At 40.3% G+C, this 114,807-nt stretch overlaps 5 protein-coding genes and 1 long non-coding RNA gene across 6 annotated transcripts; 4 read left to right on the top strand and 2 right to left on the bottom strand.

The window, feature by feature from the left end:
• Positions 1 to 15,944: 15,944 nt before the first annotated feature.
• Positions 15,945 to 21,881, bottom strand: LOC124279253 (RING finger protein nhl-1-like). The gene is given in 3 exon segments (XM_046715071.1): positions 15,945 to 17,900; positions 17,902 to 19,021; positions 21,791 to 21,881. Coding segments are annotated over 3 exon segments (2,634 nt in total). The 5' UTR covers positions 21,806 to 21,881; the 3' UTR covers positions 15,945 to 16,401.
• A 16,302-nt stretch (positions 21,882 to 38,183) lies between these two features.
• On the top strand, positions 38,184 to 63,151 carry LOC124279270 (hyalin-like). Its single transcript, XM_046715092.1, has 9 exons — positions 38,184 to 38,308; positions 38,421 to 38,526; positions 47,680 to 47,700; positions 54,590 to 54,754; positions 59,865 to 60,122; positions 60,766 to 60,930; positions 61,558 to 61,712; positions 62,159 to 62,326; positions 62,861 to 63,151. Exons 1-8 carry the CDS (start codon positions 38,276 to 38,278, stop codon positions 62,183 to 62,185), a joined length of 930 nt encoding a protein of 309 aa, XP_046571048.1. The 5' UTR covers positions 38,184 to 38,275; the 3' UTR covers positions 62,186 to 62,326; positions 62,861 to 63,151.
• An 11,081-nt stretch (positions 63,152 to 74,232) lies between these two features.
• Positions 74,233 to 81,354, top strand: LOC124279252 (neuronal acetylcholine receptor subunit alpha-7-like). The gene is made up of 3 exons (XM_046715069.1): positions 74,233 to 74,665; positions 80,660 to 80,851; positions 80,980 to 81,354. The coding sequence occupies exons 1-2, from the start codon at positions 74,251 to 74,253 to the stop codon at positions 80,788 to 80,790; spliced, it is 546 nt and encodes a 181-aa protein (XP_046571025.1). The 5' UTR covers positions 74,233 to 74,250; the 3' UTR covers positions 80,791 to 80,851; positions 80,980 to 81,354.
• A 6,483-nt stretch (positions 81,355 to 87,837) lies between these two features.
• Positions 87,838 to 103,768, top strand: LOC124279268 (neuronal acetylcholine receptor subunit alpha-10-like). The gene is made up of 8 exons (XM_046715091.1): positions 87,838 to 87,915; positions 96,659 to 96,712; positions 97,075 to 97,211; positions 97,777 to 97,821; positions 98,556 to 98,665; positions 101,105 to 101,648; positions 102,894 to 103,084; positions 103,324 to 103,768. Exons 2-6 carry the CDS (start codon positions 96,670 to 96,672, stop codon positions 101,481 to 101,483), a joined length of 714 nt encoding a protein of 237 aa, XP_046571047.1. The 5' UTR covers positions 87,838 to 87,915; positions 96,659 to 96,669; the 3' UTR covers positions 101,484 to 101,648; positions 102,894 to 103,084; positions 103,324 to 103,768.
• Positions 101,483 to 103,605, top strand: LOC124279256 (neuronal acetylcholine receptor subunit alpha-6-like). The gene is made up of 3 exons (XM_046715074.1): positions 101,483 to 101,648; positions 102,894 to 103,084; positions 103,324 to 103,605. Exons 1-3 carry the CDS (start codon positions 101,483 to 101,485, stop codon positions 103,603 to 103,605), a joined length of 639 nt encoding a protein of 212 aa, XP_046571030.1.
• A 1,199-nt stretch (positions 103,769 to 104,967) lies between the features above and the next one.
• Positions 104,968 to 105,915, bottom strand: LOC124279269. Its single transcript, XR_006899333.1, has 2 exons — positions 105,497 to 105,915; positions 104,968 to 105,308 (listed from the first exon to the last, which is right to left on the bottom strand). It is a non-coding gene; the product is annotated as an uncharacterized LOC124279269 (long non-coding RNA).
• Between the last annotated feature and the right edge of the window lie 8,892 nt (positions 105,916 to 114,807).

The following is a 114,807-nucleotide window of genomic DNA, read 5'->3' as shown; positions in this document are numbered from 1 at the left end:
TGTAGATTTGGGTGTGGATGTAAATTTGGGTGTGGATGTGGATTCGGGTGTGAATGTGGATTCGGGTGTGGATGTGGATGTAGATTTGGGTGTGGATGTGGATTCGGGTGTGGTTGTGGATGTGGTTGTGGTTGTGGGTGTAGATTTGGGTGTGGATGTGGTTGTGGATTCGGGTGTGGTTGTGGGTGTAGATTTGGGTGTGGATGTGGATTTGGGGGTGGATGTGGGTGTAGATTTGGGTGTGATTGTGGGTGTAGATTTGGGTGTGGAGGTGGGTGTGGGTGTAGATTTGGGGGTGGATGTGGATGCGGGTGTGGGTGTAGATTTGACCGTGGATATGGATTCGGGTGTGGGTGTGGATTTGAGGGGGGTGGTTGTGAGGGAGTGAGTGGTGGGTTGTGATTTGAGCGCTGGTGTGGTTGTGGTTTGTGATTGTGGTTGTGGTTGTGAGGGAGTGGGTCGGGGGTTGTGGATGTGGGTGTTGGTGTTGGTGGGAACTGAGTGAAGATGTATATTTCGGTTTGGTGTGGATTTGGGTCAACGAAGGGGGTGGATTTAGGTGAGGATGCGAATCTGTGTATGGATGTGGGTGAAGGTGTATATAGGTGGAGTGTGGATTTGTGTACAGGTGTTGTTGAAGGTGTGGTTTAGGGTACGATGTGGGTATGTGAACGTTTGTTTTGATTTGTGTAGTTGCACCTGTACTTTCAGGATGGATTTGGCCCCGTGGCCATTGGGCAATCTCCTGGAACTCGGTCTCCATTTGTAACATAACTATAGACTACCACAGACTTACACAGGTAAGTGAATTACAGACCAAAGCGACGTTTTACTTATGCACCGATATCACGTTTATGTATATCTGACCTCACCCTCATCCTAACAGTATCCCCTGCGGTGAGATGGAATATATCATTTAATTAGAACCCCACCCGCAAGCCATTTTCTTTAGTCTATGATATAGAAAGTCCGGGCAAAGTACATTGATTGGCAAAGAAGGCAGCGGGGCGGATCCTGCAGTAAGGGACGTTGTCGAACATTGATGGGGATTCCCCATTAGCTATCGCGTGCCTTCCTATTAAGACGACCTGGTCTCGGGCTGAGCTATAATATTACAATGGTATCGTCCTGAGGAAACCCGTGAGAGGCTTTAGTGAACAGATTGCCCTTCCGATAAGCTTAAATAGTGCTTTTACAGATTACATGTTCTTGAGTAATGTATAGTGTAGACGTTAAACAGTCAGTTGGAAAGTCCAGGAATGCTATAAGGTGTATTGCAGATAGGATCATTATGTGTGAGGGTACAATCATAGTCGTCAATGAGTGAGTTTAGTTTTACGCCGCCTTTAGCAACATTCTAGCAATATCACGGCGTGGGACACCAGAAATGGGCTTTACACATTGTACTCATGTGGGGAATCGAACCCGGGTCGGAAGAGCGAAAGCTTTAAAATAGACCCTACCCTAGTACTCTATAAAAGGATCTCGCTTAGAAACAGCGTTAGAAAGACATATAGGTGTATAGACCCTACCCTAGTACTTTATAGAAGGATCCTTTACCCTAGTACTTTATAGAAGGATCCTTTTATATAGTACAAGGGTAGGGTCTGTACACCTATATGTCTTTCTAACGCTGTTTCTAAGCGAGACGGGCGGTGGGGTAGCCTAGTGGTTAAAGCGTTGGCTCGTCACACCGAAGACCAGGGTTCGAATCCCCACATGGGTACAATGTGTGAAGCCCATTTCTGGTGTCCCCCGCCGTGATGTTGCTGGAATATTGCTAGAAGAGGCGTAAAACCAAACTCAGTCAGTCAGTCTAAGCGAGACACGCCCCTGTGCACTAGACTACCCCACCGCCCCTCATAGTCGTCAAGCACGGACTGACAGTGGACACGGTTACCGGGAATATAACAAGTCGCCGGTTTGCAAAGTTGGGCCCTTAGAGGTGCGAGGATCGTTGATTTGAAGTTAAGATTCAAACTCATATTAGAATGAGTGAGGACATCTGACCGGTATCATCTTTACTGTTTCCGACCGAAAAACAAATTGCTTCAAAAATTTGTCTTTCTTGCACAATCCGAGCTTGGCGCTGTCTCCGATTCGCCTCCACCCCGCGATTCCCTGTTAGATAAGGACACCACGTTGAATCGATCCAGTTGTCAGACTCTTTGGCTTAGTGTATTGGGCGGTTCATCACACCACGCAGTTAGTCATGGCATCAATCACCGGTTTGTGTGGTCTAAACTCACCCGGACAATATTCTGCTATCTGGCTGGTATATTTCTGCGTACTGCGACAACATGGGACTCCAGACTGGAATTCTTGCCTGTATCTATGCAAGATCCAACTGGTGGCCTGATGGCTTTTCTTGTCGTCAATGTGGATGGATAGTTTCATCATATTTTGACAATGGCACCACTCCTGTACTTCCCCAGGAAAAACACTGTCGAGTGTGTGATCATTAGATGTTCCATTTACACACCCGTAATCCAAAACATACTCCGTAAAGCGAGTGATTGTAGGTTACTTCACTCACTCTGGAAATACTGAGTGAGTGAGTTTAGTTTTACGCCGCACTCAGCAATATTCCAGCTATATGGCGGGGAAATACTCAGTGCATGTTAAACAAGTTGACCATCACCCTGTCCGACTAAGCAAAGAAAAAGTCTGTCGCAGCAGAGGACTGACAAAACATTTTATAACAAACACTCGTAGTGAGGGAGCATTTCAGTTACATCAGGGGCGCCTGCTTGGCCCGAAATGTCTCACGTGTTTACCACGAGCACGGTGATTACTAGGGTTGGGTATCGCCAAAATTTTCGTATCGCGATAAATTGGGATATGTGTTGGCGTATTGCAATATGTATTGCAATATATTGTGAAAGTGTAACACATGGGTTAAAATAATAAAATTACTATTTCCTTTCTTTTGAAACAATGCCACTGGCCACTGTCAGGACTCAGATGTGATTGTACAAGAGATCAATTGAAAATGTTTCCAAATCGAAGGCTTCGCTCTAAAGTTTGGAACTCGAGAAAAAGCATTTGCAGCGGCGTCCGCCATGTTGGTTTGTTTATCCCTATGAGTGACGGTAATAATCTATTTTTTCTATGTATAGGGTTTACAAGTCAGGCAAAAGCAATTATATGACCAATAAACATTCTCAAAACTATTAATGTATAATAATATAAAGGAAATACAAATGTTATTAGTAGTTGTGACTACATCACGAAAATTACCGATCGGGAGAACAGGTTCGCGAAAGGTGTACCGCAATATATCGTATTGTGAAGTTCGAATTGCAATATACCGGTTAACCGGTATTATCGCCCACCCCTAGTGATTACGATTAAGAAAAAGGAAAATCTGGACTTGGTGTAGCATATTCAGACAGGTCATCACATGGCATGCCCCGACTGTTCCCGAGGTCAGCAGGTCCACGATCGTATACTTGTTGACGATTCCGTGTCGAGATTTCAGGTGGAGGGGAAAACAAAATATATACTTTGTGAATATTTAATCTTGACACAATGACACGGGAATATATACATACATAAACCTCCAATAAGGCGTCATACGCATCTCCAGGGAGATCGTGAGAAACAAGAGGCAGGCACCGGAATTCTGTGTGTAGAGTTATGTCTGTTTGGCTTTCCAGAAATCTATGGTCGCAGGTTCAAATCCCGATTTCCCCTGATTTTGTTTCTAGTTGTTGTTGTTTTTTCAGGAGCTCGTACGTTTAGCCAAAGCGGTACAAGGATGCGATCTGCATTCGTCGAGTCACTCCGACATCCGACCGCCTCCGTGGTGTAGTGGTTATAGCGTCCGCCCGGAGAGCGGAAGGTCGCGGGTTCGATACCCGACCGCCTCATACCAAAAGACGTTAAAATATGGTACTTGTTGGTTCCTGCCTGGCGCTCGGCATTAATGGGTACAACAAGGACTGGTCGGCTCGGAGTCATTATAATGTGTCTGAGTGGGGTATTCATGCTTCACTGCGGCATGGTATCTCAGTGGGCTAGCACTATAAAACCAGCTTAAGTCTGGGCTTGTACAAATAGCCGCACCTACACATACACACGCATGCACGTCGTCATATGAGCGAAATATTCTCAAGCACGACGTTAAACCCTATTTCACCTCACCTCACCCCTCCGACATCCAGTTGGCAAGCAATGATGTAATCGGAGCCCACGTCATAGGGGTGTCATGCCCAACTCACTCACTCAGAACAATAGTCGATACCTACGACAACGCCGATTTCACCAGTCCACTCACTCACTCCTTCTATATAGTTTATATTTATACATCTGCAGCAATGGTGAACACTATTGCCCTTTCCAGCTCCATTAAGCCTTAAGACGATTTGCCTTGGTCTGTGTTAAATAAACTGCAAAAATCATTACAAAAATGCAGAAATGAAGCTTAATACAACTCACTTCAGCTTTTTATGTTAACGTCTTTTCACGTTCAAATCTAGTGATATGAACTGCCATTTTAATGGAAGAGGTCCGTATTATTTCAGCACTACACATCTTGGAGATCACATTTCACAATGTTTAATATCATCAGATTGCACAGTCAGAACGAACAGAATTAAAAGACGCGTTTTCTGAAGCGTCGTAAAATCACTCCTTCTTTAACGTGGTAGAGAGGTCGGTTTGACCTCGTGTAAGCATATGCACGAACAATAACACAAACATGTCTTGAGCTTCCTGCTGCATGACGGGGCGAGAAGTGAGTGAGTGAGTTTAGTTTTACGCCGCTTTTAGCAATATTCCAGCAATATCACGGCGAGGGACACCAGGAGGTGGAACTATCAATAAGGTTTGCATAATACATATTTGAAATAGCTGACTAGTGGGAGAAAGGCCCGCTGAGTTTAAATGAACAATCTCAGTTTAAAAACGATAAACTTCGGCTGGAAACACTAACCATCAAAGTATTTACTGTCGAAGTATAACATTAGATCACGGGTGAATCTGTTAATCTGTTTTCTTCCGAATCGATTTTAACGATTTTATTCTGCGCCATGCTAAGAGAGAGTTTAGAAAATTAGGGAAATTGTCAGTCCCATGAACGCGCTGCTTACAATAACATTACTTACGCAAAAGTCAAACTGTTAACAACAAAAACCCTTGGTTTTCCGTAAGCTTTTTTGCTGTTCGCGATTTCTTTCACCGCGACGGTCAGTCACCGTTAGTGATTCACGTGTTGCACGTGCACCTAATTCTATGCGCGAGTCAGGACAGGGTGACACCTACTCGTGCACGTGAAGTAGGTCGTTCCCCGTGCTGTCCGTGCACACATACCGCGATACGGTTCACATATCTCGTGCAAGCCGTGACCTGGCTTCATGCCAACAACGCCTGTCAGAACCTGACATCTCATGTGGAACTGGGTTTTCATGTTTTACAATACTACGTAATCATTGATATTTTCTGTGAAATGGGATGAAAGATTGTGCAGAGGAATGGCTGCTTAAAAATAAACTATATAACATGATCATTTTTGTTGGGATTGTGGAACGACAATGTTAGAAGCTTTTGGGTATTCGTGGTTGTAATGGGTCTGCCACAGCTTGTAGAAAGTTGGACCAAGGGCCTTGGGAGCAAAAGATAACGACGTAAACTGGAAGTACCTGTAAGCAGCGGCAACACAACCGTGTGGTAAAAGTTCCATTCGGGTTACGGACGCGCTCAGAGATTTTACCTGTTTGACGTATTTAATACTTATGTACCTGTGAGTGAGTATAGTTTTACACCGCTATTAGCAACATTCCAGCAACATCACGGCGTGGAACACCAGAAATGGGCTTTACACACTGTACCCATGTGTGGAATCGAACCCGGGTCTTCGGCGTGACGGGGGCGGTGGGGTACCCTAAGATCCCGGTTCGAGTCCCCACATGGGCACAATGTGTGAAGCCCATTTCTGGTGTTCCCCTTTGTGATATTGCTGGTATATTGCTAAAAGCGGCGTAAGACCAAACTCACTCACTCACTCACTTCGGCGTGACGAACGGACGCTTTAACCACTAGGCTACCCGACTGCCCCAATGTACCTGTGATCATGCTCCGATGTATCGGAAGTTTATGAAAACTATTAGGGTCCCTAATCACACATTATAACCATGTCTGATAGTTTTTTTATTTTTTAGTGTGTTTGTAACCAACATTTAAAAAGGTTTGAAAAATTCCAGCCGGCCGATATGCGTCACTTATATTCCCTTGTCTCTTGAAAGATTCTCGGTCCCCATAACACTAATGCTGGTCCTGAGAGGCTACGTACTGCGTGGAACGGGTGGTCAGGCTGTGTGACGTGGTCGTTGTGTCATCATATCCTGAGTGGAACCACATCAATCACTGGATTGTCTGGCTCAGACTCGACTATTAACAGACCTCAGTCATGTGGTTTGAATATTGTAATATACGTGCGTCGATAAACAACCAACATAATAACCGCGTGAAATTGGTTCACAGGAATAGTGTGATGGGGATTTAAGTCTAATGAGTCGCAACAAATAGCCACGCATGGTATGAAAACTGCCCCTTGATTGCTAAGCAACACCGAACAGTGTGTAAATAGCTCAGTTTGCCATAACGATGCTATTAACATCATCCAACCTTCTGGAGATTAGACAATAAAAATAGGCATAACAAGTTTGGACCCATGCGGGAATCAAACCAGGGCCTTCGGTAGCACCAGTCACGGTATGGCTGAAATACTGCCGATGTGACTCTTAACTCACTCACCAACCCACCAAAACCACCATCCGTCAGTCACTCACTCGACCCGTGAAGGTCCGGGTTAGAATGAACCCTCAGTAACCCATTCGTCTCGTAGAGGCGACTAACGGGATCGGGTGGTCAGGCTCGCTGGCTTGGTTGACACATGTCATCGGTTCCCAATTGCGTAGATCGATGCTCATGCTGTTGATCACTGGATTGTCTGGTCCAGACTCGATTATTTACAGACCGCCGCCATAGAGCTGGAATATTGCTGAGTGCGGCGTAAAACTAAGCTCACTCAGTCACCATTTTAACTCAACCACGCGGACACATTCACTCTGCTAGTACTTGTACAGGTTTTACTGTAAATACGGTATAGACATAGGTCTTACCTCTAGAACCGCTAATGCCAATCGTGAGTGGTGAGTGAGTGAGCTTTGTTTTACGCCGCACTCAGCAATATTCCAGCTATTTGGCGGCGGTCTGTAAATAATCGAGTTTGGACCAGACAACCCATTGATCTACGCAGTTGGGATACGATGACATGTGTCAACCAAATCAGCGAGCCTGACAATCCGATCCCGTATGTCGCCTCATACGACAAGCATGGGTCACTGAAGATCAATTCTAACCAGGATCTTCACCGGTTAATGCCAATCGTGAACTACAAACTTGAAATTGAAAACAAAAACGGATATACATGTTCTATATGAATCGTTTATTACAAACTTGCGCTCAGACTAACCAATGTCATACACGATAACAATTCATAATACTGGGGACTTAGATGACATGGCAGCTTCCGTGGATGACAGGGGCACTGACCTCAGGACGGTTCTGTGTATGTTAAAACAATGACGCAAGCACCCCCGACATCCATGGACTTGAACCTAAATCATTCAACGTTGTCATGGGGTGCACGTACATTAAGACTATGATAAGGTTCTTATTAAGTCAGCGTGGGTATGTACAATGGTTTGGGTAGTTATGCATCGCCGGGTCAATGCCACTCACACGAAACAAAAACAAATATAACTTTCTACCGACCTTCCAAGTAATTCTTACCGACGCCTATTACATTATACGACCGCTTCCATGGGATGACAATGACGTAACGAATTTGAAATTCCCAGGAATACAGTCACTGCTCCTTATGTTAATCATGTAAACAGGTTTATGGTATGTTTCATAATAAGGATCCTTGGGTTTGTGTGACTATCACAGAACACAGTCACAGTGCTGTGTTGTTGCCAGTGCTGGAGGGAGAGCCTGCTTGGAGAGCCTGCTTGTTGACTGGAGGACCTTGGCAGACTGACATCTGCCTGACTAACACAAATCCTGACTCCAGTCCAAAACATCTCGCCAAACCAAAGTATGACTGACTCTGATTTAAAGCAGTTACACAACCCTTCAGTGTTTGTTTCCAGACAACATAACAATAAAATTCTTAATATATGCCTGGTCTATTTGTTTCATTTTACTTTATCACACATAAAATGTTCATGATTTTCATCACTTATATTTCTCAGCAGTATATATTTCGACTCCATTAAACAATAACATTAAAATTAACAGTAATATAAACAGAGGAAGAACAGTATATATAATTACATATTTTATCATCAGGGAACCTTCATAATTTATGACCGGGGTGATGTTGATTTATAAGGGGATGACCACCCATTTTGTTCTGGGGAGGTACACATGTACTGGTGTGTGTGTGTGTGTGTGTGTGTGTGTGTGTGTGTGTGTTTGTCATTGATTTTGTACATGATATGCAGGGAGGGGGGTCACTTACTTAGTTTAGGGGGGTCATTCAAATTGTACATGCTTCTCCCAAAAAATAATCATCAATCCCCAAGCCATAAATAATAAACGGTCCCTTAGTTTTAACAAAACCTCAGCACAGTATGCTGTCACAGCACCCATTCCTTCACAGAGATGTAGTTTCCATGTTGTTCATCACATCCCAAATGTAACATTTCAAATACCAAGCACTTTAATCAGCATACACCACTCAAAAGTAGTAAAAGAAGACTCAAGTTTTGTAATCACAGTCTTCTTCATAGCTCGTGAACCCGTGAAGATCAACCCATTCTTGTTGTAAGAAGCGACTAACGGAACGGAGGGCCTGGCTCACTGACTTGGTTGACACATATCGTATCCCAATTGCGTAGATTGATGCTCATGACGTGGATCACAGAATTGTCTGGTCCATACTTGATTATTTACAGACTGCCGTCATATAGCTTGAGTACTGTTGAGTGCAGTGTTAAACAACCAACCAACCAACCAACCAACCAATCATAACTAGTGGGTTCAGCAACACCCAACTTTCCAGTGGTAGGTGTTCCTAACCATCTTTTGAGTAGAATATATTGCATATTTCATGCATAAACATTATAACGGATAAAAAGACAACTATGATATCCATCTCCATAGTGTCTAAATAGCTTTCTTACTGCTCTGTTACATAATGTACATAAAGGCATTCAGTTTGCATGAATATTGGTATGTTGATTGCAACCACTCAGTGTTCTGGTAAGTATAAGCATATGTAAGGCAAGCGGTCAGTGATATAGACAATAGCACCAATTATATATATGAATAATGAAGTAAATTAACTCATTTTTGGACGGAGGTACAATGGACTAGTGGAACCATGGTAACGGTAAAATATCTACACACACAACCATTTGGGAATGTCAAACCTTAGATGACTACATCACTAGCTATTCTCAGGGCAACCAACCGACAGCTCAATCACAGGAATGTGAAGTTCTGATAAAAACAATGAAATTGTCGGCTTTCACTTCTTGCAATAGAGCTTATACACATCAGACAAATAGAGAGAGAGAGAGAGAGAGAGAGAAGCGGGATGTTAAACAGCCTTACAATGTTTACTGGTTTTAATCACAACTTCAAAGTTTCTGTGATTGACCTCACAGCTATATACACAGGAACATATCATTGCTAAACATGAAGGAAACATGACTTTTACAACACATTGATTTGATCACTTTTGAAAGCTCCAGGTAAATATAGTCAACTCCACTGTGCTCAAGCCATACAAGCTGAAGCCTCTCTGTCCTACTGCACAAACCTCAACAAACCAACAAACCATCACCAACACAAACAACTCTCATCAATATCCATCCTTCAAAGGATGGTCAACATCATACATTACAAGTATTTCTCAGTGTTGACAATTTGTGGCAAGATGGTACAACTGTCTCAAATTCAAAATAAATCCATAATGAAACAAAACAAGAAAAAACAGCTGAATTTGCACAATCTCTTCCTCAGTGAAGTAAAGAAGGGGCTTAAAATAGTATGTCATCAATGGATATGAACAGTAGTTTCTCAATATAATACAATTCTCATATCCATATAACACATCTTCAACAGGTGCTTTAATGACAACTTTCTGTGCTAAATGCTGTAATCCTTTTTGTTTTAGTTTATGGATTTCCCCAAAAATTATTCTTTAGATGAAATAGGTTTTTATTTGACAGGGTACCTCTATATGGCTGGAGTTACTACCACTTACTGTCAACACTGCATTGTCCTTCAATCATTGCAGGTATTTCTCAAACAAAGTAATTTCTATACAAACATATTAAAGAGTTACCCTATAATGCTTTCTAATAATACTAAGAATGTTATTGTCAAAAGTTTCTTTAACATAACTGACTCAAGGTCTTGATAGCAGCCAATCACATGTATCTATGACTACTGGTTCAGTAACACTTGTATCCATGACTACTGGTAAAGTGTAACATGTAACCATGACTACTGGTAAAGTGTAACATGTATCCATGACTACTGGTAAAGTGTAACATGTATCCATGACTACTGGTAAAGTGTAACATGTATCCATGACTACTGGTAAAGTGTAACATGTATCCATGACTACTGGTAAAGTGTAACATGTATCCATGACTACTGGTGAAGTGTAACATGTATCCATTATTACTGGTAAAGTGTAACATGTATCCATGACTACTGGTAAAGTGTAACATGTATCCATTATTACTGGTAAAGTGTAACATGTATCCATAACTACTGGTAAAGTGTAACATGTATCCATGACTACTGGTAAAGTGTAACATGTATCCATTATTACTGGTAAAGTGTAACATGTATCCATGACTACTGGTAAAGTGTAACATGTATCTATGACTACTGGTAAAGTGTAACATGTATCCATTATTACTGGTAAAGTGTAACATGTATCCATGACTACTGGTAAAGTGTAACATGTATCCATGACTACTGGTAAAGTGTAACATGTATCCATGACTACTGGTAAAGTGTAACATGTATCCATGACTACTGGTAAAGTGTAACATGTATCCATGACTACTGGTAAAGTGTAACATGTATCCATGACTACTGGTAAGTGTAACATGTATCCATGACTACTGGTAAAGTGTAACATGGTATCCATGTACTACTGGTCCATTAAGGTGTAACATGTATCCATAACTACTGGTAAAGTGTAACATGTAATGACTGTATCCATGACTACTGGTAAAGTGTAACATGTATCCATTATTACTGGTAAAGTGTAACATGTATCCATAACTACTGGTAAAGTGTAACATGTATCCATGACTACTGGTAAAGTGTAACATTTATCCATGACTACTGGTAAAGTGTAACATGTATCCATAACTACTGGTAAAGTGTAACATGTATCCATGACTACTGGTAAAGTGTAACATGTAACCATGACTACTGGTAAAGTATGACAAGTATTCATGACTACTGGTAAAGTGTAACATGCATCCATTATTATTGGATTTGTATGAAATGTATCCATGACAACTGGTAGAATATGACCTGTATGAATGATAACTGGTAAATTGTCACATGACCAACTTTTCTTTTCCAGTCTAGTCACAGATTAATAAATATATATTTACTTCTGTTGTGACCAACCAAAGAAAAATTGTTGACAAAAAATCTTTAAAACATGAATAAAAACAGCAGTCTGTACAATATCTTTGGAGTCTACTAAATCGGTTAATTTACAGTAGATCTTAGTGTTATTGTATTGAGTGTTATGAGCTGAGTCTATTAGATGGAACCAAACTGCCCCCTTACTCACATGCTTGTATACATTGTCGAGAAGAGAGAGTGTGGCATCAACAACTCCGTGCTTGGATCTGTATGCAGACTCAGACTTCGCACTTGTGGCTAAGATCAAAGACTGATAATGTTTTGTGTGTTCTGATTTTCCAGCTGCAAGTCTTGCTGAGACTGTCCAAATAATGACATATGATGGGGCACATGATCGCTTATATAAAGTACAACTGACACTGGTCGGTTGCTGATGTAGGGCTGGGATGTGGAAAACTGGGTTGAACCTCACACTTAGGAATAACACTCCAAGGATGGTATTGAGGAAAGTAATAGGCCATTCAGTCCAGGAAAACATCCATGGTAGGGTGAAACAACAATGGCTTGCAGTGGTACGTAATGGTACAGATATGATACACATGGACTGGAGTGGTACATAGTGGTACAGAGATTATACATATGGACTGAAGTGGTACATAATGGTACAGAGATGATACAAAATGAACTGCAGTGGTACATAGTGGTACAGAGATGATACAAAATGAACTGCAGTGGTACATACTGGTACAGAGATGATACAAAATGGACTGCAGTGGTACATACTGGTACAGAGATGATACACAATTGACTTTCATGGTATATGCTGGTACAGAGATGATACATATGGACTGCAGTGGTACATACTGGTACAGAGATGATACATATGGACTGCAGTGGTATATACTGGTACAGAGATGATACTGTGCTGATACAGACAATTCCAACTGTTCATATGTCCACCTAAGTCATGTGACCAGTAGTATAACCCAGATTATTGGGAGATAAACATAGCCTCATGAATCTCATTTATGTTTTCTGCAGATTTGATGTTACTAAACTCAATTAGAACTTGTTTTAGCTTAATTGTGGTATCATCTTTCAAAAAAACATATGATATGCATCTGACTCAGGGAATTGATCCCTGTTTATTTAATGGGTTCTTTATTTTATTTATATTGTTTAGTCAATTCACTGAATCTAAGAGCTTTAGTTGAGAATCCTCCACATAACCAACACTATAATAGGCATGCAGGGTTGAGACATTGTTTGGGGCATCAAGACCCGATGGATTTTTTCGTCTATTTCCATCTAGTTTATCTCAGCACATGTAATGGAACTCCTGTTACGCCACCACTGGGGCATGCCTGATTAACTCCAGGGGGGAGGGGAGAGAGTCTGCATCAGATGAGGATGGAACATAAACCATGCTCTCCTCAATAATCTATGTCAAAATTCTCCCAGATACCAATTAGGGTTAGCAGTAGAAAGTATATCTCACAGTCCCTAAACTGCATTATATTCTCTTCCACACTGCCCTTTCTACAATGCTAAAGCCCTAAATGAAACAAGTCTAGATTCCCTTCTCACTGGGGCTCTTTTTTAATTTAAAAGGAATTATTTGTTTCCGTCCAAATTACATATCTTCAGACACTAAGGAGTAGACACAGGCAACCATAAACAATACTTGATTATGGTGGAAGTGCAAAGAGTACATTTCAAATTATAACATGATGAGATCATTTGTTCAAGGTTATCAAAGTTTGAGGGTGTGTTGAGATGGAATTGGGCATTTCAACGGAGCAGTGTATTGGTAGTTTCCTACACTGTTACTCTCTAACCTCGTCTGTGATGTATTAGGTGGAATTCACTAGCAGCAGGTGCCCTCTCTGTAGTTGTGGGAGTGAGGTGGTTCCTGTGCTATGTGGCAATACTCCAGCAATATCACTATGATGGACACAAGAGAAGCTTCACACACTGCACCCATGTTGTGAGTCGAAACCTAGAGTGTCAGGCTGAACCTTTACCACTTGGCTACCGATCCTAAGTGTCAATCTAGAGGGAATTGCAGTCTTCTCCCCAAATGTTGTTATTTTACACCAGATAAGCTGTTAACCTGTTGGAACAGACCAATGGTGTCTTGCCATGAAGGTTAACACTTTGTAATGTTCAGCACCTGAGGCCCAGTTCCACAAAGTGTTCTCGACACTACCACAACTTACCGGTAAGCTGAGTTGAATGTACGGGACAGAGCTCCAGATAAGATTTAGCTCATGTGGGTACTGTACCCACTGTATTTTTTTGGAGTGGGTATTATGAATGCTGAGTGGGTATTTCATTTTCTGTTACCCACTGCTTTCAAATATGTGCTTATTTCAGTCATTTTACTCACCTAAGTATATGCCATTGAGTAAGTTTACTAAGCAGGTATGTTCTGCCTTATGTCATACCTAATCAAAACCAACTTAAATATAATGGAAATGATTTCATAAAAAATCACTCATCCTATACTGACAGTACAACACTTGTCCTATACTAACCGTACAACTTGATAGCAATCGATGTCTTTTTCATTACGCAAGCGATTTTTATAAATATATTCCGTACGCATTTGTTTTAAACTTTCTGCGTATCTAACATTTTAAATGCGTAATTGGTACGCAACAATTATTTTTCAATGCGTAATTCTATGCATATTTTACCCAGATACGCAGCTTATCTGGGCCTCTGACGGGAGTTATGATCAACTTAGAGCTGATACAAAGGAGACCCAGATCTCCAAAGTGTTTTCAACATGACAACTTTCATGCCCAGTAACCCCAACACCCTAAGGCTTGCAATGGTTTAACTCTAAGAATGCATCAAGGAACATATCATCGATTGCCCTCACAAGCTGGACATAAGAACCTTGTGCTAGTTCAGCATCATAAACTACACCGTGGCCGTAGGTATCCCACCATCACCCTGGCCACAACCTACTCCCACATGCCGGTATGAGTTGTATCATGTACCTGAGGCTTACATGAAACAATATTTTAGATATATAGGAATGATCAATTTCATTCAGATTTTCCAAAATATCTACAAAAATTAAAAAGCATTTTATGGCATTGATACAACCATTTCTTACAGATGGACCAATGGCAGGTGTGTGGATGAGGTGTGTTGATAATGAAAAGCTGATGTATCGCAGTATTGGGAGACAGAGCTCCAGATAAGATATAGCTCATGTGGGTACTGTACCCATTGTATTTTTTGGGAGTGGGTATTATGAATGCTGAGTGTGTATTTCATTTTCCGTTACCCACTGCTTTCAAATATGTGCATATTTCAGTCATTTCACTCACCTGAGTATTATGTCATTGAGTAAGTTTACTAAGCAGGTATGTTCTGCCTTATGTCATACCTAATCAAAACCAACTTAAATATAATGGATATAATGTCATAAAAAATCACTCATCCTATAATGACAGTACAACACTTGTCCTATACTAACAGTACAACTTGATAGCAATCGATGTCTTTTTCATTACACAAGCGATTTTCATAAATATATTCCATACGCATTTGTTTTAAACTTTTTGCGTATCTAACATTTTCAATGCGTAATTGGTATGCAACAATTATTTTTCAATGCGTAATTGGAAATTTTCTATGCGTATTTTACCCTGATACGCGGGCTTCTGGACAGGCACTTCGGAAGACTTCCCACTACACAGATGGTACATAATAATACTTATATGGTACATCACAATACTGATATCATATATAACAATACTGATGGGATATGAAACAATACTGGTATGATATATAACAATACTCATTTGATATAAAACAATACTGAGAGGATGTATATATATATATGAAAGCTGGTAAGGAATACAGGTTCTCAGTGATGGCACATTGGTAATGTATGGTACTTTTGGCAAAGGAAGGGACATTTCGAAAGAAATAGCAGGAACTCTGAATGTTAATGGGGCAGAATGAATTGATAGATACATTTAAATCACACTGAAACAACAGGTAACAGTTTCTTAACTTCTCATTCCTAAAATAGAGTAGATTAAGAGTGTCAACCGATGAAGCCGAGAAAGTTGAAATGTAACAGATACAATAGCCTGGTGTTGTCAGTGACATTAGGGACTGATTTAGATCTATACTACTCTGAAGGTTAGAATTCTTTCATATTGACTGACTGACTGACTGAGTTTGGTTTTACGCCGCTTTCAACAATATTCCAGCAACATCACGGCGGGGGACACCAGAAATGGGCTTCACACATTGTACCCATGTGGGGATTCGAACCGGGTCTTCGGCGTGACGAGCCAATGCTTTAACCACTAGGCTACCCCACGCCCTTTCATATTGATATGCAGTCAGCCAATCATAGTTGTATGAAAGAATCAGTCTGTTTACACTTCTTTTCAGTGGCATAGAATCTATGAGAATCAATTACTGGTCGTAATCAAACAAAGTAAAATATAAAATAAAGATATATAAAGTTATATAGCATGCATGATAAACAAAATTTAGACAAACATACATTTTCACATCTGATGACATCTGCAATGAATCAATGTGATATAATTTCTTATGTTCCATTTTCTGAAACCAAAAGCGATGTCTGTAAATTCCTTCACAGACTTGATAATACTGATAAGATGATTAAAACACCAATAAACCTGATAAAGAGAATCACCTCTTGTATCCTGATGTGATTTGGCAGTAATGTTAGCATGTACATGAACACTGTTAATCAATACATGTTCAGAATACCTGGATTCTGTGATTTTCTCTGTCACTGACAATAACGTTTCCGTTACACTGTATTGCAATTCCCTCCAGCCCTTTGAACTGACCGTTCTCGTTTCCCCAGCTTCCGAACATGGTGTAGAACCTTCCATCAGCTCGAAATATCTGAATTCGATTATTCCCACTGTCAGCTACCACAACGAATCCTTGGTTGTCGATAGCTATACCACGGGGGAATTTCAGCTGGCCTCTCTGAGTTCCATTCGACCCGAAAACGAAGAGGAAGTCACCGTAAATGTTGAAAACCTGGATTCTGTGATTGCTGCTGTCACTGACGTAGACCTTATTATCATTGCTCACAGCCACATAATGTGGGTTCTCCAGCTGACCAGGCGCCTGACCGAACCGGCCAAACTTTCTCACAAAGGTACCATTGGACTGAAAGACTTGTATGCGATGGTTTTCCTTGTCGCAGACATAGATGAATCCCATATTGTCGCAGGCAATCCCCCACGGGTAGTTCAACTGACCATCCCCTGTGCCCTCTGTACCAAAAACATTTTGACACTGACCACGTCGGTCGAAGATCTGAATACGATGATTGTAGCGGTCGGAGACAATCACCTGGTTCAGACCATTAACAGCAATTCCTGCAAGACAGTCAAACTCTCCCTCGTTCTGACCATACGAACCGAAAGTCTTAAGGAACCTTCCATCTGCTGCAAAGACTTGGACTCTGTGATTCGAGCTGTCTGCAATGTAGATATTGTCGTCTAAGCGCGACACAGCCACACCACGTGGCCAGGTAAACTTTCCTGTTTCATTTCCACGTTCACCAAACCTGAGAACAGCATGGCCCTTCTGGTTGTACTTGTTTCTGGGGGAAGACACATACATGCTTGGACTTGCGTTGGCCCGACTGAAAGAATAGTTCCCACTGGATTCACCGTTTGACTGATCATCTGATTGGCTCATGGCTACATCAAACCGTACAGCTGGTCGAACAGAACCTCGATTCCAGGCCCCATCTGGGGCTTGGTTTGTAGCATTGCGAGCTGGGGAGTCACGGACATAAGTTTGTTCTCGAACAAATCTGGGAGGCGAATCAGATTCTACTGAATTCCCATCAAGAGATTCTTCATCAGGAGTGGGTAGAGCACCGATGCTTCTGTGCCTCGCTCTGTTCCTCTCCATAATGGACAGACCATCACCTCCAGAGAGAAGTCCAGCAATACGTGTATCTGAGTGGTGCTCCCTCCGAGGTCTCCGTCGAACTTCGACAAGCGGGGATGAGGGGAGGGACCGATTTCCCAACATTCTCCTTTCACCATCATCATCTGCATTGTGTTCCTCAAATGAAACTCTGGACAGTCTAGAATCTCTGGCAACAGCTCCTCGCCTTTCAAGATTAGGAGACACAGAGGGTGATCTTGTTTCAGCAACCCTTAATGAATAGTCCATGGACCCTGGAATCTGCCATGTTGCTCTACCTTCTCTTCTCTCCACACCTTCAGCACTCTCTGCCCTTGCTCCACCAGATGGCTGTGTGGTCTTGCGATCTCTGAGAAGCTGCTGGAGCACTCCGTGATAATCCACTCGTAACAATTACTTCACCAAAATTGTCAATAGTGTTGGACAGGTACTGTCCTTCCATCTCAATCTGGAGATGACGCAGAACTGGAGCTCTCACCCTTCCTGAGTCAATACTTCGAAGTGACTCGAGATGTTCCAGACACTGCTGTTTCACCTCCATAATGTGAGCCTCAGGGGTGCTGGATCTGTTCATGCTTGCTTCAGAAGAGTCACAAAAACTTGCAATACTTGCAATTTCAACTTCAACATTTTCCTGATGCGTTCGAAGAGATCGTAATTCCCCAAGAATAAAGCTATCGATTTCACCTAACAACTCCCTATGCCTATTTCTCAACTCTCGTATATGCTTCTCAATAGCTTCAGTCAGTTCCTCCTTGGCTGTCTCGCATCGTTCCTGAAGCTGAGACCCCTGGCTGCTGATGCCACTCAAGGAATCGGATAAGTTCGGCAGGCTGCGTCGGATCTGACCTATGAGGCGAGTCACATCATTCTTATAGCGATCAAAATGTCCTCTCTTGCAGCTGTCACAAAGCAAGTCATTGCAATGAGCACACCGTGATATATTCCGCTCACGCAAACACTCAGAACATGTGGTAGCTCCACCTGTAATTGTGGACGTAGAAGTGGAAGTGGCTCCACTGGACGAGGCTCCAGTCCCTCCCACAGCTCCAGCACCCTGAGGTACAATAGCCGCCGTGACATTGGACCCGATGGCCTGGATCTCCTCGAACTGGATCCCTGTGGATCTTCTCTGCCCTGCCAACTCCAAGAAGCTGATGATGGTCAGGTTGTTGGGGAAGTTGGCTGTCCCTCCCCGGGGGACGATGTGGTCGGCTCGACACTCCGGGCATCGTATTGTCCGGAGACGGTGGTCAACCAGACCTTCAAGACATGGCTGGTGGCAGAATGTGTGTTGGCATGGCAACAGTTTTGGGGTCTTGTATCTGTCAAGGCATACTGAACACTGAAGGAGCTGCTCGATCTGGTCAGAGGAGTAGGTCAGTTCACCCTCATTCATGCTCAAGACACAGGCAGAGGTGATCTGAAACAACAGTATAAAATAATAATAGTGAAGACTGACTGACCATTTTTACACTGCTTTTAGCAAAATATCAGTGATTTACAACACACATATATGGGCAACACACAAAATTGGGGAATCAAACCTTAATAATATGGATTCTTATATTGCGCTAAACTCAAAGCGCTACAGAGCGATGACAAGGTTAGCAAACTGAATGACGACGACAGTGAGGACAGTACCGATGTTGTTACAGATAATGGTTTGGTTTGTTTGTTGCTAAAATGCTACACTCAGCAACATTATAGCTCTGTAAATATTCCAGTCTGCACTAGACATTAACCATGGACTGACATCATGAGCATCAATCTACGTACTTGGTGTTTCAGTCAGTCAGTCTGACAGCCAGATCATGTTAGTCGCCTGAAGAATTGTACACAGGAATATACCAACACACTGTCTCTGTCTAGTTCTAGTACTTCAGTCCCACTGGAGATTTGTACACAGGACAACACAAACTGTCTCTGTCTAGTGTCTGTTTCTATCAGTGCCTTAATCACACTGCAGAACTGTACAGATACATATGTAAACAAACTGTCTCTGTCTAGTGCTAGTTCCTATCTCTGGCTTAATCACACTGGAGAATTGTCCACATAAATACACAAACATACTGAGCCAAATCACATAGCAGTAACACTAACACCTCACAGCCCTGTCTCTATGCAAGAAAAAACTGTTTACCAACAGAGAATTTTCTGCGTATTGCCGACCAGCTAACTCTGTAACTGCGTAGCACTTCCAGCTTGTAACACAAAGTGGAAAAGCAGGACAGAGGTAATCACTAGCATAGTCATTCATAGTGAACGTGTAACCCCACACCAAGAGCTCTCTCCCAGTGCAGGGGATGTGTGTCAGGCTGATCTCTAGCACTACCAGCGGTAGTCACAGACAAGATGCTCCAGATGTACACATAGGAGGTGGACAAGGAACAGAAGTTCCTATGAGATTTCAATTGATAGTCCGGGTGGGTGGGTGAGTGTTTGTTCATGGGTGGGAGTGAGTGAGTGAGTGAGTGAGTGAGTGGTGGTGAGTGAGTAAGTAGGTTGGTTTCTGAGTGAGTGAGTGAGTGGTGAGGAGTGAGTGGGTGGGGTGGGTGAGGAGTGAGTGAGTGAGTGAGTGAGTGAGTGAGTGAGTGAGTGAGTGAGTGAGTGAGTGAGTGAGTGAGTGAGTGAGTGAGTGAGTGAGTGAGTGAGTGAGTGAGTGAGTGAGTGTTTTAGCCACTAGGCTACCCCATTACCAAAATTTATGATTTACATATTGAAGACTTAGAATGAAAACAATACAGTTGTCAGGTTTTGCAGTATAAAAATACTGGGTGGAATCAATGAGCAGAGATGTACTTGTCTGAACACAGACAGCATATATAACAAGTTCTCTTAGCCATGTACTGTCAAATAATGTCTTGATCACAGTTAAGTTAAAGAGGTCACAGAATTGACAATGTATTTACTAAATGTTCATCTGCCCTAAACATTCTTCAGATAAATCTAAAGCAGGAGTATTCTAAGGTGAAATCATGATGATGTGATATATAAACTTCAAGTCATTTTAAATTTATAACCCATGGCCTGATCCCGACTTGATTGCTGACAGGCCATTGTGATAGCTGCTCCATTGACAGTGGTTTTAAACATCACTCACACAGAGAATCTGTTAATTAGTGTAAACAACCTCACAACACTGACATGTCAGATGTTGAAGTGTTGATGACCTCAGTATAAATACATTTTCCTTTTTAATATTTCCAGTGTACTTGTTGAACTATCAGTAACGAGGATGATCAGCCAATTTACATGGCTAAATTGCTTGAATAAATTCCTCATCAATACTGATCCAACTTCTTCTGAAAACATTATGTAAAATAGTTTTTGAAAAATTGTTTTGAAAAATTGTTTCTATTTTTAACTCATATAATAATAAAAAACAAAGAAACAACAATTTTACTTGAAAAAATATCATACATTGGGTCTGAATTTAAATAAATGCATCTGTTGTTAACAGACAAATGAACTGACCCTTGATAAAAAAACAACTGAGGGCAAACTGATGAAGGCATCATATTGTTTGACATAGCCTATTTCTACAATAAACAAACATTACATAAACTTTATCAGTGGTAAAATTAGACCTTAGTCATTTATCTGACGTTTTGAACAAAAAACAAACAATGAGAGACAAGAAAAACTCGAACAAACAAAAAATGACAAAGCTGATGATTTAACTGCCATTATGATTTAGTTCCACTCCGTTCCGACATCTTACTCTACAGTCAGTGTAGTGGGCGTAACTAGCTCAACTTTCTCAGATTAAATCAAAATCAAGGAAATATTCGGGAAAAAACATAACACACTCACCAAGTCAAAAGGGCAACCTTTGGCACTACAGATATATACTCTGGTTCCGTTATAAGCACGAGCGTATCCATAATATTCTTTGTTCCGATGTCGTCCTCTAACTGAACTGATCTAGCGCAGGATGGAATTCGCTTAAAATAGACTTGGATCAGAAGGAACGCGGTGCCTACTACCGCGAGACGCAAATGCATCCTCTGATAAGAACGGAAACACCTGCCTTACAGCCTAGATACATAACAAGACGAGTAGACATGCACGCTAGCAGACGAAATATGACCCCTTCGTCCGTAGTTGACAGGTTCACTGAAAGTTTTAAAACTCTTTAAGCTTAAGTGATGACGGGAGTTTAACATACAAAGTTTATTGTGTAATATACCTTATGGCGAACCATGTTCCCAAAATATCTTTGGCGTGAGTAATGTCGGAACCATGTCAGTGGTGTATTTGGGCCAATATTTCTCAATGAGCCAAGTTGAAATATGATACTGGCATTAACTCTATTATCCTAGCAACTAATGTTATATGTCTATTTGATAAGGGATGTTTTGGGAATATAACAACATAATTGTGTATTCTTTATTCCAAACATTTATAACATAAAAAGAATGATTTAATAATATGCCAGTTCTAATTAATAACTATATATTTACAGATAGTTCCTATTTTAACTACTACAAAACGTTCATATGTAGTTAGTTTTGTAGTAAATAGTTGACGAAAACACGAGGCCCGTTTACGATAACGATTGCAACAAACAAACACATGTGACTATTTAGTGAATGTGCATTAATAGTTCAGCGGTATAATAGGACGTATTAGAGAAGAAATATCATATTTTAAAGTTTCAGCGTACACACGTACAATACAAAATGTCGTAAAATTGCGAACCGAATACGGCTGTGCTCTAAACACACGTTTCTGATTCTCTGTATGATTTAGCAATGGAGCTTTCCTATAAAGAAGGGGTTACTGGCTTGTCATGGTCCAATCTTCGTTGAGGGAAACTCGTTGATATAGTTTTGTTTTACTTTTGGACAATATCAAAATTCCCCCAGGATAGGTCGGGGGAGATGAATTAAGTTCTCCGAAATGTAACCAACAAAACATGAATGGATGAATGAATGAATGAATGAATGAATGAATGAATGAATGAGTAGAAACGACAAATCCATTTCAACATCCATAAGAAATCTCTGCCAAACACATTGTACAATTCTGACGATATCATGAATATGCGTATGTTTGACGCCGCATACACCAGTATTACAGTTGCACGGCGCGGTCTGTAAACAATCGAGTCTGGACCAGACAATCTAATGATTGACAACATGGTAGCTTGTGTTTATGAATAAGAAAGCATGAATGATTGAATGAATAAGTAATCAACAGTAGTATATGAAAATCACAGACAAACGGTGGAACCAGAATTTGGAAAAGATCGCTGATGGTTGGGGAGGGCTCTTCTGGGCCGATTGTTCACGAATATATTCGCGTGAAATGAAACACCACTCATGAAACATGAATAGAATCTTTCACAAAGCAGAATTACAGCAAAGAGTTGTACCAATAGTTCCGCCGCAAGTGTATATGTGTGTGTTACTAATTTCGCAACGAATATTTTTATCATGTTTACAAATGATTTTAATGAATCCTGTCAATTAGTTAGTTATTGGAGACAGAAAAAAAAATCAATCATATATAAAACATTTTATTGCTTTCATCAAAAAGAACAAGATCAGATTTGGCGGCTTGAATGCGCCTGGGGCTGTGTACTACGGTGGCATAATAGGGCCATCTGTTGTTTGTTTTTTTTCTCGAAATTTCAAGTAGTAACTTGTGATTTCAAGATTGTAAGTTGAAATTTCAAGATGTTGATCTTAAAATTTCAAGTTAATAAGTTGAAATGTTAACATACCACTAACCTAAGATCTTGAAAAATACATAGAGATGATATCGTCTCTACGGAAGCCTTTTAGGGCCAGCCGTATTACGGAAGCCTTTTAGGGCCATGCGTTTTTTAATTATTTTCTTGAAATTTCAAGATACTAAGTTGAAATTTCAAGATGAATAAGTTGAAATTTCAAGATTAGTAAGTTGAAATTTCAAGATAATGTGTTTTACCATGCGACATGAAAATATATTTGAAGTTAATTATCTTGAAATTTCAAGACCATGCGAATCATGTGGTAGCTCACCATTTGGGGAATGTCTCTTCGATAGGAAGGATGGCTAGTCCAGGCAGATCTGAAACTACTCGTACAGATGCAGTGAACGTAAGTTTCTCTTTCTAATAAATTTCAATGACAAGATACATGCTAAATACAGGTTTTCCTTTAGCGGTTTTTGACATTAGAATAAGACTGTAGCCTTATCTTCTTTTTGCAGTTAGAGACGTTTTTGCAATTTATTTCCTAAGTACCGGTGCGTATCATAATTTAACAGATATATGTGAGTGTTTAGCCCAGGACGTATAAAGGCGGTATAGAGCTTATTGTCTACGTCCCTTCTAAGCAAACCGGTTTGCGACAAACCCATTTTAAAGCATTTAGGAAACAACTCATCTACCTATGCCAAAATGTGCTTTGTTTTAAATAATACCATCATGACAAATTGTATTTCTCATATCTTGAGCAGGCTTTTTTATGCCGTCCAAGTATGAAATATATTGAACCAATTGAACATATGTGTCGTCTGACATACGTCTAGCAAAATAGAGCCAGACGAGGTGATTGTTATCGCATGGCCGACTTTGGTATCACTCTGGTAACAAAACATTCATGAATACATTCAATAATTAGCCTTGTATGCACAATGAGAAACGACTTCATTGAATCCAATTTGACCCTTACAATTCAGGCTGTTTTCATGGGTCACATAAACTTTCAGTGCTTAATATAAATTGTCTTTTCAGATTGAACAAGCAGAGAGTTTATTTGATCGTCTGCGCATCAAACTGAACCGACCATCGACAAGTGACGACCCAACAGATATAGGTCCACAAAGTCGAAATGCTGTCAAACTGACAAAACAGGTGGAGATTGGGCTTATGAAATTCGACGAAAAGAAAATGATGTATACTCAAGTCCGAACTAAATCAGGAGGTGGTACTCGGAATATATCGGTTCTGAAACAGTCAACTAAGCAAGATCTTCTTGCTCAAGCTAAGAAGATCTTCTTCCCAGAGGGACATTCAATAAAATTTGGACCCGAAACTGATTATGAGTTCAATGTCACGGACTATCAGTTTGTCATTCTGATTGAGGATGTCACTGTTCAGGATATGTCTGATATTACTCGACTGACCAACCTGAGGTTTTATTTGGCGATGAAGAAGGTACAAGATACCACCACCAAAGATCCTGTCCCTGGTCATTGTGTCCAGAGTACCCATTCAAGACCGCAAACTTGGGGAGAAGCTGATCAAGATCAACCAGGACAACAAACGTTGGAACAAGGTCAACAGCATCAGCCACCGTGCTGGAATTCTGAACCTCAGAATCAGGGGGATCAGCAGGATCACCAGGCACAAGCTGCTGGAAACACAGATGATTACAGTGATGATATCGATGAGTTACCAAATATCCTGCCTCTACATGCTGAGGTTGAACCATATTCAGTTGATATTGATCTTCTGGACAACTTCATTGCAGATCTTGAACACCAGACAGCACAAGCCAATGTCAACCACCATACCATACGTATACACAGAGGACATGTCTCCCAGGAACTTAAAGAAAAATTCAAAGAAAAAACTTTCAATCTAAATAAGGATATTTTCGATTTCCAAATGATTTTGCCAAATGGAGAAATGGAGGTTGCCGAAGACAATGGAGGAGTCATGCGAGATGCTTTAGTAGAGTTCCTGGGATTCTTTCTTTGAACAGCGTTGCCTGGGAAGAGCTTGTAAGGTGCCATTTATAAAGCATGATTATGACAGTGATGACTGGCAGGCAATTGCTTCCATTCTCTATTTCGGATGGAAGTGGCAGAACTACTTCCCCGTGAGCAGAGCAAAGTCTTTTATGGCGTTTTGCATTTATGGCATGGATATATTTTCAACAAGAATCCCTTATACCTGAATAGCTTTAAAGTTTCCTTCGTTCCATGTTCAGAGGCTGGCATACTCAAGGCATCCTTGGAAGGGCATTTTGAGGAGGAGGACGTTATTGATGTCCTCAGTGTCCATGAATGTAGAGTTCTGCCCACAAAGGAAACTCTCAAGAGGTTGATTGGCGAGTCAGCACACAAGAAGATGGTTCAGCAGCCAATGTATGTAAAAGGAGCATGGTTCGATAAACTGACTTTGTTGAGGTTCAGTCTTGGAGAAACATCTCTTGATTCACTGTATGACTCCCTCAGGCCAAACAATCGGAAAGTGATGAAGATTCTTTCATTTCCGGACGACATGTCCTTGCAACAGAAAAGTACATCGGAGTTCCTCAGAAAATATGTCCGTGAACTGGAGAAAGATTATCTCTCCCGGTTTCTCAGGTTCTGCACTGGGGCCAACTTATGGTCACCCAAAGCCAATCTACATTCGTTTCACAACACTATCAGGTCTGGCAAGGAGGCCAGTTGCTCACACGTGTGGACAAGTACTTGAGCTACCTGGCCAATACGACAACTTCCTTGACTTCAGGAAGAGTTCAACACGATCCTCGAGAGCGGTGTGTGGGTATGGATTTTGTTTAGGAATCTTTTGTTATAACAAGTTTGACGTTTGGCGTGATATTTCCAAAATCACAGACTTCAATTTAGTTTGATACTTTCATAAGTATATTTGATTTTAGTTTACATTTCATGAGTTGATTCTGCTACAAATGATTAGCAAAACTCAAATATCGACGAGGACAATAAGAAACTCAGGTATTCCTGATTGAAGAAAAGTTTACAATGACGTTTATACTCATTTGTCAGGTTGATACAATAAAGTAGTTTTTTATGACACCCTGTCATGTATTGCTGCCATTTGCATTAATTGTTTGATCTCATTGTTTTGATATCCATACAATGTTAAGTTACAATAAAAATAATGACCAGTTCAAGCACTACTGTGATTATATTTTGTGTATTTTTTCTGTGATGTCTGATTTATTATGTAGGTTGGTACATCTTATCATATCCAATTCCTTGACAAAACCCATGATCTTTGAATACAATGTTCACATTTACACAATATATATTGAACTTAAATGCGATTTGAACTCCTATTTGGATTAGGTATGATGTTCAAAATGTTGTTGCGTAATAATTTCTGAGTCGGTTGTTGATAAGCATGGAATGGTTTGGATTGGAAGGACTTTTCCCAGAGTATCCAATTGGCGGTGTTCCTGGAGGCAAACCTGGATATTCTCCCAAGAGGTTGGGACGTAGCAGGTACGAAACCTATAGCTAAGACACCAAGAACAATGGGGACTTGATCAACTTGCTACTTAGGCTGCAAACATAAGGTTGTGCAAGCGAGGCCGCCATATTTGCCATGTTTCTCCTGAATCTCGTCAAATACATTACTGTCAAAAGGGACAGAAAATTCAATGATATAAATATATTCATTGGCCTTATCAAAAAGTTCAAGATTAAGTTTGTTAGATGGAATTCTTTTGAGGCTGTACATGAGCCTATTCCAAGTTTGAAAGCATCATTTTCCATGACGCCCTGGACATGTTCAGGGTCGTACCATGGATGCACCTCGGTGTCAAAGCCACAGGCATGGCGGAGACGGTATTAGCAGCAACTAGCCATACCATCATGTCGTTTAAGGTATGCTGTTTGTGCCAAGGAAGGGCATCCACTCACAAGGTGTTGGACAGTCTCTGTGAATTGATTGCAAAGTCTAGATTACATGTTAATATTTTCTTTAAGAATGACATTTTGGCGTTTGCAAATGGGAAGTGACTGAGCAGCAAAAAGAAAGCCCCCAGTTTCACATTAAGACCAGGTGACTTCTTCCTGGCGAAGGAGTCCGCTGGATTGCTCTTCTGTTCCCCACACTGCATGCACACACGATGTGATGGTTTCTCAGAAAGCTTCTCCACGAATAACAGACTTGGTGAAGGACTTCACCTGGTTTACTTCAATCGCTGTACCGTCCAACAATAGATCGCCATCAACAATATCAACCTCAAATTTCAGATTCTGTCAAGCAACCTTGGCACGCTTAACATGGCTGTGGAATTCCTTGTTTCATCATTGACATACATCACCAGAGGACCATCTGACATATATAAGTACACACAAAATTCTACCATGAAAAGCCTCCACTTAATCAAACCCCTACCTTTCGAATTAATTTGCATTATATAAACGACTGAGAGGAGAACGAGGGTAGTGGTCTCTGTTATCAGACATGATCTTCTGGTCAGGCGGTCAAGACTCTGGATGTCTTGTTTTATTTAATCAACTACTCCAAAGGAATAGGAAAGGACTGGCACAGCAAAAGTACTGGTGACTATGACCGTGTCTCAAGCATTTAGCTCGGAGCTCCAGATTTCTTTAAACGAGTTTATTACTCGGCCCGAAGTGTGTCTTGAAACTGGGCATTCTGAAGCTTGTTTCGAACTTGCATTCCAAGATAGATGTAGGCCTGATCTTCCGCAATATGTTCAATAACTCCTCCCCCTTGTAACCTGACCAATCCATCATTAATTACCCTGACTCTTTAAATGAAGAGTATTACATTTGTCGAGTCCAAATGTCATGTCAGTATCATTAGAAAAGAACTTGACAAGGAGAACCTGCTCTTTCAAATTGTTTATTATTATTATGTCACAGAGTTTGGGCATATTTTATCATTAAGTTCGTCGCAAAACTACTGATGCGGCGTTATAACAATCACTGTCAACAGAAAGGGACAAATATAAATTATTCAGATGTAAAAGAACAATATCGAGCTTGATCTTTCCTTTTACAGATCAGGGGAAATCGTCCTGTTATTATGATAATGATATTGTTCATTATTTCGTTCAGGCATGACTCACCACGCATACTCTGAGCGTCCCTCGAAGTGAGCGGACGTGCTTGACCGACTCTCTGTCTCAATGCAAGGTCAATGCTGAAGCTGACCTGATGTAAAAAGACCATCCTTCGTAATTACAGTAGCACAGTTCATACAGGTTTACGTTGTTATTGTGCGATCAAGTGGACAATGTGTGGATGAACCGAGAACTATGTACTGTGGACATTGAAAAGGTAATATCTGAGTTTTTCCCTTGAAAGATAGAAATATGAGTGACATAAATTCCTCGCCTACATATTCTACTCAGAAGCCTAATTGTAAAATGGTAAAATAGATTGCATGAATGTTCGCTCAAAACTGTCTTACTCAGAAACAGTCAAACATGTCCCTCCCTGCAGGAGTATTGAACAACAAAAAGAAAAGCTCTGTAATTAAAGAATACAATCAGGCTGAACACGAATCAAGTGACGCCATCATTGTTTCACCAAGCCACAGTCCGAACACAAGCCTACCTGAAGCGGCAGAGCGTGACCACAAAGCAGAGAGCTCAAAACCACGTGAAAACAAGCACAATAACCTGTCGTGTGTTATCTCAAGCGATGACCAATCGAGGACTGTATTGTTTAAAGAACAATGGTCAAAAGCCTTCTCCGGAGTGTCCCGATTTAAGCAAAAGAGACTTGTGCTATCTTATGTGAAGGCAAGCGAACCCTTTGACGTCATTGAAGACGCAATCAAAAGCTACACAGACGAGAGAGGTGTAAAAATACATCACATGAAGCTATTGAAACACTGGGAGGGACGAAACCCGACGTATACGATACGTATCAACGTTTCACCACAGGCAGCAAAAATAGCTTTGTCAGACAACACATTCTGGCCATCAAATGTCAACTGCAGAGAATGGATACCTAATAACTCATGGTACTCAAACGACACATATGGAGCCAATAAAGAATACTATTAATCATGAATGTACTGGTGAACATTATAATGATTTTATCATTCCGCTTAGCAGTATGGAACATACGGGGTATCATGTATGGTACTCAGGAACTCAGTAGCAGATTGGGCGGCACGGATATATTCTTCATCAATGAACACTGGCTCAGTGACCAGACAGTCTCATTCCTGGACACCGTACACAGCGACTTCGATGTCTACTCCAGATGCAGCTATGATCCCTCAGCGCATCACAGAGGATCCGGAGGAGTATGTGCTTTCGTACGGAAAGGCAAGTGGTGTAATGTAACTGTGCTGGATACTCCAGAAAGTGACCATGTCTTAGCAATCAATCTTCAACTTAAGACTGTGAGTATGTATGTGATCGGGACAAGACTGCCGTCTACAAATGTCCTGGACAGTGTCTACCGAGAACAGTTACAGTACACGATGGACCTATTTGATATATATTCACAGCAGGGGACGGCTATACTTGCTGGTGATTTCAATGCAGACATTCGTCATTGTGTTAACAATAAAACCAGATCTCGTCTGTTACAGAGAGCGCTGGATGAACGATCTTTATTCTCGGTTGTACCCTTGGACGATGAGGATAAGTATACATTCTCAACAAAATCTAATGAGGTTAAAACAATGCTGGATTATGTATTTGTACATATTGACAATTTACATAACGTAGTTGGTCAGACTATTGACCGTACTATCCCATACAATGTATCTGATCATAAACCTATTCTAGTAGGTTTTGATTTAGAATCCCAAAATGTTACCTACGGTGGACCTAAATTAAGTTGGAGGAAAGCCTCTGAAACAGATCGTATGTTATATCGTTATGAAACAGAAAATTATTTCTGTAACGATATATGTAACCCTTCCCACTTTTCGTCCAATGCCGACTTCATCGAGTCATATAATCAATCCATTACAAACGCACTTACTGCATCTGCAATCATGTATATCCCTTCTTCCAAATTCCACCCACATCTTAAACCTTACTGGAAAAAGGATGATTTACAAGATCTCCATTATGATATGCGCTGCAAAAGACGTTTCTGGATAGAGAATGGGAAATCACATAATCAAAATGATAGTTCCTATGCATCCTACAAAAAGGCAAAACGTATCTTTCGAAGGCAGCATCGAAAATCTAAACAATCTCTTTTAGATAATAGATTTGATGAAGTTTGTGAAGCTGCTGAAGTTGATATTCATGAATATTTTAAGGCCAGTAAACGGTATAAACGAAATTCTGGTACTATTAACAAACTAGTATATGATGGTAATACAGGCTCAGATGCTGAAAGCATATGCAATATTTTTGGTGAATATTTCAAGCATCTCTCGATTCCCCACTTAGACAGTGCCTTTGATAGTGCTTTTTCAGATGAATGCGAAAAGTATGTTTCTGAAACTGAGGCCAAACAATCTGAAGCAGATGATACTACCTCCCCCTTATCATATGATATTACATTTAGAGAGGTACTAAATGCAGTGAAAGGGTTAAAAAACAACAAAGCCCCGGGCCCAGATTGTCTGAGCAATGAACATATAAAATACGCAGGAAGATCACTAATCACTCATATTGTCGCCTTGTTTAATGCCATCATCAGATATGAGTACGTGCCACTTATGTATAATCTTGGCGAAATTCTCCCAATACACAAAGGTAAAGGCAAAAGCAAAATTGATCCATCTAATTATCGTGGCATAACGTTAACATCTACCCTGAGTAAGCTCTTAGAACGTCTGCTCCTAGATAGGACTGAGAAATGGACAGATAATAACACTTCCTTCCCCCACCCTTTCCAGTTTGGCTTCAGAAAACACGCAGGAGCTGAGATGGCAGCGCTTACACTTACTGAAACCATTGCATATTACAACGAAAAGAACTCACCAGTATACTGTGCTTTTCTCGACAATGAGAAAGCGTTTGATCGTGTGTGGCTTGATGGTCTATTTTATAAATTAGACAAACTTGGTATATCTGGTAAAATGTGGAGACTCCTTCGTTTATCTTATATGTCTATGCACTCTTATGTTGGTTTTGCAGGGTTCAAATCGAACCAATTTCATGTTAAACAAGGTGTCGGGCAAGGCCGTGTTATATCAGCGTGGCTTTTTTCACTGTACATAAATGACTTATTACATGATCTTAATAGAACAAGTTGTGGATTATGCCTCCCATGGGGAAAATGTCCCGGCTTATTGTTAGCTGATGACACAACCCTTACCAGCTCCAACCCCAAGGGACTACAATGTTTGCTAGATGTAACTGAATGTTATGCAAACAAATGGAAGCTGAAATATAATGTAAGTAAGAGTGCTGTATTGATGTTTGGTAACAACAAAAATGTATCGCCCAATGACCTTTTATTTTGTAATATCCATGTACCTCCAAAACAATTCATTATTTATGCTGGAGTGTATTTTACTACCTCCAAATCATCTGTTAATAGAACAGGTAATGTTTGTGAGAAACTGAGAAAAATGATTAATATTAACCATGACTCAGGGTTGCATTATGGAGGATTAAATCCTATTGCTGCAATTCGTATATGGGACAGAGTTATACTGCCATGCTGTCTATATGGATGCAGTGTATGGGGAAAGCTATCTAATAAAGAATATGATATGTTGGAAACCACACAGCGTTATTTCTGTAAAAAAATGCAGGGTTTTGATAGGTATATGCCTAATGAAGTTGTTGTGGATAACCTTGGTATTCTGTCATTACAAGCTTATATAGATCAACGCTCTCTGTTGCTACTTGGAAGATTATGTACCAGCAGTATTAAGTTTTCTTTTAAACAGTTGTTTTTACATAGATTCTCGCAATATGACAATGAAATTATGAATGGCAGAAAGCATAAACGAGATATGAAATCTCCTATATTTCACATGTTGGAATTATTAGCTAAATATGGTATCCAGGAAGAAATTAAACAATATGTAGTGTGTTCTAAATTTTTATGTAAAAGGAAATGGTCAAGAATAGTACGGGAAAAGGTCTTACAATGTGATAGAAAAGCAGCAGAGTATGCCATGCAGTCAAGGCTGTCATTGATACGGTATCAGTCAATAAGATCGGACGGTGTAAATCGACTATGGCAGCTGGCGCTTGACAGACCAAGGTACTATAAACGTATTGGTTTTCTGATTAAACTGGGTTCTGTTCCCATTCAGTCAAAGGAATGTGAGTGTGGCACTGTGGCGCACGATATTTTAAAGCACGTTTTTTATGTCTTGTAAGATTAATATTGCTGAAAGAAATGTCTTATTTGAACAAATTTGTGACTTACTCGATGTCAATATCTTTGTAAAATTATGGACCTACGATGATGATGATGAATTCCTGAAATTTCTACTTGGCGGAATACCGGAAGATGTAAAGGACCAGCTAAACTATGATGTGTGGGCAAATGTTATAATATGTGTCTCAAATTCTGTATATAAATGGAAAAATATTCATAACTGTTGTATTTCACCTTACCACCCTGTATAGATTATTTCATGAGCATTTCTGTTGTATCATGTGCCAGTAATATGACTGTATAACATACATATACATTTGTAATCTTCAAACTATGGAGGAAATAAAGAATATCTATCTATCATACCTGTATACATCGCAGAAAACAGAACTGTACAAGATTCTTGTCTATGAAATCGCTTGCAAAATAGCCGTCATCCGTAATCTGTTTGAAGAGATCCATCCAGAACTGTGTCTATTGCTTCCTGAGAATACACCACCACAGCTCTATCCTTTGGTTTGTGTGACTGGATCCACAAAGGAAACTCTTGTGACCTGAGAATCTATCAGTGTGTTGGCTTCGTAATAAACGCTGCATGTGTTCTACTGATGTGTCTTCTGTTCCCAGATCCGATCGAACTCGTTCAGAACATCCGTTTAGTCTTCTTACAGCTTCAGTATAGTAGCCAGCGATGAACTTAGGGTCATTATTTGTCAACCAAGCTTGAAGCCAAATAACATACTTTGAAAAGCCATCAATGCATCCGTGTATGCAGATACCGTAGGGTTTCAGTTTATCGTAACCATCCATGTGCCATACAGAATTTGGTCCTGACGAGATATAGGTTCGACGTACTAATGTACGCTTTTTGCGACAGTTGACTCCATCAGGATCTATGATATGAAGTAAACATCGAACTGTCTCTTTGTCTACAACATAGCCCTTTTCCTGACACATACGATGCATCCAACGGTATCCGTGTTGCCGACCAGAAGAGTCACACTCGTTCAAAATATACAAAGCAACTTGCAGAATGTCTGTGCATTGTTTTCTCCGAAACAACTTACACTTGGATAGACATCGTTTTAAAGTTCTGTTGCTTATAATCATCTTGTGGTCCTGGGCGAGGAAACACAGTATTTCGTTGTTCGTCAATCCAAGGGAGAAGTATGTGCTGACGAGTGTAACACGATCCACTTCGTCACCACAACCACCTGCCGTCACTGGTGTAATGAACTGACAGAACATGTACACAATATATATGCATTCTGAGGAAGCATAATATGTTGAAATTTCAAGTTAGTATCTTGAAATATCAAGATACTTTTCTTGAAATTTCAAGATACTTTTCTTGAAATTTCAACTTAATATTTATCTTGAAATTTCAACTTAGCATCTTGAAATTTCAACTTAGCATCTTGCAATTTCAACTTAGTATCGTGAAATTTCAAGAAAAAAATAAAAAAACGCATGGCCCTAAAAGGTTTCCGTATAAAACACATTCTCTTGAAATTTCAACTTACTTAGCTTGAAATTTCAACTATTCATCTTGAAATTTCAACTTAGCATCTTGAAATTTCAACTTAGTATCTTGAAATTTCAAGAAAAAATTAAAGAAAACGTATGGCCCTAAAAGGCTTCCGTAGGTATTGTCTCTGCTTTGCTCCATTGTCATCGGCCACAGTTCGTGTACAGAGAATATGGAATTGCGCATAATGAACGAAGAACATTTCATTTCAGTACTAATTTTCTTGAATTTTCATGATACTAAGTTGAATTTTCATGATACTAAGTTGAATTTTCATGATACTAAGTTGAATTTTCAAGATAATAAGTTGAATTTTCAAGAAAGGATGTTGAATTTTCAAGATAGGATGTTGAATTATCAAAATAGCAAGTTGAATGTTTAAGAAAGTAAGTTAAATGTTCACGATACTAAGTTGAATTTTCAAGATACTAAGTTGAATTTTCAAGATGCTACGTTGAATTTTTAAGATAGTAAGTTGAATTTTCAAGATAGCAAGTTGAAGTTTCAACATAAAAGATACTGAATAATAGCGTAGCGTGGCCCTAATAGGCTTCCGTACCTAATAGGCTTCCGTGGTACTTTTATCACTACTCTTTGCAATATTTTATTTGATAAAGGTACATTCCCAGCACAGTGGTATGGAGAGGTGAAGTAAATGCGGTCTCTAATTATAGAGGTGTTTTCAGTAAGTTATATATATCAATCATTAAGAAGAGACTCCAATTTTGGTGTGATGCTTATGATAATATTTCAGAGTCGCAGGCAGGTTTCAGAGTTGGTTATTCCACCATTGACAATATTTTCATCTTGCATACTATTGCCCAATGGATTCTATCCAAGAAAGGCGGCAAGGTATATATGCTTTTTTGTTGACTTCTCAAAAGCTTTCGATCTGGTTAATAGGTCAAAATCATGGTCGATATTGAATAGAAAGGGCGTGTCTCCTAAAAATTATAAGGTCCATATATGACTGTGTCAAGTCCTGTGTTAAATCTAATAACTCTTTTTCGGAAACGTTTCAGTGTAGCATTGGGGTACGACAAGGTTGTGTCCTAAGTCCCCTTTAATTTTCCATATTCATAAATGAGTTAGTAGATAATACTGAATCTGTTTGTTATCCTGGGATTCAGCTGCATCCTGTGTTGACGCAATTGTTCCTCCTTTTGTTTGCCGACGATGTTATTCTTCTCTCTGATACTATATATATTGTCTACAAAAGCGCAACAATGTTCTAGAACAGCATTGTATTGATTATAATCTCACTGTTAGACAAATCTCAATTGGGAACCGATGACATGTGTCGACCAAGCCAGCGAGCCTGACCACCCGATCCCGTTAGTCGCCTCTTACGACAAGCATGGGTTACTGAAGGTTCATTCTCACCCGGACCTTCACGGGTCTTGTTGGACAGTTAGATTTATTACACAATTTATGTTAATATTTACATTTTGACAAATCCCAAACTGACACTTACGCGTGGGAAGTGACTGATCCGGAGCAGCGAACAGAAGGCAATCTGTTTCCCTTTTCATGCCAGTATCTTCATCCACGCTGAGGACACCCACTTCTGTATTGCCTAACAGTACAGATCCTTCGTCAGAATAAACATTGACCCTGAGATTATGGCCAACATCCTTAGTTTGTGTACACAAGTTGTACAATGCTTTATAAAAGAATCACCAGACAAATAAATTCTAATAAACACTCTAATAGAATATTATCATGATAATAAGTGAATATAAACGGGAAGAGTGCGGACGGGAACATGATTCTTCTTGTGAGGGTATGAATACCCTGAATGTATTGTTTCGTCCAATCTGCAAAGCCAAAAGAATAACAAAGTGTTCTTGTGAATTATAATGTCACATTAGCTAACTTTTAGTTGTTATGGGTCACAAAAGTTGAAAGCGCTGAGTGTATTTTCTCCTGTTAAGAGTAAGTTCAAGAGTTACCTCCTTTTTGTTTATTGCTTTCGGTTTCTTCGGATGGATGCTGGAAGCTATCAGAAGATGGCGGTGTAGCATTTGCTAGATTTCTCTAGAAATATATAATAGGCATATAAGGGATGGTTGCTGAGATGGATGAGGAGACGATTTTGGATATTGTTATGAAAGTGGTTTTTTTTGTAATTTGTAATATCACATTGATAGTTATTATGGGTCACAATGTTTAAAGTTTTGAGTGTGGGTTTTGGCTCGCATCTCGCATTATATATGTTCAATGGCAATAGTATTTTTTAGCGGTACACCTTTTTGATAGCGCTTCAGAGTTGCCTCCCTTGGTTGTCTTTATTTTGTTTTGACTTCACGTCTTGTGTTTACGATGGCTTTCGTGAATGTTCTGAGTTAATATTTTATATTTGTGACCCAATATTTTATATTTGTGACCCACTATTTTAGATTGTGACTGAATTGCATTGTACTAGAAATTTGTATTGTCATTCATTGTAGCTTGCTCATTGTTTGTTCAATATATTATTGAATATTTTAGACTTGTCTGTGTTCTATTTTGCTGGTTCAAAGGGGACTCTTAAACCTTTTTTTCACGGCAAATTATTAACCGTAACAACATACGCTCATCTGCCTGCTAGCAGACCTACCACTCAAGAGGCTTCATCTACACTGAACTTTCAACAGCTGTCAACAAACTTCATTCAGTATATCTACAAGGATCAAGACTGTTGATCACTGGATTGTCTGGTCCAGTCCATCCCCATAAAGCTGGAACTGTCGAGTCCGAAGAACTTGCTACAAGGACTTCTAAACTATTTTTCCAGTGTGGAATCTCCGTTGCCAATACGTTCAAGGTCATCCATGTAAAGGAGGTGAGTTAGAGGTGTTGTGGATCTGCGCTGAGGAGGTCCAGGATGATAACGTTCCCCTTTGTGTCTTGCAGCTCTAAAAGTTGATGTCTGTATTGGTTTTGTTTTCTTCAGGTGGTTCAGTTCGCTGTTTAGGACATCAGTATCGTTTTAGTGAGTGAGTGAGTTGGATTTTACGCCGCTTTTAGCAATATTCCAGCAATATCACGACGGGAGTATCGCTTTAGCAAGTAGGATGAGGATTGCGATGATGGCTTGTTTTATCAGGGTGTGGTGGCAGGAGTGGATGTTCTGGCCTGTGTATGTAGGTGAACGTATGTTCTTAACCTATTTTCTGTTGAATGGAGGGACATAACTAGGAAGGGAAGGCGTTGGCTTGTTTCTGTCTCTGTGGTGAACTCGATTTTCTGGTGTTGGGCGCTGAAGTGTTTGTGGGGGTCAGTGATGTCGTTCTTGGAGTGGGGGTGGGGTTGTTGGACTGTTGTGGTGGTGTGTCATCTATGTTTCGATAATAACTGAGGGGTTGGAACAGTGCTGTGGAGAAGGCTGATTCTTCGAAATACGCGTGAAGGTTTCAGTGATGAGTAGCGAGAGAAGGGAGAAGGTATTTGCATGTACAATACGTCGTGGATAGTGAAGTATGAGGTGTCAAAGCGGCTGGAGAAGAGGTTGATGATGTTGTCGATGGTGAGGGCGGTGTTTAGGTCGTACATTCTAGTATTGGAGCTTGTTTCGGGGGGACATCAGGGAAAGGTTGTTGGTGAAGAGGTTTGTGATGTCATAGCTGCCCATGGTGCATGTGAGCGTAGCTTCTTGTTCTGTATATATAGGTTTCCCAAACAATTCCCCGGAAGATTCCCGGAAATAAGGGACCAGACGAACACGGCTGCACTGTATGGTGTATTCTTGAATGGAGGATGTCTGGAGGCTTGAGTGAGTGAGCAATATCACCGCGGGGGACATCAGAAATGGGCTACACACACATTGCTCCTATGTTTTGAATTGAACCCGGGTCTTCGGCGTGACGAGCAAACGCTTTAACTTATGCAACGCCACCGCCCCTCTTAAGGCATGAGGTCTGGAAGATACCCCTGTATATACACCAAGTTTGCAGCGGGACACTCTCCTGCGGTGCATAAATATGAGACCGAGTTTGATGTACAAATGTAATGCATGAAGTATGTTTTCCATTTATTTATCAAACCAAGATAACATTTGACCATCGACTGATGAGAAACAACACATGCTTATCCTGATAAGAAGGGATTTATTAGAATCCCTGAAGTTTAAAGTGAAGGCTATGGGTATAACAAAGTGAACAGTCGGGATATGTCTCACAACCAATGATCATATCGACAGGGAAGAAGAATATAGAGGTAAGGGTAATCACAAGAAACAACCAGAAATCCTTATGAATCCTTATGATTCATAGACACATACCAAGTCTCAACTCATGGTCCTGTGTTTGAATATATCTTTATGTTTTAGCTGACCCCTGATCCTCCCAAAGAAGTCACCATGTTGCTGGGAACAGTGTGTGTTTTCCCTCTGATAGTGGCTGCAAGTTTTGCCATGGAACCTTCTCATCTCAACGGTAATGACATGTAGACATTAGCAGTAGTCATTCACACTTTTAAACGACAGAACATGCAATATTTTTTCTGGTTTTCAGAAAATGAAAAGTTCACCATGGGTTTAGAGGTGTTCAGTTGTGGCTGTAACGACCTATGTCAGTTACAATCCTGTTTGACTGTGAAATCACTACTCATTAGCTATATTTCTGTCCCCTTAGATCTATTTTCTGGTTCCATATTGTGTGTCACATTGGATTTGAGAAGGGTTGGGTATCAACCAAGGCGAAGCGCTTATCGCGTTCCACATTTTGGAATCCGGCGAACATAAGGTGTTTCAGAAGTGGAGGAAGATGACGAAAACTTCTCCTCTGTGAAGACACCACGTCCTCTGCCAGATTGTGATTATTGTGGACAGGTGTTTAGCAATAAGCACAACTTACAAAGACATTTACACGATAAACAATGTCCTGAAATGGAAAATGATGATAATGGATCATTAAGTGATGTCACACACAACAACAGGAAAAATATGATAGCTGATCTCGAAGAGCAAGATATAAGACAAATGTATTGATGTACGCGTGAGCTGAAAAAGACTTTTTGGATGAGAAACGACAGCTTTACATGAAAAGAGGTTTAAAGGAAGACACAATAGAAGCCAAAAGGAAAAAAAAATAATCTGGATCACTTTTAAATAGACGCATGCACGATTTATTACTTATCTGTATCATAATGCAGTGGGGCCCAAAGACACAAAGAATACTGAACCAAGTACAAGACAGGAATAATCTGTATCATGACGTGTTTTCAAAACTGTACAAATATAAATCTTGGGTGAAAGATTTAACTAAAGATGACAATGAACACATGACATCTGCTGCAGAAAGTGAAGGACAGGAGGATGAGGAGGGGCAATGAGACAATTCACAAAAGATGTTAAGTAGATTATAGGAGTGTTCCTATCCTAATGTCTACTCATTTGAAATGGAGTGAATAAACCATGAAATCTGTATATCTCTCTTGTTTCTTGATGTATATCTGTTTGCTGACTGACATTAGACAACTGTACAATTCTTTATTCTATTACTGATAAACAACCCTATTTCTACTGAATACATTTAACCTACAGTACAGTTCTTAACACCACGGGTCTCCACCTCTTCAAACATTCAAACAGAACATACTATTATCCGTCACATGATGTTTACACCAGTATGACATAGAAGAAGAGTTGATCATGTAAATTTGACATTTGTCATTGTATAGCTACTTGTACAACCACTTGACTCTTCACCCTACTTGAGATATTCAGTGACCACCAGTCCTCAACTGCTTACTATGTCCTGTCTTTAATTCCGGTCAGACACTTAGTGACTGAAGCTGACCCCTGAGCATACATTCATTCTAGGCTGCGCGATTCACGCACTGATAAAATAGTCAGGCTATCAACAGCCATTCTGTGTACAATCTGGCCTTTAAACTACAATAGAACACAATTTCTGGCCAACTTGCCCCGCCACCTTTGTGAGCACAGGAAGCTGAACACATCAACCCTAGTTCCGCACCAAATGGCACCTACTTGAAAATATCTGTACACACATAAGTACAAGCCATGGTGATAAAAATGACAGCCCTAAATACTTAAAATTAGGGTCAGTTTTAATGATTGGATGGATGTGCTTTAAAAAAGCGTAAACATCTTACACTATTTCATCCAAACACAACTGTCTGTGTCCCTCAGTTATGGTAGGTTCAGCGAGCATGCGATTCTGCATTAGTGTAGTGCATAGGCTGTGCCCCATTCACGCACTAAAATTATTGTTTGGCGCATGAATATGCTAACAGCTACAATCGTTTATTTTTCACAGATATGGAAAATAAATACTCAGAATTTCTGAGTTGTTCCTTGTACCAAATCGCGAGTGAATGAAATCTATTTTAAGCTGCCTAGTGTTACCTCACTCTGCAAAGGTTCTGTTTGATTTAACAAAATTTGCTCTGATATTTCACTGTTTTTGACCTGATAAATAGCATCTAAATTTACCTGATGTGCATAGAGTCATATTAATTCTACCTTGAAAAAAGATTTTGCTGTGTGAACACTTGAGTCAGCAAACTCATACCACTCATACCATAATTGAATAATAATCACAGACCACTGAGGTCAACCTAAAGGTTTTCACACACACACCTAGTCCGGAAGGGATAAAAGGAGGGTGGGGCTTCAGGGCTCAAAACTCACTATCCAAACAGTTTGAGTCAGAAACGGACCAATGAATTGCAAATTTTATCATTGTACAAAATTGACACAGAAATATAAATAGCACACATGTTTATCATTTACTAATACCCAACAGCTTTCTTATATGTGAAAATTTTCCGGACTCCACCAAAAAAGTTGTTTAAGAAACTATCATCATTGAAAACGCAAAAGTTGTTATCTGTCGCGGTGGGGTGAAACCGCAGAAACGGAACAGCCACTATCTCGTCGTGCATGGGATACACATGCCTGATGAAAAATGAAGTTGAATGCTGACGTGAAACAGTTGATGATTAAAGTGTACGATTTTTTCCGTGCTGAAGCCAAAAGGCTCAAACCATTTTATGCCATAAATAAATTCCGTAAGCAGGCAGCAAAAGCTTTAGGAGTATTAGCAAGGGTACTGACAAATGTTCTGGAACATAAACATTGTGAGGGTGATGCGAAGCAGGTAGGGGTCGTGTCAAAATCACACAAGTTAAAACATTTGGACTACTTTCAAAAGAACCTTGTAAGGCAGTCTATCAACAAGCTCTATTCTGAAAACAAATACATGTCGCTGAAAATTTTAAAAAAGCATTTGAAGCAGGAACACAACCTCAGAGTATCAAAGTAAGAAAATTTCGGGGAGAATAGGTCAGTACTCTGTGAACGCCCTGATATCGTTCGCTTGAGAAATAATTTTCTCAGGGTTATAAAGAAGAAGCGCGAGGAAGGTTTCGAGCAAGTGTACTTGGTCGAGACCTGGGTCAATGCCTCGCACACTGCCAGCAGTCAGTGGGTACCCGATGGGGGTGATAAGGGGTCACGTAGAAAGCTGCCTCTAGGGAAAGGAGAGAGACTAATCATTCTCCATGCTGGTTGCTCCAGCAAAGGCTTTCTCCCAGGCTGTGACGTGGTATTCAGGGCAAAGTCCACAGATAACAGAGACTACCATTCCGAGATGAATGGTGCGGTTTTCCTCGATAGGGTTAAAAACAAGTTGGTACCAGCTCTACCAGAGAAGTCTTTTATTGTAATGGACAATGCCCCATACCACAGCGTGCATGACCCCGACAGTAAAGCCCCGACATCGAACAGTCGAAAAGGTGATATGATATCATGGCTCGACAAATTTCAGATCCCACGGCCTTCAAAGGCAACGAAGCCTCAGCTATATGAGATCATAAAAAACCCACAAAGGTGAACCTTTCTACAAAGTTGACAGTTACATAAAAAGTAAGGGTCACGATATTCTGCGACTTCCACCCTATCACTGTGACCTTAACCCCATTGAAATGATATGGGGTATTGTCAAAGGAGATTTTTCCAGATCAAACACAACTTTTAGATTACGTGACGTAGAGGTTTTGGTTAAGGAATCCCTTAAAGGTCACATGCAACGTAAAACACAACTTTGCAGATTCTGATACCTTTAAAAATAACGCGCGAAATCGGAGTTCAAACGATTAACGAATTTTCCCCCGAAAATTTCGGGGGAAAACTGGTCTCAACAGCTGGGCTGCGCTCATAGCATGTGTGCAGTGAAATAGGTTCACGCAACTTGGAAGTGGGCTGTCTGGTGAATACTCGGTGAAGGCTTTGGTGTGAGCTATTTTCCTAATGTTTTGTTGATATTTCACAGGCGCGAGCTTTTTTATATGTTATGACAGTAAATAAACTGTTTATATAATTTCATTTGTCTATTTCACCACACGTTCTTCTTACCGAGTCACTTTCTCAGTTCGATACAGAAAAGCAATGTCATTATTTAGCGTTGACAGAATTTCTAACTGTGATATAGATATGTCGTTGTCACAGACAAAACACAATGTCTTGTTTTATTGACACCTGTGTGTCTGCCTGCCTGTCTGCTAATGACAATATTCAATACACAACTGCGATCACTGACCACATGCAATTTGAACTTCAGGCTATACACCATAAACAATACGCATTGATTTATGGCCCGAGTTCGGTCTCTGTCACATTATGTAATTACAAAGACAGGCAGGTGTGATACTTGAACACATCACATGTTATGATGTCTGTTGATTGCAAAATGTTATACACAAAAAATGAGCATGTATTTACAAAACCCAACATCTCTATATATACACACACAATGAGCCGTGAGGGAGGCATCTGCAAATGAACCAGCCGTTACACTTGAGTGCACACCCACCCGCTCTGACTGGGTTCGGTATCCCGGCTGCTTCGTTTCGAGGGAGGTAAACCCAAGTACAAAATATTGCACTTTTGATTTGCGATTATACGCTTATAATTTTGTTTATTTGTTTTTTCATAATCAGCAATGCATATTATATGTCATGAAGAAGTGATAATTGTGTTTTAATTATGTTTGATTTTTTGGTTGCATGTGACCTTTAACAAAATCACGACTGAAACTTGGCAAAACGGTGTCAACAAGGTAGCTAACGTCATTGAACAAGTTTACTGGTCTCGGGATGGCTTACAACAGGCAACTGTGGCACTATTTGTCATCCCTTTAAGTTGTGACTATAACACTGCGACGGACGAGGAACCGACAGGTCTCCCGGAATAGATTTTGAGATGTCTCCCGCCATGACTGGCTGTTCCGTTTCTACGGTTTCACCCCGCCGCGACAGATAACAACTTTTGCATTTTCAATGATGATAGTTTCTTTAACAACATTTTTGGTGGAGTCCGGAAAATTTTCAAATATAAGAAAGCTGTTGGGTACTAGTAAATGATAAACATGTGTACTATTTATATTTATGTGGCAATTTTGTACAATGATAAAATTTGCAATTCATTGGTCCGTTTCTGACTCAAACGGACTGTAAGTATTAACGACTTATACACATGTATAAATATGTATATCTACATGTTAACTGAAATTTCATTTCAAATTTTAACAAATACATAAGTATTTCATGGTGATATTCTAACTTACTTTCAAACAAATTATAATAATTTCATGGATATAAAAATATTCATTTTTGTTTATTTTTCCTTAGATATTTTAGATAATAAATTGTCAAAATATAAAATGTGCCACTGCAATAGTATGAAAGTATACACATCTTTCAATTCATTATTTCATATGAACTTGTCTGCTACCAGGCGATGGCCTTTGGATGGTTGATCCCCATACAACAAAACTGTATGCTGCCTCCAGAGTTTGATATTTTTCAAGGTTACAGCATCTCCAAAAGTCACCAACATGTCCCCAAAAACCTGTCAGCAGATAAACTAACAGTCTCATCCCAACGCCTCTTCAACATTCTTGAACAGGTATTGATAAATTTGAATCTAAATATTTTTCATGAATGTAATATGAGAGCTTTACAAACATATTAAAATTTCATTGTAGTATTTACAAATTTCAAACTCTCAATTATAAAGTATCAAATAATACTAATCCTCAAAGTCACTCTGAAATATTTCTCTCTTTCAGTCTTGGATTCAGTCCAGTGCATGGAAATCTGTCTATGAAGCAGTCAAGATGTTTTGAAAATGAAAGGAATTGTAGAACTGTCAAGATATTCATAATTATTATTTTTTAACTTTAACTTTGGACATTTATTGAAATGCTTTATGTATTTATATATTTTATATTGTTATGAAAATATCATGGATTGAAAAATATCAAACTCGAAAATGATGTTTGAAATGTTTGCATACTCTCTCAAGTCATATTTTTGTTTTCAGGTGAGGAAATTGAGTGATGCAGTGGCAGTGTTCAGACTTCCACATAGACTTCAACAGTGTTTTGATGTGGCCAAACAACTTTCATCTATCACAAGCCTACTGTCTCTATTGGAGAACTTTCAGTTTGTTTCTATCAGTGATGTGCTACCGATTGACAGACAAGAGCGGTTCAAAATCACAGACCTGCTGAAAGCAAATGGTCTCACATTCAAGTCTGTACTCTACTCACATTCACCTGGTGGCAGTATTCCAAATTTGCACTTTATGTGGAAGGAGCCAGTAGACATTTCTGAGATTGAATCTGAAACAACGACTGCCCAGTTGTCAGCTGAAATACAACAACTTGTGCCACATTACCATACGTCGACTTTTTGCAGAAAAGATCAGTTTGGTTGCCAACATGAAACCAGTGTATGTGAGGGAAATCTATGCTCAGTTGACTTGTGATGCAACAACCACATCGTCCTCTTCTGACATTGACAGTCGTGCTTAACTGGTAGTTGACTTGCGAGATCATAATCCAGGGCGTCCTCCCGTTTATGGCAGGTTCTTCGATGAAGTCGGGAACTATGTGAACCCTGTTGTAGAGACAGCTGTACATGAACGAAGACATGAATCGGTCACCTACCTAGCAAAGGCCATGTCCGTCTCACATTTGCTGAATGAAGTGAAGAAAAGACTTCCTCCTGATACACCAGTCCCATCTAAACAGTGGCTTCGTCTGCAGTTTTGGCCCAAAACCCCAACAAGCAAAGCTTCTTTGCAGTATACCGGAACCTTGGAGGTTAAGTATATGGTTCAACAGAGACCACATGTTGATGTTTATTATGCAGCAGCATACTTCAAATACCTGAAAGAATATGCTGTGGAGTTCAGGGATCATATCACAATGTTCTGTATAGACGACAAGCACAAAGTGAATGTTGGAGAGCCAGGATGTCATGTTGCTGCTGTAGATAGAGGACGGCAGGTGTTGGTTGGATTGAATGAAACATTTCAAGTGGCAGATCATGACTTTACCAAGTTGTCGCTCACACCTAGTGTGTGTCTTGAAGTGGATGTACCCAAAGATTTGTGTGGATCATTCTACAGGTGCACTGCACATGTGGGCCTAAAGGACAGTGTGTTTCAGCCATCCTCTCTGCTACGCCATGCAGTGGAACAGAAGTCTATCATTGGTGAAGAACCAAAAGAGATCTTGCTTTTGTACTCAGATGGTGGGCCTGACCACCGAGTTAACTACCTGTCTGTTCAGCTATCTATTATTGCCCTTTTCCTTGACAAAAACTATGATGCTGTTATTGCAGTTCGCACACCACCTGGACATTCATGGATGAATCCATGTGAACGAATAATGTCTATGCTTAATCCCTCTCTGCAGTCAGTTGGTGTAATGAGAAAGGCTTTGGACTCAAACCTTGAAACCCACCTGATGAAATGGAACAGTGTGCAAAACATCAGGGATGCTGCAAAAAAGGTCCCAACACTCAAAGATGCTGTTATTGACAGTGTTTAGCAGCCATTTCGTTTGTTGACAGAATTATTTAAGAATTTGTCTCTGAAAGAAGTCCCCTTTGAAATCTACCCAAGTGCATCAGATGAAGACCTCAAGGAATTTGTTGGTGATCTGAATGTGATAGATGCTACATTATCACCTGACATGACAAAGAAAATGGCTCAGAAGTTACACAAATTTCTTAAGTTTATGGAACAACATTGCCAGGAAAGACACTATTCCTTCTGTGTCAAAAGATGCAGTGACAAGGATTGCAAATTCCACTCTGTACCACGTCTCGAACCAGACGTATTCAGCAAGATTCGATTTTTGCCTGACCCAGTTCTGGACACAGTGAATACAAGAGAAGGCACTCATTCTCTACCATTTCAGGAGGTGTATCGGACAATCACCACAGACAGACCGACCAACGTTAAAACCTGTGAAGACTGATGATGGGCATGATATGCCTTTCAATCCTTCTGCTCATTGTGTGTCAAGAATGCAACAAGCCGAGGTTGCTGCATGCCGCCAGAAAACTAAAAGATAAGGAACTCTTTGACAAGTGCATTGAAGACGTTGATTTTTCTTGTGGATCATGTTTGAAAGATTTCAAAGAAACACAAGATGGTGTTCTTTCATAAGTGTTTGTGAGGAAAGATCTTCAGTGCTCACTACCAGTTGAGATTCCCTACTACAGTTCTGGACTGTATCCCCAAATATACTGCCACTGTGCCTGCAGTGATATTATTGTGGGGCAGGCAGCAGTGGATGTGTATCCCATTTGTGTTGAATGTATCAAGATTCATCCCAAGATAATGAAACGGAAAAGCAAGATGCTTGAGCCAAAAATCAAATCAAAGTAAAGTTGGTATTTACGGTTGTGAACTCAATGGAAGTTTGAACTTTACCTTTCAGGATAGTGAATTTCATTACAAAGTAGTTGATATTGTTTGGAACATTCATTTTGCCGCTGTTCATTTATGGTATGACCAAAGAATTTGGTTTAAAACGTTTGGTTATTGCTCTTGTCACATTGGATACAAATGAATGTGAAGTTGGGTTTTTAAAATTATTGTTCCAGTCACAGGATATTGTTAACGTTTGATCATAATAACTGTTCTAGTCATACTCTCAAAAGGTTTATGAAGGAGGCACGTTATATAAATACTGATGTAAACCATTTTTTCAGTAAACTTTATTTTGAATGAATTTCTGTTGTTTTTTATTACTTTCTGTGAAGAACTAGTAGCATGATAATTAAAAACAAACACACTGTAAATAAAAAAAAAGTTGCGTCATCGAGTCATTTTAGTCTGTATGCATTATACCAGAAACATTTTAATTTTTTTGGGGGGCTAATAGGTTTCCAGTTATTCTACTTCATTCTCAGTGCCTACAAGGTGATCCCTATGAGGTTATAGCTCAAGTCTAAATGTACCACACTGCCCTGCAGACACAATGTATAACAAGGGAAAGGTTATAACACATCATAGTTGTGTTTTTGACATGCTTTGGTTTGCGGTGTTTCGGGGTTGACGTCAATAACGGTTTTGGCAAATCCAGTTTTCAAATGTATAATTATAACTTGTGACCGGATGTTTAAACTTGCAAGAAAGGAAACTGAGGTAACTAACAGTTCCTGTACATTCCTTTACGATGCACCATCAATCTTATGCACATATGAAATCCGAATGAATGGCAGATTATGTCCAGTCACTCCCTATTTCCTATATGTTACAGGGATCGAGAAAAGAGTCACCTGTAAGTATCCTTCAACTACTCATGAATTCTAGTAATATATCTAGTACCCTCATTAATCTAGTTTCAAAGATTGTACATTTTCAGAAAATGATTTATGAAGAGGGAGTTTTGTTCCCAGTCACCCTGGATGCGCCGTGATCAGGAGGGAATCTCGCGGTAGGTGAATAGATCTTGTGGGAGGTGTCGAGAGTGATAGAAGGGAGAAATCGTTCAGTTGGAGCAGGGCTATGATTGTATCAACTCATCCATACATCGATCACCGTTCAGCGCACTTCTTCACTTCCAACTGACTACATATTTCATACCAATGACGTTCTTCCGCCTGATTACAAATAGCTGTTATATATTTCATGGACACTGAACACGTAATGAGGATTCCATCTCGAAAGCAAAAATGGTGATTCATGCAGGGCCTGCCAGGTTCCTCTCTCCAACCCAGAGTTCCATGCGCCAACACGAAATGGACAGGGGAACTAGCTCAGTATTGCGCTCGCGTGGTCCTGAATCTGCGTACGGCTATAAAATCACACAGAAATGTAAAATATTAAATTTCCTATCCGTTGGTATAAACATAGGTGCGACTACCTCGACGGTTTGAGAAATAGACACTGCTATTATGACTGCGTATCTTATAGTGAGCAACACGCTCACCTGTTTGTCATCAATTTAACGTAAATGAAAAATAATATTTCCCAACACCCGAATATTTTTTAGGATAAGAATTTTCTTTGATTAGTAGCTATTTCTCTTCAAAAGTATGCCATCAAAGGTGCAAAAAGATAGCTTTTGTGCACGGAACTATTAGAATATGGTTGTAAGGTTTGTCCAAATTAAGACATGACATTGTATATATATTTTCAAACAAGTTTCGTATAGATATTGTTAGGGTCTGATATCCTGTCATCACAATATTTTTAATCGAATAGGAATTGATTATATTATCGAAAACAATGATAGAGAATCATAGAACGTTTCTGACATACACGCACCTGGTCAATCAGTATACATAATTGTTTTTTCTGTAAAACGAAACAAACAGTTTCAATGAACAAGACAATTCTTTTAAATATGTGTGCATATGCATTTCATAGAATGTATAAATCATTTTCAATAATATTATCAGTTTTACTTGTAAGGTTGAATTAAATCACTGCTTATTAAGTTGTCCATATGGAACTGCAATATTAGTCCCAATGTATTGAATATTGTACATCATTGGAACTAAAGTACATGTTGGAGTTATGACTACGTTTCATCTTCTAACACGTGTGCAAAGGTTTAATATGGTGTACTACACTAAATGTGTCAATATCTTATGTAAATATTATTCAACAATCAAAAACTTTCAAAGAATAAAAAACGTATACCTTATAGTCCAGTTCAATAAGGGTTGTTATCTCCCTTCAAATTTACCTCCCCTTTGTAGCTCGATTGTTCACTGAAACTTCCGGAGAGCAAAAAATGGAGGACGGTCATCCAATTACCAATGACGCGGATGGAGTGAAAGGAAACGCTTCAAAGTCTGCGTATCGACACTACTGTTGTGTTTGTAGTAATTATCGTGGGAAGATCGTGAATGGAAAAAGTGTCACTTTTCACCGCTTTCCAGCAAAAAAAGACCTTACAAAAGGCTTGGTTATGGCAAATACGAATTGTCAGTAAACATTTTCAGTTCAGTGAAAAGAATGACAGATTGTGTTCATCGCATTTCAGTAATGACAAATACATTACTGATAAAAGTGTACCCACAGTATTTATCCTGAAAAACGGATTTACTAAGATCGTTGAAAGCGACAAGGTGAGAAAAAAATGTTTTCTGATGCTATATTTTCACAATCATTGGGCCCCAACATCTACATATTTATAGATCTATTAGACTAAATGCAATCAAAATATTTTATGAGATCTCTAAACACACTAAATAATGTAAAGAAGCCCAGATACTCTCTTCATTTTCCTAAAGCTGAAACAATCTAGGCATGCCAGATTTAATAGACTTTGCTTTGGCTTGTTTGTGTATTTGTATGACAAGCCACTCTTGTAAATCCTGCTTCATTTTCAACCTGTGTTCAAGTTATAGAACTATTGGTTTTATTCAGCACACATTACTTAATGTGTGATTCATTTAAACGTTTTACTGCACCAGTCATTTGTATGAAACATATCTAAACAGGTAGCTAAATCTGGCATTAATCATGTTAATCATATGCTTTTAATTTTTTCAGGTAACTGAAGAGATTGTTGAAGAAATCACAACGTCTCCTGAGAATGCAGATTCTGATAGTGATGCAAGTGTAACTAGAAATGCAGTGTATTCACATGTTGTGGATCTTTTCTACACATCTTCAACTATGCTTCATGTTTATTGTGCATACATCAGATATTAGCACATGTGTCAATAAATGTGTAAATGTCATTCACAGGAAAAGTTCATTCAAGTTTGCAGACCGACAATAGTATTGCACACTCATCGGTTTCATCTGTTTCTTGTCAGACTGACACAGTCAATGAAATAAAGGCATTTAAAACTGTATGAATTCAAGTCTGTCGCTCATCATGGTTATGATTAATTTCTTCAACCTAAACAGTGCGACATTAAGAAGGGTGGATGCCCATCAGATTTGAAAATCTCCCCGGTAGTTCGTGTCTGATTGTAATAAAGTATCAAAGCAGTGTGGACTTTTTCAGGTTTTCTAATGCCTGGATGGTATAATGACTGATCCAAATTGATCCCATTTCTGTGTTTTTTTACCTCGATATTTAATCATGTCATGTAAAAATATGACGTCTATTACGTATGATATTAAAAACACCCATTTGATTTATTTGAATCCGTAAACTAAAGAACCCTACTTTGCCATTGCTAGAAGAATCTGCAAATTTACTTAGGTAAATAGGTACATACAGTTTTAGCACATAGCAAATGCTTATATGTATTTCTTTTGCAACAATGAAGTTATGTTCGTATTCTCAAAACAGAGTCGGCCCATAAGTTTTCAAATTTGGTCAAATATGGTCAGAGAGTGCTCACAGTGCGGAGAGGTTGTAGACTTTTTTGAGTCCAGAATTAAATTGTGATGTGCTTTATACAAATCAAACAATCGTACGATTGGAATGTTCTCAACATTTGTATCCCATTTTCGTATGCTCGATGGCTCGGGTAGTACTTCGCCAAGTGGTGTAGTAAACCGGGTCACCTTGCGTTCTTGATTCTCTCTGATGTCATCTTCCTGAATCTCGCTTAGCGGCCGAAAACGACGTTTCCCAATCCCGCGCGCTCGAATGAGAAGCTCTGCCTTTGTCCCTGATACTTGGGTGCCTCGTTCTCGCAAGTAATCCTTCAGGACGCGAACAAGAAGTTTATCCAGGTCATTCGTTGCGCTTTGCTTACTTTCCGCCATTTTGACACAGATATTTTGCTCTCCGGAAGATCGTTGCATTGTGGGAAAACAAAGGGCGACAATCCGGAAGGGAGATAACAACCCTTATTGAACAGGGCGTATATTGAACAAGGCTATTTGAGATACTGAAATTAGTTTCATGAAGAAATATCTGAACGATACGCAAAATGTACATACAACAATGTTGACCTATGACATCACTACCGATGACCCATTTCTTACAAAATGGCGGCTTCGCTGACAAGGGTACACAGGATTTTGCGAGGTCTCTTCACTTGATTCATTAATTATCTGATTCTCATATTTCAAAACACGCAGCAAATAACGCGGTTAATCGCGATTTCGTTTTGTGTCAAAAATGGCGACATTTACGATGAAGCATACTATAGTATTTTGAAAGGCTATTTTATGAAATTTAACTTTCTCAAGAAACAGGGAATTTCCCGCAGAATTCACAACTGCGAAGTGTGTGTCTGTGCATGATGTACAAACAGAAACCAACATCAACCAACCAGAGGGCTTAAGCTTGCTTCGACCACACACTTGTTTTGTGTGGATATATCGTCAGCCATTTGTGTCAAGATCGTTTAGTTGAGAGTCAAAATCGGGTTTCAATCGACTTGCAGAAATAACAATAAAGCATTGGTAGGTGTCATGACCGGTGCTCGATAGGCCAATCATCCATGATTCTGTTTCCATTAAGTTTTAATTGATTGCATGCGATGGTAGCGTAGCGATCGGCAAAGCAGTAGGGTGGGGTGCCTTGTCATAATGTATTGCACTGTGAAGCATTTTGAGTCGGGGGTCATCTCAAAAACAATATTTATTTGATAATTAATCCTCGCAAAGACACGAGGGCCTGTGGATGAAACGGAGTAGTTTACTGTAGGAGGCTGTACAGGCGAAGAGAACTCACTCTCCTACCCAGAGTTCCATGCGGCTAGCATAGTACCTCTGCCACAGGCCAGAAGGATGTGACGATTCCTCACATCTTGCACCGTCATTCAATATAATGTGCATATTTCTGAACTCTTTTATTTTTGACGAGTCTACATATCTAATTAATTAATCATCTTTGATAGAATGGATTAGTTTTACTAAAGCAAATATCCTTAAACGTGTAACACTATTTCGATTTGCGTAGCGATACTTTGTTTACATAGATTGTACGGCCCCACGTACTGCCATCGAAGCCGACGGAGTAAACGGTGCAGCCCATTTGATATATAAATATGTATTGTCATGCAGGCGCTTGAAAGACCTTTGTAAATATCAATTGTTCTTATTTCTTGGAAACGTCTTTTCAAAATTCTTACTTTCTGTTATTTTACGTATTTTATGTCAATATTCACGAGAAATAATAGTAAACGTAAATATTCGTTATATTTGCGTGAAAGGATCGTCGCTTTTCAAATACACATCCTAATTTCCCTATGCAAAAAATGTTTTGATCATAAGCTTGTCAGAAAACTGTCAGCGAATAAAATCATCTCTGATGTATGAACGAGACAAATATGCATGTAATTAATACATGTGGACACCGGCGGCCGAGCATACAAATTAAACCTCCTATGCAAATATTCCAAACTTTCCTCGCGGATGACGTTAGAAAGGTATACGTGTGTTTTAGAGCGGTTATGTGCGCCAGCATTTTCTTCGCACACACTTTCCGTAAAGATGCCAAATGACAAAAAATCGTAGCACAGTGCTTTCATCGGTACACTATCAAAAGCGGAGACATTTATTGTTTTATAACGCATAACAAAATTTTGGACAACATTTAGCTGTGTCTATTTCTCAAACCGCCAAGGTATTTGCACATATATTTTAACAACGGATAGGAAATGTTATATTCTAAATTCCTATGTAATTTTATAGCCGTACGCAGATCCAGGACCACGCGAGCGCAATACTGAGCTAGAGCGGCATTATCCTCCTCGCGGTCGTCCCTACACAGACAGTCGGAATACCGGACTAGTGACAGTTTAGATATGAACATATATAGAGGATATTATATGAGTACCCATGTCATACTATGTTTACGACACGAGTGCCTAAATATTGGTATTTCCTGAGCGAGAGCGAGGGATATACCGATATTTAGGCACTAGTGTCGTAAACATAGTATGATAAGGGCACGAATATAATATTCCATTTTTTACCGAAGTCGTCAAATTCAGGAAAATAACCCAAAACTACTTTCAAACATAAGGTTGTCTACCCGCCGTCGCCGCATGTAGAACGCAACGTCACAGAAGAAACGTGACGTCATATATAGCATTGTTCATGACGTCACGTCACCATGACAAAGTGATATTTTTCCCAAGGGCATCGTATGAAAAATATGAACCCCGATATTTTCGCCCTCGTATGTAATGAATATAGTTATTGACAACCATGGACAGATGTAGAGACAACAGTGGAAAGGTACAGAAACAATAGCATTGCCTTGGACCAGTTGATGTGATAGCAGACACGGCCAAGAGGATGACCAGTTAAGGTCATACATGTCATACATAGTAAGTTTTGAAAGGGACAGAGTGGGACGGGTGACAAATCACTGTACAATACTGTGGGAATGGGAATTAAAAATAAAGACAATCGTCATATAAATAACTGCAATTAAGACTTACTTGTATTGGCTACGTAGTTCTTCGTCTTTTGAAATATATGGACGATCGCTGTCCTGCATTAGTCGCTGTGACTGTAACGTATCTCTGCCACATGCCTTGATTATTAGCGCTATGAGCATACCTTGTGTGGAGTTTGGCGCTATATAAATCGACACATTATTATTATTACATGCAGCCATAATGTGACGATTTGCCACGTCTTCCACAGTCCATTCAAGATGTTGATTCACAAATCAATACAAAGGTATCACCATGGCAGTGCCAAACGTTTTTACTCTTTACTTCAGACGAGTCCACACATGAAATGAAACATGTTTGATGGAATGGTTTAATTGCACTAGGAAAATATACTAAAACGTTTGATATCAACTTCTTTGAGAGGCATTTAGATGTTGGAGCAGTAAGGTAGGATAACAATATATGGATGAATAACGTCTTTATTGCTGTGAGAGTGACGTTTCGGTGTAGGTTATAACACCGTTATCAAGCAAGTGATGAACAGCATAAGGATGAAGGAGCATATATACAAGTTAGAGCAGATGTTTGTACAGTACAATGGGGATTAGGAATCCAGACACAATAACAACACAAGGGCTGGAAGCCAGACACAATAACAACACAAGGGCTAGATGAACGCGTGAACAATTCAAGCCTGCAAAGTACACAATGGGAAGTTATTCATCCAAATATTGTTATCCTACCTGTGTCATATCAACACCCATGGGTGATATCACTTGTGAAACCTACCAGTCAAGGCCCAGATAAATCTGGAGATTTGACTTTCAATTTTGACAAGGAACTGTATACAATGAATCCAGACACACTGTGTGAAGGTGTTGGGTCATCTACTTTTAGCCTGTACTACTCCAAGGGTCCCTTTCGGAACAGTTTCGTGTCCAAATCCTTCGAACCTGTTTCAAGCGATAACTTGTTCTCTCAGCTGTGACCATGGATACACATCTAACTGCGGCTCTATATCTTGCTTTGCTGGACATCTGACTGTAACGGAATCTTGTACAGGTAAGTTAAGGAGTACATTGCGCTCTCTTATTGTGTTTTATTGCAATGTTTTGTAATTGTTAACCACTCATATGAAATATCTTAAATATTTTGAAATGCCCACCAGATACGTTAAAAGTATCCGTTGTAAATGGTCAAGCGTCACACTTGTTGTGGGTCAAAATGTCGTTGTTATACAAGACCTAATCACCATAGGATCATTTTTTTTATTTCTATGAGTCCGGTCGTCCCGCCGAAGACCCGGGCTTGATTCCCCACATTGGTACAATGTGATTTTGCTGGAATATTGCTTAAAGTGGCGTGAGGCCATACTCACCCAGATACCCATTGGCGAATGTTTCTTTGTCAGAAATCAGATGTCCCCCGCCAAGAGTTAGTAATGGTGTCATTCACTGTGGAACCAACACAGTTCATAGACTCGATGACGTCTGTTACCTACGGTGCAATGCTGGTTATAAACTTGGCTCGTCTTCCTCGGTCAAGTGTTTGTCAAGCGAAACCTGGTCAACTCCGCTAGTCTGTTTGGTATATGTTTCTAAAATGCACGATATGACAGTGAAATAATACAATGTGGCATGATCAAACACTACAAAACGTTTCTTATACTGTTACTATTTATTCGTGAGACGAAAGTACCGAGGCATGGTTGTGGTACAAAAACAGATCTTGTTCCTAGGTTAGCTCCAAGAATGATCTGGTAACGAGCACCCACTGCTTTCCTATCTGCTAAAATAGTCACACAGATTAAAGGAACAATGTAGAGTTAACTATAATTTATGGTATGTATGAAAATTGAGCAGGTCATCAACTAAAATGAGAGGATCACTTCATGTGACGGTAACGATGATCTGAGATGAATATTTCACTCGTACCAAGGGCAATGCTACACAGCAGAGCCAAAGAGAATAAAATATACTTTACAAATTTAGTTTAAAATAACATCTTCTTCGTGCATTTTGAGGAGTGCGGAGAAAGGGACAGCCAGGTGTTAGAGAAGCACGTGCACAAGTTCCCACCAAGTAATTGATTCATTAGCCTGTGCTGTGCCGTCTCCATCCTTTTTCGCACACCTGGCTGTCCCTTTCTCTGCACCCCTCCCTCGTAACAAATAGTGAACTGTGTCAAAATTTTAATGATAGTTTCTTAAAGAACTTTTTTGGTGGAGTCCGGAAAATTTTCAAATATAAGAAAGCTGTTGGGTATTAGTAAATGATAAACATGTGTACTATTTATATTTATGTGGCAATTTTGTACAATGATAAAATTTGCAATTCATCGGTCCGTTTCTGACTCAAAGGGTCTGTAGGTAACGCTAATAGCTCTTTCCCCGTGTGGACCCAAGGTAGAATACGTCTTCAGCACCCCATTGTTGGTCGTAAGGGGCGACCGAATTGGACAACCTATTTGCCGTGAGTTGCGTCCCTGTGTCGGTGGAGGAAGGGATTCTGGTGGTTGAGGGCATTGGTTCCAGGTACAACGTTCCTTTGCCCAACACACCACTTCGGCCCTGACCTCACCTTGAGTGGTGGAAGAATGGGCCCGGTTCTCTCAGTCGGCTGGTCACGCCAAGCCCTGTGCATTGTGAATATTTTTGCCTATTTAACCCATTGTTGGGTCTTGGTCATTTCGATTTCCTAATCATAAATTATTGCTATATTAAATTGCCTAGAATCCTATGTCAGAAGTCGGTGGCTCGTGGGCCAATCTGGTGATGTTGGCCTCCAAATTTACTGTATGTCCCGACTGCCTCCGTGGTGTAGTGGTTAGAGCGTCCGCCCGGAGAGCGGAGGGTCGCGGGTTCGATCCCCGACCGCGTCATACCAAAACGCGTTAAAATATGGTACTTGTTGGTCCCTGCCTGGCGCTCGGCATTAATGGGTACAACAAGGACTGGTCGGCTCGGAGTCAGTATAATGTGTCTGAGTGGGGTATTCATGATTCACTGCGGCATGGTATCTCAGTGAGCTAGCACTATAAAACCAGCTTAAGTCTGGGCTAGTACAAGCAGCCGCACATACACACACAAACGCATGCACGTCGTCAAATGAGCGAAATTTTCTCAAGCACGACGTTAAATCAAATTTCACCTCACCTCACCTGTATGTGAGGACCAACCTGACATTCAGTTTGATATACAAATACTGCTAAATACTGGCAGGAATATAACATCCCTGTATCGCTGTTATCAGCATCTTTGAGATCAGCTGCTATTTGACATCGTCCATATTGACACTCCATGGTGGGTGGGGAGCAGGGATGCCGAATGTTCTTCCTTTCATCATGGCATCCCCACAAGCTGGTTTATATCGTAATGAGAAAAAATAGACGCCCAGACGAAATAGATCGTCCATCTGAAACTATTTCCGTAAACGTTGATTCTTGGGATCGATTTCTTGTGATTAAGGCTGAAAACTTTCTATCGATCAAACTCAACCCCATCGCAATTTCGAAAGCTGTGTCTGGAATTTGAGGAGAAGTAAAGAACGTTACCCGTCTCCGTAATGGCTGGTGGACTGAGCACGGAGACAGCAATCTCTGTTGTCTGCCAAGACCTTTGCCAATATGGAGGTTGCTGTGGCTGTACACAGACAGTCGACCTCTTGTCGTAGTAGCATAGGAGACAGAGCTCGTTGTCTCTGTGATACGTCAGAGGAGGACATAGCTTTGGAGCACGAGGATCAAGGAGTTACGGAGGTGAAACGTTTCAGCTTCAAGAAAGATGGCAATATCACTTAAACCAATAATTATGCCAATCAAAGAAAACATCCCTTACGCAGTCAAAACAGGTTTTTTTTAACATCGGAGTGGATGTCCTCAATCCGCTCCGATGTTACAAGTGTCAGCATTTCGGTCATGGGTCTCATTCATGTTGAAGTTCTGTGGTGTGTCATCGCTGTGGAGAGTTCAGACTGTGTGAATATTTTCTTTTTATATCACAGTTTTTAACACAAAATGTCAAGACCGAGTTGGGTCAACCCTGTCTAATCAAACAACCCTTCTTCACTTATACAGATCACTTATCCGCTCGAAACGTGATTACGTTTCCATCGTAAATGGTAGGGCCTGTAACAGCAACCTAAAACTGTTAGATTCTGTCCACCACCAAGGTCTTAGACTTTGTCTTGGATCCTTCCGAACGTCTCCTGTTGACAGTCTCTACGTCCAGGTTGATGAGCCATCTCTTAAACAACGCAGTATATAATTTCTAGTTTAGTGAGTATGTCACTAAACTATGTTCTAATGATTCCAACCCTGTCTGTAATTCCCTCTATGGGGATATGTACAACACGTCTTCTCTTATTCCGCCTTCAAGAATAAGAATAAAAACGTGTCTCCTTCCTAGTGATACCACAAGTTGATCTTACATTGATCACAAACAAGAAATCCGAAACTAATGAAGTACAGTGTAGACGAGAATTCACTCAAATATAATACATACAAATCCTAATTTAAATCTTTATTTACAGATGGATCCAAGGATGGAGGCGCAATTGCTTGTGTCGCTGTCATTGGATCCAGAACATTATCATCCAGATTACCAGATGACAGCTCAATATTTACATCAGAAGTGGTGTTTGAAGTATTGTGGTATTGTAAATTTATTGTCCTCCTGTGGCGGTACGTAAGTCCCAAAACATTCGAAGTAGATTTAAGTTTTTGGACGTAGTGTATTTGTGATTATAAATGATGGTAAAATTTGACTACAATTGCTAGCGGCTGATTGGATGATGTAAATCGAGCTGCATGTAGGGTCCATGCAGGTAGCAAAAGTACCGTTTTTATATTGTATTGACCGTAATAGTTGTTTAATTTTATAGTGCAAGCCTAGTGTTACATTTTCATTGCATCGCAAGGCACAATATACACTGCTTTTGAACACTACACAGCAATCTTTTAAATAAATTGGTGACCTGTGCACTACTGAAGAAATCCCACGTGCTATGCACATGTTTACCGCACCTTTTCCTGTGAAATTATAATTGACTATACAGTTGTCCAAACGAACACGGTACTTGAAAGCTCACTTGGAACACAACGCAAGACTCGTCAGGTCTTCTGTGTGTAGATAAGTGTTACATTGACGTATACATACATACATACATACATGCATGCATGCACGCACGCACGCACGCACGCGCACGCACGCACGCACGCACGCACGCACGCACACACACACATGCATGCATACATACATTTGTATAGCGCCGATATCCAGCTCAGATGCTCAAAGGCGCTTTGTTTTTCCCTCGATCACTGGATGCCAATCGCAACGGCACGTAGTATTATGAATCTCAACTCCCTGGGGAGCATACAACTCTTGCGGTCACTAGGCGCACCGAGTTAGTGTGGCTTTCCCATCCTTACGAGATACCCATTCACAGCTGGGTGTTGTGGGACATATAGTCACAGTACTTTGTCTAAGTTTACTGCACGTTGATGTACCCGCAACTAGGTGTTTGCACGTATTCATGTGGCCACCATCTGGTCATATACCAACGGATTCGTGGGTTCTTTTAAGTGCACAGGGTCGTGTACTAGTGGTGTTCCAATGATCGATTATAATCGATAATTGATCGGTTACCCTTTTCCGATGCGATAATCGATAGCAAAATTTCATAATTGATTGTCGCTAATAATTCTTACGAAAACAATAATGAATACCCAACTCAGACCACAAGACAACTGGCAGTTACCGATAATCATAACTTCTATCCGCTTTATTCACAGAAATCATAATCATATTGTTTCTACTCACGCCTCAAAATGAAATGTTTACTGTACACTAGGGGTTGTGACAACACTGAAAGAGTCTGCACACAAAGTTGACTCCAAGGTTTTTACACCCGGTCACAGGTGGGCTCGATCCCGTCACCTCAAGCTCTCTGGATCACTAGCCTGACGTTTTAGCCAGTTCGCCCACCACGCCCCACGTATAAGTTCTCTCGTCACGATATGGCTGAAATATTGCCGACGTGACGATTTACCTCACTCATTGGTTGTAGATGACAGAACGTGGTGAATTTCTTTGACCAAGAAATGTGTATTAGGATATTGAAGTAAATGCATACCAGTGCATGCTTCAAAAGATAGCTACTTTTTTTCTTCCCAGACACGTCTCCTCCGGTGATCATCAACTGTCCTTCCAGTCAGACTCACTTCCTAGAATCAAACCAAGCAAAACTAAACATCACGTGGTCAGAGGTCAAGGCTATGGACTCTCCGAAAGGAGACTTGGTGAACGTGACCTTGACCTCCAGCTTACGACCCGGAAGCGCTTATCCAGCAGGGAACTACTCAGTTCGGTACGATGCCAAGGATGACGCAGGAAACAAGGCCTATCCATGCTCTTTCACCGTGTCAATAGCAAGTACGAATGAGTCATACACATGATCTTCAAGCATTAATATGCATACGTATGGATATACTTGAGGTCAACTATGCAGATTAACTCAATTCATCTATGTCATTTGGGGGGTAAATCTTAGATCATTTATTGACAATTTACAACAAATGTATTAACGATAATGGCAGCGATATGGAACCACGCTGTTTTGTAATGCATAACGCATTGTCTTGTTTTAACAGTGGATTTGGAGGCGTTATAAAGTGTGAAAGAGATGTTATATTCTAAACCCAAAGTTTAACCAAAATCTGTGAACCACATTTTGACATTAATCATTTATGAATATCTAATCTGAAAATGTTTGGCTGTGTTGCTGAGACCTATACACGTCACTGGTGCTCTTCGATGGAAATAAAGTCAGATTGCCTCGATATTGCCTCATCACATCATCAACAAATCCCCAAACTGCTGTATTATATTCATAAAAGCAAAAGTAGGGGTATCAAGAGAATCTAGCTTTGAACAGATTTGATGCCCAATTGTCGACCGGTGTGGAGCAATGAACACATGGATATTATTGCACAAGGGATATATTTATGTTCTGCTTGCAGTGTGTCGTGTGCGTTCTTGTGTTACATCCGTATTAACAAATCCATACTTTTGACAGCCTGTCCAAGCGGCTCCTATATCAAAGTGTCAAACAGCAATCTTGATTGTGTTCCGTGTCCTACTGGAACATACCAGGAACACGAGGGACGCCTCACGTGTGTTCCATGTGCAGCCGGTTTGACGACAACGTCCGAGGGGTCAAATTCCTCGTCCAGCTGTAAAGGTAAACTCAAAGAAAAGTAGTGTGGTTGCACACATCTGTGTTTGTTGTTATTAAACGTATTTAACATTACTCCAACTACCTGATGGTTGAACTGAACCAGACAATCCAATGAACAAGTTAGTAATCCAATGATTATTAAAAACAACGAACCGTGCAAATATCATAGGTTATCTGTATTACCTCTATCACAGAAAACACATCTGGTTTATGATACTTAGATAAGAACATGTAAACTGTATTTAGATGTAGCACTGAGTGAGTATGGTTTTACGCCGCTTTTAGCAATATTTCAGCAATATCACGGTGGCGGACACCAGAAATGGTCTTCTCTAGGTTACCCACTGCCCTTTACCTGTAGCACCACAGCACATGATTTCCTTTCAAATGTTGTCATCTATTAACGAATATATACACAGTGATACGTTATTCTCTAATACAATCTTGGCACATACAACAGCCACGTTGCTTTGTCACATTATAGGCAACCTGAACACATATTGTCCTGTATCACCACGGGTAATCTTAGGACCTTTCAACACACACACCAGCCACATATTGTTCTCCAACACTACAGGTAATCTTGAGACCTTCCAACACATGCAGCAGCCAAATATTGTTCTCAAACAGGCCGCTGTAGTCCTGGCAGCTACTCCACCAATGGCATGGAACCCTGTTCCCTGTGCCCTATAGGATCATACCAGTCTCGGCCAGGATCCAAACAGTGTGATGCGTGTCCCGTGGGAAGGGTGACAAAGAACAAGGGGGAAAAGGACCTGGAGACTGTACGTTCACGTTTGTATTTTCATGATATTCTAATTTTGTTCAGTTGTAGTAGATGCAACTGACGAGAGGCCGCATTGAAAATATTTTTCTCATTGGTTGATCTTTGGAAGAACCACAAAAAACACCTGACTCTGTAATATGACCGAAATACTGTTCAAAGAAACTAAATATAACCCAGACACTACATTGTTCACAAGACCTTCGCGAATCTATTCACACAATAAACGCTTTCCACTTTCATACGACATAACAGCTCCAAGTATAGTTGATGTACGATTGAGGCTACTGTCACAAACACACACAGAGTCAGGGCATGTTCGTGTGTTCACCTGAACATAACGAGAAGAGATGGAAGTCAAAATAGGCAGTTGCATTGGACATCAGGTTTGTAGTTGTTTGAAAATCATTTTGTAAGTCTACTGCTGTCGATCTATTTTTGTAACAGGCATATGTCCCCGAGGTTTCTTTGTGATGGACATCTTGCTCAGTAAAACATGCACGGTTTGTCCCAAAGGAAGCTACCAAGACCAGGAAAATAGTCACAAATGCGTGTATTGCGCCTGGGGTCTCTCTACAATTGCAGATGGTTCTGTCTCCAAGACGGACTGCAGAGGTATGGAACATATAAATAGGTACTGGAGGCTTGGAACGAACATGAATTAAATAGGCTTGTTGCAAACAGAGAAATGAATATGTTGGGATGTTGCTAGTTCGAATTACATCATGGAGTTTGTATGTGCATATTTTATTTTAAACTACTCAGAGTGCATTATTATATGCATAGTTAAAATTCAACTATCATGTAAGACTTCTACAATTCAAATACAATTCAAATGTAAAACCCTCAAAGCAGATCTTCGAGAGAGTATATCCTCTCACACTGCTACTGAGATCGCAGGACCCAGGCACCTACAATACTGTGAACAATAGGTTCATATTTCGTGAAAACCGTTTACCATTTCACTGAAATATATTTCTGGGTAAAAGGGATACCAAATATAACCATTGGTTTTTACACTTGTCCGGACTACGAGGGTTCCACTGTATCTACTGGCCCTGCTTTACGTTTCTGGCATTCCCAGTATCCCTTTTGTTCAGAATCTGTCTGTTTTCAGTCAAAACTGACTCCATGCCACTGCTATTACAGCTCCTTGTCTGCCCGGAACTTCTTCATCTGATGGCCTTCAACCGTGTACACCATGTCCGAGGGGCTCATATCAAAGCTCACCCGGAAAAACAAACTGTGACCTTTGCCCTAAAGGTCACACAACCAATGCTACAGGTGCTCTAGTGTCGACTGACTGCACAGTGTCTGGTGTCTGAATACAACATGTGTGTCGTGCTCAATAAGTACAGAATCATATTCTCACAATTTGGTGTTTAACTTGTTGCTGTATTTGTGAATGGTATTAAAATCCCCAGGGAATATTGTATTCTTTGTTGCTTTTCCTGTTCATGTGTATCGAATTCATATTAAAGTATTGGATATATTTTCACGAGATTTTGGATTGAATGATTTCTTATATTGAGCAAAACGTTTAAAAATGTACGTCATAACATTTCTTAGTGATGAAGTTAATATCCGTGTACAAATGAGAGGGCGGTGGGGTAGCCTAGTGGTTAAAGCGTCCGTTCGTCCCTCCGATTCCCCACTTGGGTACAATGTGTGAAGCCCATTTTTGGTGTACCCCGCCGTGATATTGCCTCAACATTTCTAAAAGCGCGTAAAACTAAACTAACTCACTCACTCATGGATCTCGCCGCTATGTGTATATCAGTGTTGGTTTAAATGTTGTAGTTTGTTTCACTAGGGTCCTGTATGTAGGTGACACTATGTCTCCAATAACAAGCTAAAACCGAAACATTGTTTCTAATAAAGCACTGTTTCAGTTTCATTATGGCGTCTGAGACAATTTATCTTGTATTTCGATTCCGTTTCAACACAACACTTGAACGGAAACAATGTCTCCAACATGGTTGTGAAACTGAAGCATCCTATTCGGCAAAGCAATGGAACTGAATAGTTTCTCTTACACCATGATGAAACTGAAACAATGTCTCATAAACCATGGTGAAACTGAGTGTGTTGAACTGAAACATTGTCTTCAACACCATGATGAGACTGGAACATTGTCTGACACAATGTGGTGAAAATAAAAACAGTGTATCGGTCTTGGGGAAAAGGAGACATTATCTGTAGCACCGTCGTGAAACTAATTACATCATTGTCTGCATGGTGAGGATGGGGCAGTGGTACTTATTAGTGTTGAAAAATATATTCTGACTCCCTCCTTGGATTCACTAACTCTTATTCGGTATTAAGCCAGAAGCCGATTTGAAAAGTAAAAGTTTAAATTATCCCAACTTCTAAATAGCAAACAGAAACTTATTTATCTCGATTTTTTTTTTGATTTGAATAAGAAAATGTAACTAATCGTAATGTAGCTAACTAATGGCCCTTTTGTACTCTGGTTACTGAGTTCTGAATCTAAACATCATAAACATGGTTGTGAGTAGAAACTACTGTATCTAAACATCATAAACATGGTTGTCAGTAGAGACTTCTGAATCTAAACATCAAAAACATGGTTGTCAGTAGAGACTTCTGAATCTAAACATCATGAACATGGTTGTCAGTAGAGACTTCTGAATCTAAACATAAACATGGTTGTCAGTAGAAACTTCTGAATCTAAACAACATAAACATGGTTGTCAGTAGAGACTTCTGAATCTAAACATCATAAACATGGTTGTCAGTTGAGACTTCTGAATCTAAACATCATAAACATGGTTGTCAGTAGAGACTTCTGAATCTAAACATCATAAACATGGTTGTCAGTAGAGACTTCTGAATCTAAACATCACAAACATGGTTGTCAGTAGAGACTTCTGAATCTAAACATCATAAACATGGTTGTCAGTAGAGACTTCTGAATCTAAACATAAACATGGTTGTCAGTAGAGAGTTCTGAATCTAAACATCAAAAACATGGTTGTCAGTAGAGACTTCTGAATCTAAACATCATAAACATGGTTGTCAGTAGAGACTTCTGAATCTAAAACATCATATATATTTTCCTTTGAGGCTTTTATCTCTTTATCTGCTCGTGGCATTTTTCGTGCATTGCAAATAGTCAATCATCAATGCCTTTTCCCTTGATAGTGATCTTGTTTGTATCTATCCTAAACTGATGTGCTTATTTTGACAATAGTTTTAGGCTTTTAACGTAATGTAATATGTCCGAGCTTTCATCAAACTCCCAGAATTCTCTCTGGGAAGAGTTCTCGTGACATAACTCTCGGATAATGGCAAAACTTCAAGCAAATTCAAATACCCAGTGGTGCTATTCAAATCTATTATTGAAGGGCCCGTTTCGCTAAAGCAGTCTGATGGATCGTAACTGTCTATTCTACAGACATTCAACGAGCTGAGATCGCGTTGTGGACGAAGGCCCTGGTAAACAATATACTTGGGTTATCCGAACTGATTCTAAAGGGATTCCGACAAGAAGAGTTTCATAACCACGTGTTATCGTCTCTCTCCAACATGCATCTGTTGCATCATGTCGGAAAGTCTACTATTACACAGTATTGATAAAACGCCTCTGCTGCTGCCACCATGGTCTACACCGAAGCGATTCCACCCACTGACAAACTCACGCCCATAGCTTCAACGCTCAACGAGACTTTCTTGGGTGAGTTTCATTATGTCTGAAACGAAACATCAGACCTGTTCAAGACCGAAAGCAAAATGTCAGTAAATTCAAACTTTTCCCATTGACATATGTCCACATTTACCGAGTTAAGCTGGCATAAGAGCTAATTATTCCTGTGAAATATCACCGATGTCCAGCAGTCTGAGAGGGAGGTAAGCGTGTAGTAACTGATAGCTGGACTATTTTCCGGATCGTGCAGTAGTGTCTTGTGAGTTCCCTGCTTCTGTTGTCGAGTTCCCGGACATGGATGTGAAGACGGTGCTTCTCTTCCTTGGATGGATGCTAGGTAAGGACAATCTTTCAGAGTGTGTGGAGGTATCGCTTTGAATAGTATTTAAGTCATACCAGGGTTTATTAGCTTGGGGCCAAGACGTTGACCAATTTCTTGAATTCCCTAAGTATAGTATGTTACAGGAACACGAAGCATAATCAGAGAGAATAGAGGCTTCTGAACATCCATAATTGGACCCTGGCACTGTTATAGGAAACAACTGACAAGTCATTGGGTTAAGCGAGATATAAGACGGCTACTTCTTTCACATACTGTTGTTTTGTTGTTTTCCATGTCTATGTTACGGTCAATGTGTAAAATCAGGCAATTTGTAAATTGCGTGAAATTTACGAATTGCCTGATTTTACATATCGCCTGTAACATATACTACCCATCAAAAGTTTAGACTCACTTAAAGCACTCACTATATGTTATGTATATGTATGTGGTTACATCGAAGATGAATTGCTCCACCAACTTGGGGGGAACCAACTGAAAACCTTATGCAGATGAATTGCACAAGGATGATGCTTCAAATTGCGAAAGGCATGAGCAAATGTCGTGCATGTGAACAGATTCGTTTTGGTGTAAAGTTTTGTTAAGAATTCGCCAATTTTCACAGATTTTAATCATTTACTGAACTCATGACAATAATCTTTTCAATGTTACGAATATGTTTTACAATACACCAGTTCATAACTAAACAGTACCTTTAAACAGTATGGAATATTTTGCAAAAAGCTAGTTTAGAACAGTGGACAAGTAAGTGGCTACATTTACACTAGTGAGTCTAAACTTTTGATGGGTAGTATATATTCGTAACATACCGTCTGTTAGGTCACGTATCCTGGTGTTGTTTCCTGTGCTTACCTTGTATCATGCTTTCTTCCCACTCCTGTTAATCTCTGTCAATGCTATGTTGTTTCCCGCCTCATTCTAATCTGATATTCCTCTGTTGTTTCCCATTTTCTGCACATCTCCATTTTCCTGTTGTTTCATGTCTGTTGTGTATCCCTGTGATCTCCCAACACCTGATGTTATGCTGATGTTTTCTTATTTCCCGTTGCCGTTTACCGGCGATGTTTTCTTGTTGTGGAAACTTCTTGTTTTGTCTGATGATGTTCTGTTACTTCCCTCTGGTGTTTATGTCTGATAATGTTCTGCGGTGCCTTCTCCTGTTATTCTTGGACATGTATCTGTTGTTTCCCTTCTGTTGTGTATTGTCCTGGAGATTCCTGTCTCTTGTGTTTCTCTGACATAGTCCTAGAGATTCCCGTATCTTGTGTTTCTCTGACATTGTCCTGAGATTCCCGTATCTTGTGTTTCTCTGACATAGTCCTAGAGATTCCTGTCTCTTGTGTTTCTCTGACATTGTCCTAGAGATTCCCGTCTCTTGTGTTTCTCTGACATTGTCCTAGAGATTCCCGTATCTTGTGTTTCTCTGACATAGTCCTAGAGATTCCCGCATCTTGTGTTTCTCTGACATAGTCCTAGAGATTCCCGTATCTTGTGTTTCTCTGACATTGTCCTGGAGACTCCCGTATCTTGTTTAACACTTTCTAGTTCTTGATATTGCCCTCTTGCGTCCCTGCGCTACTTTACTCTCGATATTGGTCTGTTTTCAGCCTCTGCAGCTTGCAATCCCAAACAACGCCTGGTTGCTGATTTGTTTCGAAATTACGACAAACGTGTTGAACCATTTGGTCCTAACACCACCCTGGATGTGAGGATGAACCTCACCCTTGTCGAGATATCTAATATCGTAAGTATACCTGACCACAGTTAAAACGTTCACGTTGTATAATTAAATAGGTAAAACACAGTAGTGATATACTCAAAACTGCATTCTACAGTAGTGAAAACGCAAAAGTGATTAAGTAACGTTGCATACGTCCATAGTTAAAATGTCACAGCCATACGTTGCGCACTGCAATAGTTAAAGTGAGTGAGTGAGCTTGATTTTACGCCGCTTTTAGCAATATTCCAGCAATATCACGGCGGGGGACACCAGAAATGGGCTTCACACATTTTGCCCATGTGGGGAATCGAACCCGGGTCTTCGGCGTGACGAACGAACGCTTTAACCACTAGGCTACCCCACCGCCCCAATAGTTAAAGAGCCATATGAATAGGTTTACATTATGTATTGATCAGTCCAAGATAAATAGTGATATGTTTACGTTAATATAATATTGAATAATTAAAGAGCAATAGTGATTCGCTGACCTTATGAATTGAATAGTTATAAGAGTATTTAGTGATATGTTTCCGTTATATATCGTATAGGGGCGGTTGGGTAGTTCATTCTTGTTCATAAATTGCACTTAGTCTAAAAACAAATTCTGATATGAATTTATCAACATTACATAGATTTTGCTGTTGTTCTCACATACGTCCAAATCCAAAAAAGTAAAGAATATTCTTACTTTTTTATGCCCAGTTTGTTACACCATTTAAAAGCATTTTATATATACATGTATACATTAGTTATATAGTTAACATGTCGTTGGCTAGCTAGGTTGTGCGGGACATTGTTATTGAAATATGTATTGTCTCAAAAATGGTTTGTTTTTTCATAAAATGAACTATAAAGTACTTTCTTTATTTAGGTTGGTTTTAAATATGGTTTTATATATCATCATAACCCCTTTTCAATTATTATAGGACGAGAAAAAGCAAGTGCTGACTGCAAACTGCTGGATTCGTTTGGTAAATATGAGTGGGTCAGTGAGTTGGGTGTTACGCCAGCTTCGCGTGGGAGGAAGCCCAATAAATGGTGCAGGTACTGGTTCAAGTGGTTCAAATGAACCAACTTCCAATATGTACCTGAACCCGATAAACATGGGCCGGCAAATCATAACCTGGTCGAGTTGGATCATCGGATCCTTTCATATTATCAGTATTTTACTGGTTCTCCCATCACCCACTGTTTTTGGCCATAGAACAAGACCACAGCCGTGTCCCAGCGTGAGTGAAGGCAGTAGGGGTTCCAACAGACCAAGGACAAATCTACAAGAGGCAATATTTCACTCGCAACATATGCTTTGCATCCATCTTCTGTACAGACTGCTAAAGTAGTGAGTGAGTGAGTGAGTGAGTTTAGTTTTACGCCGCACTCAGCAATATTCCAGCTATATGGCGGCGGTCTGTAAATAATCGAGTCTGGACCAGACAATCCAGTGATCAACAGCATGAGCATCGATCTGCGCAATTGACTGCTAAAGTAAATGGCAGCGGTTGATTTTGCACACCGTTAACGCATGTCATTTCAATTTTCCTTTCTTTAGTACACTAAATACAGACACATGCTACTCGTACTCCACGTCCGTGAATTGTTGACGATGATCCTGGTTATGTTAGACCGCCAGGTCACCAGTTAGATTCATACGCATTCATACAAGCTCTGTGATAATGTGTTTTGTACAGACTTTTAGGTGTAATTCTGCAGAAGCTAAGTCTGCTTCTTCAGGTTTTAGGATTAGTGTACAAACCAGATTTAATGCAACAATAGTCAATAAACAAAAGTTTATTTGCCATGCATCTTTTTCTAGACATGGAAGGATGCATCGTTAGCTTGGCAACCAGAAAAATACGAGAACGTGACAGACATCCGGGTCCCAGCTGACGCCATTTGGACGCCCGACCTGAGAATAAAAAACTCGTGAGTACCTCCTCATACCAATTATAGAAATAGTTCATCTTGGGTGTGCATTTGAATCCTTAAAAAATGTTTCTTTTTTGTACGTCTATGTGTGTGGCTGTGTGACTCCGTGTTTGTGTTGGTTGGAGGTTGGACGGGCAATGCTATCAGTAGGGGTGGCGATAATACCGGTTAACCGGTATATTGCAATTCGAATTTCACTATAAGATATATTGCGGTTGACCTTTCGCGAACCGGTTCTCCCGATACGATTTTCGTGATGTAGTCAAAACTACTAATAACATTTGTATTTCCTTTATATTATTATACATTAATAGTTTTGAGAATGTTTATTGGTCATATAATTGCATTTGCGAGACTTTTATACCATATAAATAAAAAACAGATTGTTACCGCCATTTCCAATTTTGTAGGGATAAACAAACCAAAGGGAATGCATTACTGTGACCTGATTTTCACCTGATGAAGGAGCAAGCATATGCTCCGAAACTTCGTGTTATTCACAATAAAGAAGTTGACATCCATAAATCATGCTTTTCTTATTAAAAGGTAAGTTATTAAAATCTGCTGAGCTGTAGGCTTGTTAATCATGTCGCGGTGTGATTATCACTCTAACACACCTGAGATTCGTCAACAGTGTGGTATGCACAGGCGGTGAAACTTGTATTGTATTACATTGGGTTGGTTGCATATTGTTTTGTGTTATGCTGTCAGTTTGTATGTATGTGTGAATGAGGAACCTCACATATTATGACATTGAAAACAGACTAAACTTAACATTTATTCCATGGTCAATATCGCAATGTTAGTGATATGGTAGTATACGAAAGTTTGTTTCACAGTTTTGATAATACCTTCTTTTATGCAGATAAAATTATTAAAAAATGAACGAATAATGCCATGCTTCTCTCAGAGTAAGGGAAGATAATTTATATACTGATTTTGATCAAATTAGATATTTCTTTATCGTCCGAACAGAATTCACAGAATGTTTTGTGTGGGTGTGGGTGTGTGTGCATGCACGCGTGTATAACATGTAACTTGATAGGTATTAAAATCAGGTCGTTTGTAACCATAATGACTATATTGGTTGGAACACTTGAGGAACAAAAATAATTTTACTCTTCAAAAGGAACTGGAACAGTAACATTTTTCATGTTTTCATATGAGCTTCAAAACATTGAATGAAATAAATGCTGTATGATGAAATGGATCAGAGAACATTATCATGGCATAAATGACGTATGAATGACACATGTAATGGTCAAAAAATATATAATCACTATGTTAGTTAGCTCATGACCAGACACGTCAAACTGGTACCGATAGATGTATATCTAATACGTAAAAATTCAGTATTTCTTAGTACTTGAAATAGAAAACACGAATTTGGAATGAGATGTTTTAATCTGAGATCAATCAGTTAGGTAGCAGTTTACTAAAGTAGAACTTAAATCAACTTCAAAAGATTGGTCATTCGCAAAGTGAAGCAGATCTCACTTATACTGCAGTAAACAGTATGGGGATACACAACGAAACATACCACTTACGTGATAACAACGCCCTGTTTATTGCATAGAGCGGCATTTCGATGTACAACGTTCAGGATAAACAAGCTGATTGAATGTTGATGGATTCCATCACTTGGAGAATGGAGTGGATTTTGACTTGTTGATCTTACTCTCCTGTTGGCCCCAACGACGTGCTACTTGTTGAATCACCTAGGCCTGTTGTTAATTTGCTGCTTGTCACTATGCATATATACTTCTATTCACCTGGTTGTATTTACTTTTATCTTGATAACGGCGTGAAAGTATACATGGAAACTCCCCTCTATCGACCTTTGATCCAAACGGATGAGTTAACAGAAATGTTGATGAGCGCAGCCCAGCTGTTGAAACCACTTTTCCCAAAAGCGCTGGGGAAAATTAGTGAATGTATCTCAGCTGATAATTCGTCTTGCTGCACTTCCATGCGCATATTACATAACATGTAATACATTTGTCACATCAGACCTTAACTCATAATGCTGAGTATTTACTCCAGACACAAGAAATGCGAAATGCGAAATGGGAACCTTTGTCGGGTAATCTGAGTGGTATTACCATCATACCTGTTATAAATTCATTAACTGACCATCAAGTGAATGATGACAAATAACATGTGTAGGTTTATACCACCAAACACTGGTTACAGCAAAGGGCGTAGTACTTGCTGAATTGCATGCAATGTTAATTGCCTGAAAAAACTTATGGGCCGACACTGTTTGGAGGATACGAACGGAACTTCATTGTTGCATAAGAAATACATATAAGCATTTGATGTGTACTGAAGTTAAAATTGCATATACCTAAGTAAATTTTCATTTGTCATAAATATAATATGTAATAGACATCATATGTTTACATGGCATGATTAAATATCGAGGTAAAAAAAACACAGAAATAAGATCAACTTGCATCAGTCACTATGCCATCTATGCATTAGAAAATCCGAAAAACATACACTGCTGGGATACTTTATTGCAATCAGACAGGAACTACCAGGGGTATTCTCAAATAACAGCATCTGATGAGCATCCACCCTTCCTAATGTCCCGCTGTTTGGGTTGAAGAAATTTTGTCAAGGTGGCCAGAAGCCCAGTCCCTGTGTCCGTCACGGTCGAGGGAGCAGATACCGACAAGCTTGCAGTTTGGTTTGGAAATTAGACTGTTGTCGAGAAACATTAATCGCTCTGGATCAATTCCCCTCTGATTACATGGGGATATATAATGAGAAGAAGCATGAAAGTGTACATTCGACTTCGAAATGGCTAATGCTCAACTTGAACAGAAGTTTATTCCTACACCTCGTTGGTGCACCAGTTTCAAAATGGAATGTTAACTGTTAGACAGTTTGCTGATTCAGCGTCTCTTCTTTCTCATCTTTAATATATTTATAACGTACTTATAAATATGTCCATATAGTCTCCCGTTACCACTCGTGGCTTACTACGCCTTCTATGTTTTTTTTATGTGTTTTATATTTCAATGTATATATGCTAAGTATCGTTGTCTCTATAATCCAATGTTAATTTGCTAACAGACGGGCATCAACATTTCTGTTAACTCATCCGTTTGGATCAAAGGTCGATAGAGGGGAGTTTCCATGTATATTCTCACGCCGTTATCAAGATAAAAGTTACTACAACCAGGTGAATAGAAGTTTATATGCATAGTGACAAGCAGCAAATTAACAACAGGTAATTCAACAAGTAGCACGTCGTTTGGGCCAACAGGAGAGTAAGATCAACCAGTCAAAATCCACTCCATTCTCCAAGTGATGGAATCCATCAACATTCAATCAGCTTGTTTATCCTGAACGTTGTACATCGAAATGCCGCTCTATGCAATAAACGGGGAGTTGTTATCACGTAAGTGGTATGTTTCGTTGTTGTGTATCCCCATACTGTTTACTGCAGTATAAGTGAGATCTGCTTCACTTTGCGAATGACCAATCTTTTGAAGTTGATTTAAGTTCTACTTTAGTAAACTGCTACCTAACAGATTGATCTCAGATTAAAACATCTCATTCCAAATTCGTGTTTTCTATTTCAGGTACTAAGAAATACTGAATTTTTACGTATTAGATATACATCTATCGGTACCAGTTTGACGTGTCTGGTCATGAGTTAACTAACATAGTGATTATATATTTTTGACCATTACATGTGTCATTCACACGTCATTTATGCCATGATAATGTTCTCTGATCCATTTCATCATACAGCATTTATTTCATTCAATGTTTTGAAGCTCATATGAAAACATGAAAAATGTTACTGTTCCAGTTCCTTTTGAAGAGTGAAATTATTTTTGTTCCTCAAGTGTTCCAACCAATATAGTCATTATGGTTACAAACGACCTGATTTTAATACCTATCAACTTAGATGTTATACACGCGTGCATGCACACACACCCACACCCACAAAAAACATTCTGTGAATTCTGTTCGGACGATAAAGAAATATCTAATTTGATCAGAATCAGTATATAAATTATCTTCCCTTACTCTGAGAGAAGCATGGCATTATTCGTTCATTTTTTAATAATTTTATCTGCATAAAAGAAGGTATTATCAAAACTGTGAAACAAACTTTCGTATACTACCATATCACTAACATTGCGATATTGACCATGGAATAAATGTTAAGTTTAGTCTGTTTTCAATGTCATAATATGTGAAGTTCCTCATTCACACATACATACAAACTGACAGCATAACACAAAACAATATGCAACCAACCCAATGTAATACAATACAAGTTTCACCGCCTATGCATACCACACTGTTGACCAATCTCTCAGGTGTGTTAGAGCGATAATCACACCGCGACATGATTAACAAGCCTACAGCTCAGCAGATTTTAATAACTTACCTTTTTAATAAGAAAAGCAAGATTTATGGATGTCAACTTCTTTATTGTGAATAACACGAAGTTCCGGAGCATATGCTTGCTCCTTCATCAGGTGAAAATCAGGTCACAGTAATGCATTCCACTTCTTAATGCCCATCAAAGATTTAACTTACTTCCAGAGGCTTCTTTAAGAGGCATAAAAACTTGTTAATTAACAAGGCAGTAGGCCTTGTTAATTGGTGAGTATTACTTGCCTTGACTCACTATCAATCAACAAGGATTAGGTCCCGGGCGTGCAAATAACAATGATGTACCATCACCCACCAGTTATCTCCCTTGTGGACATTTCCAAAATTGTAAATCTTTGGAAACATCATCTTTCCAAAATTGGAAATGTCTTGTAAACATGGACCTGGTGTCAAGTGGAAACGTTAGCGTGCCGTACCAGGTCATCTCGAAGACGTCGTGTATCATCAACGTCGCATCCTTTCCCATGGATCAACAACAGTGTAAGATGACGTTCGAGTCTTGGACATACAATGCCAATCAACTCAATATCTCAAATGGTGAACGAGGGGAAGAATCCTTATCTGAATACATTTCCAATGCGGAATGGGAACTGATCTCATTTACAAAGGACCGACAGGCCAAGTATTTCGCATGTTGCCTGGAGCCCTACATTGTATTGACGTACACAATGTCCCTGAGACGGCGCCCAATGTACTTCCTGATGTATCTCATGATGCCCTGCCTCATCATCACGTTGGTGGCTCTGCTGGGACTCCTGGTGCCGAACGAATCTGGGGAGAAAATATCTATTGGAATCACTTCTCTTCTGGCAATGATAGCGTTGTTGCTGGTTATTTCGACATTTCTACCACCGACGTCACTTGCGATTCCTCTAATTGGTAAGTTTTGGTTTTTAGAAATATTGTGAGTGAGTGAGTGAAGTGAGTGCTGAACCTATGGTGGAGGTGCGTGGTTCGAACCCATGGGGTTCGACGTGGGGTCGTTACGTCTGGCTGGCCACCACTGGAGCGGGCTATAACTTGATTATTTTGCTAAAACCGTCATCATAAATAAGAATGGTGTTTCTATGGGCGTTGAATCAAGCAACGTCACACTGCGAGGTACCAGACTGAAGCGTACCAATAGCATTCCATCTGTCATTTCCCCCGTCCAAAACGATGAATATAATTGATTTTCTGACTTCTGCACTTCTAAAGTCTGCATTCAATTGAAATGATAAACGTCTGGCCTATTAAAGTGAACATTGCTGGCCACCTTCTTCAAATGTCATGCCTCTCGCAAATGTGAAATTCGAACAACTGCTTTCTCTTTGTAAAACCCAAAACTCATTCACAAGATTACTAGCGAAACAATTCCATTTCACAACAAGCTTTCCCTCTGAGTATAAACGACTTTTCACGAAGTGAAGCGTTGTACATCATTTATAATGATGATGTTTTCATATGTCGTGCCCATCTCAAATGAATCATACCTATGGGAGACAGCCCCAATCAAATTCATCAACAGAAAAGCTTTTTGCCACTTGGTAGATTTCGTTATTATTAGGAGAACAGCAGATACGAAAGTGAATTCGCTCGTCATTTCTGAGTAACACACTGGTTCATACGTCTGCATATTTTGAGACGAGTTGACGATCGACGATCCCGCAGTTTACAATATAGTTCCTTTTGCTAATACACCAACTACTGTCAAGGCGCCATTATTTAGGTGCTATTACTACATTTGTAGCATACACAGCATTACAAATATACACTACATTACACTTATGCCACATATACGCTACGTTTACACTATATTTACACTCTTTTAAGGCTGCACATACACTCCTCTGTTTCCATCGTTTGAGGCAATGCGCTTTGAGCATACCTTCATGGCGTGGATATAGCGCAATATAAGTGCCATTATTATTATTATGTTTTACAGATTAAAAATTGTATGCAGCAGAGAGGGTTCGGGTGATCCTGGCACAGTCAGGCTGGTAAGGCTCATCATCAGCTCAGGGCCCTTGCCCCCTCTACACACAGCCCAGACAGCGAATGGGACTTCTCCCAGGAAACGCTGCCTAGTCGAACCCACCAAGAACTTTCCGGAGAATATGAAGGCTCCCCAACACTGCAGCCTTCTGCATTACCCAGAGTGTCAGAAGGGCTGTACTCCCGGTGGAGAACTCCGGCACTCTCCCTGATCTGCGCCAAGAGATCAGGAGGTACCAAAACCAAGGGCACCGAGAACAATGGGGAGCCTGACGACAGTGTACTTGGGATGCAAGCGAGACATTTCAAAGGCGAGGTCCGCATATTTATCATGCTTTTCCTTAATCTTGCCAATCACATTGGTGTCAAAAGGACAGAAAATTCAATGATATAAATAAATTCATTGGCTTTATCAAAAGGACAAGATCAGGTTTGTTAGCTGGAATTCTTCTGAGGCTGTATATGGGCCTATTCCACAGAAGTTTGAAAGCATCATTTTCCATGACGCCCTGGACATGTTCAGGGTCGTACCATGGATGGACCTCGGAGTCAAAGCCACAGGCATGTCGGAGACGGTAGTAAAGCAACGAGCCATGCCATCATGTCGTTTAAGATATGCTGTTTGTGCCAAGAAAGGGCATCCACTGACAAGGTGTTGGACAGTCTCTGTAAATTCATTGCAAAGTCGACATTTCATGTTAATATTCTCTTTAAGAATCACATTTAGGCGATTACGAGTGGGAAGTGACTGGTCCTGAGCAGCAAAAGGAAGCCCTCAGTTTCACATTTAAGACCAGCCGACTTCATCCAGGCGAAGGAGTCGGTGGATTGCTATTCTGTTCAACACACTGCATGTACACACGATGCAATGGCTTCTCAGAAAGCTTCTCCCACAAAGACCGACTCTGGGCAGACTTGGTAAAGGACTTCACCTGGTTTACTCCCATCGCTGTACCGTCCAGCAGTACATTGCCATCAACAAAGTCAACCTCCTCAAATTTCAGATTCTGTCCAACAACCTTGGCACGCTTAAAATAGCTGTGGAATTCCTTGCTTTCATCATGAGTCTTCACATGCATCACTAGAGGATCATCTGATAAATAAATATGTGCAAAAGTACACAATAAAATTCTATCATGAAGAGCTTCCACATTAATCAAACCCCCTGACCTCCAGAATTGATTGGCATGTATAAACGGTTAAGAGAGGAACGAGGGTGGTGGGCTCTGTTATCAGACATGATCCTTCTGGTTAGACGGTCAAGACTCTGGATGTCTTGTTTCGTCCAATCAACTACTCCAAAGGAATAGGAAAGGACTGGCACAGCAAAAGTATTGGTGGCTTTGACCTTGTTTCGAGCATTTAGCTCTGAGCTCCAGATTTTCTTTAAACGAGATTTATACTCGGCCCGAAGTTTGTCTTGAATCTGGGCATCCTGGAGCACTGTCGCTCTCGCACACTCAAGTAGTGTGGTTTTAAGGTGGTTTGACCAAGATATTCTTGGTCGGGTTCTGTGCCTTCCCCTGGGGCAAGTCCCATCTCCAGTATGGTTAGTGTCACTACCGGAGGAAGGCTGACTGGGCTGCGGAGTTGAAAGATAAAATTCTTCTTGGCTGTTTGTAACCCAGTGAAAAACCAGCTTCGGGGGGTCAGCCCTAACTGGGTGATGTACGTTCAGTTCAGGGAATAAAATTCCCCTATCTAGGCCCACCACGAAGAGGCTTATTATTATTATTATTATGTTTTACAGATTAAAAATTGTATGCAGCAGAGAGGGTTCGGGTGATCCTGGCACAGTCAGGCTGGTAAGGCTCATCATCAGCTCAGGGCCCTTGCCCCCTCTACACGCAGCCCAGACAGCGAATGGGACTTCTCCCAGGAAACGCTGCCTAGTCGAACCCACCAAGAACTTTCCGGAGAATATGAAGGCTCCCCAACACTGCAGCCTTCTGCATTACCCAGAGTGTCAGAAGGGCTGTGCTCCCGGTGAAGAACCCGGGCACTCTCCTGATCTGCGCCAAGAGATCAGGAGGTACCAAACCAAGGGCACCGAGAACAATGGGGAGCCTGACGACAGTGTACTTGGGATGCAAGCAATCCTGTCGCTCTCGCACACTCAAGTAGTGTGGTTTTAAGGTGGTTTGACCAAGATATTCTTGGTCGGGTTCTGTGCCTTCCCCTGGGGCAAGTCCCATCTCCAGTATGGTTAGTGTCACTACCGGAGGAAGGCTGACTGGGCTGCGGAGTTGAAAGATAAAATTCTTCTTGGCTGTTTGTAACCCAGTGAAAAACCAGCTTCGGGGGGTCAGCCCTAACTGGGTGATGTACGTTCAGTTCAGGGAATAAAATTCCCCTATCTAGGCCCACCACGAAGAGGTACATCATCAGGCCCTTATTATTATTATTATTATTATTATTATTATTATTTACACTTCATCTATACTGCATTTATACCATATATATGCTACATTTACACTACATCTATACCACATTTATACTATATCTATGCTGCATTTACACTATATATATGCTACATGTTACACTACATCTAAACTGCACTTATACTATATATGTGCTACATTTACACTACATATATACTGCATTTATACTATATATATGCTACATTTACACGACATCTATACTGCATTTATACGATATATATGCTACATTTACACTACATCTATACTGCATTTATACTATGATATATATGCTACATTTACACTACATCTATACTGAATTTATACTAAATATATGCTACATTAACACTATATCTATACTGCATTTATACTATATATATATATGCTCCATTTACACTACATCTATACTGCATTTAGACGATATATATGCTACATTTACACTACATCTATACTGCATTTATACTATGATATATATGCTACATTTACACTACATCTATACTGAATTTATACTAAATATATGCTACATTAACACTATATCTATACTGCATTTATACGATATATATGCTACATTTACACTACATCTATACTGCATTCATACTATGATATATATGCTACATTTACACTACATATATACTGCATTTATACTATATATATGCTCCATTTACACTACATCTATATTGCATTTACACTATATATGTGCTACATTTTCACTACATCCATGCTGCATTTATACAATATATGTGTTACATTTACACTACATCTACACTGCATTTTACAATATATATGCTACATTTACAGTTCATCTATACTGCATTTTACAATATATATGCTACATTTACAGTACATCTATAGTGCACATACACTATATATGTGCTATATTTTCACTACATCTATGCTGCATTTATACTATATATATGCTATATTTTCACTACATCCATACTGCATTTACACTATATATATGCTACATTTTCACTTCACTACATCTATACTGTTTACAATTACTTCTATTATGCATTTACACTATATATGTGCTACATTTTCACTACATCTATACTGCATTTATACAATATATGTGTTACATTTACACTACATCTATACTGCATTTATACAATATATATGCTACATTTTACACTACATCTATACTGCATTTTACAATATATATGCTACATTTACACTACATCTATACTGCATTTATACAATATATATGCTACATTTACACTACATCTATACTGCATTTATACACTACATATATGTGCATACATTTATACACATTTACATCTATGCTGCATTTATACTATGATATATGCTACATTTACACTACATCTATACTGCATTTATACTATATATATGCTACATTTACACTACATATATACTGCATTTATACTATATATATGCTACATTTTCACTACATCTATACTGCATTTATACAATATATATGCTACATTTACACTACATCTATACTGCATTTTACAATATATATGCTACATTTACACTACATCTATACTGCATTTATACGATATATATGCTACATTTACACTACATCTTTATTATGCGTTTACACTACATATGTGCTACATTTTCACTACATCCATGCTGCATTTATACAATATATATGCTTCATTTACAGTACATCTATAATGCACATACACTATATATGTGCTATATGTTCACTACATCTATGCTGCATTTATACTATATATATTCTATATTTTCACTACATCCATACTGCATTTACACTATATATGTGCTACATTTACAGTACATCTATACTGCATTTTACAATATATATGTGCTACATTTTCACTACATCTATGCTGCATTTATACAATATATATGCTACATTTACACTACATCTATACTGTATTTATACAATATATATGCTACATTTACACTATGTCTATTCTGCATTCGTGCTTTATTCATGCTTCATGTATACTGTATTCATACTATATAGATGCTACATTTATACTTTATGTACTGTTTCACTGATTATGACACAAGTCGCGAAATCGAGACGGATGTACAACATAAAACAATCATTAATCAACACAAAGCTGTACCATTTCTTCTAGGAATCATACTGGTATATATTTTTCTCCCCACCAAATATCTTTAATCAGATAAGGACAAATGTGTTATGGATGCAAAACGTCTTTATTCATCCATAAAGTTTGTCCTTATCCGACTCTCCAACTTTTAAAACTGCCACTTAAAGACGTAATCTTTAATCTGGGGGTTTCTCCCGCAGATTGGTACTACGCGTTCAATATCTTCATTGTGTCACTGAGCATTGGTCTGATAGAATAGTCAATCTAATAGAATCTACTTGTACTAAGACAATGAACTCGACTGTAATCTACAGGAATAAATAGAAGTATATGAAGATTCTGAATTTTCATTCTTGAAGTGATGTTTTGAAACCAAGAAACCAACAATGTTATGTCCCCATCAAATATATCTATTCTGGGTTTTTCTCCCGCAGGTCGGTACTACGCGATCAATATCTTCATCGTGTCTCTGAGTATTGGTCTGGCCGTGTTCACTCCTGAATATCCATCACCGAGGGGCGACAGGACACAGACTCCCACGGCTTGTCAAAACTTTGTGCTTTAATATTCTTGCGAGGATCCTCTTCATCAAAATAGACCTGCCAGAGTGTACTAACCAGAACATGGTATGTTTGATGTTTATTCCTTGATAATTTAAGCTATTGTTCACTTTCGATTGATGAAAATGTGGACTGTTAAGCATGACCAGTATTTATTTGTTTCTGGGAATTTATTGCTTGATTTTCAAACACAGACCCTAATCCCTGCTCATGATGAGGCTATGGATGCAGACAAACCAGCACCCACCATGACGGAGGGACAGCCCGGTGGAGGGAATAACGTGGTGGATGTTCTCAACCGACTGCTCCACACAGTAGAGAAGGCCATGGATCTACACAAGAGGAGGATCACATCACAAGACAGCCTTGACGAGGCTACATATGAGTGGAAACAACTGGCTATCGTTCTCGAACGCGTTCTGACCATCATATTTCTCGTTGTCACTGTTTGTGCCGCATTTGTAATGTTCTCATAGACTCACTGGTAGCCTGGTGGTTAAAGTGCTTGTTAGGCAGATCGTACACTTAGCTACTGTCTTATAAGGGTAGTACCAGGAGTTAGCCTTGTGGTTAAAGTGTTTGCTAGTCAAACATTAGATCAATTCCTATAATCGTATTATAATATCATCTCTGTAGAACCAGGAGGAATCCTTATGGTTATAGTGTTCACGCATCAGACTGCAGACCTTGCTTTTATTCCACACATGAGTACTGTAGCTGCTATGATCTTCTACTCTCTAGAACCTGGAGATAGGCCAGCGGTTAAAGTGTTCGTTCATCAGGTCACAGACCTGGCTCCCACAGTCATCACGCTCTGTTTGTCTCTGGAACTACCATAGTTCCCCATACCAGGGCGCCTTGAAGGATGTAATTAGCAATTGAATTCTAAAACTGGCTAAGCTTACAAATTAATACAAATCGCTTCAAAAGTGTTACAGTGGCACTATAAAATAGTGTGCCAATACAATTTCAAAGGCATTATAATACAATACCAAAGCAGTGATTCACCCCATAGCAGCAATTGTGAAGTTTCCATAATTAGGCCAAAGCTGGGTATTTAGGGTACGAGTGTACTCTGCTGAATATGCTGGTAATGGCTACCCTTATGTACCTAAGAAAAATACTTCAAAAGATTCTCCATCTGGCTGAGTCAGAATATAGTGGAAAGGCCTATAGAGTTGTAGTACCGTGTAGTATCTTCCAGAACTCTGTCTACGTATAGCACAAGTCTAGATATAGCTCGCTACGTCCTCTCACTGACTATCCACGCTTAGAACATTGTTTCATAATGAATAACACTGCCACATAACAAGAGGAGAGACCCGCATGCAGCGATGCAGTGCTTAGATGGTAACTCTTGGTCGAGCACTTCGTTCTTGGGTTTAACTTTAGTCGGTGCCGATCCCATAAGCGATATACTGTGCTCTGGGTTAGGTTGACACATCGACAATTTCAAACATCGACCAGACAATAGCTATATATAAATGCTTTATCACATGTTGACAGTTTTCAAGCACAGCAACTGTACTTGCCGTAGGAACCTGGCAACACTTCGAGGGCTAAAAAGGTCATATTGGGGGATTTTTATTCCCTATGAAGCATCAATCGGTTGCAACAGTTTACAACGCCGAGCTGTTCATAAACAATACATGTCAGTGTCAAACAGAATGTCAGCACTTTCAATGGGTGTTTTATATTTACTGTGAATTCTCAATTGTCCGAGTCTCAGGTATCTTATCTATATTAAAATGGGGATTTGACACCCGTCACAGTAGGTCTTTTCGTGGGATCTAATATCGTTAATGGATTCTGTTATAAACGACAAAAACTACCAGAGCATAACATATGGGATAACCAATTGAATTATATTATCAATATTTATTTCATTCGAAAGGATAGTTAGAAAGAGGAACTCAGAAACCAGCTTTCCCGAACATTGATCCCTTGCAGTAGGGAAAATGGCATGCCCTCTTGGGTAGGGACAACGATGTAAAGCTTGAATTTTTTCCAATGATGTAAGTTAACATTAAACACGAACTATTGTTAAGATACTTCCATTATTGACAAGAGGCATTTACATCAAGTCATCATTTTTCTTAGGCCAGATTGCCATTTGCCATCCTATGGGACCCGTATGTTTGCCACAATCTCGTATTTTTCTGGTTGCTATGCTAACGGTACATCCATCAATGTCTAGAAAATATGTATGACAATATACCGTAAAGCATGTTACGTTTTACTGGATATTATTGTGTTGTGTTTTTTCACCTATAAGCCCACAATCTGAAGAAAACGTCCTGCTACAGTTTATCTGAATTAGAAATAGCATCGGTAGAATGACACTCAAAATTATCTTTTGGAAACCTCAGTCTCATGATCAGCAGCCTACTGGCTGGCCCAGGGGTCTGACGTAACCAGGGTCATCTTCAGTGCTTCACATGTACATACCTCAATGAATTCGACCTCATTGTTGAGTACGAGTAGCATTAGTCTGCCATACAGACCTTGAAACAAACATATCCAAGAAAGCCCATGCAAGTCTAGAGTATGGGACACGTCTAGACTGATTTCAACAGTTGAGTGTTTAGGGATAGTGAAATGTCCCTACTCTAATGCTGTCCCAACTGATCGGCAGGGATCCTATCGACATGCTGCCTACTGTGTAAAGCTCACCGTGTAAAGTGTCAATGTTTAGAGATCTATATGCAGTAGAAAGTCTCCTATGCTACCCATGGGCGGATCCAGGAATTTTGAAGCTCCGCCAACGCAAATTTTTTTTTCAATGTGGCCTTAAGTCATTTTCAAAGGGGGGTTCGAACCCCCTGACACACCCCCCTGGATCCGCCACTGATACTACCACAGTAGATGTGAACTGACTGCACATGTACATAGTATAACATCTTCAGTGATTGTGTCCAGTATTTTATTAATTTGTGTTTTGTTTGCATTTGCTTTTTAATATTCCACCTGATGTACATGCTAGAATCATATGAACAGTGTTGTGTTGGTGTTGTTTTAAAATAAAGACATTTGTAATGTTTTGATATTTTGAGTGATTATTTGAGTGTACATGAATGGTTGGTGTGTTATACGCGCTCGGGAGACTAGGGGAAAGAGAGTGTGTTTGATATTGTGAGCGTGAAATTCAAAGTGATAACATGTGTGAATCTTTGTAAGCCAGGAAGGATAAGTTAATTGCTTAATAACTTTTAATTTGGGGCTTGTATTTACTCTAGTATGTGACAGTTGTGACAACACACTTTGGAAGGACAATACAGTCATCAAGCGTCTTTAGATTTTCGAAAATGAGCTAATATGTCAGAATAGTTACTTTATATAACCATCAGTTGCTTTATTCCCTGACATCCTGATCATCAACTGTCCATCCGATCAGGTGTAGATCGATGCTCACGATGATGATCACTGGATTGTCTTGTCCAGACTCGATTATTTACTGAGTGCTGCGTTAAACAGCCAACCGACCTTCCAGTCAGATGCATTTCCTCAAATTAAACCAAACAAATGTCAACGTCGCGTGACCCTAGCTCAAAGGGGGTCCTCCTAAAGGAAACTTTGCGAAAGTGACCTTGACATTCAGCTGCTGTATGGATGACCACTGTCACAAACACTTGAAAATGTTCAAATGTTCACCCAAAGTCAAAATAGGGAATCGCATCGGACATCTATTTTGTGGTTGTTTCTAAACAACCCACCTCACTCCGTACCACTGCTATTACAGCTCCGTGTCAGCTCGGAACTAACCGGACGGCCTTTAACCGTGTCCTCCATGTCCCAACGACTGGTACCAAAGCTCACCGTGAAAAAGAAATTGTGACCTTTGCCCTAAATGTCACATAACCAATGCTACAGGTGCTCTCGGGTCGACTGACACAGTGGATGGTATCTGTATGAACGTGAATCGTGCTCAAGAAAATAGTCGTACCATTAAACTTGAACTGTACTGTGGAATTTTGAATGGTATGAAACACAAGGTATATCATATTCGCTTTTGCCGTTCCTACATGTGTGAGATGTTTTGAATTCTTTCTTATATTGAGCAAAACGTTTGAATAAATTTACGTTAACTTATCTTAGTCATGAAATCATAATCCGTTTACAAATGAGGTCCTCGCGATATTTTGTGTGTATCAGTGTGGGTTTTGATGTTGTAGATCACTTCAATAAGGGCCTGTATGAAGCGTATAATAAGTATAAAAACGCATGCTGAAACTGACACATTGTCTCTAACAAAGCACTGAGACAGTTTCTGTGTTAATTCGGTTTCCGTTTCAACACAGCCGAAGTGAAACTGAAACTTTGTCTCTAACACCGTGGTGAAACTGAAATATGGTCTCAAACACCATGATGAAACTGAAACATTGTCTCCAGCACCATGGTGAAACGGAAACATTGTCTCCAACACCGTGGTGAAACTGAAACTTTGTCTCCAACACCGTGGTGAAACGGAAACATTGTCCCCAGCACCATGGTGAAACTGAAAACAATGTCTCCAACACCATGGTGAAACTGAAACATTGTCCCCAACACCAAGGTGAAACGGAAACATTGTCTCCAACACCATGGTGAAACTGAAACATTGTCTCTAACACCATGGTGAAACGGAAACATTGTCCCCAGCACCATGGTGAAACTGAAACATTGTCTCCAACACCGTGGTGAAACTGAAACATTGTCTCCAACACCGTGGTGAAACTGAAACATTGTCTCCAACACCATGGTGAAACTGAAACATTGTCTCCAACACCATGGTGAAACTGAAACATTGTCTCTCCAACTCCGTGGTGAAACAACACCACAAGGTGAAACTGAAACATTGTCTCCAGCACCATGGTGAAACGGAAACATTGTCTCCAACACCGTGGTGAAACTGAAACATTGTCTCCAACACCGTGGTGAAACTGAAACATTGTACCCAGCACCAAGGTGAAACTAAAACAATGTCTCCAACACCATAGTGAAACTGAAACATTGTCTCTAACACCATGGTGAAACGGAAACATTGTCCCCAGCACCATGGTGTAACTGAAACATTGTCTCCAACTCCGTGGTGAAACTGAAACATTGTCTCCATCACCATAGTGAAACGGAAACATTGCCCACAACACCATGGTGAAACTGAAACATTATCTCCAACGCCATGGTGAAACGGAAACATTGTCTCCAGCACCATGGTGAAACTAAAATATTGTCTCCAACACCGTGGTGAAACTGAAAAATTGTCCCCAACAGATATCTTATGTTGACAAATGTTTGTGCCTACGTCGAAATCCTCTGCTGTACAAAGAGTTTCCACACGGAAAATTAGATATTATTGACACAAAGTCACCTAAAGCAAACAGTCGAACCATATTCAATTAAGACGGTGTCCTCCCATTACGCAGACAGGCAGTTCGCAGACACCTTAAACAACAGCATTTACAGATCAATGAACAGCTTAGTTACTACCTGTTACCTACAGATTATAATGGGATAGTCCAAATAAAAACACAGCAAAAAAACTGGAGCTATATTATTTAATTAATTTTGATTGCTGTATCATAAACACTGTTGATTTTTTTAAACATTTGGGTTTAACCTTCTCATCATATTGAAAACATTGTCAAAAAACATCTAAAATGATTGGAGCATTTCAGAAATTAAAGTTCCTTCTAAAGTTTTTCTTCAGGATTTACTCCCACCTGTAGTAGGCAACCAGACAAGCTATGAGATAAGAAACTCCAATAATGTCTAGCGAACCATGTACAAGACTGAGGTACTCAGCATCATCTTTTATTCCACTAGCAGTTAAAATGTGGAATAATACTCCCTTAGCTGTTAGGAATTGCAACTTTGTTGCATCATTTAAATCGTGTGTCCACATGAAAGAAAAATGTACACCTAAATATTTTTTTATATGGAATAAGGAAGTTAAATGTTTTGCACACAAGATTAAGAGATAAAATATATGCACTTAATTATGATTTATTTAGAATAAATATAAAACATGAAGCATCATGACAACGTGGCCATGGATGTGAGAATGTTTTTCATTACTTCCTTGAATGTCCATTGTTTTCTATTCAAAGATATAAACTGTTACAATCTTTAGAAAGTATTGTTACAATTATAACACTGATTGGTATTATTCTTATACTACATGGCAATGCAGACAACGCAATTTCTGAAAATCAGAATGTTTTCAAATATGCACATATCTATACCTCTCAAACAAAACGTTTTCCCAGTTAACTTCTGTTGTGCATATCCTGTTATTGGGAGAGGGCTTTTCTAAGTTGGAAAACTTGTGCCCAATCCTTTTCTCGAATGAATAACATATGTTTCAATCAATAAACACCATCAAACCTCTCAGTGACAACCTGTTTTTATATTCGATAATAATTGATCGTAAAAACAGTTTTGAGAAGAGAAGACAGATATCATTTAATCACAACAAAGTTCTATTTACACACAATCAAACTTCTCAGTAACGAACCTGTTTCAGGCTCACCCTACTCTACTCACCAGACAGTGGACTAGTCCATTATACCCGTAGGTGTTACCCTAATTAACCTTCCAGTTCAGTGTCTGTCAATCGACTGTCTGTCAAATGGGTGTATGTCAATTGGGAGATAGCCATTATGACGATTTAATGAACTAAGCCTGCTGGGATTTGTGCCTTGATCATACGAGTCATGTAGAACTTTCTGCCATCTATCAGTTTAGAAAGAAACGTGTTATGAGGTATTCGCTTTAACCCAATATCATCAAAGCTACACGCTACATTGACCTCTGTCGGCATGTGTTGTACTCGCAGTCAGAATGTTAATCGCCTTCTGAAACTATGCAATGCATATTAAGATGACTATTATGTAGTTATAAGCTTACAATAGCAAAATACATCGGTGTTGATTTAACATGGAGACCCCCTGTATGGCCACGTTTGCTACTTTTCTTCACAATTACAACCACTTTACAAAATGTCATATATAATTCATCCCGTGTTAACGACTGTTGGTGAATAATGCTTTAGTGGCATTCCATTTCCCGCCTAGCCGAAACAGACAGCCCGTGTCTACGTCGGTGGAGGAAGTTTCTTTCAGAAATATTATCCGGGGATTGTGCAAGACGTGGTAAGAACCAAGTAGTGAGAATATGCACCTGTTTTGAATTAGTAGAGTTCATTCACGGGTTCTCGTAATATATTTAGTTCAATTGCAATGGGTTAGAGGAGCCATCATGTCTCAGTATGGTCTCAGGGAGAAACGTGTGAAGGGGACGCGCCAGATAGACACGTCGTGGGAAAACTACCAGCAAGGGTATTTCAATAACAGACCATGGATCATAATCACATTTACTTCTAATTCTAGCTTGAAAAATATACGAACATGAGATCCTGGAACTATCCAGGGGCATAACCAAGTTATCAGCTTATAACATTGTGTGTGATAGTCTTGCTTGGTCTGCTGACGAGGACAGACCTGTGTATCTCGCTCTCTGAGTCAATGTTCCTGTGTAGATTGTTCTCGCTGACATTTATAGTGGTTAGTTGGTTTTTTGTGTGTATTATACCATAAGCATAGTTGGTGAAACTGGCTTTGGTAATTAATTTAGTAATTATATTTTGCAATTGCCTATCGTTAGTAAGTTTGTGCTCGTGAAATTTCCTTGCACGTTCTCTGTTTCGGTTGGCTGACCACGCTCGGCTTTGTGCGTGCGCTTGGCACGTATTGTCCGTGCAGAACTTGCTTCGCGGATTACGCTTGTCGACAACACTGATAGCGTTTGCTTCGCAGATACGGCTATGAATTCAGATTCTGACGGGGAATCCTGATGATTTTGAGGAAACTTCTACTCATGCCGATTTGCTGAGAAATATAATGCTATGTTGGCTAAACGTCCAAAACGAAAACATGATGACGATGTTCAGACAAATTTTAAAGAAAGAAATCTGAAGCCCATTGTTATTTTTTCCTCGGTAGACCCTAGTGTCAGTTTGAAATCCGTCACTCCCGTTGCACTAGCTAAGGACATTCAAAAACATATTGGTGATATACATAGCCTAAAGAGGTTGGATAAAGGTGACATTGTTTTAAACTGCAAATCGGCTGAGCAGGCCAAAACGGCTCTCTCATTGACGCGAATTTGTGGGAAACAAATCAAAGCTTATGTACCCAAAAGTTTGCGAGAAACTAAAGGTGTTATGTACAATATAGATCTGGGTATTTCTGAAGATGAAATAGTTGAGCAGTTGAAATCCTTCAAAGTGACTTATGCTAAACGTTTAACCAGAGGTAAGGGAAACCAGCAGACATTATCAGTTCTGTTAACTCTGCAAGTACCACACTCCCTGAACATGTATACATGTACTATCAGTCTTTCAAGGTAAGAACGTATGTACCACCAGCCCTCAGGTGTTATAAATGCCAGCGTTTCGGTCATAGATCACACAATTGTAAAAGTACAGTTCAGGTTTGTGCTCGCTGCTATGGGGATCATGCTTATGATGCCTGCCCTTCTAAAGATACCTTGAAATGTTCCAATTGCGGAGGAAATCACAGCGCAGCATATAGAGGTTATAATAAATAAAATGAAGCGGTTGAAATCCAACGTGTAAAAGTTGAAAACAAAGTTTCTTATAAAGAAGCCGTACAAATGGTCAAAGAAAACACTCCTATGCCTATGTCCTTTGCAAATGCTGTCAAACTCCGTCCTAAACAGACAGTTGTTCCATCTTCTCAGCAAGTTGCAATAAGTCGACCTTCAGTCAAAGTCACTCATGGTTCAATTAGAGCATCTCAATGTTCATGTCAGTGTTCTGTCCATGATGATAGATCACTGGATCAATCACAGTCTACTCGTCCATCAAGCGAAAGCAGCACATCCCGAGTTGATAATTCCACTGAAAATCTTGTTGCATTCTTACTAGAGGTTATCACAGCCTGTTTTGGTGCTCCAAACCGTATTATGTCCGCTGCAAAGTCTCATCTCCACATTCATATATCTCAAGATATCTTCCGTTCTTTTTCCACTGATAAATCATAATGGATAGCGCCCTCTTGCTGCTAACTATTCTAGAATGCATAGAGTTTAGTTGCACGCGGTCCTCATCTTAAGGCGTTTCTTGGAAAACTAGAATTCTAACCGGATGTAATATGCATTCAAAAAACATTTCTCTGGCCTGAGTGTCAGTTTAAAATTAATGGTTATGTTAGCATGCGAAAAGATCGCATTGAATATGACCCTACGACCAGAAATTCTAAACGTGGCGGTTGTGCTATTTTTGTCAAATCGGATTTAACATATAGTAGTCATACGTTGCCAAAACTTAATTTTGAGGCAAATGCGGTGGAAATTGTCTCAGACGAGAAATAATTCCTAACCATTGTTAATATATGCAGTAATGGTTCGCCATCTTTAGATGATTATAAAATGCTGACAAATTCTGTAGATACACCAGTTTTGATATGTGGTGATTTTAATACTCATAATGCACTGTGGGGGTGCAGGCATACAAATCATGCTGGTCAAGTTGTAGAAAATCTTTTGGATGACACAGGTTTAATATTGCTAAACTCTGGCCCAATGACCCGTATAAATACTGGTAACTTTCCTTTTTCAGCATTGGATCGTACTCTTGTTTCGCCTATTTTATCCCCAAAATATCTATGGGATGTGTATCAACACGACAGTTTGGGGAGTGATCACTTTCCAGTTTTCACTGGAATATCGTTTAAACCTCGTCGAACACCTGCACATAGAATTTCTAGATGGAGATTTAAGTCTGCAAATTGGCATAAATTTGTTGAACTTTGTTCAAATGAAATAACGTGTGATCTGCTTACAGATGACAATGAAAATTCATATTGTAATCTAACTTTATCTCTGACTAAAATCTCAGAAAAAGCTATTGGTAAAACTTCCGGAAAGCCAACTACTCAAAATTCTCAGTATTGGTGGAAGAAGGGTTGTGACAAAGCCGATAAAGCTCAACAAAAGGCCTATAACCGACTTCGCAGGACATCCTTACCAGTTGATTTAGAAGACTTTCGAAAAAAACGGGCTGAATTCCAACGTCTTGTACGAACATTAAAACGCAGCAGTTGGCGTTCTTACATATCTACAATAAACAGGCACACTTCCTTGTCTTCAGTTTGGGCCAAAGTAGAAAGTATTAGTGGGAACCGTAATAGATCCCCTATTCCTGTTTTACATCAAAGCGCTATTTCCCGTGAAGAGAAAGCAAATCTTTTAGCAGATCAGTTTGAGGCTGTTAGCAGCTATGAAAACTTTTCAACAAAATTTAAAAACGAAGTCACAAATTTGGAGAATGAGATTATTCCTATAATTTCAGATTCTTTATTACAACCTTTTCCTGAATATGATTTATCCTTCCACCTGGGAGAATTAAAATCGGCAATATCAAAAGGCAAGAATACATCTCCTGGTGCCGATGAATTGTGTTACGAACACTTTAAACATATGCCAGATTCAGCTCTAGAAGTCATACTTAATATCAGAAATCAAAGCTGGATATCTGGGAAGTTACCCAGAAGCTGGAGACACGCTGTTGTTATCCCTGTTCCCAAACCTGGTAAAGATCTATCTCGCCCTGTTTCATACAGACCAATAGCCTTAACGTCTAACCTGTGTAAAATCATGGAAAGGTTGGTCACAAATCGTTTGAGTTTCTACTTAGAATCAAATGAATTATTAACGAGGCTGCAGTGTGGGTTTAGGAAAACTCGTTCTTGCATAGATCTAGTTCGACTACAATTAAGTGAGTGAGTGAGTTTAGTTTAACGCCGCACTCAGTAATATCCCAGCTATATGGTCTGTAAATAATCGAGTCTGGACCAGACAATCCAGTGATCAACAGCATGAGCATCGATCTACCCAATTAGGATATGATGATGAGATGTGTCAACCATGCCAGCGAGCCTGACCACCTGATTCCATTGGTCGCCTCTTACGACAAGCATGGATTACTGAAGGTTCATTCTAACCCGGACCTTCAAGGGTACAATGCATTAAGAAACAAGAGAGATACACAGATTTCATTGTTTATTAGCTCCGTTTCAAATGAGTAGGCTTTGGGATAGGAGCTCTCCCAAATGTCTACTTAACATGTTGTGCTAATTGTCTTACTGTCATTCCTCATCGTCCTGTCCAGAACCTTCACTCTCTATATCAGATGTCATGTCTTCATCATCATCATCAATGAAGTCTTCTACCCAAGAGTTAAATTTGTACAGTTTGGAAAACACGTCATGATATTTGTGTCTCCTACACCTTTCTGTATTCCTTGTGTCTTTGGACCCAAATGCATATGATACAGATGAGTAATACATCGGGCATACATCTCTTTAAACGTGCTCCAGATTAATTTTCTCAGTTTGGCTTGAATCATGTCTTCGTGTAAACCTCTTTTCATGTACAGCTGTCGTTTCTCATCCAAAAAGTCTTTATTCAGCTCACGTGTACGTGAATACATTTGTCTCATACCTTGCTCTTCGAGATCAGCCATCTTATTTTTCCTGTTGTTTTGTGTGACATCGCTTAACGATACAGCATCATCATCATCATCATCATTTTCCATTTCAGGACATTGTTTATCGTGTAAATGTCTTGTAAGTTGTGGTTATTGCTAAACACTTGACCACAGTAGTCACAATCTGACAGTGGACGTGGTGCCTTCACAGCAGAGAAGTTGTCTTCTTCTTCCCACTTCCTTTTAACTTGGGGTATTCAAGGTGGACCCACTGAAAACTTTTCAGGACACCAGTTTCTTCTGTGTTTTAGCAAATCATTCACGTCTTGAAACACGAGTCCACAGTCATCACAAGATGGCATTGTTGGGAGGTTTTCTTGACACGTCTGCTCACTCTGAACGTCTAACTCGGACTGAATTGTCCTAGCTTGGAGGCCTCCTTTTAAACTGAATGCATTGGGACAAAGTCGCAAATGGGGAGGTGTTTGGGGTTTTAGATCAACCAACAAGTATCCATAAGATTTCTGGGTAGCCCTTTGAAATGGCTTCATGAAATGGTCTGTGTTACCTGGATACATTTGCCTCGCCAAAGTCAAGATGGGTTGTTGATCAATAGGGTTGTTGAACAGAAGCAGATAATGACAGTTTCTTCGTTGTCTTCGTTCTCGGCCTCATCTCTAAGTGCATTGACAAACTATGGTTTCAAAACAAATGCTACGATAGGCATGTAACTGGCAAAAAGACTCTTCCACATACTGTCTGTCGTCCACAGAGGGTGAACTAATCTTCGCAACACAGCTAGATAGTTATTTCTGTCATTTTTCCCCAGGAACGACATCTTTCATATCGAGTCACTGGTAATCTTCCCTTTAATAACCTATTGATAATACCATTGATGGCAAGAATCTGTTCTCTGTTCATTTCTAAGATGTCTTGTCGAATCTTACTCAACGTCTTGAAACATTAACATGAACCTTAAAAATTCGTAATGTTTCAACACGTACCTAGCCATAGTAATTCTAGCAAACAAGCTGTTATCGCGGTTGGGATCTCAATGAGATTAGTATTCGAGTAAACCTCTATTTATACATCGACAAAAGACTATACATAGACAGCCAATGCATATATATATACTCTTAACATTGTTTTATTTCTAATATTCACAAATATACAGTATTTTACATCATGACAAATCGACATGACTACCCCAGCAGGCCACCTCTTTCTGAGGTACTCCCACCAGGGTCAAATACGGACAGTATGGAGACCACTTTTCATGTTCGACCCAGGGATCATCAACTTCTTCCCAGTTCTTGAGAATGACACTACATTGAAAACACTTGCAAGCGTCCGCTCTGATTAAGTACAGGAATCCTGCCTGGGCCATGTGACTAGGACTCTGTTCCATCTGTACTGGCCAGTCCTTAAACGAATCGAGTCTTTTCTGGAATGAAGTCAATTCAGTACTGATTGCACAACAATAGGTAACGACAGTCTTGTCGACTGGGTAATGTCCACACACATCCATGATATTCCAGATTGGAGAGCTGTGGTAACACGTCCACACAGTACAGTGCCTAAACCAAGAATGGTTTTACACTCCTGACTTATAGTCTACTATATAGGCTATGGGAAGTCTAAAAATAGTCATCATCTAAATAGAGCCTATTACTAGGGGCCGTTTCTAAAAATAGACTCAAACAATAGGCCATGGTGTCATAAAATCCACAATGACGTCAAAAACAATATTCGCAATTGTGATCCTGACGAGTAAAAAATAAAACATACAAACGAAAAGATGAAATAAGGTCTATTTTTAAAACCAATGAATTTCTTAAAATGTTTACCTTGCACATGTCAGGTGTATCGTAAAGGTCTTCTAACTTCAAACTAACGTAGTCATCACCCCAGACATGGACAATGAACAGCATACACGAGGCAGTGTCGGAGAGCAGCTCCCCTTCTCTGTGTTTTTTCTCTAAGATGTCAATTCAATCCTTTCTGTTTTCTTTAATACTAGTCATGTCCATTTTCTATCTATAAACAGCAAACAGCCAGTAGAGTCAAGAGCATCGAATGTTTTTTCACGGAGAAGAGACGTTCTCTCTGGCGACTGAAGTCTGAATGACATGGGGACTGTTCGGGAGCCTTATATTGCCCACACACGAGTCTAAAACTACCTCTGGGAAAGTTGTTTATCCCAAGGTCAGCTCGGTACAAGGTCATTGCCCCCCTGTTACATGAGGTCAACCTGAAGGTCACACACACACCTGGGCCGGAAGGGGACTCCCAAAGGAGGGTGGGGCTTAAGGGTTCAACAGTTGATTAGGTCACACAAAGGTCACACATATGTGACGTCATAAAACAAAATGGCGGATATGGGCCTCAAACCCCCACCCCCCACAACAACTACAGGTAGAAACATGTACTCTACTTGTCCTGTATTAAACAAACATTTTAAAATTCGTCGGCCTTGTCGCAGAGATGAAGTTATTTTAACTCGCCTCAGACTAGGACATTGTGGATTAAACCACGTAAGGCTCTTAAAGAAACTGTGTTTAACAAAACCAAAAATACTTTTACAATGAATGATAATTTAATGTATGGTTGCATACAAAGAGCTGTATTAGACTTCCTCGTTAAAACGGGTAAGTTATTTAACTGAACAAAAATATACTAAGCAGCAAAAGAAACGTCAGTTTGGAATTTTCCTTCACATAAACGTATAACTGTAAACTCATTTAATGTTTTGATTGTATATTTTTGACAACATCTCCAACTTGACCTGACCAAAGACATTCCTTCCCAAACTCAGAATTGAACCCAGGAAATGGTCTCAAAACCGTAACCTGACCTCGGAGATGGTACGGTGTTCTCCATGTTTTTTATGCAACTCATGCTGCATGTGCTGTTCAGAAGGACCATCCCTATAAAATGCACCCCAAACCTGGTTGAAACATTCACATTACAACGTCAGCAGGATGCCCCTTCTCACGACAGCTCAGAAGAACCAGGCGCTAGGAAGACTTGAATCTGGCCACACTGCATAAGCCGTTGCCAATCACTTCCAGGTCAACGTTCGTACCATCTACAGGCTGCAGCAACGTTTCCGGGCCACCAACACCACAAATGATCGCCCCCTTACTGGCAGACCAAAGGTTACTACAAGACGACAAGACTGCCATGTTGTGCGACAGCATGTACAGAATCCCTTCATGCAGGCATCCGAAACAGCACGCCAGACAGTGGGAACACACGGAAGACCAATCAGTACTGATGCAGTACGCCGACGTCTTAACAGTGGGAACCTCCATTACCGTAGACCTTATTGTGGACCTATCCTCAACCCTCGTCATCGGCGTGAACGTCTACAGTTTGCCCTACAACACCAAAACTGGCGATACAGGCAATGGAGAACTGTCCTGTTAACAGATGAGAGTCGGAGCTGCGTATCAACTGCAGATGGCAGAACAAGAATATGGCAACGACGTGGCAAGCGTTACTCAGACCAATGTGTTATGGAAAGAGACTCATGGGGAGGTGCAAGCATCATGGTATGGGGTGGAATAGGCCTGAACCAGAGAGTGGGTCCTGTGGTGTTCCAGAACCTTGGTTCAGGGAGAGGAGGCGGCATCACAGCGGTGCGTTACATCGACCAAGCTCTTAGACACCACGTCATACCACATTTCGCACGTCACCGGAACAACATTTTCCAGCATGATAACGCCCGGGCCGTTACTGATCTACATGGGATTTCCTACAGCAGAACGGTGTCAACATTATGCAGTGGCCAGCCCTTAGTCCTGATTTAAACCCAATTGAACATCTTTTGGATGAAATTCAGAGGAGACTGAATAAGTCATACCAGAGCCGAACTCAGCCGATGTATTGCGCCAGGCTTTTCTCAGAGTGTAGTTCCAGGTGCCAATGGCCTTCATCAATCGATTGGTGCACTCCATGCATAGACGCTGTGCTGCAGTTATTGCCGCTCGTGGTGGCCACACTAGATACTGGAGTCAAGAGTCTGAATGGACTGCAAACGTTCACGTAGTGTCTTAAAATTGTTATTCATTGATGTGGTCACACATCGAAGGTATTCATTGATGTGTCAAGATATTGTACACAAAAAAAGTTTTTGATCCGCTTATTATGTCAATTTCTGTAATGATTTGATTACAGTGCCTATATAATTTTTAATTCGTACTGACGTTTATATCCTGCTGAGTATGTAACAGTTTGTCAAGTGTCCTGCGCATATATGCCTTTTAAGGCCCAAAGTCGCCCTAAAACCTTATCTACTTACCTATAACATTGTGTGGCATTGCTAGTATTGTAAGACAGGGTGATTTAGACAACTTGACTACAGGTTTGTGTCTGTGTTGTAGGGCGGCCAAGGATGGACCTGAAGATGCTGTTTCTCCTCGCTGGAGGGATGTTAGGTAAGATTGGAAAGTGAAAGCTGAATGGTCTAAGACGCTGACAGATTTGGTGAATCCAGAAAGTGACTGTATGATGCTGAGTGGACAAGAGGGATATTTTTCCGTTGTCTCCCGTTTCTTGTCTACCCCAGATATTGTCCTGTTGTATTCCATCTGTCTACCCCAGATATTGTCCTGTTGTCTCCCGTCTGTCTACCCGAGATATTGTCATGTCTCCCGTCTCATGTCTACCCCAGATATTGTCCTGTTGTCTCCCGTCTGTCTACCCCAGATATTGTCATGTTGTCTCCCGTCTCATGTCTACCCCAGATATTGTCATGTTGTCTCCCGTCTGTCTACCCCAGATATTGTCCAATTTTCAGTCTCTGCAAGCAGTGTTGACAAACATCGTCTGGTTGCTGGTCTGTTTGAGAACTACGACAAACGTATCGAACCCTTCGATGATGACTACCCACTGGACGTGAAGATGGATCTCACTCTTATCGAGATAATGGACATCGTAAGTCTGGAGCACATATATAGCCAATACCTAACACGCAACAGTTTTATACGTGCGCCATGTATTACTGTAGTTAAAACGCAGTAGCTTTACAACAACGTGGTATAACGCCATAGTGTCGAGATGCAATCCTGAGCACTTTCACCTCCCGTCATAGGCCGTGACGTTTGCAATCGAGGTACCAAATGGCTGGGTTTGTAATAATTGGTCCATTTATATTGCGCTATATCCACACCGGCAGCGTGCTTATAGCGCAGAACACATTATTACCCCGTATAACCAAACCTGTCTCTGAGGCACTAGAAGGTTAATAGTCACATGACTTATCCCACCGGGTACCCATTTTCTGCTGGATGAACAGAGGACATTTTGAACACACTCACTTGCCTTAGTGAGACTACATGTATCACATGTGCTTCGTTGTTGGGCAGGACAGAAGTCCTTGAAACTCTCAGGAGTCAAAACTGCCAAAACACGGTTACCCATCCAAGGAATCTCCGCACTCAACATTCCTTATCTCCAACTGATTTGCATATTTCCGATTAAATCATTCTTTCTGTTACAGGACGAGACAAAGCAAGTGATGACGACACATAGCTGGATAACACTGGTAAATGTGAGAGAGGAGTGAGTTGGGTTCTACGCTGTTTTGAACAGTGTTCCAGAAACATCACAACGTGCAGGCATCGTGTAGGACGAGGTCCAATACATAGTGCAATCAGTGGTTCAAGTGTGCCACCTTCCGTAAGAGTCAGGAGCATGGGCTGTCAAATTAAGGATCATCATCAGGGGTAGTTCTGGATTTGAACTCACAATTACCGTATCCTTTCGCGTCATCAATACTTAACATGTTCACCCGTCAATTCATAAACTCTTTAATACACACCCCCGTTAATACATATACCCATTCATACATTCACCGGATAATGCATGCACCTTTTAAAACATACACCCGTTGAATCACACAGACGATAATACATACACCCGATAATACATATACGCGATAATACATACACCCGTATATACATACACCTGTTAATACATACACTCGATAATACATACACTCGATAATACATATACGCGATAATACATACACCCGTTTATACATACACCCGATAATACATACACCCGATAATACATACACTCGATAATACACATACGCGATAATACATACACCCGTTTATACATTCACCTGTTAATACATATGTTGATACGAAGGACCGTCTCTTTTGTTTGCTTTTGTTGCTGAGGGAACTACTGAGTGCACCCATCCCTCATTGTCCCAATTATCTCCACTAAAATACGTAAAACGTTTAAGGGTATTGTTCATGTATCTTTTTCCAGAAATGGGTGGATGCAAGGTTGGCATGGCAACCAGAACACTTTGGGGACGTGACTGACCTACGGATCCCATCCGACATGATATGGACGCCTGACCTGACATTAAAAAACACGTGAGTACCTCCCTGACAGACCTAGCTGGCATCAAGATGAAAGCATTCTGGAAGTAGTTCATCTTGGTGGTACTCTTATATAAGAAAATGTTTCTGTTTAAACTGCATATGTGTGTACATTTATGGAAACACAGTTTCTTGGCTTAAGTTGGAGAGTTATGTTTGTGTGTTAGGTAATAGTATTGACTGAGTGAGTTTGGTTTTACGCCTCTTTTAGCAATATTCCAGCAATAACACGGCGGTGGGTCGCCAGAAATGGGCTTCATACATTATATTCATGTGAGGAATCGAACCCGGATCTTCGGCGTTACGAGCAAACGCTTTCACCGCTAGGGTACCCCACCGCCCGGTAATGAATAGGACAAAACCATTTCCATACCCACACAAGATCTCCCCCAAGAGCTGAGTTAATTGACCAATTGTATCACGAACATGTGTTTATGAAGAACGATGTCAGATAATGTTGATACCAGGTGTTACTAATTCGACCAGTTTTGAAATGTCCACGACATGTGTACCTACAACGTTTCGAACATTTCACTGAGGACGTCAATGTGCGACAAAGTCTGAGCAAAATTCGTGTGACGCAATTTGAAACAATCTTTATTTCGATTGTACAGTCCAGTACAAAAGGCACATGTTATACGTAGTATAATGCCAATCTAAACTCTGGCTTTGCTTGTTCTTTATGAATCCAGAACTGTAGTTTTTTATTTCACATGTCTCATCGATAAAATAACACCACCGATGCCTCATGAAAGTTTGGATGTACCAGTGTTGATCTCTTGTCTTGACTGCTGCTGGATATGTATGTTAGGTTATCCTATTCTTAACTAGACAATCTGGGATATCGTAAGATAACAGTACTTTAAAAACGATCGATGTTACACATGGTAAAGTAATGATAAGCACCAAGCTACTTATACGCCTCGACCTACCTTGTGTTAGGTGGGGTAGCCTAGTGGTTCAAGCGTTCGCTCGTAACGGCGAAGACCCGGGTTCGATTAACCACATGGGTACAATGTGTGAAGCCCATTTCTGGTGTCCCCGACAGGATATTGCTGGAATATTGCTAAAAGCGGCATGAAACCAAACTCGCTCACTCACTCACTCACTCACTCACTCACTCGACCTACCGTGAAGAATTAACTTTGTCTCCCCCATACTATATGACATCATAGCCACCCAGTGAAAGCTGGTGCTGGAATATTGTTTGTCTCTTCATAAGATGGCCCCTACTGGGTTATATAATAGGACACGGTCCGGCACAGCGATGACTTAACATAACATCACTGCCACAGGCTAATTTGCATATCACGTGACCGGATTTTTCTCCTGTTTGTAATCAAACGCGCATATTCATAATAAGAAGAAACTGGACTCACGAAAGCTTTTCGGCGATCTCTTCATAATGTTTTACATTGTTACATATATATTCTTCCACAACTGCGACAGTTAGGTCTATGACAGTACATATTTAGATATCAAACTGGCTGCATAGTTTGCTCTCCGTCGGCTTCGATGACTGCACGTGGATCCGTACAACCGATGTAAACAAAGGATCGCTACGCAAATCGAAATAGTGTTACATTTTTGGATATTTTCTCAGTGAAACTAAACCATTCTATTAAAGATGTTTAGTTAGATGTGTAGACTTGTCAAAAATAAAAGAGTTAAGAAATATGTACATTATATCGAATGGACATTGCAAGATGTGACGAATCGTCACATTTTTCTAGCCTGTGGCAGAGGTACTATGCTGGCTTGCCGCATGGAACTCTGGGTAGGAGAGTGATAATAGGATGCAAAGATTGTGAGGGATCAGTGGACACGTTATTCACGTGACCGTTGCTATGATACTTGTCAAGCTACCATGAGGTTGGAGACTAATGTGTAACTGGTCATTTAGTGGTTTCAAATGGTAAAAACCAAACCCGATAGCTAAACATGAACTGAAGGATTACTTCCGTGACTGGTTTAAATATGTAATTTTCCGCCGTCAAAAAAAACCTACGGATAACAAAGCTCTACAGGACAAACACATGCTGATTAGACAAACACTTAGAGGGTTCAAATCTATATAAAAATTACGATCGAAATAGATACATTGACAACTTCGCACCGCGTCTAATTCAAGTTTCTGTCAGACGACGAATCATTTTGAAAGTATAATGATTTGAATGTAACACATCATATTTTTGGGATTACACTTTTTCGGCAAAATACAAATTCTAGTACTTTTGTTGGGTTGAAAATAGACTACTCGATTTCCTACTTTCATTTTCTGGAAGCCGCGGTGGCTGAGTGGATTAGATGGCTGACTGTGTGTGTTAGCGATTAGGTGCCCGACATGGCAGTGTATGTTCATAGATTTGAATGTATGTTTGAAATGTCAACATTTTCATCAGTGCTCATAAATTGTATTCATTTCCCGTACAGAGTAGAACTAAACAACCAACTTTTACCAGGCGGACAGAACAACGCCATACTACTTTCAAGTGGAGAAGTCATCTTGGTGTACCAAGCCATCTTAAAAACGTCATGTCGTGTCGACCTGTCGTACTTTCCAATGGATCAACAAATGTGTCGGATAAGTTTCCATTCGTGGTCCTACACTGGCGATAAACTTAATGTCACAAATGGTGCAGGAGAACCCGGTGATTTAAATGAGTATATATCAAACATGGAATGGATCCTATTGTCATACGAGAAGAGCCGAGACACTACATTCTATACATGCTGCCCGGAGCCCTACATCACATTAAACTTCGACGTCGTTTTGAGACGGCGCCCCTGTTCTTCCTGGTCAATCTCATGATGCCGTGTCTTGTCGTGACGCTGGTCGCTCTGCTGGGGCTCCTGGTGCCCAACGAATCAGGGGAGAAGATTACGATTGGAATCACGTCTCTGCTGGCAATGATAGTATTGCTGCTTGTTAGTTCACAGTCAACGCCACCGACGTCGATTGTGACCCCTCTTATTGGTATGTCTAAATTTATATTGCTTTATATGGCTTACAGGGTGAGCGGTATATTTGTGTAGTATTGGAGTTATCTTACGGTGACAACATGTCCTGACAATTCTAAATACAGTGAGTGAGTGAGTGAGTGAGTGAGTGAGTGAGTGAGTGAGTGAGTGAGTGAGTGAGTGAGTGAGTGAGTGAGTGAGTGAGTGAGTGAGTGAGTGAGTGAGTGAGTGAGTGAGTGAGTGAGTGAGTGAGTGAGTGAGTGAGTGAGTGAGTGAGTGAGTTACATTGTACATTGCTTGTCATCTTACCATGTCTGCTTGGGACGCTGCCCATAGTAGTATCCGCTGGTGTGTCTGGCTTAGACTCCAGTTTGTACACGTGGACGTGATATATACTGACGTTCTAAAAGGTACACACATGTTCTGGGAAATTAATATCAAAATACAATGTAAACAGTTTGATTGTCAGTAACATTCTGTACGTGTTGCCAAATCACAGGTGCATACTCCCATTTGTACCTCGGTTTAGAACTGTGCCGACAACAGCTTGAAACAATAAAACACAGGTGAACTTTCCGGACACTGCCAGGAACATGTCAACTGAATCCCCTCGATTCTCTCAATCGATAAATTCCACATTGACTTACGTACCAGTAGGTCCGGCGGTCAGTTGGCTTAAGAATATAGGAGCTGTCTTCCTACGACTACTGACAACATAATCTTTCTCTCATGTTCTCACACCATACATCAATATCTATGCATCAACTTTTACCGGAAATGGATGAGGTCATTACGGTTTCACTAACTTAATCAAACTATATATTTTGTGTCTGGTCAATGATTGACCTATTGCTGTGTATACTTAGACAAGTCAGCCAATTCAATACACCAACACAAATGGGAATCAATTATTATTTGTATGTTACTAGTAAACCCAGTTTTATGACAATGACGTGTTTAGTTTACTCGAGCTCGTGGTAGGCTGTGTTATAACGACCAACTTAGGACAAGGTACTAAGGTATGTAGAGAAACCATTAGCTATGCACCTATACCACATATTCTATATTCATACTGCACGTTGTTATGTATCTTTGTATGGGAAATATTTTGTCGGTGATCTATATGACAAACTATTTCACTGATTATTCCACGAAATCTACACGTGTTATCATCAATTCTGAAACCACATGAACAAAGCGTGTCCAAGATTTGTCGGCACAACTTTATGCTCCCTACAGAATCTGCTCTCTTCTTCCGCAGTTGTGTACTATACAATCAACATCGTCATTGTGTCTCTGAGTGTTGGTCTGGCCGTGTTCACTCTGAATATCCATCACCGAGGGGCGAGAGGACACAGACCCCCACGGCTTGTCAAAACACTGTGTTTCGGTTTTCTTGCGAAGATCCTCCTTGTCAAAGTAGACCTGCCAGAGTCTGCCAAGCTGGAAATGGTATGTTTGATCATCATGTTTTGTTTTCTCCTGGCGAAATCTAGACTTTTATTTCAGCGAAGGCCAAATTGAATATCTCACAAACACCTTGAAAGAGGAGAGAAGGATATGTAAAGAGGTAGTGTGTTACCTGCAGGACAGAGAGTTAGCAGTATGTTTTTATGTCTTTTGTTCATAACATTTTGTGTTATCCAATCTCTTTTAAAGCTCAGAATTTCCCTCTCTACGTTTTCCCACAGATACCAAATCCTGCTAATCATCAGGCCATGAATGCATACCAGCCAGCACCCACCCCGACAGAGGGACAACCTGGTGGAGGGAATAACGTGGTGGATGTTCTCAACCGACTGCTCCACACGGTAGAGAAGGCCATGGACCTACACAAGAGGAGGATCACAACACAAGACAGTCTTGACGAGGCTACATATGAGTGGAAACAGCTGGCCATCGTTCTCGAACGCGCTCTGACGATTATATTTCTCATCGTCACTGTTTGTACGACGATTGCAATGTTCTCGTAGACCCCGGAAGCAGCAAGACCCCATGGAACAGGTGGTTAAAGTGTTCGCTCGTCGGACTGCAGATCTACCATCTGTTCCAGATATGGGTGCGGCATAGAGTATGTTCTTCTAGACTTAAGAGCCCGGATGTAGACCAGTGTTTATAGTGTTTGCTGGGTTCGATCCCCTACCTGGTGACCCATTGAATATTGCTGGAAGAGGCATACAAAAACCAATGACCCTAGCAACCTCTTGGACTGCATGACGACGGACACAAGCATCGTTGTTTGGCGCCCGGATGTTGGCATGTCTGACAGCTGGTCTTCCGAATCTCTCGCTACAATCTGTAATTTGTACATCATAGCGTGAATATGCATGATGGAATACTGTATTCTTCGTGTAGTCAATATTATATCTCATTTCCTTGTACCTAAATTTGTTTAGAGGGTAGACGGATAGATACAAATGTCATATGTAATTTCATAATCATCAAACAATTCTATTATTTTCCGGTTATAGATTTAAACTGTTATTAAGCGGCTCTCTCTGTGGGCATCCTTATTTCCAAGTGAGCTATACTGCCGTGGCACCTTTTTAAACATTATTTGCATGTCCGCATGATATTGCCATAACCTTGAAACAATGTATTTTTAATCTCGTTGCTGGTATTACATATGATATTAACAATGTGATTGTTAATCATATTTCATGTCAACATATGTGGTTTTATCACATGGTCTATGACGTCAATAATATCAATTATCCTATATTTTGCACGGGGACTACCAGCAGCCAAGTATTGAATAGTCAGGAAAAGACGAAGAAGTGCGGATAGAAACAGGTGTGGCATCTCATTCATGGACAGAGATGTTAACCGGGGTGATCCAAAATCAAAGTTTTGGAAAATTCATAACAGTCTATCAAAATGGTTTTTTTTCAGAATGCAATGCAATATACCTGTTTTGTGATTTTGATGTTGAAATTAAAACATTCATTCTGCGTGATATTGTTCAGTGTTTCAAGTTTACTTAGCACTTGTCACCAGCAAGGTTTAGAATGTGAGTGCACTCATTGCTGCCATATATTTGACCCTCATCTTGCTTGTTTGATTGTAAACCCACAGCTCTTTAAAATGATTTATATTTCATTGGTATTAGTTGGATCTTTATTTAACCGATTCGTTAATCTCTGCGTTTCCATTTTTAAATACTGTATGCAATTATAGTAATTACTGATCTGTATGCGATGCTTTAAATGATCTGCATTGTGCTAGCAGTCAGAGGAACTAATCAATATTGAACAAACTTTATTTGATCCTATAGTTTGTTCAATACTGTACGTCCCAACTTCTAAAATGCCACTCAAACAAGTTAGAACAACTAATCGTTTGTATATTTTATTACTATATATTTCGACGAAACCATCTTATCCAGGTGATTCTGCATATATTGTTCTGATAGCAAGATACATTTCCACATTGTTAGAACATCTTGATTCCATCCCGATAAACTGGTTTAATCCAGAGCCATCAGCATAGCATGAAAAGATAGGTCACGTAAAAGATCGATTACAGTCTTGCTTATTTTTAGCGCCTTCATGAGTTGTCTGCCCTTGCGGACAATGATCACACTGTGTACTTCCCGACATGCCTTGATATGTCCCTAGGGGGCATAACCAGCAGGGTTCAAGGCCGTCTGATGAATAACTTCCTGCCCCACAGGTGCCTGAAAGAAGAACGATGCACGTGATGGAAACGTATTTCTCTGAATCATCATGTGTTTCTAAGATAGAATATTGTATGCCTTGAAGACCATTGACGATTACTAGCGTCTCTTATCCGGATATCGTAGTCTCCATACGACTAGTTATTAGGGAGTGAAATGGTTAAAGGACAGAGTGGAGAAACGGTCACCTTTACAACTGGACGGTGAGGAAGACCCTTCGGAGGAGGTGGAGAATCCGTCGGGACAAAGGACGCAACTCAGGCTGTCTTCATGTTGCTGAAACGTCCCCACCGGACACGGACTACACTGTCTCTGTGTCACCGACAGGAACGAACCCCGGGGGGCAGGTACCTGGAAAGGTCAAGGACAGGTGTAATGAGCATCAAATCTGTACATATGATTTAAACATATTTTTATTCATGAAGATGAATTGGGATTGGTGAACAAGCATTACTGCTTATGTTAACGCCGCTCCCATGCAACGTATAACTTGAACTGGAGGATTTGACGTCATCGATACTGACCATTGCATAAATATAATATTTTTAAATATATATAAATATATACAGATAACATGAAATACAACTATTCTCTAAGTAGTCGTAAGTTAGAGAGTTACAGTTGTGTGTGTCTAACAAGTCATTGTAGAAATGTATATATAGTAACTGTATATATAGTAGACGTCTATAGTAGTGTATTCTTTGGGGACACAAACTACGGTATCTCTGTGTCACTGACAGGAAGGAACCCCGGGGGCAGGTACCTGGAAAGGTCAAGGGCAGGTGTAATGAGCATTAAATCTGTATATATATATATATATATATAGCTGAAGTCTATAGTAGTGTATTATTGTAGTGTATTCTTTGGGGACACAAACTACGGTATCTCTGTGTCACCGACAGTAGGAAGCCTTAGCGCAAGAACCCGGTAAAATATATTGCGTTTAATCTGCGTGTCAGCGAGTGTGTCTTCATAATGACACGACTACAGTAACATGCTTCAACACCTCGTAACGTCATTATTTAACAACATACAGTGTACAGTGTAACTCTGCCCAGTACACAATGTGACAACTGTTTCATCACATTGTAACAATGTCCTGTAACAACACGTAACAGCACACTGCAAGAACAGACTGTATTCAATCAATTCACTACTTTGTAGCCTTGCTCCAAGGCTGTACTGAAGGCTAAGCCCATGGATGTATAGTAATTATATCCTTGAAAGAGGTAAGTCAAGATAAGGTGAGGTGAGGTGAAATTGGGTTTAACGTCGTGCTTGAGAATATTTCGCTCATATGACGACGTGCATGCGTGTGTATGTGTATGTGCGGCTGCTTGTACTAGCCCAGACTTAAGCTGGTTTTATAGTGCTAGCCCACTGAGATACCATGCCGCAGTGAAGCATGAATACCCCACTTAGACAAATTATACTGACTCCGAGCTGACCAGTCCTTGTTGTACCCATTAATGCCGAGCGCCAGACAGGGACCAACAAGTACCATATTTTAACGTCTTTTGGTATGACGCGGTCGGCGATCGAACCCGCGACCTTCCGCTCTCCGGGCGGACGCTCTAACCACTACACCACTGAGGCGGTCAAGATAAGGGGACAGTCTAAGGACGTCAGTCTGTTATTTATATATGTTTCATTTAATCACATTGACTACTTTATTACACGCTAAGTAACTACATAACATCTGTTGTTGATATGTATACACAGAATTTTTAACCATGTCAAAACTTTGTGATCATGTTCTATAACGCTGCTGACGGGGATTAAATGAATCTGTACCGAAATGTCCCTTTGGAAGAACAATTAAATTGAAATCCATTATTTCTTTGAAAGTACCTGGTGTCGTCACTGTTTTTTAATGATCCGATCAGAACACATATCATCATTATTTTGCCTTTTACGTTCAATCGACGTTTACATGTTGAAACCACTTGACTGTAAATATTTGCTACTCACTGGACACGATCACCAAGAATGAGCAAGGTTTAGCTCTGTTCCCGGCTTCATCTACTGCAGCATAGGTTACTGTGTAGGCGCCAGCGGTGACATTGCTGCCGGGCCGTATGCTAGAGGTCAAGGTCACAGGAATGGTGACGCCACTTGGAAAGTCAGTGGCTGTTACCCCTGGCCACGTGATATTTGTCCCTGTCTCATTAGGGAGGAGTGCAATGGTCCGACCCACCGGACACTGGATGACAGGAGGCGTGACGTCTGTGTCACAGAAACAAGGCGTTAGTTGATGAATGTTACATCGGTTTGAATGTCTTAAAGGGGAATCGAACAACGCCATGCGGGGTAGTGCCAACCAGAAGCAGAATGTGATTTGGTCAGTAGTAAAACCCATCATTGCCAATCATAAAAATGAGAAGACATGCCGGTACAATATATTTGGACTACAGACAAATGAATATGTTTTTGAAATATTCAATCATGAGATAAATGAATATGTATATCAGTAATAGTAATAGTCCATTTGTAATGCGCATTTCTCCACGTATATTGCATGCTCGAAGCGCCCAATGTTCAAAGTACACAGCACAGGATTGAAATAAGTTCATTTAATCCACCAAGTAGAACTATATTATAAACTTATGGAAACAAATCAGGTAACACATGAAAGTACAAGTGTACCTTTATACTTTCCAGGTTTCTTCACAAGGTATGTATTGCAATGTGGGTGAAATTCTGGAAATAAATGAAGGAACACGTGTTCTTTCATGTGTTGACTTATTTGTTTCCATATTATATTTCCATGAGTATATTTCAGATTGTATATGTAGTGAGAAAGTGGAAACCAGTACCAGTATCACGGATGTACTGTCGGATCATATTACTGCACAGAGATCGATGGTCCACTCCATAATGACTGTAGCTTACTGGAGGGGAAAGTCTTTTCCGTTTCAAGCCCATCATGTTTCAAACCGGATAATCCTAAACAGCGTTTTGGTAATTAATATCCTGTCGTCTCACAGAGGGTTACAGAAAGTTACAATATTAATGCCAAAGGTTATCACACACTGCCCTTGGTGTTACTTTTGGAGTCAGACCACGTTGTACCTACCTGCACAGAAGGTGTAGTCAGACCACGTTGTACCTACCTGTACAGAAGGTGTAGTCAGACCACGTTGTACCTACCTGCACAGAATGTGTAGTCAGACCACGTTGTACCTACCTGAACAGAGAGTGGAGTCAGACCACGTTGTACCTACCTGCACAGAAGGTGTAGTCAGACCACGTTTTACCTACCCACACAGACGGTGTAGTCAGACCACGTTGTACCTACCTGCACAGAAGGTGTAATCAGACCACGTTGTACCTACCTGTACAGAAGGTGTAATCAGACCACGTTGTACCTACCTGCACAGAAGGTGTAATCAGACCACGTTGTACCTACCTGTACAGAAGGTGTAGTCAGACCACGTTGTACCTACCTGTACAGAAGGTGTAGTCAGACCACGTTGTACCTGCCCACACAGAAGGTGTAGTCAGACCACGTTGTACCTACCTGCACAGAAGGTGTAATCAGACCACGTTGTACCTACCTGCACAGAAGGTGTAATCAGACCACGTTGTACCTACCTGCACAGAAGGTGTAGTCAGACCACGTTGTACCTACCTGCACAGAAGGTGTAGTCAGACCACGTTGTACCTACCCTCACAGAAGGTGGAGTTAGACCACGTTGTACCTACCCTCACAGAAGGTGGAGTCAGACCACGTGGTACCTATCTGCACAGAAGGTGTAGTCAGACCACGTGGTACCTACCCACACAGAAGGTGTAGTCAGACCACGTTGTACCTACCCACACAGAAGGTGTAGTCAGACCACGTGGTACCTACCCACACAGAAGGTGTAGTCAGACCACGTTGTACCTACCTGCACAGAAGGTGTAGTCAGACCACGTTGTACCTACCTACACAGAGAGTGGAGTCAGACCACGTAGAGTCAGGGAGACAGGAGATGGCGTGGACGAGTGGTCTGTATCCAGCCCGACATGACAAGGTGCAGGTGTCCCCCAGTTTGTGGGCAACGGGGGGTGAGCAGTTGAAGGATCCGTGCGGTGTCACAGGTGGAGGGGGACACAATATTTCTGTTCAATAAATAGATCATATGTCATGTACATCATCATCGAACCTTTACTGTAATTGTATATGCACTAACACCAACAGATAAAATTAATTCACAAGGATGGCATTGCCAAATCTACAGGAATGTTCAAAATCGCAGGTTCAGTTTGCGACCAGTCTGATGAAAACCATCACATTTACCGTTACACGAGGCCGTGTTCGACCACGTGGCATCAGCCAGACAGGTGACTGTGTGTACACTTGGTTGATAATCATCATCACAGGTCAGTCGACAGGTGTCACCCTCCTTGTGAGTTGTCATTGGCGAACAGTTCAGAGACCCATGGGTCACTGGTAGAGGTGAGGGACAGGTTATTTCTATATAGGATAAATACATATATGGTTTAGTCACTTTGAATAAACTGATTCTTTACTTTACTGAGAAATTGTGTAGTAATTGTCAGCAAGGAATAGCTCATAATGGAAAAGAATTGTATTTCAATTTGCTGTTGTTAGTTCATGCAATTCAGAGTAAGCATGATAAACATGACAAGTAAGTTAGTAAGTTAGTAATGAAGGAAGGGAGAAAATATTTTATTTACGTGTCACGCAGTATACAAACATATGGGCATACAGACAGGACAGATTAAAATGTATACCACCCGGCCAGTAGGCCTATGAGATCAGATATGGTATCAGTGAGTTCATAGAATAAGATTATAGTCCAATTATAACATATGCTACATTGTGAATGTTGCTTTACATCTATAAAAAAATAAAATAAAAAAAGCAATCAGTGACAAGCGACAAAAAAGCATTATATATAACTTCCATGCCTGGAAGTAAACAGTCCTCTGGGCGTGGTGACAATTATACGAGGAGATCGCTGAACATTAGTGATGACACCAAGTGTTCCCGAAATGTCCTCCGAAACCACATCAACCGAAGTATAACTCAATGTGACACTCTGTACCTATACCTCAGCCTTGTAATGAGAAAGAATCCGGTGATCTTAATTTTTATACCTTAATTATTTTCAACGTTTGGTGTTTAAGAAAAAGACATACGCAAAATATGCGTGTGTTAATCTAATCCTACGACACTAAAATAGATAATTTGGAAATATTGATGAGCTGGTGCTGCAGAGCTGTTGGGCGTGTCATGTTGGGAGCTGTTTCACTCAGCTTCATTTTACGCCACCAATGACGATACCGCCGTTTCAGAGGAACAATTAAATCTGCTCTCATTGACGCTAAGAATTCTGTTGGATCGAATCATTGCATCCAGTAATTTATGGACTTGATCATAAAATTATAATAAGAAACGTATGCAGTTTCAAGACGTCTGTGACTGTACAGATAGTGACAGATACCGACACATGTCGCTGAGTGGGACCACGTGTTGTCGGACCGGCAGTTGATGACTTGGAAGGAACTACTTGGCCTGTAGCCTGCATCACAGAGAAGGTCGCACGTGTCACCATGGTAATGCCCATTAGTGGAGGAGCACCTGAATATTCCATGCTGTACTATGGGCGGGCTCGGACAGTGACTATCTGAAATGTACACATTCAATTAATTGTAACACAATGTCTTTTTTAAGAAATCATCTTTTGACATTCATGTGTATAAGGTAACAATGACACTACAGAGGTTTTGAGGGGATAGACCCGTGAAGATCCGGGGTAGAATAGGTCTTCAGCAACCCATGCTTGCCACAAAAGGCGACTATGCTTGTCGTAAAAGGCGACTAACGGGATCGGGTGGTCAGGCTCGCTGACTTGGTTGACACATGTCATCGGTTCCCAATTGCGCAGATCGATGCTCATGCTGTTGATCACTGGATTATCTGCTTCAGACTCGATTATTTACAGACCGCTGTCATATAGCTGGAATATTGCTGAGTGAGGGGATAAATCCAAATCGTTCAGACAAGCAGATCCTTCAGACAAGGAGATCGTTCAGACAAGGAGGTCGTTCAAACAAACAGATCCTTAGGGAAGATATTATAGGCAAGGGGATCGTTCAGAAAAACACTTTTAGAATTCGTTCCTGATCCTAAATCACAGACCAGATATGACTTGTTTCTTTGAATTCCAACACTGGCGTAGAAGTACCAAATCTAGTTCAAAGAGCATTAACATTAGGATAGTTGTACCTTTCCTACCCCTTGAATGGAACTAACACCCTTGTTCTTGTCAAGAAAGGATATTCGCTAAAATAGAAGAGCTTACTGTATTGATGTAAACAGTGATGAAGATCTTGTTTCCAAACAATGACGTGAAAAGGACTTTATTAAACAGATTTGGGAATTAATCAAAGAACCATGAAATAGAGGTGGTATGAAATGATATGTGTGTGTCCTGTAACCTACGTACCCACACAGGTCAGTTTAGCGGACCATGTGGCGTCGGGGAGACAGGAGATGGTATGGATGTTGGGTGAATACCCCGTAGCACAAGTGAGCTGGCAGCTGTCTCCAGGACTGTGTTCTGTAGGCGAGGAACAGTTGAGGCGACCACCTGATACAGCGGCTGGAGCAGGGCATTTGATTCCTGGAACAGGCACAAGACACGTCAGTAGAGTAATCAAACAACATACAAACAACAGCCATCGACTATACAAACAATCTTACGAGCAACCGAACAACCAACCAACAAAGTGGAACCTGAGCACAATCTGAACACGTTTGACAATGTCCCGGATTCCCGGTCTCAAACAATGTTACTGTGTATATTTATTTCTCAGTATTTTCAAATTTGAACTAGACTGGTCGTATACTTACCATGAATTTTGAACTTTCTTAAATTGAAGTTAGAACAGAAAGCAGCTGTTTACAATCAGGTTATAGTGATTTGAAACCTTTTACCCATCAGACATCATTACATCCCACTGTGTACTCAAATACATCCTTTTACAGGGTGTTCTTACCAACCAACTAACAACAATTGGGGATCACGTTTGACAATGTCACAGATATCCTATCACATATGTATACATTGCTACAGTGTGTACTTTTGTTGTCTCTATTTTCAAAGTAGAGCTAAGTTAGCCGTATACCATAACATGAATTTGGAACCTACTTAAATTGAATTTGTAAAGCTTTTTGACGTCAGATAGACCCTAGTGATTTGAAACCTCTGGCCAGTGAGAAATGATTACATCCCAACTTACGACAGATCCAAACATGAAGACTACGGGGTTAATACTACCCACCAATGCACGACGGTCCCTCAGACCACGATGAGTCTTGGAGGCAGGTGACGGAGTGTACACTAGGTCTGTACCCCGGAGTACAGGACAGATGGCAGATGCTGCCGGCCACGTGCACGGAGGAGGTACAGTTGAAGGACCCGTGCTGTACAGGAACTGGGTTGACACAGCGAGGTCCTGCGGGATAGAGATGGGATGTTGCTTTTCACATTGTAGAATAAAAGAATATAAAATAATGCTCTATCATCTCAAACAAAATGTGAGTACCTGTTTAAGCCGCTATCACCAATATGGGAGAAGCTGTTTGTTCAACCAATGATTTTAGTTGATGGATTACTTGAAACAAATGCCAACATGGTCTATAATAGGCGAATCCAGAGGGGCCAACATTCCAGGGGTCCTGTCCATTGAAACTGCATATGTGTTGAATGACACATCCGCCTCTGTATATGTGACACACTTGTTTGACAATTCAGAGTACATAGATGCATGTGTTGGACATACGGATGCAGGAGGCTGGTTCAGACCAGGTAGCATCAGGAAGACAAGAGATGGTGTGGACGCTGGGTTGGTATCCAGCAGCACAGGTGAGGCGACAGGTGCTGCCTACAGTGTTGGTGGTGGAGGAACAGTTGAAGGATCCGTGAGTCCCTGCTGACAGACTTGGGCAACGTCTCCCTGAAAGATCAAGTGAGTGTTCTTTTACAACGCACCCAGTACTATTCCGAGCCACCATCACCACAGCTTGTATAACGTCCCTCTTCTGTAACCTGTTTCTAAACGTCTAGATGAAGAAATAACCTCGTCAGTAAAGCGATAGCTCCACACGCTGAAGGCTCCGGTTCGGCTCCCCAATGTGAGTTCTCCAACGTGCAACTAGGAGCAGGAACAGGTGACAGAATGTAGATCCAGTGGCTGGTGTGAGAGGCAACTAAACTAGATCATGATGTCAGACTTGGTGGCTTGACAACTCACAGCGTGAGACATCTATCCACGAGTATCCTGACGCGATCCTTTACCAGACATCGTGATACAACAGCAATATCGCTTACTTTTGACTTTCTGCAACTCGTGTTGACTAGAGAGGCGCCTCCGTGGTGTAGTGGTTAGAGCGTCCGCCTGCAGAGCGGAAGGTCGCGGGTTCGATCCCCGACCGCGTCATACCAAAAGACGTTAAAATATGGTACTTGTTGGTCCCTGCCTGACGCTCGGCATTTGTGGGTACATCAAGGACTGGTCCGCTCGGAGTCAGTATAATTTGTCTGAGTGGGGTATTCATGCTTCACTACGGCATGGTATCTCAGTGGGCTAGCACTATGAAACCAGCTTAAGTCTGGGCTAGTACAAGCAGCCGCACATACACATACACACGCATGCACGTCGTCATATGAGCGAAATATTCTCAAGCACGACGTTAAATCCAATTTCACCTCACCTCACCTCGTGTTGACTAGAGCCACAGTTTCCAATAAACAGGTGCTGGAATACAACTTACCTGTACACGCTACAGGTTCCGACCACGTGGCGTCCGGTAGACAGGTGATGGTGTGGACGCTGGGTTTATACCCCTCTGTACAGGTCAGGTCACAGGTGCTGCCTATTTCATGGTCAGTGGAGGAACAGTTAAGTGACCCGTGGGCAGTTGCTGGGGGACTGGAACAACGTATTTCTGGAACGAGGGGTTGTGTATGCAGTTGTATGGATAGCTACAATGAACGAAGGATTGAACAATTTTGACACTACACTGCTGAATTTGAAGGATAGATATACGTTGTGTTATTGTCTCAAGAACGCCTTGCAGAAAAACAACATCAACTGGCATATTCTTTTCTGAAAATCATTTAACATTTCTCTGTTATCATTTAACAGATCCAATGAAAAATTTAATTTGTTGCTTGAAATAAAAGCCAATCCTTTTTCTGATGTATTCGCTTGGTATTTCAACATTGCATTGAAAAGCTATTTTAATCCTGTGAGCTGACCAACACATGGCACTACGGCAGACCACGCCCCATGCGACAGACAACGGACATCAGAGGACGTAGAACTTGGCTTGTATCCGGAACTACAGCGGAGGTGACACACGTCGTCCAGTCGGTGAGTCATGGTCGACGCACACAGGTAGGTTCCATGGCTGACTTTGGGTGGCGTTGGACACAGAATCTCTAGCATAGGAAAGGGATCGAATGTCATCCCTCAGCGAAAC

Source organism: Haliotis rubra, unplaced genomic scaffold (genome assembly GCF_003918875.1).
Source record: "Haliotis rubra isolate DU_JTF1 unplaced genomic scaffold, ASM391887v1 Scf249, whole genome shotgun sequence".
Taxonomy (NCBI): domain Eukaryota; kingdom Metazoa; phylum Mollusca; class Gastropoda; order Lepetellida; family Haliotidae; genus Haliotis; species Haliotis rubra.
This window is presented reverse-complemented; position numbering and strand designations above follow the sequence as displayed.

Bases quoted from the DNA above. Each gene is read 5' to 3' on its own strand.
- LOC124279270 (XM_046715092.1), top strand. From the start codon at position 38,276: ATGATCATATCGACAGGGAAGAAGAATATAGAG. The intron at 38,527-47,679 runs GTAATGACATGT...TATATGTTACAG, and splicing joins GGAACCTTCTCATCTCAACG to GGATCGAGAAAAGAGTCACC. The intron at 60,123-60,765 runs GTACGAATGAGT...TACTTTTGACAG, and splicing joins TTTCACCGTGTCAATAGCAA to CCTGTCCAAGCGGCTCCTAT.
- LOC124279268 (XM_046715091.1), top strand. From the start codon at position 96,670: ATGGACCTGAAGATGCTGTTTCTCCTCGCTGGAGGGATGTTAG. The intron at 96,713-97,074 runs GTAAGATTGGAA...TCCAATTTTCAG, and splicing joins CCTCGCTGGAGGGATGTTAG to TCTCTGCAAGCAGTGTTGAC. The intron at 97,822-98,555 runs GTAAATGTGAGA...ATCTTTTTCCAG, and splicing joins CACATAGCTGGATAACACTG to AAATGGGTGGATGCAAGGTT.
- LOC124279252 (XM_046715069.1), top strand. From the start codon at position 74,251: ATGGATCAACAACAGTGTAAGATGACGTTCGAGTCTTGGACATACAAT. The intron at 74,666-80,659 runs GTAAGTTTTGGT...TTTCTCCCGCAG, and splicing joins ACTTGCGATTCCTCTAATTG to GTCGGTACTACGCGATCAAT.
- LOC124279256 (XM_046715074.1), top strand. From the start codon at position 101,483: ATGCCGTGTCTTGTCGTGACGCTGGTCGCTCTGCTGGGGCTCCTGGTG. The intron at 101,649-102,893 runs GTATGTCTAAAT...CTTCTTCCGCAG, and splicing joins GATTGTGACCCCTCTTATTG to TTGTGTACTATACAATCAAC. The intron at 103,085-103,323 runs GTATGTTTGATC...GTTTTCCCACAG, and splicing joins AGTCTGCCAAGCTGGAAATG to ATACCAAATCCTGCTAATCA.